At 43.1% G+C, this 119,572-nt stretch overlaps 1 protein-coding gene across 1 annotated transcript; it reads left to right on the forward strand.

The window, feature by feature from the left end:
- Window positions 1-13,818: 13,818 nt before the first annotated feature.
- Window positions 13,819-81,073, forward strand: FUT10 (fucosyltransferase 10). Its single transcript, XM_063453280.1, has 5 exons — window positions 13,819-13,934; window positions 20,752-20,908; window positions 22,503-22,785; window positions 75,208-76,043; window positions 80,832-81,073. Exons 2-5 carry the CDS (start codon window positions 20,831-20,833, stop codon window positions 81,063-81,065), a joined length of 1,431 nt encoding a protein of 476 aa, XP_063309350.1. The 5' UTR covers window positions 13,819-13,934; window positions 20,752-20,830; the 3' UTR covers window positions 81,066-81,073.
- Window positions 81,074-119,572: the final 38,499 nt, after the last annotated feature.

A 119,572-nucleotide genomic window follows, 5' to 3' on the forward strand; every position in this document is an offset into this window, starting at 1 on the left:
GCTCTGCTTCACTCTTACTTGATATTTTCTTATCCTAATGTTTCTAATACCCCACCTCCTATAGACTGTAAGCTCATTTGAGCAGGGTCCTTCAACCTATTGTTCCTGTAAGTTTTCTTGTAATTGTCCTATTTATTGTTACATCCCCCCTCTCAAAATATTGTAAAGCGCTACGGAATCTGTTGGCGCTATATAAATGGCAATAATAATAATAACAACCAGTTACCAACCAAATATTACCATACTTTCTCCTCTCGTTTTAGCCTGAATAATTCTATCAAGGTGTTGAAGTTTCGAAGGACGGTTCTACAGTCCACCCCTAAAGAATGGACGTTTGACTATTGCCCGCTGTTCCTGTTCGGGTCAAGTTTATCGTTTGGTTATTGATCTGGTCTTCGGATCGCTACAGAAAGAGGAAGAAGCATGGAGTGCTACACCTTATATACTAAGGGGGTGGATACCATTGGTAGCACTGTGAATATGCTAATGTTATATTGTTTTTTTCTCTCTTTTGCATATATCTCTCTTCGCTGCTGAGGGAGAATTAAAGAAAGAGAAGCATAATACTCGCCTCCGTGTCTTTAATAAAATCATGACTTTACGTCATGTTAATAGTAAAATCTAGGAATTTTTTATTTAATCTCCACTGCACAGTGCACATCAATTTATCATCACCCAACCACTTAATTAATTTTTTTGTAACATCATTTAGAGCTAGTGAGCATAGACATTTTTTTTTTTTTCAGACAGTCCGCAAAGGGATTCCCACTGCTGATGTCCCAAGTCACAGTACAAAGAATAGTAATTATGTGCAAGTGAGGGTTATAGACAATGCAATATATATTCTGACAAATACGTACAAATGAAATAGCGAGCCCCGTCCATGACCTTGTAATCAAACGTTCCCTTCTCATTTTTATACGTTTGTTACATTAAATGAAACACAATGTGGCTGCTCAGTCAGATAAAAAAAAAAAACAGTGAAATGTTCTCCAAAAAAAAATCAATATATAGAATTTAAAAAAATATGAGAAAATAAGTTTTATTAAATGTAATGCACTTAAAAAGAAATGTAAAAAAAAAAATGAGAAGTGGAAACTTTATGACAGCTGTCGCTTAAGGAGGCATTGGTTTGTGGAATTTTTTTTGGGGGGGGTTGGAACTTGCTGCCAATATGATTTAGATTGTAACTCCTTTAATTGAAAATCAGTGTGTAAAAGCAAAATTTGCAATACATAGTGCCTGATTTATATCTTCAAGATTCTTCAAAATTAACCCGATATCTGTATAACATCCCTTAAAAGGCTAAATAAGCCCTCAGTGAGAGTCAGTAATAGGAGATAGAAGATTGAGTGATGACACGTTCTGTTTATTGATCAGCAGAAACGTGATGACGATAAAAAGCTCCCTAACACACTGTTTTACTGTATATTTTCTGTATAAACAAAACTCTCAGTACACCCCAAATGAAGAAAAAAAAACAAAAAACATGTAATGCTAAATGGAATACAACATTTCAAAGTATTTAATGTGTTAACATAAAAATAGTTGCACATTTGCTAAGAATGCACTAGTAACTCATTTTGTTAAATTACAGTAATTCGGAGTTCAAGCATAATCGGAATATTTTAATGCTCTTTTTCAAATTAGCACTTAGAACTACCTCATTGCAATTGTCTTAACCTACTTCAAGAGGGCCCACCTATTAATGTCAGAGTACATCAAGATACATTTCTCTGTTGCCCTGTAAGTATTGTTTACTTCTATTTATTATGGGACAGCTATTAAGCTATTTTTTTGTGTAATCTATTTTTCCAATTTTCCCTCTCTAACAATTATTTCTTACATGTAAACCCTATGGGAGTTTGAGGTACTGAGCTAAGAAGCTTTGGAGACTGAGCTTATGTCACGAATTTACCTGAGCCTGACGTCCGTGCCCCTCCCCTCCTCAGGCTGAGCAGGCAGAACGCAACGCACAACCACTTTACTCAGGTACTCAGTCCATGCCACGAACGCATAAATAGGATTATGCTCACCTCTGGTACCACGAACAGCTCCCTCTGCTAGTTCGCAGGCCAAACTACAGCCCCTATAAATACATTTGTATTATCCCTTAAAAGGGACTGCATCATCTGGACAACCCCATGCTGTTTGGGGTCGCAGAGATGACGTGAACCAATGAGAACTCATATGAACCTGTTTAATGCCTGTTCTGGCCCTTACTCATTGCCCTATTGTGGTTTCTGTCCTGATACAGGTTAGTGCTAATAGTAAGTGTGATGAGACCAATATCGCCACATTGCATTGGAGAAGCCTGGTTGCCCTCCTGTTGCCTCTGGACTATGGCCCCATGTTAAAAAGCTTGATTTTCCCCTGCAAAGACACGAAAGCCCTGTTTAAGCAGTGATACCCCAGATAGCTATGCCATGGAGCCCATTCGTATAATGAAAGATTATGGGAAAGACTTTGGCTCCATGGAAATTGAACTGTATGTGTGTGATATGAGCACCTTTCAGTAATACCGTGCACTCAGATCTGAGCTATCTGGGGTAGACATGTGCAATTCGTTTCGGTCCGAATATGTATTTGGACGAATTTCAGACAATTCAGGTACTTCCGAATGTCCGAATTGCCGAAATTCCGAAGTGCCGAAGTTGCCGAATTTCCAAAGTGCTGAAGTGCCTTAGTGTCAAAGTGCCGAAGTTCAGAAGCACAGTATTGCCTAAGTACAATATACTTACCCAGTGAAAGAAGAAGAATGTTAGATTGTAAATAATTTTAAATAAAAAGTATACAAACATAGCCAGGATTCAGCTGTAAGCATTTGCAACACTTACAACAATCAAGTAACACACATTCATATAACATGTAAGTTACTTGGCCAGTCAGTGTAATGACAGGAATGAATAAGTAGATAACTCCCTAATTTACACAGTATTAGGGAGTTATCTACTAAAAGGCTGAAAGACCTAAATTGGTCTTTCGGCCAAATTTACTAATACTAAGTAAAGATTACTTAGTATTAGTAAATTATGCCCCTACTCGCTATACCGCGAGTAGGGGCATGTCTATTAAACAGTGAGCTCACTGTAAAAAATAAATAAATAATAAGTTCCCCCCTCCCGAGCCCCTGGCCCCCACCCCAGAGCGGTGGGTGGGGGCCCTAATGTAAAATAATGGGGACGGGACCTATTGTCCTCCTCCCGGGCCCCAACCCCTGAGCGGTGGGTGGGGGCCCTAAATAATAATAAGGGGGGGGGGACCTAATGCCCCCCCCGGCCCCCACCCCTGAGCAGCGGGTGGGGGGCCTAAATACTAAGGGGGAACCTAATGTCCTCCCCCCTGGCCCCCACCCCTGAGCGGCGGGTAGGGGCCCTACAGTAAAATAAGGAGGGGGGGACCTAAGGTCCCCCCCCGAGCGGCGGGTGGGGGCCCTAAATACTAAGGGGGGGGACCTAATGTCCTCCCCCCTGGCCCCCACCCCTGAGCGGCGGGTGGGGGCCCTAAATACTAATAAGGGGGGGACCTAGTGTCCTCCCCCTGGCCCCCACCCCTGAGCAGCGTGTGGGGGCCCTACAGTAAAATAAGGGGGGGGAACCTAAGGTCCTCCCCACTGGCCCCCACCCCGAGCGGTGGGTGGGGGCCCTAAATACTAAGGGGGGGACCTAATGTCCTCCGCCCTGGCCCCCACCCCTGAGCGGCGGGTGGGGGCCCTAAATACTAATACGGGGGGGACCTAATGTCCTCCCCCCTGGTCCCCACCCCTGAGCGGCGGGTGGGGGCCCTAAATGGAAATAAGAGGGGGGCTCACTGTAAAAAAAAAAATTACCCCCCCCCCCAGGTGACTAGGGGTCCCCAAACCCCTAGTCACCCCCTTCCGCCCCAATAGAAATTATCCCCCTACCTACCCCCCTCACCCTAAAAACTGAGGGGGGACCTTTAACTAAGTACCTGTAATAAAAAAAAATAAAACTTACCATTCGATGTTTTCTTTCTTCTAAAATCTTCTTTTTTCAGCCCCAAAAAAGGGCAAATAAAAAAAACATAATAACCGACGCAATTATGAAAAAAAAAAAAAAAAAAACACGAGCGCAAAAAAAAAAAATCCTTCTTCACCCATGGAGGGCTCCGCGCAGACTGAGCTCTGCAGGGCGGGGCAAGGCTTATAAAGCCTTGCCCCGCCCTGCAATTAGGCTCAGAGCACTCTGATTGGTGGGTTTAAGCCATCCAATCAGAGTGCTCTGACAGGTAAATGAAGAGACTGACAGGTAAGTCTCTACATTTACCTGTCACAGCACTCTGATTGGTTGGTTTGAAATCCACCAATCAGAGTGCTGTGTCATTTTACACAGCGTGGGAAAGTTCTTTGGAATTTTCCCACGCTGTGTAATTTGACTCATAACTCTCTGATTGGTGGATTAAGTAACCAATTAGAGAGTTATGAGTCAAATTACACAGCGTGGGGAAATTCCAAAGAACTTTCCCACGCTGTGTAAAATGACACAGAGCACTCTGATTGGTGGATTTCAAACCAACCAGAGTGCTGTGACAGGTAAATGTAGAGACTTACCTGTCCAATCAGAGTGCTCTGAGCCTAATTGCAGGGTGGGGCAAGGCTTTATAAGCCTTCCCCCGCCCTGTAGAGCTCAGTCTGCGCGGAGCCCTCCATGGGTGAACATGGATTTTTTTTTTTTGTGCTCGTTTTTTTTTAATTGCGTCGGTTATTATGGTTTTTTTATTTGCCCTTTTTGGGGGCTGAAAAAAGAAGATTTTAGAAGAAAGAAAACATCGAATGGTAAGTTTTATTTTTTTTTTATTACAGGTACTTAGTTAAAGGTCCCCCCTCATTAGTTTTTAGGGTGAGGGGGGTAGGTAGGGGGATAATTTATATTGGGGCGGAAGGGGGTGACACATTTATTTTAGGGCCCCCACCCGCCGCTCAGGGGTGGGGGCCAGGGGGGGAGGAATTAGGTCCCCCCTTATTAGTATTTAGAGCCCCCACCCACCGCTCAGGGGTGGGGGCCAGGGGGGAGGACATTAGGTCCCCCCCCTTATTTTACTCTAGGGCCCCCACCCACCGCTCAGGGGTGGGGGCCAGGGGGGAGGACATTAGGTCACTAAAAATCTTAATACATTTTCTAAAAAAAAAAAAAAAAAATCAGAAGTGGTATTACAGACAAGTTTAATAAAATAATAAGTGCAAGTGGGAGAAAACAAACAAGAGGCAGACCAGGTTGTCAGGAGCAGGCCTGGGACGATAATGCCCAAAGTTAGTAATCCTGAGTAGAATGAAGTCATCTATTTTTGTAGGAAGGATAAGGAAAACCAGAAGAAACAAAAAAAAATATGATAATGAGGAATAATGAGTGCATTCTACCTGCAGATATTCAATATCATCATCCCTTCTGTGAAGACCTTGCACGCACATTGTTCCCGAATTAGGTCATCCACTTAAAATGCACTCTCTTCCTCCTCTCCATAATGCGCTGTAAATGGCTTTCCAAGAAGATCATTGATCCTGTGAATTGCCAAACATCCTCACTCAAAATATTTGACGTGGAGCATACCTCAGTAATTACATTCTCTACGTTCAAATTGTCTCTCACTATCCTGCTGTATGGACCTCTCCAGTTGGGCTGGAGAGTCTCATACAGCACAGCCATCTGTGAAGGAAGATCTTAAGTCACGGAGGTCTTCTTGCTCCATGTAACGAGGAGCCACTGCTGTCAGGGTGATGAATAGGGTGGAAGAATACAATCAGAGCCTATATAGGAAAACAAAGAAAGAACATTCTTATCATCTATTAAGTGTTTGCAACGCCAACTACAACATTATTGAATTTTATGAGATATGTAGTCCTGCTATTAATTTATTATGCCCAAGTATATTTAAACTACTATAACTAATGACTAGAGTGAAACTACTCATTCCTAAGCTATTACTGTTACAGATGTATTGCAATAACTGTTTGTGCCCCCCTAAGCCCTCTATGCACCTTTATGTCCCTCCCAGCCCCTCTGTGCCCCTGTGCATGTCACTTTGTGCCCCTCCTCAACCATCTGTGCGTCTTTTTGTCTCCCCAGCCGCTGTATGACTTTGTGCATTTTTGCCCCTCTGTGTTTCTTTATGTGCCTCCCTCAGTCTGTGCACCTTTATGTGCCCCACAGCACCTGTGTGTCTTTGAAACCCCCAGTTTGTTTGCTACCCTAGATCCTCTGTGTGTTTCTTTGTGCCTCCCTCAACCCTCTGTGCCTTTGTCTCGCCAGAGAGGAAGACATACTCTAAATGGAAGCGAATTAGGAATTGTTATATACAACAAACTAGGTAACAATGTGCAATGTCATCAGCAGTGGCTAAGGCCTGTAAAGTATTGTCACGCAGTGAGATTCTGTCAGAGAGCCTGGGGAACTTCAGACCCAGTCGCCGAGGCTTGACTAGGATCACTGAGGGCCTTTTCCACTCTAGACACACTTTCCATCAGCAGAATTAACTGTAATACACATATTTTAAGCCCAACAGCCTCATTTACATACAATAGGGTGCATAGAGCACTATAGTAATGGCTGATGGGAGATTGAGAAGGGACAAAGCAGTTAGTTTAAACTGGTCTGGCAGTGTCCCTGGGACAACGCCCTGCTGGGGAACCAGGATCCCCCAGTGTCCCTGGTAATAAATATTTATAAAAAAAAAAAATTCTCTTCTATTTTTACTATCAGGGGAGACATGGGGACACTGGGGGGCGCTATAAGACACAGACTGGGGAGGGGGCGCTATAAGACACAGACTGGGGGGGGCACAGACATGGGGACATTGGGGGGTCCTGAAATACATGGGGATGCTAGGGGAGATATATGTCCCTATGTCCGTGTGCCCCAGCATCCCCATGTAATTCAGGACCCCCCAATGTCCCCATGTCTGTGTCTTATAGCACCCCCATGCATGGGCGTAGGAACCCAAAAAAATCTGGGGGGGATAGCATTTTTACTCGCCGGGTATATTCTTATTCCGTAAACTAGGAGTTGTTTATCCCATTGTACAGTGCTACGGAATTTGCAGTCGCTATATAAATGATTAAATAATAACATTAAAGGGTCACTACAAGGAAGGGGTTTTACTTACCCGGATACAGCGCCGGGATCCTCCTGATTAGAACCACCCCTACCCTTCCCATGAATATTAGAACCACCCCTACCCCTTCCATGCACAAAAGAACCCCACCTACCCCTTCCACGCATATTAACCCCCTACCCCTTCCATGCATATTAGTACCCCCTAACCACTTCCATGCATATTAGTACCCCCTAACCCCTTCCATGAACCCACCCTACCTCTTCCATTCATATTAGTACTCCCCTAACCGCTTCCAATAATTTTTCTACCTCCCCCCTCCTCCCATCCATATTAGTAGCCCCCCTAAACCCTTCCAATTATTTTTCTACCTACCCCTCTCCCCCTATCCTTATTAGTAGCCCCCTAACCCTTTCCAATTATTTTTCTGCCATGTTAACTAACGCCAGTGCTGGAGTGCCGCCGTGTTTACATTAAAAGGCCTGCAGGGACAGGCTATAGACACCAGAACCACTACATTAAGCTGCAGTGCTTCTGGGGACTATAGTGTTTCTTTAATGTGAGGTAAATTAGAGATTAGTGCCACGAATAATATGCTAGATTGCCTACTTACAACCAGATGAGGATGATGATGGGCTCTAGCTGCAGTCTGGCTCCACTGGTCTGGTGTAGAACAGGCTCTCTGGAGGCTGTTTGTAACTGGTCCCAAAAATCAATGTTCTGTGAGAACGGGAATCAGCTCCATTTTTTGGGGGCCCTTTACACAGCTCAAGGTCTGGGTCCCAGGGTCCACCTTCACGTTCCACCAATGAGTTTGTTCACAGGGGGTGGAGTGTGTAGGGGATGTCCTGATATGTGTGTAAGGAATGCATTGTGTGAATCTGTGTTTGTATGTGTAAGGGCTGCGAGGTGTGATTCTGTGTATGTACGGGATGCAGTGTGTGCGTCTGTAAGGGGTGCATTGAGTGTGTGTACGGGGTGCATTGAGTGTGTGTAAGGAATGCATTGTGTGAATCTGTGTTTGTATGTGTAAGGGCTGCAAGGTGTGTTTCTGTGTATGTACGGGATGCAGTGTGTGCGTCTGTAAGGGGTGCATTGAGTGTGTGTAAGGAATGCATTGTGTGTTTCTGTGTGTGTGATGGATGTCAATCCCTCGTCACTCTCTTTCTCCCTCCCTGTTTCTTTCTTCCCCCCTCCCCTCCCTCCCTCCCTGTTTCTTTCTTCCCCCCTCCCCTCCCTCCCTCCCTGTTTCTTTCTTCCCCCCTCCCCTCCCTCCCTCCCTGTTTCTTTCTTCCCCCCTCCCCTCCCTCCCTCCCTGTTTCTTTCTTCCCCCCTCCCCTCCCTCCCTCCCTGTTTCTTTCTTCCCCCCTCCCCTCCCTCCCTCCCTGTTTCTTTCTTCCCCCCTCCCCTCCCTCCCTCCCTGTTTCTTTCTTCCCCCCTCCCCTCCCTCCCTCCCTGTTTCTTTCTTCCCCCCTCCCCTCCCTCCCTCCCTGTTTCTTTCTTCCCCCCTCCCCTCCCTCCCTCCCTGTTTCTTTCTTCCCCCCTCCCCTCCCTCCCTCCCTGTTTCTTTCTTCCCCCCTCCCCTCCCTCCCTCCCTGTTTCTTTCTTCCCCCCTCCCCTCCCTCCCTCCCTGTTTCTTTCTTCCCCCCTCCCCTCCCTCCCTCCCTGTTTCTTTCTTCCCCCCTCCCCTCCCTCCCTCCCTGTTTCTTTCTTCCCCCCTCCCCTCCCTCCCTCCCTGTTTCTTTCTTCCCCCCTCCCCTCCCTCCCTCCCTGTTTCTTTCTTCCCCCCTCCCCTCCCTCCCTCCCTGTTTCTTTCTTCCCCCCTCCCCTCCCTCCCTCCCTGTTTCTTTCTTCCCCCCTCCCCTCCCTCCCTCCCTGTTTCTTTCTTCCCCCCTCCCCTCCCTCCCTCCCTGTTTCTTTCTTCCCCCCTCCCCTCCCTCCCTCCCTGTTTCTTTCTTCCCCCTCCCCTCCCTCCCTCCCTGTTTCTTTCTTCCCCCCTCCCCTCCCTCCCTCCCTGTTTCTTTCTTCCCCCCTCCCCTCCCTCCCTCCCTGTTTCTTTCTTCCCCCCTCCCCTCCCTCCCTCCCTGTTTCTTTCTTCCCCCCTCCCCTCCCTCCCTCCCTGTTTCTTTCTTCCCCCCTCCCCTCCCTCCCTCCCTGTTTCTTTCTTCCCCCCTCCCCTCCCTCCCTCCCTGTTTCTTTCTTCCCCCCTCCCCTCCCTCCCTGTTTCTTTCTTCCCCCCTCCCCTCCCTCCCTCCCTGTTTCTTTCTTCCCCCCTCCCCTCCCTCCCTCCCTGTTTCTTTCTTCCCCCCTCCCCTCCCTCCCTGTTTCTTTCTTCCCCCCTCCCCTCCCTCCCTGTTTCTTTCTTCCCCCCTCCCCTCCCTCCCTGTTTCTTTCTTCCCCCCTCCCCTCCCTCCCTGTTTCTTTCTTCCCCCCTCCCCTCCCTCCCTGTTTCTTTCTTCCCCCCTCCCCTCCCTCCCTGTTTCTTTCTTCCCCCCTCCCTTACCTGTGTTGTAGCGTGGCCGAGCTCTGTACTGTCCGCTGGTACAGGGAGCTTAGGTTTCCTGTACCCGGCGGACTAACAGGAAGTGCACACTCAGTGTTCACTTCCTTTTAGTCCGGCCGGGTACAGGAGACAGATGCTCCCTGTACCGGCGGACTATACAAGGCTCAGCCACGCTACATTGAGGGAGTGACAGGAGGGAGCGCTGAGCGCTTCCCTCCTGTCAGCCCCTCTCCTCTGGCTGCGCCCGGGCGGTGCACCCTCATGGACGCACCAGCCCGGGCAAAGCTGCAGCCGCCTGAGGCTCTCTGCAGAGCGCTCGGGCGGCTGCAGCAAAAGGGGGGCATTTCCCCATTACCTGTCCCCCCCGCATGATTTGCTGGGGGGGATGCGTCCCCCCCATCCCCCCCGGTTCCTACGCCCATGCCCCCATGTCAGTGTCTCCCATGATCCCCCAGTGTCCCCATGTCTATGTACCCCTGTGTTACCGGTTACAGACTGCCCTTCCAGTTGTCTCCCCCCTATCCCTCACTTACCTGAGCTGCCGGCTGGACTCTGGGGAGAACTGCTCTCCCACAGATCAGTAAGTAGAGAGGCAGGGATATGCAATAACTTCCTATCCAGGTCTCTCTCCACATACACACATCTACCTACTGGCCAGTGCTGCAATCTATTAGTTTATACTGAGAAAAATACAGGCATTTGTATTGCCGGTATTATTGCAAGACCGGCACGGTGGCCCCAAATACCAGCTGTTCCAGTAAAACACCGGCCAGGTGGCAACTCTACAGCCAATCACCATGGGTAGGTAGCCTTTAAAAGTCTTTTTCCTCCATGTGCTTTTACAATCTGTCCACCTCCACTATTAAAAAAGACTGTTCAAACCTAGCTGCACATGTTTGAGCTGATGGTAGGGAAAGCACGTTAGAAAAAAATGCATTTTTCCTAACATCTGCTTTTGCTACCTGCCACAAACCACCATGGGTATGTGGGCTTTAAAGGTCTTCACCCCTCCCCCTCTATGTGCTTTTGCTATCCGCCCCCACCACCACTTTTAAAGCCTAGCTGGACATGGTAATGGTAGTGGGAAAGCACATGTAAAAAGCTGTAAAACTGTTTTCCCTCCATGTGCTTTTTCAACCCACCACCACCACATGCAGCTATGCATTAGAAGTATTTTTTAAAGCCTAGCTGTCAGTGGTGGCGGGTAGCAAAAGCACATGAAAAAATTAAAAAAATAAATAGTTTTTTACAGCTTAGGTGGACATGGAGGAGGGGGTAGGGAAAGCACATGGAAGAAAGAAAACATTTTTTTTACAAGAAATAAGTGCACTTACCATTTCTTCACCACGTCCACTGTGTGATCGTTCCCACCAACAGGATTAACTTCTTCCACAATCTTGCTCCACAGATGGTTCTTTCTGGACTGAGTAGTCCTCTTGGCTGTCCACCCCCCAAAATATATTTAGAATACAGGCAGAATTGTGTAACCAGTGCTGCATTCTCCTCTGGGCATAGGTTTTCCTCCCAGAAACTGCAGACTTCAAAATCCTGGGCTGATTATGCTTTGATTTGCTTTTCCCACTTGCCGGCTGCAGGTTGGGTCCATATCCATAATATCACTGGAGGAGGAGAACATTGTCTGTCTGACTGACTTGTGGGATGGCTGGCCTCTAAAACAGCCTAGCTAGCTAGCTAGCTAGCTAGCTAGCTAGCTAGCTAGCTAGCTAGCTAGCTAGCTAGCTGGCTGGCTGGCCTATAGAATGGCTGGATAGATTTTGCACTGAAGGCTTGCTGTCTCTCCCTTGATAATTTGTCTGGCAATATGTATAGGCCTTTTTAATTGGCTAAGTTCCCTGATTGGTTTTGAGTTCTTAATTGATAGTGTTGCCACTTCCCACCTGTCAATCAGTGTAGCATGAGGATTGGGCCTAAGAGAATAGAATTTGTTTGTAATTTTCTACATGTGAATGCTTATAGTGAGCGTTCAGGACTTTCCTAATAGTGCCCGTGCAAGTTTAAAGGGACACTATAAAAGCAAAGATCTTAGGCACTCACTGTGATCAATCAAGCAGATTTATTGTACACAGAAGCACCCTGTTTTTTTTGTTTTTTTTTATGATTGAGTGCAGACACCCTTTTTTCTCTTTGGAGCGGTGTCCAATAAATCTGCTTAAAGGAACACTATAGCGTTATGAATACAAATATGTATTCCTAACGCTATAGAGCCCGGTGACTACGGCCTCGTTCTGTGGCGCATATATGGTTAATTAAGCATTTATTTGCTTATCTTAAAGGGACACTCCAGGCACCCAGACCACTTCTGCTCATTGGAGTGGTCTGGGTGCCAACTCCCACTACTCTTAACCCTGCAAGTATAATTATTGCAGTTTTTTATAAACTGCAATAATTACCTTGCAGGGTTAACTCCACCTCTAGTGGCTGTCTACTAGACAGCCACTAGAGGGAACTTCCTGCTTCATAGCACATAAAACCTGTGCTAGAGCGTCGCTGGACGTCCTCACGCTGTGTGAGGACCTCCAGCGTCGCTCAAATCCCCATAGGAAAGCATTGAAATTCGTTTTCATGGCTTTCCTATGGGGAGCGCCAATCCGCATGCGCGGCATTGCCGCGCATGCGCATTAGGTCTCCTCGGCCGGTGGGCGGGATCAGTCTCGCCCACCGGCCGACGGAAGCACAGGGAGGAGCGTCACGGAGGAGGAGACAGCGGCGAGGGACATCGCCGCTGCCTCAAGTAAGTCACTGAAGGGGTTTTCACCCCTTCAGTAACTGGGGATTGGTGGGTGGGAGGGAGAGGGTACCTCCAGTGCCAGGAAAACAGATCGTTTTCCTGGCACTGGAGTTTCCCTTTAATCCAGCACTGGGCTCCCTCGGCAGTGGTGACCTATCCTCCTCCATCGACGTCAGCTCCCAAGTGGAGCCAAATGCGCATGCGCAGCCAGAGGCCATTCAGTTGAGGCCAATCGGTCTTTAGGAAGTCCCTGTTTGACTAACTTTATGTTCCATTCATTCGGTGCAATTCTATTCGCACGAATGTACAAATGGGATCTCTGAAACGATAATTGATGTCTGAATTTGGTCTGAAAACGAATGAGTCAATTGCCGAAATTCGGTTCAAAATGTTTTTTTTTTTGAAGGAAACTAAAATTTCTCCAGCGTCCAAGTTTAGTATTTACAGGGAGTATTATTGCTGTGGAGATCTGTTTGTTATACACTCAGACACACCAACAATATGGAGCTCCTGGAAGAGAGGGACAGTGGGGTTTTGGTACAAATTGGGACACTTCGGAGGGATGAATAGATTCAGCATTTGCTGAGCTGTAGTAGTTATGGTGTTTACAGTCTCCCTTTAGTCCTCCAATGTGTATTTCTTCTTACTTTTACAGTATATTGTAATATACAACTCTGCTTGAATGCTGGTGCTTAAAGGATCAAAGCAGTTTTCCTGACACTATAGTGCCCTGAGGGTGCCCCTCCCGTGGTTAAAACCCCTTCAGCAGCTTACTTTATTCCAGCGCCGGGCTCCCTCCGCGCGACCTCTCCTCCCCCGCCGACGTCAGCGGAGCCGAATGCGCATGCGCGCTCAATAGGAAAACATTTTTCAATGCTTTCCTATGGACGCTCTGCGCGATGGAGGCATAATATGCCTCCAGCGTCGCAGATGGTCGGAAGACAGCCACTAGAGGCTGGCTTAACCCCAAATGTAAACATTTGTTTCTCTGAAACTGCTATGTTTGCATCTGAAGGGTTAAAACCTGGCACCCAGACCACTTCATTGAGCTGAAGTGGTCTAGGGTGACTATAGTGTCCCTTTAATAAACCCATTGCCCAATACTGTTATTTGTGAGGGAGTGTAGACTTTTTGTAAAAACAAAAAACTTTTGCTTTTGTTTATATTTTGAGAAATTATGTATTTACGGAATCATTTTTTGGGATATTTAACAACCTTTCTAAACTTCCTATCACATTTCTGCTGGGACTCCCTTTTTCTAATAACTTTTTTTAGCAGGGTACTTAGCTTAAGAAAGATACAAATCCCGGAATTTAGAACGATGGGATCGGATTCCAAACACTAACAATCAATGAGTTCTAAATCTGCGCTCAGCCCTTCGATCCAGTTCCATCGCTCCCTGCGACCTGTTGTACGAGACGCCTTCATTCCGGGCAGTGATTCCGGAATGGGGTAAAACCCGGACTGGATTCTCTCCCAGCTGTGATTTCATCAATAAGCAGCCAGCCGGTCCAGAGGGATGGCTCCCCCGCGTGTTACCGGCGGCTGGGACACTGTTTGCCTGCATACAGAGAAAGTAAACATGAGGCTGGATTTACTGATACCCAGGACAGGGTGAGTGATGGCCGCTCCTCATTCAGTGACTGCTGCAAACACTGGGTCCATATAGCCTCTTCATGCCCAGGGCTCTGGCTGGTTACCAGCTGTAACTGAGCTGCATAACCATCAGGGGGAAGATATTGGGTTAAATGACCAGCTTGAAGTAGTGCTGGTAATAGGACCAGCTTGCAGTGGTGCTGGTAATAGGACCAGCTTGCAGTGGTGCTGGTAATAGGACCAGCTCGCAGTAGTGCTGGTAATAGGACCAGCTTCCAGTGGTGCTGGTAATAGGACCAGCTTGCAGTGGTGCTGGTAATAGGACCAGCTTGCTGTGGTGCTGGTAATAGGACCAGCTTGCAGTGGTGCTGGTAATAGGACCAGCTTGCAGTGGTGCTGGTAATAGGACCAGCTTGCAGTGGTGCTGGTAATAGGACCAGCTTGCAGTGGTGCTGGTAATAGGACCAGCTTGCAGTGGTGCTGGTAATAGGACCAGCTTGCAGTGGTGCTGGTAATAGGACCAGCTTGAAGTAGTGCTGGTAATAGGACCAGCTCGCAGTAGTGCTGGTAATAGGACCAGCTTGCAGTGGTGCTGGTAATAGGACCAGCTCGCAGTGGTGCTGGTAATAGGACCAGCTCGCAGTAGTGCTGGTAATAGGACCAGCTCGCAGTAGTGCTGGTAATAGGACCAGCTTGCAGTAGTGCTGGTAATAGGACCAGCTCGCAGTGGTGCTGGTAATAGGACCAGCTTGCAGTGGTGCTGGTAATAGGACCAGCTTGCAGTGGTGCTGGTAATAGGACCAGCTTGCAGTGGTGCTGGTAATAGGACCAGCTTGCAGTGGTGCTGGTAATAGGACCAGCTTGTAGTAGTGCTGCTAATAGGACCAGCTTGTAGTAGTGCTCGTAATAGGACCAGCTCGCAGTAGGGCTCGTAATAGGACCAGCTCACAGTAGGGCTCGTAATAGGACCAGCTTGTAGTAGTGCTGCTAATAGGACCAGCTTGTAGTAGTGCTGCTAATAGGACCAGCTTGTAGTAGTGCTGCTAATAGGACCAGCTCGCAGTAGGGCTCGTAATAGGACCAGCTCGCAGTAGGGCTCGTAATAGGACCAGCTCACAGTAGGGCTCGTAATAGGACCAGCTCGCAGTAGGGCTCGTAATAGGACCAACTCGCAGTAGGGCTCGTAATAGGACCAGCTCGCAGTAGGGCTCGTAATAGGACCAACTCGCAGTAGGGCTCGTAATAGGACCAGCTCGCAGTAGGGCTCGTAATAGGACCAGCTCGCAGTAGGGCTCGTAATAGGACCAGCTCGCAGTAGGGCTCGTAATAGGACCAGCTCGCAGTAGGGCTCGTAATAGGACCAGCTCGCAGTAGGGCTCGTAATAGGACCAGCTCGCAGTAGGGCTCGTAATAGGACCAGCTCGCAGTAGGGCTCGTAATAGGACCAGCTCGCAGTAGGGCTCGTAATAGGACCAGCTCGCAGTAGGGCTCGTAATAGGACCAGCTCGCAGTAGGGTTCGTAATAGGACCAGCTCGCAGTAGGGCTCGTAATAGGACCAGCTCGCAGTAGGGCTCGTAATAGGACCAGCTCGCAGTAGGGCTCGTAATAGGACCAGCTCGCAGTAATGCTGCTAATAGGACCAGCTCGCAGTAATGCTGCTAATAGGACCAGCTCGCAGTAATGCTGCTAATAGGACCAGCTCGCAGTAATGCTGCTAATAGGACCAGCTCGCAGTAATGCTGCTAATAGGACCAGCTTGCAATAGTGCTGGTAATAGGACTAGCTTTTAGTAGTGCTGGTAATAGGACTAGCTTTTAGTAGTTCTGGTAATAGGACTAACTTGCAGTTGTGCTGGTAGAAATGATAATTATTTATCAGCATTTGATAAAACCACATACTATTCCATAGGGGACTTGGTGACACATAGTAAGGGTTATCAAAATAATTACCAAAAGAATCCTGATGAAGGAATGTGGTTTCAAGAGAGAATTCCCCAACAAATGTGTTTACATGCCTGTCCCTAAAAAATAGAATGGAACGTGCAGTCACATTGTAGCAATATTGCAATATTCTATTGTATTGATATTTATTGTATCTTTCTACTTGCTGTATGTGGGTGTCAATCAACTAAACTGCTAATGAAATGCCTCACACACTATATGGGCCTTAAATGATCTGTGACTGTTTTCTTGTATCTCATGTTTTTATTTGCATTGTAAGCACCATAGGGGTCAATTTAGCCAGTCAGGTAGCTTAGCTAGTTGTCTTACTTGTTAAAACTTTGTGTTACATGTTTGTATCCTGATAATTCTGGTAATAATGGCATATTCCTGGACCCAGTACCAGGGCTGGCCCAAGACATTGTGCTGCCTGTGTCCAAGCATGAAATGCTGCCCCCCCTACCAAAACCACCCGACCAAAACACAACCACACCCACTGTGTTATACAGTATGTGTAGTGAATACAGTGTCTTGGGTAGGATATTTAGTGTGTGTCTGTGCATGTGCTGGGGATGCCGTGTGTGTCTGTACGTGAACTGGGGATGTGTTGTGTGTCTGTGTGTGTGCAGGAGATGCAATGTGTCTGTGCGTGTGCTGGGGATGTAATGTGTGTCTGTGTGCTGGATATGCAGTGTCTATCTGCGAATGCTGGGGATGCAATGTCTATCTGTGTGTGCTGGGGATGCAGTGTGCGTCTGTGTGTGTGCGCAGGGGAGGCAGTGTAACCAGATAATCAGACATTGATGATCCGGTGCCCGTCCACAGCACTGCCGCAATGTATTCAGTACAGTAAACCACTGAAGTTCCTAATCAGAGAGCGCCAGTACTTCAGTGGGTGCCACCCCAGATCAGCCTCCCCCTCCCAGACACCCCTATCATGTTCCAACTTTGTGCGGTCTGACAGCCCGCCCTGGCGGAGGGAAATGTTTTCCCAAACTGCTGTTAAACTATGACAGGGGCGGCAAAAATGCCTGACGCCACTGCCCCATTGGGTCCAAAGGACGGGCCGCCCCAGTACATTTACTTGAAAGTTAAGAAACCTATTTTCTTATAAGTAAAATATTGGGAGTAACTCTCATTTTTATATTCATCATCCCCAGTTTTTAATATTTCCTGGTTTAAAACAAAATCAGATATCAATGTCACACTTGGGTCACCTGAATGATTAAATTTCCCTATGTTCAGTTGCTGTGCCTGAAGCAAGATGCAGCATAATTTTGCCAGAGCTAAAGTAACATTGTGTTCTCAAGTCAATAGGGGAAAAAAACTGAAAATGTTAAAATTGCTTTGTGGTTATTGAAGGGAATTTGTAGGGTAAGGAATACAAGTCTGTATTCCTTACACTATTGTTCCCTCTAGCCCTCCCCCACCCCCACCCTTAGAGTCTCCATCCTCGGCATTGAAAGGGTTAAAAAACAACAACCTTTTAACACTTACCTGATCCAAGCACCGATCTCCCTTGGTGGTGGATCGGCACTCTGCCTCCTCTGACGTCATCCAACATGCAGGGCTGCCAATGTGCAAGTGCTGAGAGCGCATTAGGGCTCCCAACTGCCCTCACCCCCCCATAGTAAATCATTAGTTTTACTGATGCTGCAGAGTGTGAGGACGTCTAGTGTCAGGTAACCAAAAGTCACTTAACCACCAGGAAGTGCCTCTATTGGCTGTCTGATTGACATTCACTAGAGGCGGTCTTAGTTCTGCAATGTAATTAATACAGTTTCTAAAAAAACTGCTTTGTTTTGCATTGCAGGACATAGGAGGACAGGGATACTGCACCAAGACCACTTTAGGAGCTGAGTAACGCTGAGCAAGTAGCCTTGTACAACTGACTGCACACTCCTTTAGTGTACACAGATCAGCATTCATTATTGACATTATGTACCTACAGCATTCACCTATGTAGTTCAGTGTCAAGATGTTTTTCTTTATTTAACCCCTTAAGACCGGAGGGCGTACTATTATGTCCTTTTAAAAGCGGCTCTAAACGCCGCCGGACGTAATAGTACGCCCTCCGGTTTTTAGTAACTTACCCGGTCGCTGGCGGTCCCACGCCGGCGATCGCGGTTCGGGGGACTCCCAGGGAGCCCCCCGCGGCACGTCCGCCCTCCAGGAGCCCTCCCGGCCATGTGAGAGTGAGGTCCTTGCGAGGACCTCACAATCACATGGCCGGTATAGCTGGCTGCTGCATTGCCAGCAGGGGGACCAACTGTAATGACAGTTAGTCCCCCTGCTGGCTGAAAATCAAATAAAAATGTTTTAAAACAGTGTAAAAATAAATAAATGATATACTTAGATCATATATATATATTATATATATATGATCTAAGTATATATATACACATATACACACATACACATACACCGTCTAGGTGTATTTTAATATTAATATATATATAATTATATATATATATTAATATCAAATTACACGTAGACTGATACTGATTAAATATATATATAATTATTGTTATATATATATTTATAAATAATATAAAAAAAAATAATATGTAAATACGTAAAAAAATTAAATAAAAAAAATAATTAAAAATAAAATATTAAAAAATATATAGATGTGTTTTATTTCGTTCTAACTGTATTCTGATATTAATATATATATATTTATATCAAAATACACTTATAACGAAATAATATATATATCTATATACATAAATATATACGTATATATCACTATATATATACCTATATATAAATAAAAATATTTAAAAAAAAATATATATATATATACGTATATATACACATATGTATATATATACATATATTAATTCTACACATATATTTATGTAATAATTTTACATAATTAGGTATCCTAATTAATTACAATTAGCGGGACCTGCCTGACCACCCATGCCGAAAGTATAGGGAATTTAATTTGCTAGCACTATATTTAACCCTATAACTTTCCAAGACACCATAAAACCTGTACATGGGGGGTACTGTTTTACTCGGGAGACTTCGCTGAACACAAATATTAGTGTTTCAAAACAGTAAAATGTATTACAACCATGATATCGCCAGTAAAAGTGACGTTTTTTGCATTTTTCACGCACAAACAGCACTTACAGGGACGATATTATTGCTGCAATACTTTTTACTGTTTTGAAACACAAATATTTGTGTTCAGCGAAGTCTCCTGAGTACAACAGTACCCCTCATGTACAGGTTTTATGGTGTTTTCAAAAATTACAGCGTCAAATATAAGGCTTGTGTTTAATTTTTTTCACATTAAAATTCGCCAGATTGCTTACGTTGCCTTTATGACCCTATGGTAGCCCAAGAATGAAAATTACCCCTATGATGGCATACCATTTGCAATAGTAGACAACCAAAGGTATTGCAAATGGGGTATGTCCAGTCTTTTTTAGTAGCCACTTAGTCACAAACACTGGCCAAAATTGGCGTTTTTTGCATTTTTCACACACAAACAAATACAAACGCTAACTTTGGCCAGTGTTTGTGACCAAATGGCTACTAAAAAAGACTGGACATCGCTTATTTGCAATACCTTGGGTCGTCTACTATTGCAAATGGTATGCCATTATGGGTGTAAATTTATTTCCTGGGCTACTATACAGTCTCAAAGGCAACGTAACCAATCTGGCGAATTTCAATTTCAAATGTAACACGCTATATTTGACCCTGTAACTTCCCAAAACACCATAAAACCTGTACATAGGGGGTACTGTTTTACACGTGAGACTTTGCTGAATACAAATATGTGTATTTTATTGCAGTAAAAGCAAACAGTATTATGACATTGACAGTTAAAATGTCATGAAGAACGAAAAAAATCAAAAAAAAATCTTATTTTCTCCCATTTTTTTCATATTAAATTATGTTTCATAGCTAAATATTTGATATTAAATGAAAGCCCTGTTTCCCCTGAATAAAATGATATATAATAAGGGGGGGGTGCATTTAATATGAAAGAGGTGACTTACGGTTGGACAGACATAGAGCGCAAATGCCAGGTTTTGTTTACGTTTTGTTTCGTTCACAACTTGTACATTTGGCTGCGGTGTTAAGGGGTTAAACATAATATTGGCAGTCAAGCTCACCACTCATTTTGAGTGCTATTTTCTTGGAAGCAGATTGCCATATAACTTTCAGTAATTCTCAGTAAATGTGGCTTGATTCTTCTTAAAGAAATTGTCCTAATTAGTTTTAATCAGATGCCAACATGAACTTATTAACTTTTTTTTTTTTCTCCAAAATTCCACGGAACATTCATTAATTTGAGGCTTTATAAAAAGCTAATAACTTTTTTCCCTTGATTCTGACAGAATTATTCACAAGAATTCTCTTCGGAACTTCTGGGCACTTCAGAGGCAGAGTTCTAGAAGTAGCTGACTTTATACTATTTCTCTCAAATATTGTTCACAAACCTAGAAGTGGCCCTTTATTGTGGCCAGCCTAAGGCAAACCTGTGCAATAATCATGCTTTCTAATCAGCATCTTGCTATGCCACACCTGTGAGGTGGATGGATTATCTCGGCAAAGGAAAAGTGCTCACTAACACAGATTTAGACAGATTTGTGAACTATATTTGAGAAAAATAGGCCTTTTGTGTACATAGAAAGTCTTAGATTTTTGAGTTCAGCTCATGAAAAATGGGGGCAAAAGCAAAAGTGTTGCGTTTATAGTTTTGTTCAGTGTGTATAGCTTTATTTTATAGCTTCTGTGGGGATTAATCTAACTAGCTAGTATTACACCCATATGCAGAGGTTGAGACATACTACTTATAGCGTTTATAATTATTAAATATACGGACTGTAAAGTGTCAAACTTGTTTGTTTTATTTGTCATTCAATTTCAGGTTTACAGATTTACTACAAGTTAAGAAATGCTTTCGTGAACGTTTTCAGTGAACAATCAATTAACAATGAAAACACAAAATGATTCCAATCTCGGGGAAAAAGTTCTGGATTTACTGCATCCTGGTAGCATTCTTTTTTCTGCTGGTTACTCTGCAGGTAAGGTTAAGAATGTGACGGACATCGGTTTAACGAGACACTCCAAGCATTGATTTCACATCTGAATATTATACACGGTATAGAATTTGGAAGATTCACAAAGCATCGGTTTTACCAATATTCGGAACCGAATTCATCCTTGAAGATGCACATTTGCAAATGATGATTTTACTTGCTGTTTTTTTGCAACTGAATTATAATCTGAAGTTCTATTTGATTGCTGACAGCTATGCTCCCACCTTCTGAATAGTAATAGGCTTTTTCATTTATTATCATCTCCCAATGACGCTTTACCAGCATTATACCTTTAAGAATATTGTGGGAGATGTTGTAGTCAACAACATCTGAAGTGGCAACGGTTGCCTACCCCTGCCCTAGACAATGAAGGACATATTGTTGAAAGTATCCAGTGACAATATTTATTCAGTTTTGAGACTCAAGCTGGCTGAATAGTGCAGCTCAGTGCATCCTTGCATCTCATTTTGACATTTATTGGTCTCAGAAAATCTGGAAGTGTGACTCTTTAATTCATGTGTGAGAATGTCCACACCAGTGAAAAATAAATGTTAAGCTTGTGTACTAGTATACTAGTACTTTATCACATGTATTGTAAGCTCATTGAGCAGGGCCCTCCGCCTCTCTGTTCTTGTACGTCCAGTTGTCTGGTTACAATTACATGTCTGTTAGTCCACCTATTGTACAGCGCTACGGAATCTGATGGCGCTATATAAATAATACTATATTAATTAATTAAAATGTGAACTATACCTCACTAGTCAGGATCTATTCGAGATGTGCTAATCTAACTACTTTACTAGGGCATACCAACACACTCTGTCAGCTTCAGCCCTTTACCCTTCCTAAAACTCTTGACTGCTACTTTACTGTCATGGTGACCAAGCAGGTTTTAGTGTGAATCTCACTCCTTAGCATTTAGTGCTTATGATGCTTCTACATATATATAATGCAATCCCGTGGCTTTTACCATCTACACCACCTGCTCATATAAGCCTGTGATACCACAAAGGGTAATAGATATACCTATGTTGCTAGCTGTACCTCCCAGAGATACAGTTCACCATAATTCTTTGCAACTTACCTGGTCTGGCCTGTCTCACTAATGCTCGTAAACACACAGTCTCTACACTGCATTTTGGTTAGCTAGAGGAGACCAGCCTCGTTCATACCCCTGCCATATTATGAGCCAAGCTACTGTTCCCTCTTTTGTTATTTCTGTTTATGTTATTGTTATTTTGATGTTAAAATGAAGCTCCTGAAAGAAATCTGTCTATCTATATACCTCGAAAAAAAAAAAGTGCACTGTTTTATTATTGCCATGTGTTTATATGTGAATATTAACCTGGATACACCAGCTGTTGTGGCAGTGTACATCCTCCTGTTACCTATATGCACGAATAAAAATAAAGAATTGAAAAAAAAAAAAAAATGAACTATAGAATCCTCTTGTGGTTTACCTACAATGCAATATTTCGTTATTGTGTTATTTTTTTTAAAAATAATTTTTTGATGTCTTAATCTAAATAAAATGTTGTGTATTTTTTACTCTTTCTTTTTGTGTTTATTTTTATCCAAGGTGTTTCTTGAACTCGGTAGATTTGAAAAACAGAAAAAAGCCAGGGCCCTATTACAAGATATTCAAAAGCATACGAAATCTCGGCCAATAACAGAGTATACAGAGGAGCCTAATCCCCACGAGGTGTTTGATCATGGAATGAACAAATATCCCATCATGCTTTGGTGGTCCCCATTAACCGGAGAGAGTGGAAGACTGGGGCAGTGTGAAAGAGGCACTTGCTTTTTTACCATCAATAGAACATACCAGGAAAATCCAATGACTAAAGCTTTCTTATTTTATGGTAAGAATTCATTCTTCTAAATGTATTTTATTGGTATCAGTTGTTTTTTAAAAAAAAAACGGTGTTGGCGGTATTTCTTATTGTTTATATGCTGTGGTATTTTCACTGCTTTTACTTTTTGGCCATATTTGCGGTGCAATACTGTGCAATATTCTATTTTAATACCTGCCTTTGTCCCTATACATAATATTTTTATGATTATGTTTAATAAATTTGTATTTATATTCTAATTCGTGGACCTCGAGTTCTTCATAAGAAGCTTACAGAGAGCCTGTACAGGCACTCAAGGGTGATGTACATAGAGCCTATGAGGCTCCATCTTTGTGAGTTTATTTGTGCTTGTGTTTTCTGGACCTCCCTGAGCCCAGTTTTATAAATATTGCTCAGGGACGTCTTCAGGGATTTCAGCGCTTTCGAGCCATTTTTTCCTGAGCCTTTTACTATTCCAACAGCCGCTCACTGGATCTGAACGTGCATATGCCCATTTCATTCAGTTATTGCATTTAGGAGTTTTTTCCCGCAAAAGCATTGTTCAGGAGTTTGTTGACGCGAACGCACATAGTGCCCTATACGTATGGCTATTTCGTTTTTTGCCCCGAACACTCCCATAAACTTGCATTTGTTTCAACGAACATTGTTTGTGTGTTTTGCGGTTCGTGGCAGCCATGTTATTGTTTTTTTTCCCGCGTCAGATCTCAGCTATATGGAGGAGTCCTATATGGACGATTCAGGGGATCCATCCGATCCTGAATCTGACTTTGGAGTCGAGGAATCTGATCCTTCCCAGGACACTATTATAGTGAAATCTGCTAAAACTGATTTGGAGCATAGAGCAGGTAAGATTTAAGATCCCCATGGCGAACCCCTGTTCGACACCGATGAGCTGCGCCATCCACGGTCAGACCATGTAGCCAGATATATAGCGTCACAAGTGCGCAAGCCTTTGGATAATGCGACCAGAATTGAGGGCAGAATGTCCACACCCTATGGTCCCAGAGGACGCTTGCAAAACACCTGCAGTTGATCCAAAAATAAGACAATTTCTGGGAAAGACGGGTTGGAAACCCAATAAGGGTCTAGATTTCTCTTTACGGAACAGCCAGGATAAGGTCCTGGATATCTTGGGCCCTGCAACCAAGATTTTCGAAGTAGTCGAAGACGACCAAGAATTAGATTGTGCCACCATACGTGGTTGGATTCAAAGAGTAATTTGTCTAATTGGCAATGCCAATACAGCGATGGCCACAGAGCGTCTCAAATCTATACTTTTAAAAATGTAACCTAAATTGGTCAATATGGCTCTGAACGAGCCGGGCGCGCAAGCCGATGGTCTCCTATTTTGAGATAATTTTGTCAAAGAACTCTGAAGGTTCTTTCGTACACACATTCACTGCCTTAGATAACAATCAAGTATGCGCAAGGTATTTAATCCTAGGGTTTTTGGTGGGGCCGGAAGAGCCAGGAGCCGTCTGTCCGGCCGTTTTACCAGAAGTTCGTTTAGGCAGAACCAAGGCTCCTATACAGGGCAGGCCAGTTTCCTGGAACACCACAATCTACCTGCCTTCTTTCCACAACGTTATTGACCATGGGTTGCCTGTGGACCATGAGGCACCCATTCAGGACAACAACCTTATGGTAAGTCCTCTCAAGCTACATTCTTCCCTATTGGTAGTGGTGGGCAGACTAATTCATTTTTTCCATGTATGGTCCCTCGTTTCTTTAGATATGTGGATACTAAACACTGAAAGGGTATACCATAGATTTTCTATCTATGCCAGTGCAATACTCCTCATGAGGCAAACGTTTTTTTCCGACAAGATGCAGACCTTGTCACCAAGGAAATATTGCATCTAATGCGCAAACAAGCCATCATAGAAATTCCAATGTCCACTCCGGGTTATGTGAGCAACCTCTTCCTGGTTGCCAAAAAAGGCGGAGGTGTCTGCCCAGTGATAAACATGATAAGGTTATGTAACCTATCACCATTTCAAGATGGAAGGGATACATTGTTTGCAAGATCTTCTCCAACCATCAGATTGGATGGCAAAGTTGGATCTACAAGATGCCTACCTTGCAGTGCCTATAGCATTACAACACCAAGATTTCCTGCAATTCATTTGGCAAGGAAAGAAATGGAGATTCACATGTCTCCAATAGGGCTGTCTTTAGCCCCATGGTGCTTCACCAAACTCATGTACCCTGTGATCGCGCTGTTGCGCAGTCGAGGAATACGGCTAATAATATACTTGGACTACATCCTCCTTATGGCTCAGTCTATTCAACTCCTCAAAACTCATCTGTACTGGACTTTGACTCTACTACACCCTGTTCCAAATTATTATGCAAATGATATTTTTCTCATTTACCTAAATAATTGATGTAAATAACAGTCAGCATAATTCTCATGTTATCAACTATTAATTAAGAGTACAGTTCAAATTTTATTGAACAAACCTCCAAATGATAACAGTATTTTTTTTAAACTCTATAATGCTACAGACTGCAGACTTTAATTATATTCCGTAGGATCAAATGTCTGAAAGCTAAAAGGTCACGTTATCATGTCCTTGAGAAAACGGACATGCGTTGATAACTAGGTGACTGGTCAAGAAACAAAAAACTAGTATAAATCTGAAAAGCTATCGGTAGCTATAATATAAATTCTCAGAACTACCTTATACGCATGTCCGTTTTCTCAAGGACATGATAACTTGACCTCTTAGCTTTCAGACATTTGACCCTACGGAATATAATTAAAGTCTGCAGTCTGTAGCATTATAGAGTTATATATTTTGATAACTAGGACACTTGGAGGTGAGCCATTAGGCAAGAATTTTATCACTTATGGGATTCTGACTATTCTTTATGGGCATCTATGCTGTACAGTTATTTACTTTCTATTATTAATATCATTATAAGTATTACACTTTATATCATTCCAGAGTATACTCTTAGCATCTGGATATTCCATCCTGAGGCTAGAGTATTCTTTCAGTTCTACGCATAGGGGTCAAGCCCCAGGACACTTCTGGAGTGTCCACTTAGGTGTTCTTTCCACAGGTGAAGGCGGGACCAAAAATTTGGACCACCACCACTTGTGGATTTTTTCACTTTTGAGCATCTTCCAGGATATACACCATTTATAGGGGCCACTGGACATAGACCTTTTCGCTTCCCGCTTGAACACTTAGCTTCCCAGGTTCTTCAGTTGGAGACCAGACCCAACGGCAAAAGCAACGGATGCGTTCGCCCAAGATTGGTCGTCTGCAAGGAACTATGCATTTCCTCCCTTCGCATTGACTCCCCGTTGCCTACTGCAACTACGACGCCAGTCCGGGACTCTTTTTCGGAATCAACGATCAGTCTTCTGAAGGGGGCATGGACACCTGGCACAAGACAGGCTTATACGTCCACTTTGAGCAGATGGCATGGTTGGTGCATGGAACGAAACATGGATCCCGTATCGGCTCCTCTGACTTAGATCCTCCAATTCCTTACCTCACTCTTCGATGATTGTAAGGGCTATTGCACAGTGAACCTATACCGTTCTTCTATATCTGCTGGACACCAAGGTTTGGATGGAACCGAGGTAGGTCGCCACTCTATGGTGTGTAGGCTCCTCCATGGAATAAGATTTGCTCGCCCCCTTTCCGCGTTATTCGGTTTTATGTGACGTTTCTATCATCCTCAACTTCTTCGAATCCTGGCCGACTAATGCCTCGCTATCTCTGAAACAACTTCTCTATCTCTATTTAATATCCTGCAAAAGGGTTTCTGACGTCAGAGCTCTTGATATTACTGCTCGCTCATATACTCCGGAAGGTGTCCTCTTCGATATATCTCGAAGAACTAAAACTTCCTTGAAGAAAGTTTTGTATCCATTCTTTCCTGACAGACCGCTTTTATGCCCGGTTGCATGCCTGCAAACATATGAACTTCACACTTTACACTACGGAACTCATCAAAACACAAACTCTTTGTTTCCTTCCAGAAACCGCATCTGCTGGTGTCTACTCCTATCCTGGATCGCTGGGTCAAATGAATTATGTCTCTGGCTGGTATTGATACTTCACTATTTTCCCCTCACTCGTTTTGAGTTTCTAAGGCCTCCTCAATTGATTGCCGCTTAGAGGAAATTTTTAAAGCAGCCGACTGGTCTTCTCAGTCACTCTTCCGTGACTTTTATTTTAGACCTATTGTTGCGGTCACCGGCCCGCCGAGCCTCACGGTCGTGCCCGACTGGCACGACCGCTCCGACTACACGAGCTTACCTGCTCGTCGGCGAGCCGGGAACCGCGCGTGTAGTTCTTCCGGGCATCACGCCCGAATCCAATATGGCGCCGACCACGTGGTCGCGTCTATGGATAGCCCCGCCCCCGAGAATTATACTAACGTGTGCGTGACGTCACGACGTCAATGCACACGCACGTTCTGGGGTCAGAGGTCGCCCTCTGACCAATCATAGCTTAGAGAGGGGTATTTAAACCCCTAATTCACCCTAGTACTTTGCCATGTCGTGGTTTCAGTTTCCTGGTTTCCTGAAAGTGCTAGTTTCGTGTTTCTGATTTCCTGGTATCCTGATCCTTGGCGTTTCCCTGGTTATTCTGATCTCTGGTTTCCCTGACTTGGCTTGTTTTATCGGTATTGAGTATTTTCTGGCTTCCTTGACCTCGGCTTTCCCTTTGACCATTCTCTGTCTCTAGCGTATTAGTCCGGCCATTCTAAGGTCCGGTTTACGCTCTGTCCTGTTATTTTTCCTTTTCTGACTTATGTATATGTTTACATAGTTTCTGCGTGCTGGACCACATTATTAGTCGTGACATTACGACATGGCCATGGATCCTGCAGAACTATGCAAACATATGATCGCCTGTGAAAATAGGGTGGAGGATATGGACCACAGGTTAGACCAATTTGCCCAGGCATTTCAGACCTTGCTCCAGAGGACTGCCTATTTAGAGGTTCCTCCTGTACCACCTGTGGTTCCGCCACCTGTAGTGGTTCCCGTACCACATAAACCTCCGTCCATAACCTTGTCACCGCCCCCTCGTTATGGAGGTGATTCTAAGGAATTCAGAGGTTTTTTAAACCAAATAGAATACCACTTTGAGGCCTCCCCAGGTTCATTCCCAACAGATAGATCTAAAATAGGCTATCTGATGAACCAATTAACTGGAAAAGCCTTGACTTGGGCTAACCCCTTATGGGAAAGTGGTGACGCAGTAGCCCGTGATTACAGTACCTTTCTTACGGCCTTTAAAGCTACATTTGAACCTAAAGGCAGGGAGAAGAACGCTGCCAAAGCCCTTATGCGAATCAAGCAAGGCAGTCGTTCTGTAGCCGATTATGCAATAGAGTTCAGGACATTAGCGTCTGAGGTTGATTGGACCAATAGCGGTCTGGTGGCTGCTTTCTCTGAAGGTTTAGCTGAGAATATACAAGATGAGACTGCAGCTAGAGACCTTCCGGTTAATCTTAACGAGTTTATTGCCTACATGATAGACATTGATAACCGGCTCAGAGAGAGAGAGAAAAACAAACAACGTAACAGACGTTCTGATTTGTCCATAGCTCCTCGTTTCTCTAACCCAGTCGTGAGTAGCCAAACGCCTCTTCCAGAACCTGAACCCATGCAATTGGGTAGTGCTAAACTCACTGAGGCAGAGAGACAACACAGACGTAACGAGGGGTTATGTATGTATTGTGGCAAGAAGGGACATCTAAGATCATCATGCCCGGTTCGGCCGGAAAACTTGCACACCTAAGGCACGTACGGGGACCGACCTTAGGTGTGATGTATATGTCCCCTAAATTGACCAAGAACCGTTTCCTTATCAAAGTATCCTTATCTTTCGAGAACACTGCTGTTCAATGTGAGGCTATGATTGACTCTGGGGCAGCGGAGAATTTCCTAGACAAAGAATTCTCTGCAAAACATCTCCTGCCCTTAAGACATAAAGAGAAACCTATAGCAGTCGAGGCCATTGATGGAAGGCCTCTTACCCAGCCTTTCATCACACACAAAACTCTGCCAATCACTGTTTCAGTGGGTATTCTCCACTCTGAAGAAATGACCTTTCAAATTATATCTTCACCTACAGTGCCGATAATACTCGGTTTTCCTTGGCTCCTGAAACACAATCCACGTTTGGATTGGATTGAAGGAGAGATTGTGAGTTGGGGTGAGAGATGCAAAGGTGTTTGCTTTAAGCAGATCCCACAACCTATTGGCACCATTAATGTTCCTGTTACACCTCCCTTGACCACACAAATTCCACAGCAGTATATGGATTTGAAAGAGGTATTTAACAAGGTCCAGTCAGAAGGGTTACCTCCTCATAGACCTTATGACTGTACTATAAACTTATTACCAGGGACTATGCCTCCCAAGGGAGGAGTCTATGCCTTGTCCCCCCAGGAAAATCTTTGTTTGGAGGACTATATTAAGGATGCTCTCAGAAAGGGTCATATCCGTAGGTCCTCCTCACCAGCCGGGGCTGGATTCTTCTTTGTCTCTAAAAAAGAAGGAGACCTACGCCCTTGTATTGATTATAGGGGTTTGAATAGGATTACCATAAAGAATGCCTACCCTATTCCCCTTATATCAGAGCTATTCGACAGATTAAAGGGAGCTCGAGTCTTTACCAAGCTCGATCTCCGAAGTGCCTACAATCTAGTCAGAATTAAGGACGGTCACGAATGGAAGACCGCATTTAACACCAGAATGGGACATTACGAATACCTGGTTATGCCGTTTGGATTATGTAACGCTCCAGCGGTATTCCAGGATTTTATCAACGATGTCCTAAGAGAGTACCTTCACATGTTCGTTCTAGTGTATTTGGACGACATTCTCATCTATTCCCCAGACCTAGAGACACATCACGAACATGTGAGAATTGTGCTGAAAACCCTGTTACAGAACGGCCTTTACTGTAAACTGGAGAAATGCCAGTTTGACCAAACGGAGATACAATTCCTTGGATACGTTATATCTCCGTCTGGTTTCCAGATGGATCCTCGTAAACTGGAGGCAGTCTTACAGTGGCCATTACCCAAGGGCCTTAAAGCTACTCAACGCTTTATAGGTTTTGCGAATTACTACCGCAAATTCATAAGGGGATTTTCCTCCGTGATTTCCCCTATAACCAATTTAACAAAAAAAAGGAGCAAATTGTATATCTTGGCCCAAAGAAGCAAGAGAGGCATTTGAACGATTAAAATCTTTATTTTCCTCAGCACCTGTCCTGACCCATCCTGATCCATCCAAACCATTTATCCTAGAGGTGGATGCATCAGAGACAGGAGTTGGAGCCATTCTGTCTCAAAGAGAGAGTCCTGATACGCCTTTACATCCCTGTGGATTTTACTCTCGCAAACTCACACCTGCAGAGAGGAATTACGACATAGGGAATAGGGAACTTTTGGCCATTGTACTTGCCCTTAAGGAATGGAGGCATCTCTTGGAAGGTTCCAAAGAGCCACTTCTGATCTTTACTGATCATAAGAATTTGGCTTATATTGGGGACGCTAAGAGACTGTCCTCTCGTCAGGCTAGGTGGTCATTGTTCCTCTCCCGATTCAATTTCGTAATTACCTACAGACCTGGTACTAAAAACACCAAGGCAGATGCACTTTCTCGGGAGTTTGAGACAGATGAAGTTCCGGAACAGGTGATATATCCTATTGTACCTCCTGAATGCCTCATTGCCACTACAGTTTCCGAAGTGTCTTCTCCACTCTTCTGTGCCATAATAGCAGATCAAACTCAGGCACCTGTGGGAAAACCTCCGGACAAATTGTATGTGTCACCTCAGTTTCAAAAGAAGGTACTAGATTTGTTCCATGACAGCCTCACAGCGGGCCATCCTGGAGTCCATAAAACTCTCTCTGCCATCTCCAGGAGATTTTGGTGGCCTGCTCTTAGAAACGATGTCAAAGATTATGTTGGGGCATGTCAAATATGTGCTGTTTCTAAAGTTCCTCCCAGGTCACCTCCTGGACTATTACAACCACTGCCCATACCTAGTGCTCCATGGACCCACTTGGCCATGGATTTCATTGTGGATCTACCCAGTTCAAACGGGTTTAATACAGTCCTTATGGTCATTGATAGATTCACGAAGATGGCACATTTCGTCCCACTTAAAAAATTACCATCCGCTCAAGATCTAGTTCAAATATTCTTGAGAGAGATCTTTCGGTTGCACGGTGTACCCAAAAGCATAGTATCTGACAGAGGTACCCAGTTTGTTTCTAGGTTTTGGCGTTCCTTTTGCAAACAATTGGGCGTCGAACTCTCCTTTTCGTCAGCATATCACCCTCAAACAAATGGAGCAGCAGAGAGGGCGAATCAATCTTTAGAAGCCTATTTACGTTGCTTTATAAATGCCAATCAATCTAACTGGTACGAGCTCTTACCCATGGCTGAGTTCGCCAGAAACAACGCCACTCATGAATCTTCTAATCACAGTCCATTCTTTGTTAATCAGGGTTATCACCCCACAGTTTTTCCTTCTGCATTCTCAGACACAGAAATCCCCGCTTTGAACACCCGTTTAGATTCGATTCATGAGACTTGGGATTCCGTCCATTCAGCTCTGCAAAAAGCCTCATTACGAGCGAAGGTCCAAGCTGACAAGAAACGGGGCGCTAATCCTGTCTATCTTCCAGGTGACAGGGTGTGGCTCTCCACAAGACATATCAAGCTTAAGGTCCCGTCCATGAAATTTGCCCCTCGGTACATTGGTCCCTTTCGAGTTACCCAACGTATTAATCCAGTGACCTATACTTTGGCACTACCGGCTCATATGAGAATAGCTAATACTTTCCATGTGTCTCTGCTCAAGCCCCTTACTTGCAATCGCTACACAAGGGTATCCACTCCTCCTCCGCCCTTGGTAGTAGGTGATCAAGAGGAATACGAAGTCCGTTCTATCATGGACTCCAAATTATCCAGAGGTGTCTTGTCCTATCTCGTTGACTGGAAGGGTTATGGTCCCGAGGAACGTTGTTGGGTTCCTGCTGACCGGGTCCATGCGCCCCGTCTTATCCGGTCATTTCACGACCGCTTTCCTCTTAAGCCGGGTCCTTCCCGCTCGGTGCGCGGTCTTCGAGTGGGGGGTACTGTTGCGGTCACCGGCCCGCCGAGCCTCACGGTCGTGCCCGACCGGCACGACCGCTCCGACTACACGAGCTTACCTGCTCGTCGGCGAGCCGGGAACCGCGCGTGTAGTTCTTCCGGGCATCACGCCCGAATCCAATATGGCGCCGACCACGTGGTCGCGTCTATGGATAGCCCCGCCCCCGAGAATTATACTAACGTGTGCGTGACGTCACGACGTCAACGCACACGCACGTTCTGGGGTCAGAGGTCGCCCTCTGACCAATCATAGCTTAGAGAGGGGTATTTAAACCCCTAATTCACCCTAGTACTTTGCCATGTCGTGGTTTCAGTTTCCTGGTTTCCTGAAAGTGCTAGTTTCGTGTTTCTGATTTCCTGGTATCCTGATCCTTGGCGTTTCCCTGGTTATTCTGATCTCTGGTTTCCCTGACTTGGCTTGTTTTATCGGTATTGAGTATTTTCTGGCTTCCTTGACCTCGGCTTTCCCTTTGACCATTCTCTGTCTCTAGCGTATTAGTCCGGCCATTCTAAGGTCCGGTTTACGCTCTGTCCTGTTATTTTTCCTTTTCTGACTTATGTATATGTTTACATAGTTTCTGCGTGCTGGACCACATTACTAGTCGTGACACCTATTCAACAATTTGCTGGGACTCACAGATTTTACTATTAACATGACGTAAAGTTATGATTTTATTAACAACACGGAGGCAAATATTATTCCTCCCTCCCACCCGAGGATTGAGTGGATTTGGGTAAGTTGACTTTATTTTTATTTTTTACATTTTATTTACACTTAATGTTATTTTAGGTATACATATAGCATATTGGAAGAAAGCGAAAACCCTTAAAGGACAATAGAACAAATACATAGTGTGGCGAAAGTGACGTCGCCACTGTTTTTTGGAGGGTACTAGTTGCCAGCCTTTTACCCTGTGACTATGGCCCCTTTAGTTTATTTTGGTTAAGAGACCCTAATTGTGGCTATTGGGACTTTAAACAATGGTTCTTCGAACTTCCGAACAGTCGAAGTAGCCGCCATTCAACATTCGAACAAGTGGTGGCGGCCATCTTGTTAGCATGGACCAAAATCACGAATAGACTTCAGGGGGACTTAGCCGCGAATGCCCTGGAGCTATTTTCGGCATGAAAACCTTGAGGTTTCTGGTCGGTCCAACAGCGGCACTTAGCTGCGATTCTATGGAACTGTTTTGGGCATGAAATCCCGTGCGCCTGGGCAAAACTATGACTTCCATAGACTTTCTAAACCCCTGATCTGGGTGATTTTTTTATATGTTGGTCACCCAGATCAGGGCTATCAGGGGATGTAAGATGGGGATATGTTGTGTTTTTGGGTACTTATTGGACTTTGTAAAAATGTGTGTTTTTCTGCCTGGGGATAATTAAGTTAATGCATTATCTGTCTTAATTATATCACAGGCAGAGTGGAGGAATTGTATGTGTGTTATAGGAGTGTCGTACAGTTAATACTGTTCTTATTGGTTTATTCCATTTGTGTCCCTGTGCCCAACAAGGTCCACCTAGGCGTCACCCTTGCTTGGAAACCTGCATAAAAGGCCAGCTGTGGCTTCCATTAAACAGACTTACTTCACCCTCAATCTAGAGTCTTGTCTCTTATTGGGGGGGAAACTGCTATATTACTACAAGGGATTGCTATAATCATTCTACTCCCTTGAATTCTCTGAGCTCTTGTAAGAGCTATTCCTGCTTGACTCTCTGGAGGAAGAGACATTCACCCAATGGAACCTGAAGCCTTGTCATAGGTCCAGGGAGGGTAGGAGACCATGAAACCCCAACCAAGCTGCGGCGGTTGTGGGGTCTTCAGTGCTTATGGTCGGCGGAGGTACCCAACCGGGGTACAGGAAGCTCCGTTACACATGGCATAAATTCTAGGTTTTGTTTTGGCTCAGAACTTGGACAATTGCTTCTGTCCTTAAGGGGTTACAATGACTAATGGTCCATAATTGTGTTATGCACATTAAAACAGATTGATGTTGATAGCCCATTTATTTTTCATATTATTAAATCAATTTGGAACAAAATAGCAATGTTACAATAAAAAAAGGGATTTGCAAAAAATCTGGATTGGCAGACAAGCGATAATGAAATGATAAGAAGATGAAAGCAATACTGTTTCATCCAACATTGTCAGTGACATGATTCATTTTATGAGTTGCATTATGCAGATGAATTTAGTAGGATTCATATTCTAAAGCTAAAGGACTTTCTGCAAATCCCAGAAGGTCCTAAAGGTAATGCACCCAGAGATATGTTAAAATATATCTAAAAGACACCACTACTCCTCACATTTTAAATATCCGTCCATTTTTTTAAATATCTAAAGGCTTGTTTAAAGGGATACTCCAAAGCCTCCTCACCCTCACCCTCCCCTTCCCCCCCTTCCCCCCTACCCCTCAAAAATACTTGGGGGTAAATGTAAAAAGTGTTTGCAAAAGCTGCTGATCTCTTGTCAGCAGACTGTGTAAGCCCTCCCCTTCTAACTCCGCCCAGATTTTATCTGGCTGTCCAATCACAGACTTGTGCAACTCAATGAGAAGTCTTTGCAAGGCAGCTGCTTTGGTTTATAGCATGTCTCTTGAGTTTGGTTCCATTGATATAAACAAACCAGCAAATAACTGGAACTGTTGTCTGATTGACAGGGCTGAATATTACAAATGTGCCAATTTCTTTTCAAAGCAGCACTTTTTATAAAATGAAAAATAGAGGACACGCTCTTCATACATAAATCACTTCAGCGAGATGAAGTGCATTAGAGGTATGGAGTGTTACTTTTACGTGTCCATAAAATATTCCTAATATTCTAGTTGTTAAAAGTTAATGTTGTTTAAAGTTATTTCTCTATCATAGTGCTGCCAAAACAAGACAAACACAATGTGTATTTGAATGACCACTAGAGAACTTTGAGAAAGATATCCTGCCATTATCTTGTAAGGACCTCCATCCTTTATTTACAATCCATTTTATAGAGTTACAGTTGCAAGAAAAAGTATGTGAACCCTTTGGAATGATATGGATTTCTGCACAAATTGGTCATAAAATGTGATCTGATCATCATCTAAGTCACAACAATAGACAATCACAGTCTGCTTAAACTAATAACACACAAAGAATGAAATGTTGCCATGTTTTTATTGTCATATAAAAATATACAGTATGGAGAAATAAACTGGTGCAAACTATAATCACCTGGGTGCTAATTCCCTCCAATACCAACATAAATAACAATCTGACTAAGTAAGAGAATGCACACCAGAATACACATTAAATATTCAACCAGGTTTAATAAACCAATAAACCAATATCAAAGTTAAGGTACAAATATATATATACAGTGATACAAAATAGGCAAAAATACACAATGGATTTACCACACTTCTCACAAGCCTATCTGGGCAGAAACTGGAATCACAAATAACCCCCCAACGTTTCGGCACCTCCTGGTTGCCTTTATCAAGGGCGTTTATCAAAACTCACCAACAATCCCTTTAAATACCATTCCCACATCTGATGGCCATCAGTCTGATAAAAAACCAAAACCGGAAGTGACATCGTCACTCCCCCTTCGGTTTCATACATATAATTATAACCTCCTTTCACACAAATACATTAATCTCTAGCATATTATATGCATACCTTCACATAATGCTATAATGCATAGTCAATTAAGTTCAAATTAGTTCAAAAAAAGGTTCGGGAAAACGCCAGCGGTCTCGCGCATGCGCAATGCAGATAACACTGCCAGGCTTACTAATGGAAGCCGCCCTTATTGTGCTTAAGTCTGCGCAGGCGCAATGATATATACTCACTAAACACGTGCGCAAACAAAGCGCGAAAAGCGCCGGCAGCAAGCGCTGACTTACATTGCCAGCAGCTCCTGCAGCTCCATGTCTAAATCTCGCGAGACCCGCGGCCGCAGAGCGTTGCCACGGGTTTCCATGGCAACGCTCCGCGCGGCACTAAGGGCCGCGCGATTTACACTGGGGAGCTGGAGAAGCTGCTGGCAATGTAAGTCAGCGCTTGCTGCCGGCCCCCCCAGGACTTAACAAGCCACCGGACCACCAGGGAATACTATATCACCCCTCCCTGGTAAGAAGCAGGGAGGGGGGACTAAAAGAAACAAAAAAAACAATTTAAATATAAAATAAAAAAATTATTAACATACCCCCCCCATTTTACACAAATTACATCACTACACAAACACACTACACACACTGCATTACATACACACACACACACTACACAAACACACACTGCATTACATACATACACACTACACAAACACACACACACACACTGCATTAAATACACACACACACACTGCATTACATACACACACACACACACTGCATTACATACACACACTGCATTACATACATACACACTGCATTACATACATACACACTGCATTACATACACACACACACTACACACACTGCATTACATACACGCTACACAAACACACTACACACACTGCATTACATACACACTACACAAACACACTACACACACTGCATTACATACATACACACTACACAAACACTACACACTGCATTAGATACATACACAATACACAAACACTGCATTACATACACACTACACAAACACACACACTGCATTAGATACATACACAATACACAAACACTGCATTACATACACACTACACAAACACACACACTGCGTTACATACATACACACTACACAAACACACACACTGCATTACATACATACACACTACACAAACACACTACACACACTGCATTACATACACACACAAACACACTACACACACTGCATTACATACATACACACACTACACACACTGCATTACATACACACTACACAAACACACTACACACACTGCATTACATACATACACACTACACAAACACTACACACTGCATTAGATACATACACAATACACAAACACTGCATTACATACACACTACACAAACACACACACTGCATTAGATACATACACAATACACAAACACTGCATTACATACACACTACACAAACACACACACTGCATTACATACATACACACTACACAAACACACACACTGCATTACATACATACACACTACACAAACACACACACACTGCATTACATACATCCACACTACACAAACACACACACACACTGCATTGCATACATACACACTACACAAACACACACACACTGCATTACATACATACACACACACACACTACATTACATACATACACACTACACAAACACACACACACACACTGCATTACATACACACAAACTACACAAACACACACTGCATTACATACATACACACACTACACACACACACACTACATTACATACATACACACTACACAAACACACACACACACTGCATTACATACACACACACTACACAAACACACACTGCATTACATACATACACACTGCATTACATACATACACAAACACACACTACATTACATACAAACACACACTACACACACTGCATTACATACACACTACACAAACACACTACACACACTGCATTACATACATACACACTACACAAACACTACACACTGCATTAGATACATACACAATACACAAACACTGCATTACATACACACTACACAAACACACACACTGCATTACATACATACACACTACACAAACACACACTGCATTACATACATACACACTACACAAACACACACTGCATTACATACATCCACACTACACAAACACACACACACTGCATTGCATACATCCACACTACACAAACACACACACACTGCATTACATACATCCACACTACACAAACACACACACACTGCATTGCATACATCCACACTACACAAACACACACACACTGCATTGCATACATACACACTACACAAACACACACTACACACACTGCATTACATGCATACACACACAACACACACACACACTACATTACATACATACACACTGCATTACATACACACACACTACACAAACACACACTACACACACTGCATTACATACATACACACACTACACAAACACACAACACACACTGCATTATATACATACACAAACACACGCTACACACACTGCATTACATACATACACACTACACACACTGCATTACATACATACACACTACACAAACACACACACACACACACTGCGTTACATACACACACACACACACACACACTGCATTACATACACACACACACTGCATTACATACACACACACACTGCATTACATACATACACACTGCATTACATACATACACACACACACTACACACACTGCATTACATACACACTACACAAACACACTACACACACTGCATTACATACACACTACACAAACACACTACACACACTGCATTACATACATACACACTACACAAACACTACACACTGCATTAGATACATACACAATACACAAACACTGCATTACATACACACTACACAAACACACACACTGCATTAGATACATACACAATACACAAACACTGCATTACATACACACTACACAAACACACACACTGCATTACATGCATACACACTACACAAGCACACACACTGCATTACATACATACACACTACACAAACACACTACACACACTGCATTACATACACACACAAACACACTACACACACTGCATTACATACATACACACACTACACACACTGCATTACATACACACTACACAAACACACTACACACACTGCATTACATACATACACACTACACAAACACTACACACTGCATTAGATACATACACAATACACAAACACTGCATTACATACACACTACACAAACACACACACTGCATTAGATACATACACAATACACAAACACTGCATTACATACACACTACACAAACACACACACTGCATTACATACATACACACTACACAAACACACATACTGCATTACATACATACACACTACACAAACACACACACACTGCATTACATACATCCACACTACACAAACACACACACACTGCATTGCATACATACACACTACACAAACACACGCACACTGCATTACATACATACACACACACACACTACATTACATACATACACACTACACAAACACACACACACACTGCATTACATACACACAAACTACACAAACACACACTACACACACTGCATTACATACATACACTCACTACACACACACACACTACATTACATACATACACACTACACAAACACACACACACTGCATTACATACCCTCACACTACACAAACACACACTGCATTACATACATACACACTGCATTACATACATACACAAACACACACTACATTACATACAAACACACACTACACACACTGCATTACATACACACTACACAAACACACTACACACACTGCATTACACACATACACACTACACAAACACTACACACTGCATTAGATACATACACAATACACAAACACTGCATTACATACACACTACACAAACACACACACTGCATTACATACATACACAATACACAAACACTGCATTACATACATACACACTACACAAACACACACACTGCATTACATACATACACACTACACAAACACACACTGCATTACATACATACACACTACACAAACACACACTGCATTACATACATCCACACTACACAAACACACACACACTGCATTGCATACATCCACACTACACAAACACACACACACTGCATTGCATACATCCACACTACACAAACACACACACACTGCATTGCATACATCCACACTACACAAACACACACACACTGCATTGCATACATACACACTACACAAACACACACTACACACACTGCATTACATACATACACACACAACACACACACACACACTACATTACATACATACACACTACACAAACACACACACTTCATTACATACACACACACTACACAAACACACACTACACACACTGCATTACATACATACACACACTACACAAACACACAACACACACTGCATTATATACATACACAAACACACGCTACACACACTGCATTACATACATACACACTACACACACTGCATTACATACATACACACTACACAAACACACACACACTGCATTACATACATACACACTACACAAACACACTACACACACTGCATTACATACACACACAAACACACTACACACACTGCATTACATACATACACACACTACACACACTGCATTACATACACACTACACAAACACACTACACACACTGCATTACATACATACACACTACACAAACACTACACACTGCATTAGATACATACACAATACACAAACACTGCATTACATACACACTACACAAACACACACACTGCATTAGATACATACACAATACACAAACACTGCATTACATACACACTACACAAACACACACACTGCATTACATACATACACACTACACAAACACACACACTGCATTACATACATACACACTACACAAACACACACACACTGCATTACATACATCCACACTACACAAACACACACACACTGCATTGCATACATACACACTACACAAACACACGCACACTGCATTACATACATACACACACACACACACTACATTACATACATACACACTACACAAACACACACACACACTGCATTACATACACACAAACTACACAAACACACACTACACACACTGCATTACATACATACACTCACTACACACACACACACTACATTACATACATACACACTACACAAACACACACACACTGCATTACATACACACACACTACACAAACACACACTGCATTACATACATACACACTGCATTACATACATACACAAACACACACTACATTACATACAAACACACACTACACACACTGCATTACATACACACTACACAAACACACTACACACACTGCATTACATACATACACACTACACAAACACTACACACTGCATTAGATACATACACAATACACAAACACTGCATTACATACACACTACACAAACACACACACTGCATTACATACATACACAATACACAAACACTGCATTACATACATACACACTACACAAACACACACACTGCATTACATACATACACACTACACAAACACACACTGCATTACATACATACACACTACACAAACACACACTGCATTACATACATCCACACTACACAAACACACACACACTGCATTGCATACATCCACACTACACAAACACACACACACTGCATTGCATACATCCACACTACACAAACACACACACACTGCATTGCATACATCCACACTACACAAACACACACACACACTGCATTGCATACATACACACTACACAAACACACACTACACACACTGCATTACATACATACACACACAACACACACACACACTACATTACATACATACACACTACACAAACACACACACTGCATTACATACACACACACTACACAAACACACACTACACACACTGCATTACATACATACACACACTACACAAACACACAACACACACTGCATTATATACATACACAAACACACGCTACACACACTGCATTACATACATACACACTACACACACTGCATTACATACATACACACTACACAAACACACACACACTGCATTACATACATACACACTACACAAACACACACACACTGCATTACATACATACACACTACATTACATACACTACACAAACACACACTGCATTACATACACACACTGCATTATATACACACACTACACAAACACACACACACTGCATTCACTTTACCCACACTACACACACACTGCATTCACTATACACACTACACAAACACACACTCTGCAAAGTGTTTATTAACTTTCTCCAAATGCAAACCAGATACTAATCATTCACAGAATTTCATTAATGAAATCGCATAATCCACTGTATCATTGAACTATCAAATTGCACTATAGCATAACGTAAATATATCAAAATACATCAAGTATACATATCTCCTTTTACAAGTATATCTATGGTATAATAATTCACTTATACAATCGATCATCAGCAACATTATTATTAATAGTTCTTCTAACAATACTCTACCACTAAATCAATGTAATCACACAGATATACAAAATGTACAGAAAAATAATGTATATAACGTCGTCTAATATCCTCATAATTCACGTATATCCAACACCATAACAATTATACAATGAGATCATGTCCACTTGTCCTTAAATTATCCAAAAAGTTTTTTCCAGGGAATAGAACGTCGGATCCAGCGATTATCTATCAGGTCCACAGACTTCTCACAATCCATCTTCGAAGATTTCAAAATATTCTACCAGATCCAAACTCCCAATGACATAACATCCACCAAGTTATGCATGGAGATCTAAATAAACAAATGAAAATAAAAACAATCAATAATGATAAAAAACTACACACAAGTCAGGTAGAGGTCCATAACCATATCCAAAGGATCACAAAAATGGGGAGAGATCCCGCTCTTCATTAAGACCCTTAGGGTATAGAGTTTGTAATTCGTATATCCAGTGTAGTTCACGCTGTTTCAATAACATTTCTCTGGATCCACCCCTCACCAGGGGTTTCACTGTTTCTAAAATTGTGTAACGCAACTGTGACACAGTATGTCGTTTTTCAGAAAAATGCCGAGCCACTGGATATTGAACTTTACCAGTCTTAATACTACTCTTGTGTTCTCTTAATCTCGCTGTAAATTTTCTAGTAGTCTCGCCCACATATGCTAGGCCACAAGGACACTTGAGCATGTACACTACGAACTCTGGATTATGTCCTTGCGATTTCATTAATGAAATTCTGTGAATGATTAGTATCCGGTTTGCATTTGGAGATAGTTAATAAACACTTAATGCACTTATTATTATTTTCTACACTGTATTGGTGTTGTATCTTTACATTTGGTGTTGGTGTATTTTGACCAATAATAATAATATTTGGGTGTATAATTAGCCCTATCTATATATCACCACTATTCCTTTTTGTCTTGGTTTCATATATTGTATAGAGCAGTGGTAGTCAACCTTTTTCTACCTACCGCCCACTAATGCATCTTTTTGGTTGAAAAAATTTCCTTACCGCCCACCATTTTTCGCGCAAATGCAGAATATTCTTAAGAAAGGAGGGTGTTTTTTTAAAAAAAAAATAAATGTACGTACATTTATCTTTTTATTTCTACTTAAAGGACCACTCTAGGCACCCAGACCACTTCAGCTTAATGAAGTGGTCTGGGTGCCAGGTCCTTCTAGGGTTAACCCAATTTTTCATAAACATAGCAGTTTCAGAGAAACTGCTATGTTTGTGAATGGGTTAAGCCTTCCCCTATTTCCTCTAGTGGCTCTCATTGACAGCCGCTAGAGGCGCTTGCGTGATTCTCACTGTGAAAATCACAGTGAGAGCACGCAAGCGTCCATAGGAAAGCATTATGAATGCTTTCCTATGTGACCGGCTGAATGCGCGCGCAGCTCTTGCCGCGCGTGCGCATTCAGCCGACGGGGAGGAGAAGAGGAGGATCGGAGGAGGAGAGCTCTCCGCCCACCGCTGGAAAAAGGTACGTTTTAAACACTTTCCCCTTTCCAGAGCCCGGCGGGAGGGGGTCCCTGAGGGTGGGGGCACCCTCAGGGCACTCTAGTGCCAGGAAAACGAGTATGTTTTCCTGGCACTAGAGTGGTCCTTTAATGCAGGTTTATAAGGTTTTTAACTTTATAACGTTTAATGAGAAAACAATAAAGTAAATTGAAATTACCTTTACTAGTGATTAATGAGATCCTTGAGGTTGATGCTGCGAGACTAAATATTTGATATCTGGTTCGATTTTCGTAAGGAACGAAGGTCTCTTTCAGTGATATTCAGACGACTTCTCTGTTTGCGCATAATATGATTTCTCATTTGTGCGTCAGCTCATCTCCTCTCCCTCCTCAATTCCCCTCCCCACCTTTTTTTTCCCCTTTTTTCTATTTTTTAACCTTCCTTATAGCAATGCCCAGTAGGAAGGCTGAGCTAGGTAGCCCACTTACTATAGTCCACTATAACAGACAGGCACAAATACAAGACACACATACACACATACGACACACACACACAAGACACAGACAGGCACACATACATACAAACAGACACACACAGACATGCACACACATACCACACACACACAACACACACATACAACACACACACACACACAACACACACACACACACATACAACACACACACACAGCACACATACAGACACACAAGACACACAAAGACACAGACAGGCACACATACACACACACACCCAATACACATACATACAAACAGACAGGCACACACACAAACAAACAGACACACATGCACACACACATATAAGACATACATAGACACACACACACATGCAGACACACAAGACACACATACAATGACACAAACATACAAAGACAAGACACACATACATACAGACAGACACATACACACACAAGACCTACATACAAAGACACATACAGACACACACACAAGACATACAAAGACACACACACTGCACACACTGCATTACATACATACACACACAACACACACACACACTACATTACATACATACACACTACACAAACACACACACACTGCATTACATACACACACACTACACAAACACACACTACACACACTGCATTACATACATACACACACTACACAAACACACAACACACACTGCATTATATACATACACAAACACACGCTACACACACTGCATTACATACATACACACTACACACACTGCATTACATACATACACACTACACAAACACACACACACACACTGCGTTACATACACACACACACACACACACACACACTGCATTACATACACACACACACTGCATTACATACACACACACACTGCATTACATACATACACACTGCATTACATACATACACACTGCATTACATACATACACACACACACACTACACACACTGCATTACATACACACTACACAAACACACTACACACACTGCATTACATACACACTACACAAACACACTACACACACTGCATTACATACATACACACTACACAAACACTACACACTGCATTAGATACATACACAAACACTGCATTACATACACACTACACAAACACACACACTGCATTAGATACATACACAATACACAAACACTGCATTACATACACACTACACAAACACACACACTGCATTACATACATACACACTACACAAGCACACACACTGCATTACATACATACACACTACACAAACACACTACACACACTGCATTACATACACACACAAACACACTACACACACTGCATTACATACATACACACACTACACACACTGCATTACATACACACTACACAAACACACTACACACACTGCATTACATACATACACACTACACAAACACTACACACTGCATTAGATACATACACAATACACAAACACTGCATTACATACACACTACACAAACACACACACTGCATTAGATACATACACAATACACAAACACTGCATTACATACACACTACACAAACACACACACTGCATTACATACATACACACTACACAAACACACACACTGCATTACATACATACACACTACACAAACACACACACACTGCATTCCATACATCCACACTACACAAACACACACACACTGCATTGCATACATACACACTACACAAACACACGCACACTGCATTACATACATACACACACACACACACTACATTACATACATACACACTACACAAACACACACACACACTGCATTACATACACACAAACTACACAAACACACACTACACACACTGCATTACATACATACACTCACTACACACACACACACTACATTACATACATACACACTACACAAACACACACACACTGCATTACATACACACACACTACACAAACACACACTGCATTACATACATACACACTGCATTACATACATACACAAACACACACTACATTACATACAAACACACACTACACACACTGCATTACATACACACTACACAAACACACTACACACACTGCATTACATACATACACACTACACAAACACTACACACTGCATTAGATACATACACAATACACAAACACTGCATTACATACACACTACACAAACACACACACTGCATTACATACATACACAATACACAAACACTGCATTACATACATACACACTACACAAACACACACACTGCATTACATACATACACACTACACAAACACACACTGCATTACATACATACACACTACACAAACACACACTGCATTACATACATCCACACTGCACAAACACACACACACACTGCATTGCATACATCCACACTACACAAACACACACACACTGCATTGCATACATCCACACTACACAAACACACACACACTGCATTGCATACATCCACACTACACAAACACACACACACACTGCATTGCATACATACACACTACACAAACACACACTACACACACTGCATTACATACATACACACACAACACACACACACACACTACATTACATACATACACACTACACAAACACACACACTGCATTACATACACACACACTACACAAACACACACTACACACACTGCATTACATACATACACACACTACACAAACACACAACACACACTGCATTATATACATACACAAACACACGCTACACACACTGCATTACATACATACACACTACACACACTGCATTACATACATACACACTACACAAACACACACACACTGCATTACATACATACACACTAGAAAGAGAAAGAGACCTAAGTCCCTATTAGGAGAGTAGTAAAATGAGGAGGTCCCTACCTTTAATGAATCTAAGATAATGAGTTAAAAAGGACAGGAGGGGGCCAAACAGGGATAATTGGAACCAGTCTAGACCATTAATATATGGTGAGTAAAAAGGTAGATGATATTTGGAGGGGGAGGGGGTGGGAGCCAGAGAAATAAGGGAGACAGTTCTCCTTGGAATAACCAGTACCCCAATGGCTTGCCTTGAATCCCAAATCCCCACACCTAAAGGGGGCACGCTGCCTGCCCTGTATATCTCATCACTGTAGAGAAAACCATGAGTGTCTACCTAAAAACTCGATATCCTATCCAACTATACAGCTGAAGATCAGGATCTCGTGACCTGGAACCATACGAAAGGGAAGGAGGTTAACTAGGGGTGGAGGGAGAAGGAGACCAGAGGAAACACAAGAAGATTCCCTTCCTTGGAGGGATTAAGGGATCCCCAATGATCCACCCAGAGTCCAAAGTATCCCAGTTATGCACACTTCAAGAGCACACTAAACCTTGCCCTGTATACCTCAGCACTCTGGACGAACCCAAGAGTGCCTACCTTCAACCCTGATGCCTTCCCTGTCCTAGTAGCAACGAACACACACTTAAAGAATTCACTCCATAGTGCTACCTAAATCAATAGTGCTACCTAAGGTGAAGAAAAGAAAATTAATAAATTAAAATTCTAACTCGACGCGCGTTTCGGCGTTCTAGCACGCCGTCGTCAGGAGTAATGAGCTTCAGTGTAACAAAGTTTCCTTTTATGTGTTGTGTAGCAATCTTTCAACGAATCGTTAGCCGGTGTGGTCCGTCGCATGTGACGGGAGTTGAGCTCCGTGATTCGTCAGGAGCTCCCCCTTATTCCGATTGGACGGGGGGCGTGGCGACCAGTCACCAGAACTCAGCATCCACGTGGGAACCGAAAGAGGTCTGCCGCAATTGGGGGGAGTGGTTTCGTGATGTAATTGTCACTGTCCATGTTAACCCATGCGGCAGATCAAGAAGGTTGCCAATACAACAATCCCATAGTGTTCTCTCCCCTACTGATCAGAGGGACAGGAGACAGTTCAAAACAACTCGAAACAATCCTATTCTCATTTGATAATGAGGGAATAGGAAAAATGCCACTGTGGGCCGGATTTAAAGGGACGAGAGTCTTGATGTTATTGTGGTACATCGAAATTCAATATAGTGGTTTTTGAATCCTAATGGGTGCATAGTACAGTCACCCTGATTATATAAACGGATATTGTCACTTATGAACTCAGCTGGTGGGCCTTATTATCTCTTATCGAGGGGACCCCGATGTAGTTAGGGCTTAAGGTATACCTGTAATACAATATGGTGGTTAAAATTCCGAAAAGATAATGGGTGAACAAAACAGTCACCCTAATTGTATAGATAGGGAATATTACCATCCATGAATACAATGGTGGACCCTTATCCCATAACCCAGAACTCTGGTTATCGATTGACCACTCAAAACAGTCCTATTCTCATTTGATGGTGAGGGGATAGGAGAATAACACTATGGACCGGTTTTTAGGAGGATAAAAGTCTCCATGTGAGTTTGAGGTGCTTCGAGATTCAATATAGTGGTTTTTAAATCCTTATAGGTGCATAATACAGCCTAATTATATAACTGGATATTGCCACTTATGAATTAGTAAACCACCTCATCTCACGACAAAGGGACTCAGATGTAGTTATGGTTTAAGGTGCACCTGTAATGCAATGTGATGGTTTAAGTTCCATAAGATCGTGGGTGAGCAAAACGGTCACCTTAATTATATAAAGAGGGGGTATGCCATCCATGAATACAGTGGTGAACCTTTATCCCATAACCCAAATCCCTGGTTACAGAAGAACATACTATAAATAAAATATATAACTTATATACAAAGAATGGGAAGGATCTCCCTTAAATTATGTAACATCTTAAAAATGGAGAAGTCATAAGAATGCAGTGAATGAGAATCCCTCATTGAGCCCTATGGGTGAGAGGGTTTTAAGTTTGTGAATCCAGTAGGATTCGCGTTGTCTCAGTTTAGTATCCCAGTCACCTCTTCTCTGAGTCCGTGGGATATGTTCAATACCCATAAATTTCAATTTTTTTGAGGAATTGAGGTGATGTATTTTTAGATGACGGGATATCGGAGTTTCTATAGGTCTCCTAACCGAATTAACATGTTCCCTAATACGTTTCCTAAAGGGTCTAAACGTTTTCCCTACGTATTTTATGCCACAGGAACAAGTTAATAAGTAGATGACCCCTTCCGTACTGCAGTTGAAAAATGATCGAACTTTAGATGTGTCTACATTGTTACTGTCAGTGAATGTCTTAGAGTTTTTGTCTATAAAGTCACATGCACTGCAGTGGCCACATTTAAAGGTGCCCTTAGGTAGATAGTTTGATAGATCATTTTTCTTCTTGGGTGCCAGGTGGCTCTGTACCAGGGTATCGCGAAAGTTACGACCCCTCCTTGCCGTCACGGAGGGTGAAGGGGTGATGACATGTTTGAGGTGTGGATCGGACTTCAGAATCGGCCAGTACCGTTTAAGGGTTGCCATCATGTAGTCCCAACCAGCATCGTATGTGGCGATACATCTGATCAGTTTTTGATCTTCATTTTGTGTGTGCTTATCAGTAAGAAGCGTGTCCCTATCGGTCTTGATGGCTCTAGTGTATGCCCTACGTAAGACCCTACGTAAGTGGCAATATCCAGTTATATAATTAGGCTGTATTATGCACCTATAAGGATTTAAAAACCACTATATTGAATCTCGAAGCACCTCAAACTCACATGGAGACTTTTATCCTCCTAAAAACCGGTCCATAGTGTTATTCTCCTATCCCCTCACCATCAAATGAGAATAGGACTGTTTTGAGTGGTCAATCGATAACCAGAGTTCTGGGTTATGGGATAAGGGTCCACCATTGTATTCATGGATGGTAATATTCCCTATCTATACAATTAGGGTGACTGTTTTGTTCACCCATTATCTTTTCGGAATTTTAACCACCATATTGTATTACAGGTATACCTTAAGCCCTAACTACATCGGGGTCCCCTCGATAAGAGATAATAAGGCCCACCAGCTGAGTTCATAAGTGACAATATCCGTTTATATAATCAGGGTGACTGTACTATGCACCCATTAGGATTCAAAAACCACTATATTGAATTTCGATGTACCACAATAACATCAAGACTCTCGTCCCTTTAAATCCGGCCCACAGTGGCATTTTTCCTATTCCCTCATTATCAAATGAGAATAGGATTGTTTCGAGTTGTTTTGAACTGTCTCCTGTCCCTCTGATCAGTAGGGGAGAGAACACTATGGGATTGTTGTATTGGCAACCTTCTTGATCTGCCGCATGGGTTAATATGGACAGTGACAATTACGTCACGAAACCACTCCCCCCAATTGCGGCAGACCTCTTTCGGTTCCCACGTGGATGCTGAGTTCTGGTGACTGGTCGCCACGCCCCCCGTCCAATCGGAATAAGGGGGAGCTCCTGACGAATCACGGAGCTCAACTCCCGTCACATGCGACGGACCACACCGGCTAACGATTCGTTGAAAGATTGCTACACAACACATAAAAGGAAACTTTGTTACACTGAAGCTCATTACTCCTGACGACGGCGTGCTAGAACGCCGAAACGCGCGTCGAGTTAGAATTTTAATTTATTAATTTTCTTTTCTTCACCTTAGGTAGCACTATTGATTTAGGTAGCACTATGGAGTGAATTCTTTAAGTGTGTGTTCGTTGCTACTAGGACAGGGAAGGCATCAGGGTTGAAGGTAGGCACTCTTGGGTTCGTCCAGAGTGCTGAGGTATACAGGGCAAGGTTTAGTGTGCTCTTGAAGTGTGCATAACTGGGATACTTTGGACTCTGGGTGGATCATTGGGGATCCCTTAATCCCTCCAAGGAAGGGAATCTTCTTGTGTTTCCTCTGGTCTCCTTCTCCCTCCACCCCTAGTTAACCTCCTTCCCTTTCGTATGGTTCCAGGTCACGAGATCCTGATCTTCAGCTGTATAGTTGGATAGGATATCGAGTTTTTAGGTAGACACTCATGGTTTTCTCTACAGTGATGAGATATACAGGGCAGGCAGCGTGCCCCCTTTAGGTGTGGGGATTTGGGATTCAAGGCAAGCCATTGGGGTACTGGTTATTCCAAGGAGAACTGTCTCCCTTATTTCTCTGGCTCCCACCCCCTCCCCCTCCAAATATCATCTACCTTTTTACTCACCATATATTAATGGTCTAGACTGGTTCCAATTATCCCTGTTTGGCCCCCTCCTGTCCTTTTTAACTCATTATCTTAGATTCATTAAAGGTAGGGACCTCCTCATTTTACTACTCTCCTAATAGGGACTTAGGTCTCTTTCTCTTTCTACGTTCATTAATTGTGGGTTATTCCCCGTTTTGGAGAGTTTTCAGGGCATATCCACACCAACCCACTGGCTACCTTTATGATAGCCTCTGGTTAGGTGTTTTTCCAATTATTTCATTACTTAGGTGTTATTCACCATTTTCAGCCCTCCATACATCGTTTATTGGAGTTAAGTCACTAAGTGTAATTGGTCCCATATATTATGGCTGGGTTCCTTACTAACAAAATAGATCCTAAACAATGGTGCTCAGATGCTGAAACTATTTTTTCCACCAATACTCCACCCCAAAGCCTTCCTCCAGTTGATATACAGAGTGGCTTTAATAAACTAACAAAGGTGTTCAAACAGCAAATTAAAACCAGTTGGGAGGTCTCAACATTAGAAACATATATTGCTAAGAAAATTATACCGAGAGGTTTAAGAGTCTTGGTGCCACCCTCTAGAAACATTGAACTAGAGGGATTTAATCAAGAATGGGAAGATGCAGCATCTAAATGCTCAATGACTTTCATGTCCATTATATGCAAATATGAGAACTTACGTCTGTCAAATATTCAAAAAGATCTTGATAATGAAATAGAGAATATTCAAAAATTCAAAGAGGAACCTCAGTTCCAAGCTTTGGAAGTCAAGCTAAAGTCCAATCTTGACAAGTTCTCTTATCAAATTAAAATTAAAAAGCATCACAAATTTGTGCGAGACACCTCAGATTTCGAAACTGGCAGAGTCTACCGTCAGACAAAAAGGAGAACTAGAGTAGACTCTGACCACTTTAGTACGTCAGAATACGAATCAACTGACAACGAGGGGGAGAGTGGAAATAGCAACCCAATACCTCTAGTACCACCTAAAAGCATCCTAAGGAAAGGGGTTGATTTTTTAGGACTAAGACAGGCAGACGAAGTCCAACGTCCAAAAACAAGACAATCACAGAGAGGCAGGGGTCAGAAACAATATCGACGCTAACAACAGATGACTTAAGAGTCATCAATCTGTCCTCGTTTGAACCCAGTGTGATACAAATTAAAACTTTGTCCAAAGGCCTATCTTTTGTCCCTACACCATCCTTTAATAAGTTTGTATGGACTAAAGACTTGCACTTATTTGCTCGTAAGCTAGCCCTACACAAATACCATACACATAAAAAAGAAGTGCAAGCTTTAAATCTGGGACTCACGGTCACAGACATGGACTGCTTAGACACCCTGATAGAACTCCTTGATTGTAATGGCCCCAGTGACCACATTCCGAAAACAAATCTTGCCCCCAAGAGTCGTTTCACTCCTCATTTCAAAGACTATAAAAATATCGAGGTATTTTTAGAAATGGTGTGCAGAGATATTGATAAAGCAGACTTGGGCCAATTGAATGTAACATCTTGTAGCAATTTAACAAGAACGGAACAATTAGCATTAAAACAACTGAATGAAAATGATGAAATAATAATCAAATCATCAGACAAGGGGGGGAATATAGTGATTATGAATCGCCCAGACTATATTCAAATGGTACAGCGGCTACTGAATGATAGTGAAACCTATCAGACTCTTGGCCACGATCCAACCCCACAGTATTTCTCAGAAATAAAGACACTATTGGATCAAGCACTCACTGACAAACTCATTTCTAAAAATGAATTGGATTTTATGCTGATCAAGAAACCTGTTTTTGCCACGTTCTATGGGTTACCCAAAGTTCATAAATCTTTAATCAATCCATCAGCCAGACCTATCGTCTCAGGCTGTGGTAACCTCACACAGAACCTAAGTATATACCTGGACAAAATTCTGTCTCCAATTGTGTCAAAACTACCTTCACACATAAGAGACACTAAACAAATGTTAAGCTTTCTGGAAGACCTACTGATACCAGAACACGCAATCTTATGTAGTTTGGACGTTGAATCGCTGTATAGCTCAATACCACACTCAAAGGGCATTGAGAACATCAGGACCATCTTAACAAAAGAGCTCCAATCACCTGACACATACATTGATTTTGTCTCTAATATACTTAGGATAGTACTAACTAAAAACATTTTCTTATTCAATGGGACTATATACCAACAAATACGAGGGACGGCTATGGGTACATCTTGTGCCCCCTCGTATGCCAATCTTTACCTGGGCACGTGGGAACAGGAAATCCAAAATGTACCACACCTTAAAAAATATTCAGAATTAATAATATGCTGGAAAAGGTACATCGATGATGTACTAATCGTCTGGAGAGGTTCCAGTAGCGAGTTTGATGATTTCGTTAAAATTCTTAACATCAATGATCTGAATTTAAAATTTACAAGCGAGGTCGGTGGGAAACAGATCAACTTCCTAGACATCACAATCTCAATTGAAAAAAGAGGTCCAGTACAGACGACCCTTTTTAAAAAACAGACCGCCACAAATAGCCTCCTGAATTGGACCAGTTACCATCCACAATCTCTTAAGGCTGGCATACCAATAGGCCAGTACTTAAGATTGAGACGTAACTGTTCGTCCATAGAGGATTTTAAGACCAAAGCCTGGGACCTAAGGAAGGCCTTTAAAGACAAAGGATATCCCAATAGGGTCTTACGTAGGGCATACACTAGAGCCATCAAGACCGATAGGGACACGCTTCTTACTGATAAGCACACACAAAATGAAGATCAAAAACTGATCAGATGTATCGCCACATACGATGCTGGTTGGGACTACATGATGGCAACCCTTAAACGGTACTGGCCGATTCTGAAGTCCGATCCACACCTCAAACATGTCATCACCCCTTCACCCTCCGTGACGGCAAGGAGGGGTCGTAACTTTCGCGATACCCTGGTACAGAGCCACCTGGCACCCAAGAAGAAAAATGATCTATCAAACTATCTACCTAAGGGCACCTTTAAATGTGGCCACTGCAGTGCATGTGACTTTATAGACAAAAACTCTAAGACATTCACTGACAGTAACAATGTAGACACATCTAAAGTTCGATCATTTTTCAACTGCAGTACGGAAGGGGTCATCTACTTATTAACTTGTTCCTGTGGCATAAAATACGTAGGGAAAACGTTTAGACCCTTTAGGAAACGTATTAGGGAACATGTTAATTCGGTTAGGAGACCTATAGAAACTCCGATATCCCGTCATCTAAAAATACATCACCTCAATTCCTCAAAAAAATTGAAATTTATGGGTATTGAACATATCCCACGGACTCAGAGAAGAGGTGACTGGGATACTAAACTGAGACAACGCGAATCCTACTGGATTCACAAACTTAAAACCCTCTCACCCATAGGGCTCAATGAGGGATTCTCATTCACTGCATTCTTATGACTTCTCCATTTTTAAGATGTTACATAATTTAAGGGAGATCCTTCCCATTCTTTGTATATAAGTTATATATTTTATTTATAGTATGTTCTTCTGTAACCAGGGATTTGGGTTATGGGATAAAGGTTCACCACTGTATTCATGGATGGCATACCCCCTCTTTATATAATTAAGGTGACCGTTTTGCTCACCCACGATCTTATGGAACTTAAACCATCACATTGCATTACAGGTGCACCTTAAACCATAACTACATCTGAGTCCCTTTGTCGTGAGATGAGGTGGTTTACTAATTCATAAGTGGCAATATCCAGTTATATAATTAGGCTGTATTATGCACCTATAAGGATTTAAAAACCACTATATTGAATCTCGAAGCACCTCAAACTCACATGGAGACTTTTATCCTCCTAAAAACCGGTCCATAGTGTTATTCTCCTATCCCCTCACCATCAAATGAGAATAGGACTGTTTTGAGTGGTCAATCGATAACCAGAGTTCTGGGTTATGGGATAAGGGTCCACCATTGTATTCATGGATGGTAATATTCCCTATCTATACAATTAGGGTGACTGTTTTGTTCACCCATTATCTTTTCGGAATTTTAACCACCATATTGTATTACAGGTATACCTTAAGCCCTAACTACATCGGGGTCCCCTCGATAAGAGATAATAAGGCCCACCAGCTGAGTTCATAAGTGACAATATCCGTTTATATAATCAGGGTGACTGTACTATGCACCCATTAGGATTCAAAAACCACTATATTGAATTTCGATGTACCACAATAACATCAAGACTCTCGTCCCTTTAAATCCGGCCCACAGTGGCATTTTTCCTATTCCCTCATTATCAAATGAGAATAGGATTGTTTCGAGTTGTTTTGAACTGTCTCCTGTCCCTCTGATCAGTAGGGGAGAGAACACTATGGGATTGTTGTATTGGCAACCTTCTTGATCTGCCGCATGGGTTAATATGGACAGTGACAATTACGTCACGAAACCACTCCCCCCAATTGCGGCAGACCTCTTTCGGTTCCCACGTGGATGCTGAGTTCTGGTGACTGGTCGCCACGCCCCCCGTCCAATCGGAATAAGGGGGAGCTCCTGACGAATCACGGAGCTCAACTCCCGTCACATGCGACGGACCACACCGGCTAACGATTCGTTGAAAGATTGCTACACAACACATAAAAGGAAACTTTGTTACACTGAAGCTCATTACTCCTGACGACGGCGTGCTAGAACGCCGAAACGCGCGTCGAGTTAGAATTTTAATTTATTAATTTTCTTTTCTTCACCTTAGGTAGCACTATTGATTTAGGTAGCACTATGGAGTGAATTCTTTAAGTGTGTGTTCGTTGCTACTAGGACAGGGAAGGCATCAGGGTTGAAGGTAGGCACTCTTGGGTTCGTCCAGAGTGCTGAGGTATACAGGGCAAGGTTTAGTGTGCTCTTGAAGTGTGCATAACTGGGATACTTTGGACTCTGGGTGGATCATTGGGGATCCCTTAATCCCTCCAAGGAAGGGAATCTTCTTGTGTTTCCTCTGGTCTCCTTCTCCCTCCACCCCTAGTTAACCTCCTTCCCTTTCGTATGGTTCCAGGTCACGAGATCCTGATCTTCAGCTGTATAGTTGGATAGGATATCGAGTTTTTAGGTAGACACTCATGGTTTTCTCTACAGTGATGAGATATACAGGGCAGGCAGCGTGCCCCCTTTAGGTGTGGGGATTTGGGATTCAAGGCAAGCCATTGGGGTACTGGTTATTCCAAGGAGAACTGTCTCCCTTATTTCTCTGGCTCCCACCCCCTCCCCCTCCAAATATCATCTACCTTTTTACTCACCATATATTAATGGTCTAGACTGGTTCCAATTATCCCTGTTTGGCCCCCTCCTGTCCTTTTTAACTCATTATCTTAGATTCATTAAAGGTAGGGACCTCCTCATTTTACTACTCTCCTAATAGGGACTTAGGTCTCTTTCTCTTTCTACGTTCATTAATTGTGGGTTATTCCCCGTTTTGGAGAGTTTTCAGGGCATATCCACACCAACCCACTGGCTACCTTTATGATAGCCTCTGGTTAGGTGTTTTTCCAATTAATACATACACACTACACAAACACACACACACTGCATTACATACATACACACTACATTACATACACTACACAAACACACACTGCATTACATACACACACTGCATTATATACACACACTACACAAACACACACACACTGCATTCACTTTACCCACACTACACACACACTGCATTCACTATACACACTACACAAACACACACTCTGCAAAGTGTTTATTAACTTTCTCCAAATGCAAACCAGATACTAATCATTCACAGAATTTCATTAATGAAATCGCATAATCCACTGTATCATTGAACTATCAAATTGCACTATAGCATAACGTAAATATATCAAAATACATCAAGTATACATATCTCCTTTTACAAGTATATCTATGGTATAATAATTCACTTATACAATCGATCATCAGCAACATTATTATTAATAGTTCTTCTAACAATACTCTACCACTAAATCAATGTAATCACACAGATATACAAAATGTACAGAAAAATAATGTATATAACGTCGTCTAATATCCTCATAATTCACGTATATCCAACACCATAACAATTATACAATGAGATCATGTCCACTTGTCCTTAAATTATCCAAAAAGTTTTTTCCAGGGAATAGAACGTCGGATCCAGCGATTATCTATCAGGTCCACAGACTTCTCACAATCCATCTTCGAAGATTTCAAAATATTCTACCAGATCCAAACTCCCAATGACATAACATCCACCAAGTTATGCATGGAGATCTAAATAAACAAATGAAAATAAAAACAATCAATAATGATAAAAAACTACACACAAGTCAGGTAGAGGTCCATAACCATATCCAAAGGATCACAAAAATGGGGAGAGATCCCGCTCTTCATTAAGACCCTTAGGGTATAGAGTTTGTAATTCGTATATCCAGTGTAGTTCACGCTGTTTCAATAACATTTCTCTGGATCCACCCCTCACCAGGGGTTTCACTGTTTCTAAAATTGTGTAACGCAACTGTGACACAGTATGTCGTTTTTCAGAAAAATGCCGAGCCACTGGATATTGAACTTTACCAGTCTTAATACTACTCTTGTGTTCTCTTAATCTCGCTGTAAATTTTCTAGTAGTCTCGCCCACATATGCTAGGCCACAAGGACACTTGAGCATGTACACTACGAACTCTGGATTATGTCCTTGCGATTTCATTAATGAAATTCTGTGAATGATTAGTATCCGGTTTGCATTTGGAGATAGTTAATAAACACTTAATGCACTTATTATTATTTTCTACACTGTATTGGTGTTGTATCTTTACATTTGGTGTTGGTGTATTTTGACCAATAATAATAATATTTGGGTGTATAATTAGCCCTATCTATATATCACCACTATTCCTTTTTGTCTTGGTTTCATATATTGTATAGAGCAGTGGTAGTCAACCTTTTTCTACCTACCGCCCACTAATGCATCTTTTTGGTTGAAAAAATTTCCTTACCGCCCACCATTTTTCGCGCAAATGCAGAATATTCTTAAGAAAGGAGGGTGTTTTTTAAAAAAAAAATAAATGTACGTACATTTATCTTTTTATTTCTACTTAAAGGACCACTCTAGGCACCCAGACCACTTCAGCTTAATGAAGTGGTCTGGGTGCCAGGTCCTTCTAGGGTTAACCCAATTTTTCATAAACATAGCAGTTTCAGAGAAACTGCTATGTTTGTGAATGGGTTAAGCCTTCCCCTATTTCCTCTAGTGGCTCTCATTGACAGCCGCTAGAGGCGCTTGCGTGATTCTCACTGTGAAAATCACAGTGAGAGCACGCAAGCGTCCATAGGAAAGCATTATGAATGCTTTCCTATGTGACCGGCTGAATGCGCGCGCAGCTCTTGCCGCGCGTGCGCATTCAGCCGACGGGGAGGAGAAGAGGAGGATCGGAGGAGGAGAGCTCTCCGCCCACCGCTGGAAAAAGGTACGTTTTAAACACTTTCCCCTTTCCAGAGCCCGGCGGGAGGGGGTCCCTGAGGGTGGGGGCACCCTCAGGGCACTCTAGTGCCAGGAAAACGAGTATGTTTTCCTGGCACTAGAGTGGTCCTTTAATGCAGGTTTATAAGGTTTTTAACTTTATAACGTTTAATGAGAAAACAATAAAGTAAATTGAAATTACCTTTACTAGTGATTAATGAGATCCTTGAGGTTGATGCTGCGAGACTAAATATTTGATATCTGGTTCGATTTTCGTAAGGAACGAAGGTCTCTTTCAGTGATATTCAGACGACTTCTCTGTTTGCGCATAATATGATTTCTCATTTGTGCGTCAGCTCATCTCCTCTCCCTCCTCAATTCCCCTCCCCACCTTTTTTTTCCCCTTTTTTCTATTTTTTAACCTTCCTTATAGCAATGCCCAGTAGGAAGGCTGAGCTAGGTAGCCCACTTACTATAGTCCACTATAACAGACAGGCACAAATACAAGACACACATACACACATACGACACACACACACAAGACACAGACAGGCACACATACATACAAACAGACACACACAGACATGCACACACATACCACACACACACAACACACACATACAACACACACACACACACAACACACACACACACACATACAACACACACACACAGCACACATACAGACACACAAGACACACAAAGACACAGACAGGCACACATACACACACACACCCAATACACATACATACAAACAGACAGGCACACACACAAACAAACAGACACACATGCACACACACATATAAGACATACATAGACACACACACACATGCAGACACACAAGACACACATACAATGACACAAACATACAAAGACAAGACACACATACATACAGACAGACACATACACACACAAGACCTACATACAAAGACACATACAGACACACACACAAGACATACAAAGACACACACACTGCACACACTGCATTACATACATACACACACAACACACACACACACTACATTACATACATACACACTACACAAACACACACACACTGCATTACATACACACACACTACACAAACACACACTACACACACTGCATTACATACATACACACACTACACAAACACACAACACACACTGCATTATATACATACACAAACACACGCTACACACACTGCATTACATACATACACACTACACACACTGCATTACATACATACACACTACACAAACACACACACACACACTGCGTTACATACACACACACACACACACACACACACTGCATTACATACACACACACACTGCATTACATACACACACACACTGCATTACATACATACACACTGCATTACATACATACACACTGCATTACATACATACACACACACACACTACACACACTGCATTACATACACACTACACAAACACACTACACACACTGCATTACATACACACTACACAAACACACTACACACACTGCATTACATACATACACACTACACAAACACTACACACTGCATTAGATACATACACAATACACAACCACTGCATTACATACACACTACACAAACACACACACTGCATTAGATACATACACAATACACAAACACTGCATTACATACACACTACACAAACACACACACTGCATTACATACATACACACTACACAAGCACACACACTGCATTACATACATACACACTACACAAACACACTACACACACTGCATTACATACACACACAAACACACTACACACACTGCATTACATACATACACACACTACACACACTGCATTACATACACACTACACAAACACACTACACACACTGCATTACATACATACACACTACACAAACACTACACACTGCATTAGATACATACACAATACACAAACACTGCATTACATACACACTACACAAACACACACACTGCATTAGATACATACACAATACACAAACACTGCATTACATACACACTACACAAACACACACACTGCATTACATACATACACACTACACAAACACACACACTGCATTACATACATACACACTACACAAACACACACACACTGCATTACATGCATCCACACTACACAAACACACACACACTGCATTGCATACATACACACTACACAAACACACGCACACTGCATTACATACATACACACACACACACACTACATTACATACATACACACTACACAAACACACACACACACTGCATTACATACACACAAACTACACAAACACACACTACACACACTGCATTACATACATACACTCACTACACACACACACACTACATTACATACATACACACTACACAAACACACACACACTGCATTACATACACACACACTACACAAACACACACTGCATTACATACATACACACTGCATTACATACATACACAAACACACACTACATTACATACAAACACACACTACACACACTGCATTACATACACACTACACAAACACACTACACACACTGCATTACATACATACACACTACACAAACACTACACACTGCATTAGATACATACACAATACACAAACACTGCATTACATACACACTACACAAACACACACACTGCATTACATACATACACAATACACAAACACTGCATTACATACATACACACTACACAAACACACACACTGCATTACATACATACACACTACACAAACACACACTGCATTACATACATACACACTACACAAACACACACTGCATTACATACATCCACACTACACAAACACACACACACTGCATTGCATACATCCACACTACACAAACACACACACACTGCATTGCATACATCCACACTACACAAACACACACACACTGCATTGCATACATCCACACTACACAAACACACACACACTGCATTGCATACATACACACTACACAAACACACACTACACACACTGCATTACATACATACACACACAACACACACACACACACACTACATTACATACATACACACTACACAAACACACACACTGCATTACATACACACACACTACACAAACACACACTACACACACTGCATTACATACATACACACACTACACAAACACACAACACACACTGCATTATATACATACACAAACACACGCTACACACACTGCATTACATACATACACACTACACACACTGCATTACATACATACACACTACACAAACACACACACACTGCATTACATACATACACACTACACAAACACACACACACTGCATTACATACATACACACTACATTACATACACTACACAAACACACACTGCATTACATACACACACTGCATTATATACACACACTACACAAACACACACACACTGCATTCACTTTACCCACACTACACACACACTGCATTCACTATACACACTACACAAACACACACTCTGCAAAGTGTTTATTAACTTTCTCCAAATGCAAACCAGATACTAATCATTCACAGAATTTCATTAATGAAATCGCATAATCCACTGTATCATTGAACTATCAAATTGCACTATAGCATAACGTAAATATATCAAAATACATCAAGTATACATATCTCCTTTTACAAGTATATCTATGGTATAATAATTCACTTATACAATCGATCATCAGCAACATTATTATTAATAGTTCTTCTAACAATACTCTACCACTAAATCAATGTAATCACACAGATATACAAAATGTACAGAAAAATAATGTATATAACGTCGTCTAATATCCTCATAATTCACGTATATCCAACACCATAACAATTATACAATGAGATCATGTCCACTTGTCCTTAAATTATCCAAAAAGTTTTTTCCAGGGAATAGAACGTCGGATCCAGCGATTATCTATCAGGTCCACAGACTTCTCACAATCCATCTTCGAAGATTTCAAAATATTCTACCAGATCCAAACTCCCAATGACATAACATCCACCAAGTTATGCATGGAGATCTAAATAAACAAATGAAAATAAAAACAATCAATAATGATAAAAAACTACACACAAGTCAGGTAGAGGTCCATAACCATATCCAAAGGATCACAAAAATGGGGAGAGATCCCGCTCTTCATTAAGACCCTTAGGGTATAGAGTTTGTAATTCGTATATCCAGTGTAGTTCACGCTGTTTCAATAACATTTCTCTGGATCCACCCCTCACCAGGGGTTTCACTGTTTCTAAAATTGTGTAACGCAACTGTGACACAGTATGTCGTTTTTCAGAAAAATGCCGAGCCACTGGATATTGAACTTTACCAGTCTTAATACTACTCTTGTGTTCTCTTAATCTCGCTGTAAATTTTCTAGTAGTCTCGCCCACATATGCTAGGCCACAAGGACACTTGAGCATGTACACTACGAACTCTGGATTATGTCCTTGCGATTTCATTAATGAAATTCTGTGAATGATTAGTATCCGGTTTGCATTTGGAGATAGTTAATAAACACTTAATGCACTTATTATTATTTTCTACACTGTATTGGTGTTGTATCTTTACATTTGGTGTTGGTGTATTTTGACCAATAATAATAATATTTGGGTGTATAATTAGCCCTATCTATATATCACCACTATTCCTTTTTGTCTTGGTTTCATATATTGTATAGAGCAGTGGTAGTCAACCTTTTTCTACCTACCGCCCACTAATGCATCTTTTTGGTTGAAAAAATTTCCTTACCGCCCACCATTTTTCGCGCAAATGCAGAATATTCTTAAGAAAGGAGGGTGTTTTTTAAAAAAAAAATAAATGTACGTACATTTATCTTTTTATTTCTACTTAAAGGACCACTCTAGGCACCCAGACCACTTCAGCTTAATGAAGTGGTCTGGGTGCCAGGTCCTTCTAGGGTTAACCCAATTTTTCATAAACATAGCAGTTTCAGAGAAACTGCTATGTTTGTGAATGGGTTAAGCCTTCCCCTATTTCCTCTAGTGGCTCTCATTGACAGCCGCTAGAGGCGCTTGCGTGATTCTCACTGTGAAAATCACAGTGAGAGCACGCAAGCGTCCATAGGAAAGCATTATGAATGCTTTCCTATGTGACCGGCTGAATGCGCGCGCAGCTCTTGCCGCGCGTGCGCATTCAGCCGACGGGGAGGAGAAGAGGAGGATCGGAGGAGGAGAGCTCTCCGCCCACCGCTGGAAAAAGGTACGTTTTAAACACTTTCCCCTTTCCAGAGCCCGGCGGGAGGGGGTCCCTGAGGGTGGGGGCACCCTCAGGGCACTCTAGTGCCAGGAAAACGAGTATGTTTTCCTGGCACTAGAGTGGTCCTTTAATGCAGGTTTATAAGGTTTTTAACTTTATAACGTTTAATGAGAAAACAATAAAGTAAATTGAAATTACCTTTACTAGTGATTAATGAGATCCTTGAGGTTGATGCTGCGAGACTAAATATTTGATATCTGGTTCGATTTTCGTAAGGAACGAAGGTCTCTTTCAGTGATATTCAGACGACTTCTCTGTTTGCGCATAATATGATTTCTCATTTGTGCGTCAGCTCATCTCCTCTCCCTCCTCAATTCCCCTCCCCACCTTTTTTTTCCCCTTTTTTCTATTTTTTAACCTTCCTTATAGCAATGCCCAGTAGGAAGGCTGAGCTAGGTAGCCCACTTACTATAGTCCACTATAACAGACAGGCACAAATACAAGACACACATACACACATACGACACACACACACAAGACACAGACAGGCACACATACATACAAACAGACACACACAGACATGCACACACATACCACACACACACAACACACACATACAACACACACACACACACAACACACACACACACACATACAACACACACACACAGCACACATACAGACACACAAGACACACAAAGACACAGACAGGCACACATACACACACACACCCAATACACATACATACAAACAGACAGGCACACACACAAACAAACAGACACACATGCACACACACATATAAGACATACATAGACACACACACACATGCAGACACACAAGACACACATACAATGACACAAACATACAAAGACAAGACACACATACATACAGACAGACACATACACACACAAGACCTACATACAAAGACACATACAGACACACACACAAGACATACAAAGACACACACACTGCACACACTGCATTACATACATACACACACAACACACACACACACTACATTACATACATACACACTACACAAACACACACACACTGCATTACATACACACACACTACACAAACACACACTACACACACTGCATTACATACATACACACACTACACAAACACACAACACACACTGCATTATATACATACACAAACACACGCTACACACACTGCATTACATACATACACACTACACACACTGCATTACATACATACACACTACACAAACACACACACACACACTGCGTTACATACACACACACACACACACACACACACTGCATTACATACACACACACACTGCATTACATACACACACACACTGCATTACATACATACACACTGCATTACATACATACACACTGCATTACATACATACACACACACACACTACACACACTGCATTACATACACACTACACAAACACACTACACACACTGCATTACATACACACTACACAAACACACTACACACACTGCATTACATACATACACACTACACAAACACTACACACTGCATTAGATACATACACAATACACAAACACTGCATTACATACACACTACACAAACACACACACTGCATTAGATACATACACAATACACAAACACTGCATTACATACACACTACACAAACACACACACTGCATTACATACATACACACTACACAAGCACACACACTGCATTACATACATACACACTACACAAACACACTACACACACTGCATTACATACACACACAAACACACTACACACACTGCATTACATACATACACACACTACACACACTGCATTACATACACACTACACAAACACACTACACACACTGCATTACATACATACACACTACACAAACACTACACACTGCATTAGATACATACACAATACACAAACACTGCATTACATACACACTACACAAACACACACACTGCATTAGATACATACACAATACACAAACACTGCATTACATACACACTACACAAACACACACACTGCATTACATACATACACACTACACAAACACACACACTGCATTACATACATACACACTACACAAACACACACACACTGCATTACATGCATCCACACTACACAAACACACACACACTGCATTGCATACATACACACTACACAAACACACGCACACTGCATTACATACATACACACACACACACACTACATTACATACATACACACTACACAAACACACACACACACTGCATTACATACACACAAACTACACAAACACACACTACACACACTGCATTACATACATACACTCACTACACACACACACACTACATTACATACATACACACTACACAAACACACACACACTGCATTACATACACACACACTACACAAACACACACTGCATTACATACATACACACTGCATTACATACATACACAAACACACACTACATTACATACAAACACACACTACACACACTGCATTACATACACACTACACAAACACACTACACACACTGCATTACATACATACACACTACACAAACACTACACACTGCATTAGATACATACACAATACACAAACACTGCATTACATACACACTACACAAACACACACACTGCATTACATACATACACAATACACAAACACTGCATTACATACATACACACTACACAAACACACACACTGCATTACATACATACACACTACACAAACACACACTGCATTACATACATACACACTACACAAACACACACTGCATTACATACATCCACACTACACAAACACACACACACTGCATTGCATACATCCACACTACACAAACACACACACACTGCATTGCATACATCCACACTACACAAACACACACACACTGCATTGCATACATCCACACTACACAAACACACACACACTGCATTGCATACATACACACTACACAAACACACACTACACACACTGCATTACATACATACACACACAACACACACACACACACACTACATTACATACATACACACTACACAAACACACACACTGCATTACATACACACACACTACACAAACACACACTACACACACTGCATTACATACATACACACACTACACAAACACACAACACACACTGCATTATATACATACACAAACACACGCTACACACACTGCATTACATACATACACACTACACACACTGCATTACATACATACACACTACACAAACACACACACACTGCATTACATACATACACACTACACAAACACACACACACTGCATTACATACATACACACTACATTACATACACTACACAAACACACACTGCATTACATACACACACTGCATTATATACACACACTACACAAACACACACACACTGCATTCACTTTACCCACACTACACACACACTGCATTCACTATACACACTACACAAACACACACTCTGCAAAGTGTTTATTAACTTTCTCCAAATGCAAACCAGATACTAATCATTCACAGAATTTCATTAATGAAATCGCATAATCCACTGTATCATTGAACTATCAAATTGCACTATAGCATAACGTAAATATATCAAAATACATCAAGTATACATATCTCCTTTTACAAGTATATCTATGGTATAATAATTCACTTATACAATCGATCATCAGCAACATTATTATTAATAGTTCTTCTAACAATACTCTACCACTAAATCAATGTAATCACACAGATATACAAAATGTACAGAAAAATAATGTATATAACGTCGTCTAATATCCTCATAATTCACGTATATCCAACACCATAACAATTATACAATGAGATCATGTCCACTTGTCCTTAAATTATCCAAAAAGTTTTTTCCAGGGAATAGAACGTCGGATCCAGCGATTATCTATCAGGTCCACAGACTTCTCACAATCCATCTTCGAAGATTTCAAAATATTCTACCAGATCCAAACTCCCAATGACATAACATCCACCAAGTTATGCATGGAGATCTAAATAAACAAATGAAAATAAAAACAATCAATAATGATAAAAAACTACACACAAGTCAGGTAGAGGTCCATAACCATATCCAAAGGATCACAAAAATGGGGAGAGATCCCGCTCTTCATTAAGACCCTTAGGGTATAGAGTTTGTAATTCGTATATCCAGTGTAGTTCACGCTGTTTCAATAACATTTCTCTGGATCCACCCCTCACCAGGGGTTTCACTGTTTCTAAAATTGTGTAACGCAACTGTGACACAGTATGTCGTTTTTCAGAAAAATGCCGAGCCACTGGATATTGAACTTTACCAGTCTTAATACTACTCTTGTGTTCTCTTAATCTCGCTGTAAATTTTCTAGTAGTCTCGCCCACATATGCTAGGCCACAAGGACACTTGAGCATGTACACTACGAACTCTGGATTATGTCCTTGCGATTTCATTAATGAAATTCTGTGAATGATTAGTATCCGGTTTGCATTTGGAGATAGTTAATAAACACTTAATGCACTTATTATTATTTTCTACACTGTATTGGTGTTGTATCTTTACATTTGGTGTTGGTGTATTTTGACCAATAATAATAATATTTGGGTGTATAATTAGCCCTATCTATATATCACCACTATTCCTTTTTGTCTTGGTTTCATATATTGTATAGAGCAGTGGTAGTCAACCTTTTTCTACCTACCGCCCACTAATGCATCTTTTTGGTTGAAAAAATTTCCTTACCGCCCACCATTTTTCGCGCAAATGCAGAATATTCTTAAGAAAGGAGGGTGTTTTTTAAAAAAAAAATAAATGTACGTACATTTATCTTTTTATTTCTACTTAAAGGACCACTCTAGGCACCCAGACCACTTCAGCTTAATGAAGTGGTCTGGGTGCCAGGTCCTTCTAGGGTTAACCCAATTTTTCATAAACATAGCAGTTTCAGAGAAACTGCTATGTTTGTGAATGGGTTAAGCCTTCCCCTATTTCCTCTAGTGGCTCTCATTGACAGCCGCTAGAGGCGCTTGCGTGATTCTCACTGTGAAAATCAAAGTGAGAGCACGCAAGCGTCCATAGGAAAGCATTATGAATGCTTTCCTATGTGACCGGCTGAATGCGCGCGCAGCTCTTGCCGCGCGTGCGCATTCAGCCGACGGGGAGGAGAAGAGGAGGATCGGAGGAGGAGAGCTCTCCGCCCACCGCTGGAAAAAGGTACGTTTTAAACACTTTCCCCTTTCCAGAGCCCGGCGGGAGGGGGTCCCTGAGGGTGGGGGCACCCTCAGGGCACTCTAGTGCCAGGAAAACGAGTATGTTTTCCTGGCACTAGAGTGGTCCTTTAATGCAGGTTTATAAGGTTTTTAACTTTATAACGTTTAATGAGAAAACAATAAAGTAAATTGAAATTACCGTTACTAGTGATTAATGAGATCCTTGAGGTTGATGCTGCGAGACTAAATATTTGATATCTGGTTCGATTTTCGTAAGGAACGAAGGTCTCTTTCAGTGATATTCAGACGACTTCTCTGTTTGCGCATAATATGATTTCTCATTTGTGCGTCAGCTCATCTCCTCTCCCTCCTCAATTCCCCTCCCCACCTTTTTTTCCCCTTTTTTCTATTTTTTAACCTTCCTTATAGCAATGCCCAGTAGGAAGGCTGAGCTAGGTAGCCCACTTACTATAGTCCACTATAACAGACAGGCACAAATACAAGACACACATACACACATACGACACACACACACAAGACACAGACAGGCACACATACATACAAACAGACACACACAGACATGCACACACATACCACACACACACAACACACACATACAACACACACACACACACAACACACACACACACATACAACACACACACACAGCACACATACAGACACACAAGACACACAAAGACACAGACAGGCACACATACACACACACACCCAATACACATACATACAAACAGACAGGCACACACACAAACAAACAGACACACATGCACACACACATATAAGACATACATAGACACACACACACATGCAGACACACAAGACACACATACAATGACACAAACATACAAAGACAAGACACACATACATACAGACAGACACATACACACACAAGACCTACATACAAAGACACATACAGACACACACACAAGACATACAAAGACACACACACACACACAAGACATACCTACAAAGACACACACACACAAACAAACACACACATTATATTTAAGTCACCCTCCTGTTTCCTACCTTTAAGGTGCAGGAGGGTGACTTTTCCTGGGGTCCAGTGGTGGCTCAGGTGGATGGGAGTCAGAGTTCCCACTCTGACTCTGTCTGCTTCCTCCCGCGCGGCTCTCAGTTTTAACTGGGAGGAGTGACCGGGGAATCACTTCCTCCCAGCTCTGTGATGTCATCACAGGGGGCCCGGTCACACTGTTAAAGCGCCCAGTGCTGACCGGGCCCCCTTACAATCCGCATCCATCGGGTGGCCCTGACAGCATGGGCCACCCGATGGACACTTTGGAAGGCGGCCCCGGCGGTTTACCGCGCGGCCCGGAGCCGCAAATGGTCACAGCGGTACCCAGTCGCACGGGTACCGCCGGCTCGCACCCGCCCGCCCGATCAACCTGGAAATCCCTACCGCCCACCTGGAATCCTGAAACGCCCACTAGTGGGCGGTAGGGACCAGGTTGACGAACCATGGTATAGAGGGATGTGTTTGTACTTTCCCCTTTTAACACTATGAAAACTTGCCCTCTTCTTGGCATTTACATTAGTACTAATCGCCATCAAGTAAGCTGTCGCTTTTCGCGCTTTGTATGCGCACGCGTCTGGTGAGTATATATCATTGCGCCTGCGCGGACTTAAGCACAATAAGGGCGGCTTCCATTAGTAAGCTTGGCAGTGTTATCTGCATTGCGCATGCGCGAGACCGCTGGCGTTTTCCCGAACCTTTTTTTTAACTAATTTGAACTTAATTGACTATGCATTATAGCATTATGTGAAGGTAAGCATATAATATGCTCGAGATTAATGTATTTGTGTGAAAGGAGGTTATAATTATATGTATGAAACCGAAGGGGGAGGTGACGGTCACTTCCGGTTTTGGTTTTTTATCAGACTGATGGCCATCAGATGTGGGAATGGTATTTAAAGGGATTGTTGGTGAGTTTTGATAAACGCCCTTGATAAAGGCAACCAGGAGGTGCCGAAACGTTGGGGGGTTATTTGTGATTCCAGTTTCTGCCCAGATAGGCTTGTGAGAAGTGTGGTAAATTCATTGTGTATTTTTTGCCTATTTTGGATCACTGTATATATATATTTGTACCTTAACTTTGATATTGGTTTATTGGTTTATTACGCCATGTTTTTATTGAACACACCATGTAAACATTCACAGTGCAGGTGGAAAAGTATGTGAACCTCTAGACTAATGACATCTCCAAGAGCTAATTGGAGTGAGATGTCAGCCAACTGGAGTCCAATCAATGAGATGAGATTGGAGGTGTTGGTTACAGCTGCCCTGCCCTATAAAAAACACACACCAGTTCTGGCTTTGCTTTTCACAAGAAGCATTGCCTGATGTGAATGATGCCTCGCACAAAAGAGCTCTCAGAAGACCTACGATTAAGAATTGTTGACTTGCATAAAGCTGGAAAGGGTTATAAAAGTATCTCCAAAAGCCTTGCTGTTCATCAGTCCACGGTAAGACAAATTGTCTATAAATGGAGAAAGTTCAGCACTGCTGCTCCTCTCCCTAGAAGTGTCCGTCCTGTAAAGATGACTGCAAGAGCACAGCGCAGACTGCTCAATGAGGTGAAGAAGAATCCTAGAGTGTCAGCTAAAGACTTACAAAAGTCACTGGCAAATGCCAACATCCCTGTTAGCGTATCTACAATATGTAAAACACTAAACAAGAATGGATTTCATGGGAGGATACCACAGAGGAAGCCACTGCTGTCCAAACAAAACATTGTTGCACGTTTACAGTTTGCACAAGAGCACCTGGATGTTCCACAGCAGTACTGGAAAAATATTCTGTGGACAGATGAAACCAAAGTTGAGTTGTTTGGAAGAAACACACAACACTATGTGTGGCGAAAAAGAGGCACAGCACACCAACATCAAAACCTCATCCCAACTGTGAAGTATGGTGGTGGGGGCATCATGGTTTGGGGCTGCTTTGCTGCGTCAGGGCCTGGACGGATTGCTATCATCGAAGGAAAAATGAATTCCAAAGTTTATCAAGACATTTTGCAGGAGAACATAAGGCCATCTGTCTACCAGCTGAAGCTCAACAGAAGATGGGTGTTGCAACAGGACAATGGCCCAAAGCATAGAAGTAAATCAACAACAGAATGGCTTAAACAGAATAAAATACGCCTTCTGAAGTGGCCCAGTCAGAGTCCTGACCTCAACTCGATTGAGATGCTGTGGCATGACCTCAAGAAAGCGATTCACACCAGACATCCCAAGAATATTGCTGAACTGAAACAGTTCTGTAAAGAGGAATGGTCAAGAATTACTCCTGACTGTTGTGCACATCTGATCTGCAACTAAAACGTTTGGTTGAAGTTATTGCTGCCAAAGGAGGTTCAACCAGTTATTAAATCCAAGGGTTCACATACTTTTTCCACCTGCACTGTGAATGTTTACATGGTGTGTTCAATAAAAACAAGGCAACATTTTTTTTTTTTTTTTTTTAATATTCTTTATTTTTTCGTGCAGGAAAGGTACATAGCAACAAGCAATGCCACAACAGCGATTGCAAGCGAGATGGTCAACATGTTAGATACAATTGTTTGGCATAATAGAACATTGCACATTTTATATATTAATGTAGATTTGTCAAGAGTGGAACCAACATGTCAGCTAAGAGATAAGGGAGGCAGGTTATACATTTAGCATAAACAAGCTGGCATTATTGAAGTAATATGGGGGTCGCATGCTTAGTTGAAGCACATCCTGTCTGTGCGCTGCTTGAAATCATAAGCTGAACAATTCGCTGAATCAGCACAAATTCTAAGACAAAATAATAATACTGAGTGAAAAATAATACTGAACATATAGGTAACAGGCTTGTTCAACATGTCTAGGGATATAATAGGCTTGCTATGCTTGTGGAAATGTGTGATTGTAAGAATACGTCTCGTGTGCAAATCACATGGAAGGCTCTATAGTAAAAACTAAAAGTAAGAGAAAACAGTACAGTCTAAGTAAATACGCTTTTATAGTACTACGATCTTAATGAACCTGAATGCTATTTTCATTTGCTGGGCTATACAATCAAAACATGCTAGTCTAGATGATAGACACATTAAGCTGGTGTAAGACTTGCTATCTTGTGTTGCAGTTTACTAATAGACAACCTGTTGCAAAAAGAAAGGTCAGCTGGGTCTATAGCTTGGTCACAGCAGCTTAACAGAAAAGCAGAGGCTTAGTGAGTATTCTAGATACACGTAAAAAAAAATAAAAAAAGAGTTATTAGGGGTAAATAGGAGTCCAAACTTGAAGGGTACGTCCAAAGTTCAGCTTCCATACAGGATAGCGTCCGGGCAGACGCACAGGTCACATGGTGTGAGTGTGGGCAACGGCTGGATGCCATATGATGAGGTAGTCCCTATGTGCCTAGCCGATACCCATTCTGGAGGCCGTGGTTACTGATTTGGGGCAAGAGGCTAGCGAGGTGCTGGACCGCTGTGGCTCCTCCGGTCCCGGCAGTGATAAGAGGTTGTTGCTGGCTGGATGCTTGTCTGGTGGCTGAGCGCCTCTTCCCTTCGGATCTCTTTCAGCGGTGCTGGCTGTGCGGCGGGCGGGTGGTGAAGAGGCCGGGTATATACCTGTTGAGGTAGGACCCAGGCCTGTGGTGGTGCGTCGCCACGTGCCATGCGCAGGCCTCCGCCTCTGCTTGCGTGGGGGATGCGTCTGGGCTTTGCCCCTTGGGGCCCTCACCCCGAGTTGGCTCTTGTGGGGGGTCGTGGGTTGTGCCGTCGGGTTAATGCCTGGGAGCATCCCCGTGCCCCTCCGGCTGTTGCTTACTTGGGACCTTGGCGTGTTCTTGCCCGTCCGCGGCTGCTGCTGTGTAGCTGTGTGTCTAGCTTCCACCTTTGCCCAGAAGTTTGCCAGCAGCCTGTTCAAGCGGGTTTCTAGGTCGCCAGTTAGCTGTGTGGGTTCACAGGTTGCGGGTGATTGGACCGGGTTAACCCCCACCGGTCCTGGGGGGGGAGGGAAGGCCCGATACTTCAGGTGCCGCACGCTTTGATGAGCTGGGAGAGCGGCCGCCTCTCCCCTGCACTGCGTCGTGTAGGCCCCAAGCCTCTGATCTACCGATCCAGCGGTCTTTACGGGTGTGTGGGATATCATTCTGCTCCCCAGCTTTGGTGTCGTCGAGTAAGGTAAGTTGGGGTTCAGGGTCTGGGATTTTCCCCCCGTTTTCCGCTGTAAATCAGGACCGGGCTCGGGAGCTCACAGATTTTGCGTCTAGTCGGCTCCCCGGTCAGGCTCCGCCCCCCGGCAACATTTTATTCTTTGTGTGTTATTAGTTTAAGCAGACTGTGATTGTCTATTGTTGTGACTTAGATGATGATCAGATCACATTTTCTGACCAATTTGTGCAGAAATCCATATCATTCCAAAGGATTCACATACTTTTTCTTGCAACTGTATATCTGTCACAGTTAGTTGACCTATATTAAGAACAAAATGCTTTTGGCTATCCAGTGTTTAAAACCAGCAAGAGGTTTTTCTTTGAAATTTCCAGCTAACATTTTACAAGATTTTTTTTTTATCTGGAAGAGCAAAGATTCATGTATATGATCTGCTTAGATCCAGTCCTTTTGAAAAATGGATGGACATCACACCCTGAAGCTATTTGTTGAAGCTGAATATAGATGTTTCTGCAAGAAAAACAATTGGGAAAACATGATTCTTTCAAGGCACACTGTAGGCACCCAGACCACATCAGCTAATTGAAGAGGTCTGGGTGCTGTGTCCCTATTGCACTTAGTGCTGCAATGTTAAACAGACCGCCACTAGAGGGCAGACAGCCACTAGAGGGCTTCTGGAATCGAAACGGACCTTTGGTCCATTATCTGACACTGGACATCCTCACGCTTTGCATGAGGACCTCCAGCGTCAGATTTTTCCCATAGGAAAGCATTGATTAATGCTTTACTGTGGCGAAATCCTAATGCAAGCATGGCTATTGCTGCACATGCGCATTAGGTCTCCCCCGCCAGCTGACGTCGGTGTGTGAGGAGTGTTGGCGGAGCCTGACCCAGCGTCGAGGGACATTGGCGCTGGATTCAGGTAAGTGATTGAAGGGGTTTTAACCCCTTCAGCCCCGCGGTACGGGGGCGCAAGGGAGGTCTGCTCCTTAGAAACCTATAGTACCAGGAAAACGGCTTTGTTTTCCTGGCACTATAGGATCCCTTTAATATGGACTGATTTCCTCTCTATATGGTTTGACTTTTAATTGTGTACCTAGCAACGCCATGGAAAAATAGACAAACTGGTGAATTTATTGTATTGGAATGGTAACTGAAATACTGTTGTGTCTGGGACATTGTACATTAACAAAAAGTATAATTCCGATGTTTTTGTAGGCACAGATTTTAACATTGACAACTTACCATTACCACGAAAGTCTTACCACGAGTGGGCTTTGTTTCATGAGGAGTCTCCAAAAAACAACTATAAACTGTTCCATCCGCCGGCCATCACCTTGTTTAACCATACTGCTACCTTTAGTCAGCATTCCCACCTACCTTTAACAAGTCAGTACTTGGAGAACCTTCAGTCCTTGAAGTCTCATCAATTCATGGTTCCAATACAAAATAAAAATATGTTAAGGAGAAGACTTGCTCCACTTGTGTACGTTCAGTCTGACTGTGACCCCCCTTCAGATCGAGACAGTTATGTTGGAGAACTCATGAAGTTTATTGCTGTTGACTCCTATGGTGACTGTTTGCACAACCGAGACCTTCCAGACCAAGTAAACAATCCATCTTCTATGGACGATGCCCAGTTTTATCGCATCCTTGCGCAATATAAATTCATCCTTGCTTTTGAAAATGCTGTTTGTGATGATTATATTACAGAGAAGTTATGGAGGCCTCTGAAGCTGGGAGTTGTCCCAGTGTATTATGGCGCACCCAATGTCATGGACTGGTTGCCCAGTAACAAAAGTGCGATTGTCGCAAACAGATTTTTTAGTCCTAGAGAACTTGCGGAACATATCAAACAGATGGATACTAATGACACTCTGTACATGGAGTATCTTGAATGGAAATTGCAGGACCGCATAAGTAACACAAAGTTAGTTTCTGCCATCAGAGACCGAAAGTGGGGCGTACAAGATATCACGCAAGAAAACTATATTGATGCTTTTGAGTGCATGGTATGCAATAAAGTTTGGGACAATATGCATCTGAAGGACAAGGTAATCAAATGAATATTCAATTACATTAATAGTATAAACAAAAAATGAAAACAGGAGCACTCTCTTGGATTTCCAAAATATATTTTAAAAAAATACCACCTCTACCTCAAACTTCAGCACTCCAGATGTGGACTACATCCCTCGTAATGCTCTTTCACCCATAATGCTGGCAAAGCATCATGGGAGGTGTAGTCCAAAACATCTGGAGTGCCAAAGGTTGCCTATGCCTGGCCTAGAGCCTTACCAAGGTTCACTAACCATCGCATGAAGGTTACACTGTTGGGTCTGGCCATGGAGATCAAGAACCCACTGATCTCAATTGCTGCCTTCAGTGGCAAACAGGTAAAGTGTGCTTTTAATACCAAACAAAGGACATTTATGTTATGATCTTTTTTATTATATAATCACAGTAACATTGGTATAGGGCAGGCATCGGCAACCTTTTTGCACTCCAGATGTTTTGGACTACACCTCCCATGATCCTTTGCCAGCATTATGAGAGTTAGAGCATTCTGGGGGATGTAGTCCACAACATCTGGAGTGACGAAATGTGCCTATCCCTGGTATAGGGCATATTAAAATGTAAAGTAAACTGCAAAAGAAAAGCAGAATTAATTGGAATAGTGTGTAAAGAGTTACTGAAATATGCATTGTTCATTTCCTTAAGAAGTGCTATGTGACATTTCAAGATAGTCATTGTCCCATGGGACATTTTGCTTGCAAATGCTTAACAACTTGGCAGAAACAAGAGAAATAGTGCTTATTCAATGCTTCTTTATTATTGCTTATGGCTGTGCTATAGCTGTCTTATTAATTAACTCTGCCTTTTAGTCTTGGAATGCATGGAACAATCTTTTCCCTGGGAATAAGTCTTTGTGATCCTATACTAAATGGCATGTATGAACATACAATGTTCTCATGCATTATGTGTTTAGTATAGGGGGTTCCAGTATTGGGAACAATACATGTACTGTCCCACTGCCACCTGAGTTAACTCATTAAGTGCCAGAGGGGTGAAGTATACATTGCAAGACACTACAGTGCTCATCCCTCTACCCTTAAACGAGGTTTAAAGGGACTCTATAGTCACCAGAACAGCAGCTTAATGTAGTTGTCCTGGTGAGTATAATCATTGCCTTCAGGCATTTTCATGCAAACACTGCCTTTTCAGAAAAAAGACGGTGTGTAAATTACCCACTAGGGGCACCTCCAAGTGGCCACTCATCAGATGGCCACTGGAGGTGCTTCCTGGCTCAGGGCTGCACAGTAGGCAGCACTACCGTTCAGCGTCTCCACGCTCTGCCTGGAGACGCTGAATTTTCCTCATAGAGATGCATTAATTCAATGCATCTCTACGAGGAGGTGCTGATGGCCCGCCCCATCCAGCCTCCTTGACTATTTCAGCCAATCCAGTGCTTTTCCTATGGGAAAGCTTTGGATTGGCTAAAAATTCAGCAATTCTGATGTCACCTAGGAGGCGGATTGGGGGCGGGGTCAGCGTCCGCAGACCTGCACAGCACTGGAAATAAGGTTAGTTTTCACCTTTTCTTAGGAGGTTAAGGTGGGGGGGGGGGGGGGGGGAGGGGAAGGAGGGGGGGAGGAGGGCAAGCCACCTATATGGTGGATTAAACACTATAGGGTCAGGAATACATGTTTGTGTTCCTGACCCTATAGTATTCCTTTAAGTGAATATAGAATTTTTGATAGAGTCCTAACCTCAACATCTGAGGAAAGGGATATAGGGTGATTATTTCTGATGACTTAAAGGTAGGCAGACAATGTAATAGAGCAGCAGGAAATGCTAGCAGAATGCTTGGTTGTATAGGGAGAGGTATTAGCAGTAGAAAGAGGGAAGTGCTCATGCCATTGTACAGAACACTGGTGAGACCTCACTTGGAGTATTGTACGCAGTACTGGAGACCGTATCTCCAGAAGGATATTGATACCTTAGAGAGAGTTCAGAGAAGGGCTACTAAACTGGTTCATGGATTGCAGGATAAAACGAGAAAGACGAGACAGGGGGGATATGATAGAAACATTCAAATACATAAAGGGAATCAACACAGTAAAGGAGGAGACTATATTTAAAAGAAGAACAACTTCCACAACAAGAGGACATAGTCTTAAATTAGAGGGACAACGGTTTAAAAATAATATCAGGAAGTATTACTTTACTGAGAGGGTAGTGGATGCATGGGATAGCCTTCCAGCTGAAGTGGTAGAGGTTAACACAGTGAGGGAGTTTAAGCATGTGTGGAATAGGCATGAGGCTATCCAAGATATAAGAAACTAATGCAAGTATTTAGAAAATTGGGCAGGCTAGATGGGCTGAATTGATCTTATCTGCCGTCCGTTTCTATGTTTCTATATGCCATGATGCTTCATCAAGATCACGTTGCACATAGGAAAATTCGGGAGAGACCTAATGCGCATGTGTGGCATTCGCCACGCTTGCATTAAAGTTTCACCGTTCGGAAAGGATGTATAATGCTTTCCTATGGGGTTTTGGGTGACACTGGACGTCCCCATGTCCTCTGGATTCATGCTCAGAGAACTCAAGTAAGAAATGCATGCAAGATATTTCTTGAGCCAAATTTAGTGTTTAATGGCACAATTTTGATACCCTCTGTCCTTTAATTACTATAAATAAAAAAAAATATGAAAGCAATTCAATGAATGTACGGATGCAATAAAGCAGAAGAGTTATCAACGTGTTATGTCTGACGGTACAATCCGTTACTCCGTCAAGCATTCCCTTCTTCCCATAAAATAAAATCAGCAAGTAATCCACAGAGTAATAAATTGCTGGTCTCGCCAAATAATCCACACATGAGCCAAAGCTTAATGCTGGAACAAGACTGATTTACTGGCACACAGAACTCACAATTTATGCAACACAAAACTCCTCCTCTGGGCCAGGCTAGATAATTGAGTTTTAGCAATATACATAGCTCAATTATCTGCTGGCCAGAACATTTACAGTTTAACATACTTTTTACCTAACATTCATAACTCTAAAACCATACATCACATTCACATAACAATTACATATTCACAATCAATCCATTCAGGGGAACAACATATTAAAAAATGGCATGAATCAGACAAGGGGTTCAAAATTTAGTAAAAGTATATTTTGGTCCCTGGCTGGCAGCATGGCAATCTGGTTTAAGCAGGTTTTACAGAGGCCTCTATCCTGGAGACAAAGGGGAAAGTAATCCAATTATCCAGGGCTAGAGGCAGACTCCATTAACCACATGGTTACAGAAAGACATAAAATTCTTTAAAAATACATAAAGTCATCTTTTACACATAACACACAGACATTTCACATATCCCCAGATAGCTGGGATCTGAACGCACAAAACTACTGAATAGCGCTCAGATCCTACTCACACAGTTCAATTGCCATGGAGCTAAAGTCTTTTCCATAGTCTTTCATTATATGAATAGGCTCCATGGCATAGCTATCTGGGGGTATCACCGCTCACACAGGGCAAGTACCGAATGGCCCCACTGTGTTTAAAGCGCCAGAATGAGTGACATGCACTCTGTTATGGCCAAATACTGTTTTTAAAGGGCCCAATCTCCCAGGGCCATAGTCCAAAGGCAGGAGGCAGGCAGCCAGGCTTCTCCAATGCAATGTGGCGAGATTGCTCTCGTCACAATGTCCTAAACATAAGTCACATAATGTACTAAAGGTAGGACAATCACCATTGCAACCAGCTGGCATATTAGATTGCGGACTCCTCCACTTTTAAATTTTTGCACCATTTTATAGAACAGACACTATGATAAATCTCCCCTTTTATTGCAACCTTTAACGGTTTATGCTATGGTGTTTTGTTTTTTTAGCAACTGTAACTGCAAGCCTGGTATATGAAGGTGTATGTTTTCACTGGTATTTAAATGGAGTTAAATACGTTTTAAATTTGGAAGCGTATGCAATAGGATTTTTAACATATATGACTTTAAGTAAATATGATCTGTAAATCATTTTCATCTATAAACCTTGGCCTTGATTTAATATTGTTGGATACACTTTTCAAATGATTTTCTTACCATATTAAAACATCAAAACCTATACCATATATCAAAAAATATATCAATACATTAAAATCAATATATTAAAAACCTTAAATATTTTTATATTCTTAAATCATTTTCAAAGTTTATTTAAAAACATTAAAAGAACAAAGAACACTATAGTCACCAGAACAACTACAGCATAATGTCCTTGCAGCCTTTTTGCTTAAAACACTGCCTTTTCATAGAAAATGCAATGTTACATTAAAGCCTAGGGACACCTCCAGTGGTCACTTCTCAGATGGCTACTAGTGGTGCTTCCTGGGGTAGTGCTGGCAGCGTTCTGCATGGAGACACTAAACTTTTCTCATAGAGATGCATTGATTTCCCCGCCTCCTTGAAGATTTCCACCAATCAAATGCTTTTCCTATGGGAAAGCATTGGATTGAGTGAAACAATCAGTTCTGATTTCAGCCAAGGAGGCGGATGGGGGCAGGTCCAGTGACGGTGGACCCTCGGGGCGCTGGAAATCAGATACGTATTCTTACCTGTTAAGGGGCAAGCCACTTAAATTGTGGTTTTAACACTGTTGGGTCAGTAATACATGTTTGTGTTCCTGACCCTATGTGTTCCTTTAAATAATTTTGAAAACATGAAACAATATTAAATCAAGGCCCATATTTGCATTAATTTAATAACTTAAATATTACTGTTTAATATCAATATAGTGAGTAATCTGACATGTCACTGCTTTATTGGCAGGGTTTACCAGCAAAGCAATGGAAAGCAGAATCTTCCCACTTGAATTGTCCAGGACCAGAACTTTTCCCCTTTATGCCAAGGCATACTTCTAGGTCATCCATGAGAGAGCTGTGGAAACCCAGTTTTGAGCAGTCGAAAAAGGAGGCAAAAGCTCTAAGAATACTGGTTGAGAGGAACAAAAACTTTACAAACCAAGAGTTTTGGAATCTTGTGTTCAAGAGCTCATCAGAGTGAAATATGTGTTGGGCAAAAATTAACGTTTTGCTGTTTTTTTTTGTAAATTTTTTCATACTCATTTTTATTGTTGTCCAATTTTCCCAGTTTTGTGACATATTTATTTTGTTTTCATCACACAATATTTGTACTTTATTTGTGTTTGCAACTGCTGATTGCTATTTTATCGCTTATTTCCTCTATAATAAGGCTTTTTTTGTTTCAGACTCTATCTAATTCACCCCACTCAGAAAGTATGTTACCTGTGTATTCTTCTTTCAAAAATGCATTAACAGTTTAAACAAGGAGTGAACCCAGGACAGTGCCCTGTTGTATATTCTACTTACGGTACCAATTGTGTCCAATTTGAAACATTTCCAATTACTCTCTGCACTTTATCTTAAACAAAATGTAATACTCAAACCCACATTTTCATCTAAAAGCCATTGATTTTGGCTTACAACTGGGTAAAACCTTATCAAGTGCTTTACAAAGTTCACGCTCAGTGCCATACCTACACCTTCTTTTCAAATACTTTTATTTAGGTTTTTATTTTTTTTTAAATGAAAATTATAACAATTATAAAAATAACAATAAACAGGGTGTGAATATATTTTCACACCATCTAAGAAGTTTTTTTTCTCTAGCTATGAAAATAAATTCACTGGAGTTACTACTTTTGGAGCTTGCCTTAAGTCTGATATGATTGTGTTCTTTTTACAGAATGTCAACTGTATGAAAATTCCTTATAATTGATGTATTCTGGGAAATATGAAATTAAAGCTATGATGAAGCATGCAGTGGCCATTTTTACATGGACTTTGCAACAAAGCACAGAAACCAGAAAGTTTATTGATGTCTTCCCATAACTTAAAGAGGAAGTCTAACTTGCCCAGATTTCTTTCATTATGTGTATTTACTTATTCCTATATTTAAAGAGTTGCTTCAAATATCATTACCACCGTGAGTTTGAAGTAGTCATGGTGTGCGGAGTCTGTATGTTCAGCTTTTTAGTGTAAAACACTGTACATACAGAGACATTTTAGATTGCTGATGAATTTTAGAAGTCTAACTAGTCTAGTCTAACAAGAATTCTGTGCTAGCCATCCCAACTAGCCAATATCAATTCTGTGCCTATGACATGCACATATCATTTGACGATCTAAGCCTCTGAGGGACCAAAGGGTTCAGCATCCGGCTTCTGCATCTCTGCAGAAGACTAATGCACACAACCTGGCTTAGACCAGGCTTGGCATCTGGTAGGTGCCCAGGTAGGAGGGTAGACTGTTGCAAACCAAGTTGCTCCATTACTGTGGAAGGGTACTACTCCTGGCATCATAACCACTACAGCCCACTTTAATTAATTCTCCCTCACATATTTCACCTGTCACTTCCACTATTGCAACATTCCCACATCACAGGACATGTCCTCCTATCACAGCTCCTTACCCCACACTACTGCATCTATCCCCATTATCAAAGTCCCTATCCCCCACCTTACTATCTGTCCCCCCATTACAAACATTACACCCTAGCACAGCCACTCTACAGTTCCTATCCACCACTACTGTCCCTATCCCTTATCACAGCTCCTTTTTCCACATTACTGCCCCTATCACACCCCCTCTACAGTTTCTACCCCCTTTACAGGCCATATAACCCCCATCACAGCCTCTACCCCATCACAACCCTTTTCCTCCCTACTGCCCCATTTCCACATCCCTGTCTGAATTTGTGCATAATGTTAGTGTTCAATGTTTGTTGAGCATGTTCACATTTTCACATACATTGCCACACATACACATGCAGATGCACATTGCCATGCACAGAAGTGCACAAATGCACTGCGACACAAAGATACACACACTGATACACATGTCACAACACACAAAAATAGATATACTCACCTTTTCTTTGAATCCAGCTGCCCTCGGGCCCCAGTGAGCCTCCCTACAGCTCTTCGTAACTTTTGGTAGTGTCAGCACAATCGGGACAGGCATCATGGTGCTTGTCAGAGCAATGGACATCTGTGGGCCCCCTCACCCGCTGGGGTCATGGTTGCAATCACACTGGCTGCAGTGCCTGAAGTTCCATATCTGGCTTATTCATTATCTTAGAGTTCTGTCCAAGACACAAGCATAAGTACAATGGAGATTTGAAAAAGCTGTATTATCATATATGTTTAAGCAGGAAAATAGTATTTTACTTTGCAGAGACTTTTATTGGCATAAATTAGATAAAATAAACATGAAAGTCGTTTTTAGATCAGAACCTGATTTTGACAATATAAAGTAAAAGAAAGCAGAGCTTGCTAAATAAGATAGGTTGCTTCCCATTATAGATTAATTAGGCAATTCGTATAAGGAAAACAAACTAAGTTCATAGCAATTTGTTCAAATATAACAGAGAAACAGAAAATGGGCAAGTCAGTGATTCCTGCAGAAAGCAATTCCAATATAGGAAGAACAAAGATAGAGGCTGGTAAACCAGATGGCTGTAGCTGAGTACAAGAAAAATAGTTAATTTAGCTCTTAAGCAGCTGAGTTGGAAATATTTGAAGTCCAATGGAGAAATGCAGGAAACAAGATGAGTATAGGAAAATCAGTTCTGAGTTGATCAGAAGATTCTGAGACCTGAAAAATGAGTTAGTAGAAACGTGCAAGACACAGGATTTTGTCAGCTCATCAGCTCGTTCTTCTTTAACCAATTGTTAAATAAAGGGGAATATTAAAGGTGTCTTTTGTATTGCATTCAGGGCCAGATTAACATAGGGACTACTGGGGCAGCAGCTCCAAATCCATGCTTTTAAATAGGCCCAGAACAGCCACACTATAATTGTTATTTTTTATTTATTAGATAATAGGCTGATGGTCCTACAGTGGATCATTACTTGTATTAAACTATCTTTTTTATGCATAATTAGCTTCCTAGGAAACTGTACCTTGCTTTCTGGCTAGGATTTATGGGTCCTGTGTGGATCAGCGGGTCTGCTATGTCATACATGTTAGTCCATTAGTAATGGAAATGTAAATTCAACTTCTCTCATGAGACCCATCATTTTTTTCTGTTCCAGGCTTATCAAGCCCTGAATGCAGCACTGACTGCATCTGCAAAGTTGTCAATTAACCTTAACACACAAACAATTCATTGTAAATCTATTTTGCCATCTATTCTTTACAATGCCTCGTATTGCCTTTCAATGTCTTTTAACGTCCTGCATTTTACATCATACTGTTGTTTTCCTACTTTCTTTGGGACTATGATTTTGTATATACACGTGCAGTATCTCTATCTGTGCAATAGCGTGTGTATCTGTGAGTTTGTGTAACAATTTAAATGTATCTCGGAGTGTTTGAGTGTGTATATGTATATCATTGTGTGTATATATGTAACTACTGTGTTACTGTGTAACTACAATCTATAAGTATGTGTAAGAGTTTGTGTGTATCTGTGAGTGTGCACTGAACAAAATTATAAACGCAACACTTGTTTTTGTCCCCCTTTTTTCATGAGCTGAACTCAAAGATCTAAGACTTTTTCTGTCGTACACAAAAGGCCTATTTCTCTCAAATCTGTCTAAATCTGTGTTAGTGAGCACTTATCCTTTGCCGAGATAATCCATCCACCTCACAGGTGTGGCATATCAAGATACTGATTAGACGGCATGATTCTTGCACATGTGTGCCTTAGGCTGGCCATAATAAAAAGCCACTCTAAAATGTGCAGTTTTACTGTAATGGAGGGATATGGGGGGGTACGAAAACCAGTCAGTATCTGGTGTGACCACCATTTGCCTCACGCAGTGCAACACATCCCCTTCGCATAGAGTTGATCAGGTTGTTGATTGTGGCCTGTGGAATGTTGGTCGACTCCTCTTCAATGGCTGTGCGAAGTTGCTGGATATTGGCAGGACCTGGAACGCTGGACGCTGTCTTATATGCCGATCCAGAGCATCCTAAACATGCTCAATGGGTGATATGTCCGGTGAGTATGCTGGCCATGCAAGAACTAGGATGGTTTTAGCTTCCAGCAATTGTGTACAGATCCTTGCAACATGGGGCCTTGCATTATCATGCTGGTGTTGGTGGCCATGGATGAAAGGCACAACAATCGGCCTCAGGATCTCATCACGGTATCTTTCTGGATTTTAAAATATCATCAATAAAATGCACTTGTGTTCACTGTCCATAACATACGCCTGCCCATACCATAACCCCACCGCCACCATGGGCCACTCGATCCACAACGTTGACATCAGCAAACCGCTCACCCCCACAACGCCATACACACTGTCTGCCATCTGGCCTGTACAATGAAAACCGGGATTCATCCGCGAAGAGAACACCTCTCCAAAGTGCCAGACGCCATCGAATGTGAGCATTTGCACACTTAAGTCGGATATGAAGACGAACTGCAGTCAGGTCAAGACCCCGATGAGGACGACGAGCATGCAGATGAGCTTCCCTGAGACAGTTTTTGACAGTTTGTGCAGAAATTCTTTGGTTATGAAAACAGATTGTTGCAGCAGCTTTCTGGGTGGCTGGTCTCAGACGATCTTGGAGATGAAGATGCTGGATGTGGAGGTCCTGGGCTGGTGTGGTAACACGTGGTCTGCGGTGTGCGGATGTACTGCCAAATTCTCTAAAACGCCTTTGGAGACGGCTTATGGTAGAGAAATGAACATTCAATTCACAAGCAACAGCTCTTGTGGACATTCCTGCAGTCAGCATGCTCCTTCAAAACTTGCAACATCTGTGGCATTGTGCTGTGTGATAAAACTGCACATTTTAGAGTGGCCTTTTTATTGTGGCCAGCTTAAGGCACACCTTTGCAATAATCATGCTGTCTAATCAGCTTTTTGATATGCCACACCTGTGAGGTAGATGGATTATCTCAGCAAAGGAGAAGTGCTCACTAACACAGATTTGTGAACAATATTTGAGAAAATAAGCCTTTTGTATACATAGAAAAAGTCTTAGATCTTTGAGTTCAGCTCATGAAAAATGGGGGCAAAAACAAAAGTTTTGCGTTTATAATTTTGTTCAGTGTATGTAACTACTGTGTGTGTATCTATGAGTATGTGTAACAGTGTAACAGTATCTGTGAGTGTTTGAGTGTGTATATGAGTAATATTGTGTGTATATATGTAACATATGCAAGACTCAGGTAACTCTTTGATGTTTCGATCGTTCGGGTCAGGCTTTGGGTGGAGATTGGGCGGGCATAAGGTAAAATGTAGGAGGGGCTAACTAATATTTTTGGGGCTAAAGCCCCTGGTATTTTGCCATCCAGAAAAACCTCTGAATCATGTATTCAGACTCCAGTGAATGCTTGCTGAAGGTGCTGAGGAAGTCAGTACAATGTTATCTGATGGGATTGCATGGAATTAGCCATGTTTTATTCATAGTTCTTTAACCACAATTGTGGACGGTTCGTCCTGAATATCTAACCAAACACTTATTGAATGCTGAGAAATTAGTATCCCTGTCTTCTGAAGGAGGTCTTGCAGGCAGCTCAACAACAACAATAGGAGGTCCTGCAGGCAGCTCAACAACAACAACAGGAGGTCCTGCAGGCAGCTCAACAACAGCTATAAGGATAGTGTTTTTCTTCTACTTGTCTACTTGAGGCAGCTCAACAAATAGAAGATAAACACTACTCCTTACACCTTATATCAGTGACCATTTAGAACCTTTTTACTTCTACTGGAATGCCTTGGTTTGATTTCATCTCTCGAAGGTCAGATAGTCTGGCTTACAATGGGAACTCCATATGTTCTAGACATATGCTACTGTTCTCATCATGAGGTTCCCTGAAGTCACGGTGATGCTCCACGTTGAATCAATGTTCATAATAATATTAACTCCATTTCACACAAAGAGGGGTCCCTCAAGCTCCCCTTTCCATCAAACCATATCCCATTTTCTCTCTCCTTTTTACCCCCTTTCCCATAACTTTTTCCCTTGGTAGCATACGTCCTACTTACATTGCTCCTGCTTAGCTCTAGGGCTGTTGAGAATATGTAATGTTTTCAAGTAATTAACTCCTTTTGATGGCAGACCGATTCTTTTTCTGTTGTGTGTTCTACTTGAGTGGGCCTAGTTGCTACATCATTCTGTAAAGCTGATCATATCTTCTAAACAACCACTCATCATCATTTAAACATTGTGCTTGGATCTAGTTAGATCTTGTGATGGACCGACTGCACCCAGACCGGATACCTCCATCAATCGCTGCTTCCTAGTACTGACGAGCACCATAAGCACTGTGCTGCAAACCCCACGAACCACCGCTTGGTTGGGGTATTGCCGTCTTCTCCCCACCCTGGACCTGCGACAAGTCTCCAGGTTCCAGTGGGTGAACCTCTCTCGCTCCAGAGAGTCAAGCAGGAACAGCTCTTACAAGAGCTTAGTGATTATACTCAGGGGAGCATAGTGATTATAGCAATCCCCAGAGTGTAGTTCTCCAATCCCCCAAACATGAGCCGAAACTTCATGAAGGTGCAAAATGATCTGAGAGTTTAATGGTACAGGTTGGATTTCAGGCCAGAGGAACACCAACTGGACCTGATGGGGCACAGGACACAAATTGTACAGACCAATAGAAACAATGTAACAATGCCTGACACTTCCACATACAGCACACAATCCCTCCCCTCTGCCTGTGATACAATTAAGGTAGATAATATATTAATGCAATTATCCCCAAACATAAAAAACACATACAGTTGCAAGAAAAATACAACATATACCCACATCCTCCGATAGCCCCGATATGGGTGAACAACATATCCAGAAATCACCCAGATCAGAGCAGGGGTTCAGGAAATTCCTGGAAGTCTTATTTTTGACCCACCGTGCACATAGTCCCATGCCCAAAACAGTTCCAGAGAATTAGTGCTAATGTCAGTCTCTCTGTCTGGAGTACAAAAGTACATAATTCACATGAACAGGGCCCATAGTCCTGAGGCAATAGGCAGCAGGCCCCTCCAAGAACCCTTGACGAGGTTCAGTTTGTCACAGGGCCATAATCACAGGGTAGGAGGCTGGCAAACAGGCCCCTCCAAAAGCCAGTGACGAGGTTACTTTCGTCACAGAAAAAATAATCTTTGTGACAGACCGCCTGGCACCCCGACTGGGTTGATGTATTATCACGTATCTTGGAATACTTTTATTTAAATATAACAATAAAGCATAAATATAACTATCTAAGTATATTCTGGCATTATGTGTTTATACATTTACACAATAAAATTGCCAAAGCTAGTAAGATGATATCATGAATAAAATGGGGTATTGATTTACATGATCACAATACAAATATATACAGGGTCAGTATAAACCGCTATGTGCTAACCTGTTCATTAGCAGGAATATACAACACACAAGAGGTCACCCATTGAGACTGGAAGAAAGGTGTGTTTACTTACAGCCAAGGAAAGGGTTCTCTCTACCCAAAGAAGTTGTCTAATAAGATTCTTTATATATTTTTAAAAATACCCATTTTTGTTTGTTTGTTTGTTTGTTTTTTTGCTAAATATTCTAGAATAAAATGAATATGTATGTGAACAGGTTGTTGATCCAAGAAGAAATATGATTGCCATTATGGAGTCAGTAAGGATTTCTATCTAACCATCTACACACAGAGACAAATACATACAACAATACATACACAGACCTACAAGTATATACAAGTTGCCAATGAATATACCGAACCATATTCCTTATATATATATATAAATATATATATATATATATATATATATATATATATATATATATATATATATATTTATATATAACTCACTACAGAACCTTATGGAGATAAAAGAAATATAAGTATATTCTGGCAAATAATGCCATTTAGACAATATAATTGGCTAGCGTATAAATATTAAATGTAAATAAAACATAAGCAATTGTCCAAACAGTAACAATTTGATCCTTTCTCAAATCAGACTAACTTACATTATTTCCCATGTGTAAATATACATTCGTACCACTAGATGTCAGCATGGTTTAGAATAAAACATAGCCTTTTTCCCCCCCATTATGGAAGAGAATGCAAACCCCTATTTGATTAGAAACCTAAAATGTAAAATAAACATCCTACGTGCACTGTACGTACATAATGCTTCTGTGTAATTCATTGTCTACTTGCAGACAAGTGGGATACTGTGTTTATGATTCCAAACTGTGTGCATTGACATAGTAATATGACAATTAAATTCTATCTAATCATAATGCCAGTTCAAATATTCAACAAACGCTTTTCCGGATTTTTTATTTTTTTTTACAATGCATATTCATACTTTATCCTACAACGTGCAAGGAAAGTACAATTCAGAAAAGGGCATTGTGCTTGTTCGGAATATTAAACACACTTTGCTAAACTGTAATTAGAAATTGTTCAGTTTTTAGCAAACACTATAGACCATTTTTGACAGAGCAGAATTAGCAGTCTGGTATTCTAATTATTCTTGTCTGGTTGATGTTCTAGAATTCCGGCAAACTACACAGCACATGTACTAAATGCTCAATTAATGCTCAATGTAAGATTTTTTATTTTTTTTGGACAGGCAGACATTTATTCATACACTGTGCAAAAATATTTACATAAAAAGTGTCTCACTTCAGTAGGATGATGAGATCTGAGATGTATAAATATAGTGCAATAATAGGTAGCTGCTGTCAAACAACAATACTCATAATGCTCAGAAAATGTATGGCTATTCAAAGGCTAATTGAAGGGGCACTATAGAGTCAGGAACACAAACGTGTATTTCCGACACAATCGTGCTAAAAGCACTGTTTAGGTGATCAGCCCCCCTTATTGCTGGTGAGAAAGGTGATTTACTCACTTTTTTCCATCGAGTGCAAGGCTCCATCCCACTGATGATCCACCTCCATCCCACTGATGATCTCAGCCAATCACAATGCTTTCCCATAGGAAATAACTGCATTGGCTGAAATCGTAAATTCTAATGATCTCGACCAAGGAGGCAAGTGGGGGGGGGGGGAGGGGGAGGCAAATGCCACCCTGGCCAATCAGTATCTCCTCGTAGAGATGCAGTGCATCAATGCATTTCTATGAAGAATGTTCAGCGTCTCCTTGCAAGGACTGACTATGCTCACCAGAACAACTACATTAAGCTGTAGTTGTTCTAGTGACTATAGTGTCCCTTTAAGAATCATTGAGTGGTTGTAAAAACATTGTAGAGCTGTTTTCTTATGGTTGCCAGATCTGCAGTTGATTTATGTCTATAAACAAATGTTTTAAGGTTGTAATATAGCAAATACAAGCACTAAGCATACATCCCAAGTGTCTCGATTCCAGAAGGACTGTCCCAGTTGTGTGGTCCTGTATCCCTTCTCCAGCTTATTTTTCAATTTTATTTCTAGATAGTGTTGTCGCGAACCCGAAATTTTCGGTTCGCGAACGGCGAACGCGAACTTCCGCAAATGTTCGCGAACCGCGCAAAGCGCCATTGACTTCAATGGGCAGGCGAATTTTAAAACCAACAGGGACTCTTTCTGGCCACAAAAGTGATGGAAAAGTTGTTTCAAGGGGACTAACACCTGGACTGTGGCATGCCGGAGGGGGATCCATGGCAAAACTCCCATGGAAAATTACACAGTTGATGCAGAGTCTGCTTTTAATCCATAAAGGGCAGAAATCACCTAACATTGACACCTGTCCTCAAAGCCCAGCCCTGATACACACTGACACAGAGCAGAATAGAGACTGTTCCCCCTACAGAGGGTCACTTGGCAGATATGGATTGACACCTGTCCTCAAAACCCCTGATACACACTGACACAGAGCAGAATAGGGACTGTTCCCCCTACATAGGGTCACTTGGCAGATATGGATTGACACCTATCCTAATGATCCCTGATACACACTGACACAGAGCAGAATAGAGACTGTTCCTCCTACGTAGGGTCACTTGGCAGATATGGATTGACACCTGTCCTCAAAACCCCTGATACACACTGACACAGAGCAGAATAGAGACCGGGGGTCTAGTAGCGTGGACACCCAGCACAGGTTGTTCTCCTTCAGCCTTTTTATACGAGGGTCCCTCAACAGGCACGACAGCATGAAAGAACCCATTTGCACAAGGTTGGATGCCGAGCTACTCATTTCCCGTTCCTCCTCCTCACACAGAGCAGAATAGGGACTGTTCCCCCTACATAGGGTCACTTGGCAGATATGGATTGACACCTGTCCTCAAAACCCCTGATACACACTGACACAGAGCAGAATAGAGACTGTTCCCTGTCCACAGAGACCATGATACACACTGACACAGAGCAGAATAGAGACTGTTCACCGTCCACAGAGACCATGATACACACTGACACAGAGCAGAATAGGGACTGTTCCCCCTACATAGGGTCACTTGGCAGATATGGATTGACACCTGTCCTCAAAACCCCTGATACACACTGACACAGAGCAGAATAGAGACTGTTCCCTGTCCACAGAGACCATGATACACACTGACACAGAGCAGAATAGAGACTGTTCACCGTCCACAGAGACCATGATACACACTGACACAGAGCAGAATAGGGACTGTTCCCCCTACATAGGGTCACTTGGCAGATATGGATTGACACCTGTCCTCAAGACCCCTGATACACACTGACACAGAGCAGAATAGGGACTGTTCCTCCTACATAGGGTCACTTGGCAGATATGGATTGACACCTGTCCTCAAAACCCCTGATACACACTGACACAGAGCAGAATAGGGACTGTTCCTCCTACATAGGGTCACTTGGCAGATATGGATTGACACCTGTCCTCAAAACCCCTGATACACACTGACACAGAGCAGAATAGAGACTGTTCCCTGTCCACAGAGACCATGATACACACTGACACAGAGCAGAATAGAGACTGTTCACCGTCCACAGAGACCATGATACACACTGACACAGAGCAGAATAGGGACTGTTCCCCCTACATAGGGTCACTTGGCAGATATGGATTGACACCTGTCCTCAAAACCCCTGATACACACTGACACAGAGCAGAATAGAGACTGTTCCCTGTCCACAGAGACCATGATACACACTGACACAGAGCAGAATAGAGACTGTTCACCGTCCACAGAGACCATGATACACACTGACACAGAGCAGAATAGAGACTGTTCCCTGTCCACAGACACCATGATACACACTGACACAGAGTGTCCGCGTGAAATAGGGCCGTGAGTAATGACGTCACGGGTAGCCTGCCCATAGTATCGCATAGGGTGGAAAGCTGATAGGACATCTGAAACGTATTGGGATGGAGATGCTTAATTGTTCTCCAAAATGCTTGACACCACCCCATAGTGAATCTCTGCAAACTTTAATACCATCAGAGGAGGAAGAATGTGGCAGCCCACTGGGATTATTCGAAAAATTTCAAATTGATGATTTTCCAGACCCTGGGGTTGACATTAGTCCAGATTTACATCTTGTGACCCATGAGGATGTTCCAGGCACTACTTGTGAAATAAAGACAGATAATAAAGTGAATGATCCTTCTCCTTGGGACTTGCACCCTGTCGTTGAAGGTGGAGTAGGCAATGGCAAGAGCATGCTGTGGGTAGTCAGTGCAAACACTCTCTTCCCGGTGAATAATGAGGAGACTAACTATGATGACGTTATTTGGGTTGAAAGTAATGATGCCAGAGATCTTTTGAAACCATATGGAAGGAACGAATTGGTTAAAAGAAAGGCAAGAGACCACCTGCATATAGACAAGAATACGCATAAGAGAAAGAAGAGAACAGGTGAAAGAGAAGCTGCAGACTGCCTATCTGCAAATAGTTGAGTTATGTCCTGAAGATGTCCGTGCTACCACAGTGCAGACTCTGTTTGATACACTACTGAGGAGAGTCAGAGAAACCCCAGATCTTCACGTATTGGATGAGTCGGTGCGTGGAGTTGCAGAGAACGTAGAACAAGAAATATTTAAACTTTTCCTGTGTACTGACAGCAGATATACATAGGGTCACTTGGCAGATATGGATTGACACCTGTCCTCAAAACCCCTGATACACACTGACACAGAGCAGAATAGAGACTGTTCCCTGTCCACAGAGACCATGATACACACTGACACAGAGCAAGAAATCTTCACCCTGTCACACCCATGTGCAAGAAATCTTCACCCTGTCACACACACACACACAGGCAGACAGCCATACACACGCACACACACAACTGCGACTGACTAGGTTTGTCACCTCCTCAAAAGGACGCATGAGCCTACAGGCATTGCGCATGAGCGTCCAGTAACGTGGCAAAAAAATTCCCAGCTCCCCAGAGGCTGTCCTAGCACCCCGGTCATACAAATATTCATTAACAGCTTTTTCTTGTTGGAGCAGGCGGTCGAACATTAGGAGTGTTGAATTCCAACGTGTAGGGCTGTCGCAAATCAAGCGCCTCACTGGCATGTTGTTTAACCGCTGGATATCGGCAAAGTGAGCCATGGCCGTGTAGGAACGCCTGAAATGGCCACACACCTTCCTGGCCTGCTTCAGGACGTCCTGTAAGCCTGTGTACTTATGCACAAAGCGTTGTACGATCAGATTACACACATGTGCCATGCACGGCACATGTGTCAACTTGCCCAACTTCAATGCCGCTATAAAAAAATTTCCGTTGTCACACACCACTTTGCCGATATCCAGTTGCTGCGGAGTCAGCCACTTTTCCACCTGTGCGTTCAGGGCGGACAGGAGTGCTTGTCCGGTGTGACTCTCTGCTTTCAAGCAAGTCAAACCCAAGATGGCGTGACACTGCCGTATCCGCAGGGCCGGATTAACATAGGGGCTGGGGGGCGTGGCTTGCCGGTGAATGGAGTAGGTCGCACACTTACGGAGCTCCGCGACCTCGACCCACAAAGCCCCTAATAAATGCCTTCGAGCATACTTAAAATGGGGAAAACAAGACGCCAAGGCACCCCAGGACCGTCGGGCAACAGCCCGCCAAGGAAGCTCGCCGGAACGATGGACGACTTTCTCTCCACCCCGGACGGCTCCCGCGCCACGAGGCCCGCAGACAAAATGGCGGCCGCATCACCCGGAGCTGAAAGCGGAGCCGATCCGGAGCTGGGCTCAGCTAGGGGAGATGCACTGTCGAATATCACCGCCGAACTAGCGGCAATCTCGGCTAATATGCTCTCCAAGAAAGATAAAACCACCATGGTGGCGGAGCTGAGGGCTGCAATCCGAGAAGAGATTATGGAGGTACGCAGGGACCTCACAGCCCTTGAAGAACGGGTCACAGAGCTAGAGACTGAGAACTTGCAGGCCATTCAGCACTCCCAATCAGCCGACTATGCCACGGCCAGGCAGGGCTCTGTGCTACTCGAACTTCGCAAGCAGGTGGAGGATTTAGACAACAGGGGGCGACGAAATAACATTAGAGTCAGAGGCCTGCCTGAAGCCGACCATGAGGACCTGGGTGACATTCTCACGCAGCTATTTTCCCACATCTTGGGTGAGGCAGCCTCCGATAACTACCAGATAGAGCGCGCCCACAGGGCCCTCCGTCCCCCTAGGAGAGATGGCCTCCCACGTGATGTGATATGCTGCCTTCTATCTTTTCAACTTAAGGAGGCCATCATGAGAGCGGCTCGCCCACAATCCATCATCTTTCGTGAAGCCGAAATATCGCTATATCAGGACCTGTCCTCCCTCACACTGGATGCACGGAGGGCTCTGCGGCCGCTCACTCACATCCTCCAGGAGAAGCGCATACCCTACAAATGGGGCTTCCCCTTCAGCCTCCAGGCCAAAAAAGGTAACACGTGGAGCTCCCTGAGGTGGCCCAACGACATCCCAAGCTTCCTGAGAGCCTTAGACCTACCTCCGGTCGCCATCCGCAACTGGATCCTGGATCAACCTCCACAGCGTCCGAACCAGCCCGAGGTACCCGAACCACTACGCAACCAAGCCAGAAGAGGCGCACAACCCACACGTTGGGGAGGCCCCAACAGTTCCGAAGAATAGCCGAATGATCTCCAACCCTGACCCAGGTGCCCACCAATCCTCCTGGACTGTCATCGCTGACGGATGGGCTCCACGGGCATCGACGAGAGCAGCTAAGTACCCACTTTTGTAACCACACGGGGACAGTCACCACACTATCTGGGAGGGCACCAGGTTTCTTTTCTGGGGACACCCTGGGTAAATGGGGCGGTAGGTGCACTCCACGAAGCACCGGTTGATTTTTAATTTCTATTTTTGATTTTGATTTTGGGAGGGGTACGGGAGTGACAGGGATGGCTTGGGACAGTTACTTATTTGCGGCCCATAGGCCCAAGAGGCCGTAGCGTGACACTCACATTGCCGGCGCATGGGGACTCCACCGCCAGTACAAGGCCAGCACGCCTTACTGCGCCGCAGTGCCAATACGAACTCGCCCGAGGCCCATACATTGCCAAGGGGACATCACGAACACAACAGGGCTACCTATAACCTTAAGTGCCTTTGGGTGGGGTTGGGAATTGGGGAACTTGAGGGAGGTATTGGCTTGAAATGTCATGTTATGTACCATTATGCACTGCCACGCGCCATCTTTTTGGGGGCATACCGCCCCACATATCGATCCTGAATTGTTATTGCAACTGGGTTGTGGTTGATCCTATGTTCCGCGGGACACTCCGCCGGTTGGGGCTAGTCTCTTGCCGGCGGGGGCCCTGCGGCCCGGCTGCCGCGAGGCCGCGGCCGCGGATCCGCCCCCCCCTGGCTTGATGTTTAAGGCCGGGCCTAAATACGCGCCACATGGAGGCCTCGTGTGAGAGGTGTATGTGGCTGGGGGTGCGGACCCGGGGCCGCCTGCCGGAGGTGGTACTGGGCTCTCAAATGTTGTACATGTGGCATACTGACTGGGCGACCCTCTGGACCGTGCTCCTACGCCCAGTTTACTGCTGGCCGCGGTGTCGGCCCGGGGCCGCCTACTCACTAGTTGAACCACAATACGGGGGAGGTGCAGGGCCCTTCTGACTGCATTAACTGACCTCACCACAGGTGACCCTTCACTCCCCTGCCTACTGGCGCTGCCATTACCTAGCCCACCACCCGAGCGCCACACCAGGCCACCCCACGCTGAGCCCCCCGCCAGGCGCACACTCCATGACGATTGCCTCGGTAATAGGCGATACGTGATGGCTCAGGTAGTGGGGCATGCCCCTAGCGTACCTTTGAGGTGGTCCCTGTGGCGCCTGTTCCACTCCCACAAAGCACAAAGCCATTCTCCGGTTCGCTTTGAGGGTAACTCTCCCGAGGCCATTGCTGCGCACCTATGTTGTCTTTGCTCAAGCCCTTATGTATTTGTATTCGTATACCCAAACGGGGTTCAATGGCATACCCGCCCTCATGTAAACACCGAGCGGCTACTAGTGATATGTTCACACTGTGCACCTGTTGGACCCGGCGGTGATGCCCACTCGGGCACCCTCGCCCATGCAGAGCTGGCGCCACCCGGGCGACCTCCCCCTCCCTGTAGGCTTACACCTCCGCTCCTGGGGCCATTGACCCCCACCCCCTACCTTGGCCCAGACACTTCTGGGGACACTCCCGCCCCCTACAAGAGACCTGGACTGGACGGGGACCCCCCTGACACCCTTCACCGTGTGACGTTAGCGAACAGCTTGACAGGGACGAAGCTACCCAGAGAGTCATCTAACTGACACCCCAGGGGACTCCTCCCCGACCATCCTGACTACCCCCAACACACTAACCCATTCTCACGAACTTAGGTAGACGTATCGGACTCCTCATGACGTGGGTCGAGGGAAAGCGGACACCGGACTTCCGAAGTACTGTACTCGCCAGACTTCCTGGACCCCCTGCAACTGACCCACCTGTATATTAGGTCATTCCCGCACGACCTAGGGCCACAGTTGTCTAATTCACTTGAGCCCCCAACGGGCTTTCACCCTCAGACAGACACAATATCCATACCACCCCCCCTTTTTTTCCCTTTCCCCTCCTCCCCCCCCGCTCTCTCCCTCTCCCTCCCCTACCATCCCCTTCCCTCCCTCCCCCCTGCTCCCGACCCCCAGGGGCGCGCGGACCCGGCCCCTACCACTCCCCGTGCCGCTAAGCAGCCATGGCGACCTGTTTCCACCCCGCGCCCTTACTCCTAAGAACACACAATGTACGCGGTCTAAATTCTCCCGAAAAAAGGCGACACCTGCTTAGGACCCTGTGGTCCCAAAAGACCTTGATTGCATTTATTCAGGAAACTCATTTTAAAGGGAAAGACGCTCCACCGATAAGGGACAAGAGATTCCCCCTGGGTTTTTACGCCAACAATCCTGAGGCTAAACGGACGGGGGTTGCCATCATCTTCGCACACACTATCCCATTTACTAGCTCTGCCTCACAGGCGGACCCCATGGGCAGGTATCTATTCGTGAAAGGCACTATCGCAGGCCACAAGTACACTTTTGCCACAATATATTGCCCCAATAAGGGACAACACCGATTCCTCGCGAGAACCCTCACACTGTTGGAGAGGTTTCGAGAGGGAACCCTAGTCATGGCCGGAGATCTCAACATCCCACTGGAGCCCCGGATAGACTCCTCCGCGGGCACCAGCGCTATCCCCCCACACTGTATACGGAAGGCCAAACAGGCCCTGATCAGGTCAGGTCTAGTCGACTGCTGGAGGGTGGCGCATCCCGAAGCCAAGAACTACACATGCTACTCCGCGGTACACAACAGATACAGTAGGATAGACTATATTTTCCTGGCCCAAGAGTACCTCCCCTTCCTGATCTCCTCTACTATAGGGATACAACATGACTCCGACCACGCCCCAGTCCATGTCACACTCAAATCGCCGCTCTTCAAACCCCGAGAACGCCACTGGAGACTTAATGAAAGTATACTGACAGACACCGATATTACCACACAAATAACACAGGCATTGACCCAATATTTTGTCGACAACGACACACCAGACATCGCCCCCCTTACGGTGTGGGAGGCCCATAAATGTGTGATACGGGGACAATTGATCAAACTATGCACCCAGCGGAAAAGGGAACACACCGCCAAACTCAGGGCACTGACACATGCTATAGCCGAGCTAGAAACGCGACACAAACGAGACCAAACAGACGATTCCTATCGCCTCCTCACGGACCAACGCAGACAGCTCAGAGACTTACTGTCTCTGAACCTGCTACATACCATCCGCAGGTCCAATAGACATTTTTATGAGTTTTCCAACAAATGTGGCAGAACACTTGCACGCACCCTACAACAGAGACAGAGGCAGCACCATATCCACCAAATAGTGGGGCAGGACGGGACAATGCAAAGGTCCCCGACGGACATCCTCCATATGTTCCGGTTATTCTACTCAGAGCTATATAACATCGACTCTCCCACGCGACGCTCGGAGACCCCTCAACACCTACATAGAATAGACTCCTTTCTATCGAAATACGTAGGCCGCAAGCTCCCAGAGGACATGGCTGAAGTCTTGGAACAACCTATTACTGAGGAAGAACTCGCAGCCGCACTCAAGCAGTCTAAATCAAATAAAGCCCCTGGCCCCGACGGGTTGCCGGTCTCCTACCTGCGCAAGTTCAAAGCTACACTTTTCCCTCACCTGCTGCGAGGCTTTAACTCCCTATTAGAGGGAGGTAGATTCCCAGCAGACTCCCTACACGCCACAGTAACGGTTATACCGAAAGAGGGGAAGGACCCCTCTAATTGCGGTAGTTACAGACCGATCTCGCTCCTCAATGCGGATCTCAAACTATTCGCCAAGACACTCGCCTTGAGACTCTCCCGTGTCCTCCCCTCACTGGTTCACCCAAATCAGGTAGGATTCATCCCTGGGAGGGAGGCACGGGATAACACCATACGAGCACTACACTTGATCCATTCTGCCCGTTCGATGAACAAGGACTTGGTCCTGGTCTCGACAGACGCAGAAAAGGCCTTCGACCGGGTAGATTGGCAGTATCTCGAGGCCACCCTCCGCCATATGCAATTCGGGCCAAACATTCGCTCATGGATACTTGCTCTATACACCACACCGACAGCTCGCATCCGGATTAACGGCGCGCTATCCGCACCCTTTTCCATCCGCAACGAGACTAGGCAAGGCTGCCCCCTGTCCCCCCTCCTGTTTGCCCTCACGCTGGAACCGTTCCTAGAGGCGGTCAGACAGGACGGGGGTATTACGGGGTACAGACTCCACCACACGGAACATAAGGTAGCCGCATACGCGGATGACATGTTATTCTTCCTGGACAACCCCGCGATCTCATTCCCCAACCTCCTCCGAGCCTTTAAGGTCTTCGGCGACATCTCTAACCTTAAGCTGAACATGAGCAAATCTGAAGCCCTACCGATCTCTCTCACAACAGACAGACTTACACATCTCCGATCGCAGTTTCGCTTCTCGTGGTGCGAATCTAAAATAAAATATCTCGGGGTATGGCTCCCCAGTGACTTATCTCTCCTCTACCAACTAAACTTCCTCACCATCCTCTCGATCTTACAATCGGACCTACAGCGATGGCGAGGCCTATACGTTTCCTGGTTCGGCCGAATTAACGCTGTAAAAATGAACGTGCTCCCTCGCCTCCTGTTTTTGTTTCAAACGATCCCCATTATAATACCAAGACTCTTCTTCCAAACGCTATCCACGACAATACGACGATTCGTGTGGAACGGGAGAGCGAGCAGAGTAAGCAAAGCGCTGTTAGAACGCCCAAAAACTCAAGGAGGCGCAGGTCTCCCTTCCTTCCAGGGATACTATCACGCAGCACATTTGCTCAGGGTTGTAGATTGGCATGCACGCCCCACGTCCAAGCTATGGGTCCCCATGGAACACGCACAGACAGGCGGCACCCTTCCCTCCCGCTTATGGCTTAGCTCCCTTACGCTAGGTACCCTGCGAACGGGCAACCCTATGATTGATGCCACGCTACGAGTCTGGTGTTCGTTGCGATACTCACACCAACTTACCACCACAGACAGCCCCCTCACACCCATTACACACAACCCAAGGATCGGGGGGGGACTGACACCCGCAGACCTACATTCATATGCCGACACCGACTGGCTCAGCTTTCGCCAACTACTACACGGGAACCGACTCAAACCTTTGGCAGATATCCTTGGAGATAACGCGCCCACGGGCCTAGACCACTTCCGTTACCTTCAAATTCGGACATACTATGCCTCATTCCCGAACAAACGGGGCCTCCATAGACCCCCCACGCAGTTCGAAACATTATGCATATCCCGAACCCACCCGGTCAGAGGAGTCTCCATACTGTATGCTACTCTCCTTACCGGAGAACACCTCACCCACCCCAGATACATAGCCAGATGGGAGAAAGAGACAGGGACCACGCTCACAGACCAGGAATGGGGTAAGATCTTTATATTGACACATAAAAACTCCATCAGCTCCAAATTCCAGGAAACGAGCTTTAAGATCCTTACACACTGGTATAGAACCCCAGATATTCTACACCGTATGGATGCAGAGATCCCAGGAGATTGTTGGAGATGCGGAGCCTCTGACGGTTCTTTTCTCCACATCTGGTGGAGCTGCCCCGGTATCGCTGCCTTCTGGACAACGATCAGAGATTCCATCCGACAAATAACAGACATCACACTGCCACTACAGCCCCTCACCATGCTACTACATCACACAGACATGTCTATCTCAGCATACAAAAAATCCCTTGTAAAGCATCTACTGACAGCAGCCATCACGCTAGTCCCGACTAAATGGAAACAAAAAGATGCGCCCACACTCCAGCAGTGGATGGACAGGGTAGGGGAGATATACCACATGGAATCACTTACAGCAGCACTGCACGACAGGCTAGAGAAATGTACTCACACATGGACGCCCTGGCTGTGGCACCTCGCGATGGACGGGGCAGGGACCCGGGAGCCCCCACCTTGCATTGTCAACACCCCACTACCACATCACCCCCACACGTAGTATTGGGCAACGCCCGCACTAAGTCTACCATAAGTTGTAAAATTTGCCACCAATTTACTACACCCATTACGGCTCTTGCTTTGATCTCGGCTAGTTATTAGTTGTTGCATTAAATAAGAAACCACTAACTTGTTCTTCTCCCGGTTCGTTAGACCCTGGTTATTTCTGACTTAACGTTGGATTTATATATTCCTACTGACGCTAACAGCTTGGCTTGAACCAACATCTACACACTTACTGTTCCCCCCATTGGATAACTGTGAATATTTGCCTATTGACATTCGCGAAATACACTATTATTGTTGTATAATGTATAACTGTGAATTTTTGCCTACGGTCATTCGAGAAATACACTACTGTTGTTGAATAATGTACAACTGTGAATAATTGCCTATTGACATTCGCGAAACACACTATTGTTGTTGTATACAGTATAACATAAAAGGAAAATAAAGATTGTCAAAAAAAAAAAAAAAAAACATAGGGGCTGATGGAGCTGCAGCTCCAGGCCCAGGCCCATGGAATAGGCCAATTTAAAAAAAAAAAAAAAAAAAAATTTTTTTTTTTACACACTACTCTTAGGTTTGCCACCTGACTGGTATTTTACTGGCACAGCTGGTATTTGAGGCTGTTTGGCCGTGCCGGTATTGCAGTAATACCAGCAATACAAATGCAGGTATTTTTCTCAGAATAAATGGAGATTACTCTGCAATACCAGCACCGGCCAGTAGGGGTCACTGTGTGTGGAGAGAGGCAGGTATAGGAAGTTACAGCATATCCCTGCCTCTCTCTACTACTCACTGATCCATGAGGGAGCAGCAACACAGCACAGAGTCCAGACAACAGCTCTACAGTAAGTGAGGGATGGGGGGAAAGATAGTAGGGACACATGGGGACACTGAGACACTAGTGGACACATGGGGACACTGAGACACTAGGGGACACAGACACTAGGGGACACTGAGACACTAGGACATATGGGGGCACAGACACTGGGAGACCTGGGAACACAGGCACTTGGGGACACTGGAAAACATGGGGACACTGAGACACTAGGGGACACTGGGACACATGGGGATGCTGAGGCACATGGGGACGCTGTGAGACATAGGGACACTGGGAGACACTGAGACATTGGGACAAGGAGACACTATGTCCCCATTTCTCCCAGTGTCCCCATGTCCCTCAGCCAGTGTCCCTAGTGTCTCAGTGTCCCCAAGTCTCCCAGTGTCTGTGTCCCATGTCTCTCAGTGTGCCTAGTGTCCCCATGTGTCCCTATATTTCCCAGTGTCCCCATGTATATGTCCACAACTGTCCCCATGTCTCCCAGTGTCCCCAAGTGTCTGTCTCCCAGCCAGTGTCCCCTAGTCTCCCAGTGTCCCCTAGTCTCCCAGTGTCTGTGTTCCCATGTCTCTGTGTCCCTAGTGTCTTAGTGTCCCCAAATGTTTCAGTGTCCCCATGTCTCTCAGTGTCCCCAAGTGTCTGTCTCCCAGCCAGTGTCCCCTAGTCTCCCAGTGTCTGTGTTCCCATGTCTCTGTGTCCCTAGTGTCTTAGTGTCCCCAAATGTTTCAGTGTCCCCATGTCTCAGTGTCTGTGTCCCTAGTGTCTCAGTGTCCCCATTTCTCCCAGTCTCCCTAAATGTCTCAGTGTCCCCATGTCTCCCAGTGTCCCCATGTCTGTGTGTTCCCGGGTCTCTCAGTGTCCCCATGTCTCTCAGTGTCCCCGGGTCTCACTGTGTCCCCAGTATCCTAGTGACATGGGGACACACTGAGACATTGGGACACTGGGAGAAATGGGGACACTGAGACACTGGGAGACTAGGGTACTGGGCGACATGGGGACACTGACACTGTGATACATAGGGACACTGAGACACTGGGTGACTTGCGAGACTGAGTCACTGGGAGACAGCAAGACATTGGGAGCAATTCATCTATACAGCAGAATCAAACTGTGAGTAGTTTGTTGGTGATTTTACAGAATTTTCTCTGATGTCACTCCTTGTGATTATACAAATGATTAAGGCTGGTATTTTTTCCCAAGAAAGGTGGCAACCCTAACTACTCTTCACATACTCTTACTTAAAGGAGCACTACAGGGTCAGGAACACAATCATGTATTTCTGACCCTATTATGTTAAAACCACCACCCTGGCCCCTTCTTGCCTCCCTAAGTATAGTAAAATATAACTTGTATTCAAGTCTGCAGCTGCTGGCTCTGCCTCTGAACTGACTGTCTGCTGACATCATCAGAAGAGGTGGTCTGAGCAAATTACAATACTTGCCCATGGGATTGGCTGAGACTGTTAACTAGGCAGATCAGGGGCAGAGCCAGCACAAGTCCAACATAGCCCTGGCCAATCAGCATCTCCTCATAAAGATAAATTGAATCAATGCATCTCAATGAGGAAAGTTCAGTGTCTGCATGCAGAGGGTGGAGACACTGAATGGCAGTGCTGCACACTAGGCAGTACTGCCCCAGGAAGCACCTCTAGCAGCCATCTAAGGAGTGGCCAGTGGAGATATTTTCTCTGAAAAGACAGTGTTTACTGCAAAAGGCTTGAATGGAGTGATTCTACTTACCAGAACAAATGCAATAAGCTGTAGTTGTTCTGGTGACTATAGTGTCCCTTTAAGTTTGGAAGCTTAAGAGGGATGTATGGGAACAAAACCTGTGTGGACTGGCTGACAATAAAATTAGTTTAGGTAATGCTGTTGGTCTCTCTAACACTGTGGTATGTCCCCTCCTTTCTTCTACACTCACTACATACACCTTTTCTCTGTCTCAGACTGTATACCAGGAACTTCTGCCTGCTAGTAAGAAGATAAGGAGACAAGTGGACCAGCGAGTGCTAGGGGACAGTCCTTAGAAAGCATGGAGTGAGCGCATCATTAGACGCATTTATGTCAAGCTCAGAATGCTGCCTGCATGGTATGCCCTTAGTTGGCCAGCCTGCAGGATTGGCGGGCAGCCTGACATACATTCATGCCAGACTGTCCTTCAAATTCTTTGGACAGACATGCCCCCTTTTTGGGCATGTTCTCACCTTTTGGCAGGTCTGGTGACGTGATTCGCACCAGTGGCCCACCCTTTTACCCCGCCCATTGACTTCCTGCTTCACTGGACACTGCTGTTAGGGGGTATGGATTTACTTGAAAGATGAAAGCATAAATTAGAGAGATTAGCATAGAGTATGTGTTTTCTTATAGCTGCATCCTATGAGTTTCCCTCCAACACCATCTCCATCAGATACATGACGCTTGGGAGGTATGACCGTTTTAGTGTTTTTGGTCGATAAGATTCTTTAAATAGGTCCATCATAATTGTCAGCACCAGGCCCACTGGGCTCTTAATCCGGCCCTGCGTATCCGGGATGTGGAATAGTACCTGGGGAGCTGGGGGGGGTGCCGTTGATGTGGAGCAAGAAGCAGCGGCACAAGAGGACTCAGCCGAGGAGGTTATGGAAGAGGATGGAGTAGGAGGAGTAGAGGAGGTGGCAGCAGGACTGCCTGCAATTCGTGGCGGTGTCACCAACTCCTCTGCAATGCCACGCATTCCTTGCTTGTCAGCCATCAGCAGGTTTACCCAATGCGCAGTGTAGGTGATATACCTGCCCTGACCATGCTTTGCAGACCAGGTATCAGTGGTCAGATGGACCCTTGCCCCAACACTGTGTGCCAGACATGCCATGACTTCCTTTTGCACAATCGAGTACAAGTTGGGGATTGCCTTTTGTGAAAAGAAATTCCGGCCGGGTACCTTCCACTGCGGTGTCCCAATAGCTACAAATTTTTTGAACGCCTCAGACTCAACCAGATTGTATGGTAAAAGCTGGCGGGCTAATAGTTCGGACAAGCCAGCTGTCAGACGCTGGGCAAGGGGGTGACTTGGTGACATTGGCTTCTTACGCTCAAACATGTCCTTGACAGAAACACATGACTGTGGGCAGATGAGCGGGAACTGCTCAAGGCGGGAGACGGAGTGGCGGATGGTTGAGAGGGGGCAAGAAGGACAGCAGTGGTTGACGTGGCTGAAGATGCTGGACGAGGAGGAGGATGGCGGCTTAGAGTAGGCGTGCTGCTTGTACTCATGTGTTGATCCCATAGGCGTTTGTGATGTGAGATCATGTGCCTACGCAAAGCGGTTGTACCTAGGTGGGTGTTGGACCTCCCACGACTCAGTTTCCTTTGGCACAGGTTGCAAATGGCATCGCTGTTGTCCGAGGCAGACACACAAAAAAAATGCCACACTGCTGAGCTCTGCAATGACGGCATTCTGGTGGTGGACACAGCATGCGTTGATTGGCGTGCTGTCGGGCTGACCCCGGGTGCCGATGCATGCTGTCTGACTGTGCCACTAGCTCCTTGCGACGACCCCCCCCTGCTTCCAACTCGTCTCCTCCTCCTCCTCTCTGTCTCCCCATCTGAACTTTCACCCTGTTCTTCTTCTTGCCGAGCGGGCACCCACGTGACATCCATGGACGCATCGTCATCATCAACCGCTTTGCTTGTATCTGACAACTCAGAAAAGGAAGCAGCAGCGGGTACAACATCATCATCATCACACCGTACCTCCATGTGTTTAATGCTGCCTGCCTGAGACATATCCCTGTTATCTACATCCTCTAGCAATAATGCTTGCGCATCACTCATTTCTTCAAACGGGTGTGTGAATAACTCCTCTGACATACCAAGTAAAGCGGCTGTGGTGCTAGTTTTGGTGGTGGCGGCAGGCGGGTGAGTGCTATCTTGAGAGGTGCCTGAAGCTAAGCTGGAGGAGGATGGTGCGTCAAGGTTCCGAGCGGAGGCTGTACAAGATTGGGTGTCCTGTGTTAGCCAGTCAACTAAGTCCTCAGAACTTTTCAAGTTCAGGGTACGTGGCTTCTGAAAACTGGGCATTATTCTAGGGCAAAAGGGAATCACAGCACCACGACCACGACGGCCCCTGCGGGGTGGCCTGCCTCTGCCTGTCATTTTTTGGGGGATTAGTGGTACTATGCGTGCAAGCTACTGTGAGACCAGATATGATTGGCAATGTGAACTGTAACAGTTCTGCAGAGCACACACTGTAGGCCTGAGACACCCGCTTGAAGACAAGTAACTGCTATTCAATCTATAACAGTGAAAAATAAATTTTGGTTTTAAAAGCACGCTATAGAGACACCAGATATGATTGGCAATGTGCACTGGAACAGTTCTGCAGAGCACACACTGTAGGCCTGAGACACCCGCTTGAAGACAAGTAACTGCTATTCAATCTATAACAGTGAAAAACAAATTTTGGTTTTAAAAGCACGCTATAGAGACACCAAATATGATTGGCAACTGTCAAAGCACGCTGGAACAGGTCTACAGAGCACACGCTGAAGTAGGCCTGACACCCAGACGCTTGCTTGCAGAGAACTAACTGATCTTCTATTACAGTGAAAAAAAATGATTTCTTTAAAATCTAAAGCTTAAGCTATTGTTAAAACAGATATGAGTGGTGGCACTGGGCTAGTGGGCACAGTATCAAATGTGAACCTCACACAGAAGCTGGCAGGCAGGCAACTGCTCTTCTATTACAGTGGAAACAAAATTTTGGTTGTAAAAGCACGCTATAGAGAGACAACATATGAGTGGCAACTGTCAAAGCACGCTGGCACAGGTCTGCAGAGCACACGCTGAAGTAGGCCTGAAACACAGACGCTTGCAGACAACTAACTGCTCTTCTATTACAGTGAAAAAAAAATATTTATTTTAAATCTAAAGCTTAACCAATTGTTAAAACAGATATGAGTGGTGGCACTGGGCTAGTGGGCACAGTATCCAATGTGAACCTCACACAGAAGCTGGCAGGCAGGCAACTGCTCTTCTATTACAGTGGAAACAAAATTTTGGTTGTAAAAGCACGCTATAGAGAGACAAGATATGAGTGGAAACTGTCAAAGCACGCTGGCACAGGTCTGCAGAGCACACGCTGAAGTAGGCCTGAAACACAGACGCTTGCAGACAACTAACTGCTCTTCTATTACAGTGAAAAAAAAATATTTATTTTAAATCTAAAGCTTAACCAATTGTTAAAACAGATATGAGTGGTGGCAACTGCTCTTCTATTACAGTGGAAACAAAATTTTGGTTGTAAAAGCACGCTATAGAGACACAAGATATGAGTGGCAACTGTCAAAGCACGCTGGCAGGGTTGTGCAGGGCACACGCTGAAGGAAGGCCTGACAGAGCCGCTTGAAGGACACTGACTGTCTGCTATTAGCTTACACTGGAAACCTTTTTTCTTTGTAAAAGCACGCTAAAGAGACACCAGATATGATTGGCAACTGTCAAAGCACGCTGGCACAGGTCTGCAGAGCACACGCTGAAGTAGGCCTGACACCCAGACGCTTGCAGACAACTAACTGATCTTCTATTACAGTGAAAAAAAATGATTTCTTTAAAATCTAAAGCTTAAGCTATTGTTAAAACAGATATGAGTGGTGGCACTGACTGTGCAAATGGGCAAGGCATCCAACCTCACACAGAAGCTGGCAGGCAGGCAACTGCTCTTCTATTACAGTGAAAAAAAATTATTTATTTTAAATCGAAAGCTTAACCAATTGTTAAAACAGATATGAGTGGTGGCACTGACTGTGCAAATGGGCAAGGCATCCAACCTCACACAGAAGCTGGCAGGCAGGCAACTGCTCTTCTATTACAGTGAAAAAAATGATTTATTTAAAATCTAAAGCTTAACCAATTGTTAAAACAGATATGAGTGGTGGCACTGACTGTGCAAATGGGCAAGGCATCCAACCTCACACAGAAGCTGGCAGGCAGGCAACTGCTCTTCTATTACAGTGAAAAAAATGATTTATTTAAAATCTAAAGCTTAAGCTATTGTTAAAACAGATATGAGTGGTGGCACTGACTGTGCAAATGGGCAAGGCATCCAACCTCACACAGAAGCTGGCAGGCAGGCAACTGCTCTTCTATTACAGTGAAAAAAATTATTTATTTAAAATCTAAAGCTTAACCAATTGTTAAAACAGATATGAGTGGTGGCACTGACTGTGCAAATGGGCAAGGCATCCAACCTCACACAGAAGCTGGCAGGCAGGCAACTGCTCTTCTATTACAGTGAAATTTTTTTATTTATTTTAAATCTAAAGCTTAACCAATTGTTAAAACAGATATGAGTGGTGGCACTGACTGTGCAAATGGGCAAGGCATCCAACCTCACACAGAAGCTGGCAGGCAGGCAACTGCTCTTCTATTACAGTGAAAAAAATGATTTATTTAAAATCTAAAGCTTAAGCTATTGTTAAAACAGATATGAGTGGTGGCACTGACTGTGCAAATGGGCAAGGCATCCAACCTCACACAGAAACTGGGAGGCAGGCAACTGCTCTTCTATTACAGTGAAAAAAATGATTTATTTAAAATCTAAAGCTTAAGCTATTGTTAAAACAGATATGAGTGGTGGCACTGACTGTGCAAATGGGCAAGGCATCCAACCTCACACAGAAGCTGGCAGGCAGGCAACTGCTCTTCTATTACAGTGAAAAAAAATTATTTATTTTAAATCGAAAGCTTAACCAATTGTTAAAACAGATATGAGTGGTGGCACTGACTGTGCAAATGGGCAAGGCATCCAAGCTCACACAGAAGCTGGCAGGCAGGCAACTGCTCTTCTATTACAGTGAAAAAAATGATTTATTTAAAATCTAAAGCTTAACCAATTGTTAAAACAGATATGAGTGGTGGCACTGACTGTGCAAATGGGCAAGGCATCCAACCTCACACAGAAGCTGGCAGGCAGGCAACTGCTCTTCTATTACAGTGAAAAAAATGATTTATTTAAAATCTAAAGCTTAACCAATTGTTAAAACAGATATGAGTGGTGGCACTGACTGTGCAACTGGGCAAGGCATCCAACCTCACACAGAAGCTGGCAGGCAGGCAACTGCTCTTCTATTACAGTGAAAAAAAATTATTTATTTTAAATCTAAAGCTTAACCAATTGTTAAAACAGATATGAGTGGTGGCACTGACTGTGCAAATGGGCAAGGCATCCAACCTCACACAGAAGCTGGCAGGCAGGCAACTGCTCTTCTATTACAGTGGAAAAAAATATTTATTTTAAATGTAAAGCTTAACCTATTGTTAAAACAGATATGAGTGGTGGCACTGGGCAAATAGGCACAGTATCCAATGTGAACCTCACACAGAAGCTGGCAGGCAGGCACCTGCAATTACATTACACAGGAAAAAAAAAAGCAGCCTGATGTTATAGCCCTAAAAAGGGCTTTTTGGGGTGCTGTCCTTACAGCAGAGATCAGATGAGTCCTTCAGGATTGTAGTGGACACTGAATACCCTAGCCTAGCTATCAATTTCCCTATCTAATCAGCAGCAGCTAAACTTTCCCTCCTCTCACTAAGCATGCATCTTCCGAATGAATCGAAAATGGATGCTGGGAGGGAGGTTGGAGGTTGTGGAAGGGAGGGAGTGCTGCTGATTGGCTGGAATGTGTCTGCTGACCGAGAGGCACAGGGTCAAAGTTTGCCCAATGATGACGAATAGGGGGCGGATCAAACTGCGCATGTGTCCGCCCGCCGCGGCGAACGCGAACACGCTAATTTCGCCAGGAACTGTTCGCCGGCAGACAGTTCGGTACATCACTATTTCTAGATATGACCAGTCAGCATAGGGTGCTGTCAGGCAATGACCCTTGCACTCCGACATTGCTCTCTGCATGGGATGGCCTGAGTGGGGCCAGTCAGGTTGGTATGTATCCACTAAAGGCTGACACCCCCCTACCCCTCTTGACTATTATTATTATGTTATTTATATAGCACCATCAAATTCCACAGCGCTTTACAATGGGTGGACGAACAGACATGTAGTTGTAACCAGACAAGTTGGACACACAGGAACAGAGGGGTTGAGGGCCCTGCTCAATGAGCTTACATGCTAGAGCGAGTGGGGTAAAATGACACAAAAAGGTAAGGATAGTATTAGACTAATGACAGTTGCAGAAGAGGAATCAGTCGAGAGCTATTAAAAGTTTAATTGATACGCTTTTATGAAGAAGTGGGTTTTTAATGATTTTTTGAAGGAGTGGAGAGGGTGAGCATCTAACGGAGGAGGGAAGCGAGTTCCACAGGAACTCGAGAAATCTTGAAGGCGAGCATCAGAGGTGGGAGTACGCACAGAAGATAGACAGAAGATAGACGTAAGATAGACTATGATTAAACATTGTCTAGTGCCATTTATTTACACATTGATTAGATTTATTTCCTAGTTTAATGAAGATATACCAATGGTACTCTTTTAGGCACTGCTCATTTTATGAATAAGTGCTAACTCTTCTTGGGCATATTCACAAAAGTGTGACTTGTTAGAGATCTAAAGTAAATTAAAAGTGAATTTTAACTTTCAGACATAAATGATGGTGTCCAATTTGGCTGCTTTGGCCTAAAATTAGAAATTTTATTTGAATTCACTTTGAATTCCAATAAATTCACACTTAATTGAATAACCCTGTATTATAGCTTTCTTAGCAACACATTTACCTAATAGAACCATGACAGCGCCATCTTCTGAAAACGGACAAAGGCCATATGAAATTAGAGAAAATGCAGTAGCCATAGTTGTACAGTAGTGGTAATTTAATTTATTTTTCATTTCTTTATTTAAGTACTCATGTCTAGCAGTTAAAAAAACGATTTTGTATCTGTAAAAGGTATTCATTCAATTTTAACTTTTACACATGATCACATTTGGTTACATCTAAAGGATATCATTCCATATTCTAATTTATTTATTGCCACATAATGAGTACAATCAGTATAGCATAATAGAAACAAAGCATTAGAAACAAAGCATAAGAAACAGTCTAGAGTTTTTCACATTTCTTAATAACTTTTTTTATAACAAACTAAAATCCTCTATTGGCAATATTTATTGTGTAATCTTCTTTTGCACTATTTAAAATTACGCTATGCCCTTTTTGATATAGAAACTACTTTCTCACTCCTGATGATCCCAAGCCACTGGTGAAATGGGTGTCGGGTGCATCACTCTGCTTTTCAATTTCTAACCCCCCTTTTCTAACTGAAATTAAAAAGAAATTTCAAATAAATAGGGATACTCTAGTCCAGGGATAGGCAACCTTCGGCCCTCCAGATGTTGTGGACTACATACCCCATAATGCTCTTACACCTATAATGCTGGTAAAGCATCATGGGAGGTGTAGTCCAAAACATCTGGAGTGCCGAAGGTTGCCTATGACTGCGTCTAGTCAACTTGAGACACCAGGGCATTCCTGTTAGTAATGCACTACCAAAATACGGGTTCATTGGGAAGACCCCTATTGTTGACATAGGGGTATAACATCTCTCTTATTTCTCAGCTAGTATTTAAAACCATTTCCAATTGACCCACTGTAAGCAGGAGGTAGAATAGAGAAGTGACCTCTACTGGTAAATAACAGGTATTACATCTGGGAGAATAGTATAAGAATGTATTATTATTATTTTTTTTTATTCTTATTAGGACTGACATTAAAAATAGAGTTTGACAAATAAATCAAGTGACTTTTGGATAATCTGATTATTTTTGAAGTTATAACTTTAGGCCTGTTGAAGCCTTTTTATAGCTAAGAAATAAAAGTTATGTTTTATTTTTTAACACAGTCATCTCTGTCTCTATCAAGCATAAGGGTCAAAATCCATTGGCCTTGTGGTGCACCTCTGTATTGCTTAATTTTTATCAAGTAGCCCTCTTTTTTCTCCATGCTATGTGCTCTCAACCTGGGCAACCCTAATTTGTACAAGTTTAGATAATTTTATAGATTTCTCATGCATTTAATTATTTAATGTGTTGTTTTCAATTTGACTTGTTTGTAAACGAGTGTCCCTACTTAGGGGGAACTGTCCTTATTTGGGCCCAAATCCCTCAGTCCCTCTTTTCTATCCTAATGTGCCTATTTTCTAGGAGCTCCATATTGCTGTCATGTCTGAGTGTATAACAGCGCTCCACGGCAATAATACTCACACAGTGATGTTTTTTTTTTGTAACTACAATACATGTGTTTAGAAATCAGCCTGTGTAAATAAGGTATTTTGTTCTTGTTCTAAGTGACAATTTAGTTGCATACATTGTTATTAGTAAGTCAACAGCCCACACCTGTCCACCCCCTCCCCATGCATGACATATGAATTACATTAATCCAGTGACGGATGTATGAATGGACTAATGTAGAAAAGGTGCAATATTTTTTGTATAGGCCCCTCTGTAGTGCAAGCATGGCCATCTGTCATACAACTCCCACAATGATTTGTCAGCGGGGGCTCTACCATGTGCCCATCCTTGCAGAGCTGTATTTGTGAGCAGTGTTTGTGTTTGAATGCAAGCATGTTTTGTGTGTTCAAATGTTTGTTTTTATCTGTGTGCAGTGTTGGCACTTGAATGCAGTTGTATGTTTGTATGTACTGTTGCTACTTAAATACAATGGTGTACTTGTGTGCAGTGTAGGTGTTTGAATGTATTTGTATGTAAATTTGGAGTTTGATTGCTCGGATGCATGCACATACACTGAACCGCACATACACACTGAAACACAATGACACACACAGATACGTGCGCACACTGACACCCATAGAAAACACATCTACACACTAGGATGCACACATATACACACCTTTACACACACAGAAGAAAGCTAACACATAACTCACAATTTGCACGTTGTAGCCACTCTCTGTTTCCATACCTTTTTGGTGCAGGAGTGTGGCATTTGGAGCCAAGTGGCATCTGGCTTAGTTTGATGGGAATCTGGTCCAGCTCTCCCTCCTCTGTGGTCCTGGCTGTTCCTCTTCTCTAGTTCTACCCTCTCTCCCATGTGACTACTCACTTCCTCCGAGCATCACAACTTCCAATAGAGCCATGTACATGTACACACAGCAAACATAAATGTACTTACTGTACAAATGCAACAAATGCAACCAAACACAATACACTGCACGTTGTACACCATAAGGTTTAATCAAAATATAAACTCAGCTCACAATCCAAAGGTCGACGTTTCAATTCTCACATTAGAACTTTCATCAGGATGATGTTTTTTGCTCTGTCTGTCTGTTTTGGGGGGCAGATGTGAGTGAATTGGTGGTTCCTTTATGGAACAAAGACTCCTTGAAGAAAATGAATCTTAAGCTCATCTAACTAAAGCTTTTAGTTATTTCTCAAGTTAATTTTTTTGGTACACTTGTCTTATGTACTAGTTGATGTCTTCTCTTCTCCAATCTATTTTTTGTTTAAAGAACATGGCAAAGCAGTTGTCCTTACATGCTCCCACTCTTGTGAGTTCAAAATCATTGCTGGTATTATTTACACTAAAGAAGAAAATACACTTGATGACTGTAACGGATCGACGGGCACCTCGACAGGGTACCTCCGTTGAAGGATGCTCCTAGCGCTTCCTGAGGACTCCAAGCACTCTAGCTGACACCACAACCTCCGAACCGGAAAAGCATACGAATGCTCTCAAACATATGAATGCTGTAAACCGCTGAACAGGAAAAGCATACAATCAGCTTACACTCCTGGCAATCAGCATACAATCCAATTCCCCCAATAACGAGACAACACTTCGTTTTGAGGTCAAGCAGAACTGACTGTACTGGCACATACAGCCTCTTTTATTCCCAATCCACAAGCATAGTACAACCCACAGGGTTTTGAAATACAACCAATCAATCCGTACAATACACACAGACACTCCCACACAAAATCCTCCCCTCTGCCTGTGATATGATTACTGAACACAATTGTTAATATAATTATCACAGGCAGAGAAATACAGTTTTTACCAAATATTAATAACTTCCAAAATATATATGCCACAAACATAAACTAATTTTCACAGATTTTCACAGTGAGAAGACACCAGCGTCCATAGGAAAGCATTGAGTCCCCAGTGCCGAGGGAGCCCGGCGCTGGAGAAAGGTGAGTGTTTAATCCCCTCCTCCCCCTTCAGCCTGGCGGGAGTGGGACCCTGAGGGTGGGGGCACCCTCAAGGCACTAAGGTGCCAGGAAAACAAGTTTTTTTTCCTGGCACTATAGTGGTCCTTTAAGGGGAACTCCACCCCTGAAACCCTCTGGCTTATCAGCGGCCAATTCATAGCTCATACCTCAGATGTACAGAGGCAAAAGTGAACCTTTTTGATGGACATTTTCACCAAACTACCTTGACAGCCTCAATAAAGCAAACTTCATTGACACTCTCCAAGAGCTGAGCCAAGCAAGTAGTGAATTTAATCAAACAAACTTTGAAGAAAACAGAATAGATGCTAAGTTAGCTTAACCTTAATAATTACTAACCATTAAACTAAGAAAACAGAAAGCAGCCTCCACAGTCCTATATCTACTTGATAAGTTGGGGAGTAAAATGATCCTCAAGAGATGACCAGTATGCGTGTAAAGATTTATAAGAGCTTATACAATTTGAAAGATTGTCCCTAAACTCACCAGCTCTCACAAGAGGATATTGATAGGCAGGGCTGCCATCAGAAATTTTGGGGCCCCTGGCAAAGCTTAAGGTCTGGGCCCCCGGGACCCGCCCCTGAGTCCACTGACAGGGCTCTTCCTGAGTCCGCCCACAAGGATGCAGTACTGAATGTGGTGTGTGTATAGTGGATGTAGAATTAGAATGTGTGTAATGTATGCAGGGTGTGTGTAAAGTGGACGCAGAGTGCGTGTGTAAAGTGGATGCAGTGTGTGTATAGTGGATGCAGAGTGAGTGGAAAATGGATGCAGTGTGTATAGTAGATGCAGACTTTACATTTGTGTAATGGATGTATTGTTTGTGTGTATTAGTGTGTGCAGCGGATGCAATGTGTATGTAGTGTGCAGTGTATTTATGTAGTGTGTGTATAGTGAATACAGAGTGTGTTCGTGTAGTGGATGTAATGTGTGTTTGAGTAGTGGATGTAGTGTTTGTGTGTATTATATACAGTGTGTGTAGTGTATGCAGTGTCTGTGTAAAGAGAATGCAGAGTGTGTGTTTGTGTAGCGGATGTAGTGTGTGTGTGTGTGTGTATTTGATGCAATGTCTGTGTATAGTTAATGCAGAGTGTTTGAATGTGTAGTAGATGTAGTATGTGTACAGTGAATGCAGAGTGTGTGTGTGTAGTGGATGTTGTGTATGTATAGTGAATGCAGAGTGTGTGTTAGTGTAGTGAATGCAGAGTGTGTGTTGGTGCAGAGAATGCAGAGTGTGTGGTAGAGGATGCAGAATGTGTGTTAGTGTAGTGAATGCAGAGTTAGTGTTAGTGTGGTGAATGCAGAGTGTATGTTAGTGTAATGAAAGCAGAGTGTGTGTTAGTGCAATGAAAGCAGAGTGTGTGTCAGTGTAGTGAAAGTGATGAGTGTGTCAGTGTAGTGAAAGCAGAGTGTGTGACAGTGTAGTGAAAGTAGGGTGTGTGTCAGTGTAGTGAAAGTAGAGTGTGTGTCAGTGTCATGAAAGTAGAGTGTGTGTCAGTGTAGTGAATGCAGAGTGTGTGTTAGTGTAATGAATGCAGAGTGTGTGTTAGTGTAGTGTAAGCAGTTAGTGTAAATGTTTTGCAAACTAGGGGGGAAAATAGCCTTTTTTTTACATTAATTTTAATACATTGTATTCCCCCCTCCCTACTTCTTACCTGGTCCAGGTTCCATTACCTGGTAGTCCGGTAGTCCAATGCTCTGACAGCCGCGGGTTTCGCGTGAGTTAGAGAGAGGAGTTGTAAAGTAAGGACAGAGTGTGCTGGGCTCCCTCTGTGGTAACAGGTAGCTGGGCACCCGCTGCTGCACATATATATATATATATATATATATATGTATCTATGATCCCTATTTATATTTGTGCACATGGGGAATATGGGACCCAAGACTGCCAGAGCAGCCTGGGCCCCCCAGGGCCGCTGGTCCATGACAACCATCATGCTTGTCACCCCTTGATGGGTTCTCGGGTAGGGTGCAGATTCCACATTACTCAACCTTACAGAGAAACTTTAAAGGACCACTCTAGTGCCAGTAAAGCATACTCATTTTCCTGGCACTAGAGTGCCCTGAGGGTGCCCCCACCCTCAGGGACCCCCACCCGCCCAGCTCTGGAAAGGGGAAAAGGGTTAAAACTTACCTTTTTCCAGCACTGGGCGGGGAGCTCTCCTCCTCCTCTCCGCCTCCGTTCCTCCCCGTCGGCTGAATGCGCACGCGCGGCAAGAGCTGCGCGCGCATTCAGCCGGTCGCATAGGAAAGCATTCATAATGCTTTCCTATGGACGCTTGCGTGCTCTCACTGTGATTTTCACAGTGAGAATCACGCAAGCGCCTCTAGCTGCTGTCAGTGAGACAGCCACTAGAGGAAAAAGGGGAAGGCTTAACTAATTGATAAACATAGCAGTTTCTCTGAAACTGCTATGTTTATAAAAAAATTAGTTAACCCTAGCTGGACCTGGCACCCATACCACTTCATTAAGCTGAAGTGGTCTGGGTGCCTAGAGTGGTCCTTTAAGAGCACCTATATCTCTGTCTAAAGTGGCAAAATCCATTGCTTCTATGCCATTGGGCAAATCCACAGGACCAGATGGGTTCTCAGCCCTCTACTATAAAAAATAAACAATAAAATAAACAAAATTCCCACTGTTCCCCATATATGCACAAACTGTTCAACTCCTGTATTTCTAAAGGCTCATTGCCAAGTGAGATGCTTTCAGGACACATTGTAACACTTCCCAGCCCGGGAAAACCCCTAAAATGTGTAAACTTGTGTCCAATTTCACTTCTCAATATAAATGTTAACGTTTAAACAAAAAGTTTGTCTACCAGTCAATCCTTGTGTATGCCATGTCTATTACATTATGACCAAGAAGTCTTTGTGAGGGCTTATCAATCCTCTAATGCCACTAGACAAGTGCCTAATATGTTAGATTGGGTTGATCAGCGGTGGGTGGAGTGTCTTCTCCTGTCCTTGGATGTGGAGAAAGCATTATACCGGTTACACTGGGGATATATGGAGGGCGTTCTAGAGAGCTATAAGGTCCCTGCAATTAATACATTGGTGTTTATGGCCTTACATGCACTCCATTCTGCTTGTGCCATGTCCAATGGGTGGTTCTCCAGACCACATCACTCCATGCGGATGTGGAGAAGCTTATCTCCAAAACAAACACTACAAAATTGGATAGAATATTTGGACAAAGCTATGTGGCTGACCAAAGATATTGTGAGGGTTCATCAATTATTTCAGGGGTGCCAGTTCATGAACTTTCCACAATTAAGTCAGATTTATGGATAGTCTAGAGATGTTTTTAGAGTCTCACACTTCTTGTCTACGCCAGGAGTGAAAGAGAGTCTAGGTTAAACAAACCAACTGAAACACTCTAGACGTGTGAACCATACTGAATTGTCAAAAAAAGTCTTATTCCGATGACTCTTGACCCGTACCCCTTAGATACATAACCATTAGATATACCCTGGGGTGTCAAAGCTGTGCTGGAGGGATTGTATTGTTATGTTTTTTTTTTTTTTTATTCTTTAGTACTTTTAGACTTTTTGGTTAATTAATAATGCTTCAACTTGTACCTACACCGTGTGCATCTTTATTTGGTACACTAAACTCACTTGAAATTATGTATATACCCAAATTGGTACATATCTGATTGCCAGCGAGCTATCAAGCCCACACCATGGCTTGTTGATGGATTATGTACACCATACCATTGCGCAAGCTTTTTTTTTTTATAACAATTTAATAGGTTTAAAAATATAAACAACTGTTGTTTAAAAACATAAAAAACTATGGATCTCCAGAAGTATAGACAATTTATTTTATTTACATTTTTATTTTATTTTTTCATTATTCCCATAACATTATCAAAGAACACACATTCATGTTAAATATAGTGAACACATCGTCGGTTATATTTTGAGAATAATTTACCATTATTTAATTTTGACCATCGTATAACCAGTGACAGTTTATGAATCCAGCAGTCCATCTTTCTAAACCATTTTTTTTGGGCCATAGCTCAAATTTTGCTTTGAATTGAATACATGCTAATTTCTCTACTACTCAACCCCTATCTTGCTTCCGTATGGGTTTGTAATTTGGCTGTCAAAAAAACACTAAAAACATAATTTCATACAACATTATCAAATTTGGACAAACACATTTATTTTCCGGAAAAACCATTTCTTTTTTTTTTCTTTTTTTTTTTTTTTTTTTAGAGATTAGGCCACTATATCACTGAGTACAGTTTTAGCATAGATAGATAGAAAGGATTAGAAGGATTTAAAAAAAAAAGATTCAGAAACCCACAAACTGTTATGCTGCTAAAATATATATATATTTTTTCCCATTGATTTGTCAGTGTGGTACTCTTACAGTGAGGTATTGAACATTTCCTAATTATTATTTCTGACTATTCTTATTACATTACAATGAAAATTGAAGATATATGGGTTTTTTTCATGTCTAGGGCTCTTTTCAGGCATGACCTTAAATCTATCTTCATCTTGTGTTCTAATAAATTTAGTTTCAGGTCAAAGTTTTCTATGAAACAATTCTTCTGTAATTCTGTTTTCTGCAATGGATTACAGCCTTTTTCATTACAGTTATTATCATGAAATGAGGCATTGGCAGCTTGGCTTAAAGATTCCCGTCTGAGTAAATAGATTAGACTCCCTGGTGCCAGCTCTTGTGATGAATTTCTGTCGTATATATTTTATTTTTATAAGAGTGTTTTCCCTCTGGGCTTTCGAGACACAGACATTGCATTGGAATCACGAGCTGTCTGTGTGTTCTGTATGGACACCCTGAAACCAGATTTCTTAAAACCAAAATGGTTGTTTCTTTACATAAGAAGTGCAGAAATAAAATTAAATATGTCACTTATGCAATATCATGTTTAATTATTCATATATTTAACCAATTTATGTTTGTGATGTGTGAAAAAATAGAATAAAATTAACAAATGTAATAAAAATCAAATAAAAAAAACAGTTTGGGCACCATAACAATTTCATTGAAATTAAGTTGTTTTGGTGCCAGGTGATCCCTGGCTCTTTCTTAACTAAAGGGGTTCTTGAATGGTTTAACCCCATAGCTTACTCTCCAGCACTGGATTTCCAATTCTCCAAAACACGTACTGTTTATATGAATGGGGAGCTACTGATTGGCTAGAGCACCAACTCAAGAATTTAGCAGAACTGACTTTTGGCGTCTTCACGCTCTGTTCGAAGCTGCTGAATGCTCCCCAGAGCAATGCATTGAACTAATGTATCTCTATCAGTAGATGCTGATTTGTGCATTATGGCTGCCCCCCAAAACTTCCCTTTAGGGAAGCATTGGATTGGCTGAGATAACTGTCACTGATGATGATCTCAGCTGTGGCAAAACTGGTGTGGCATGGGAATTTAGGTGAGTCAAATGTATTTATTTATTTTTCAGGTTTTAAAGAATTTATACACGTGAGTGATATCCACAAATACAACCTCCCCACTCTCCTCCCCCACC

This window comes from Pelobates fuscus, chromosome 5, assembly GCF_036172605.1.
Source record: "Pelobates fuscus isolate aPelFus1 chromosome 5, aPelFus1.pri, whole genome shotgun sequence".
NCBI lineage: Eukaryota > Metazoa > Chordata > Amphibia > Anura > Pelobatidae > Pelobates > Pelobates fuscus.

What these genes read in the sequence shown, in the direction of transcription:
- FUT10 (XM_063453280.1), top strand. Translation starts at nt 20,831, where the DNA reads ATGATTCCAATCTCGGGGAAAAAGTTCTGGATTTACTGCATCCTGGTA. An exon ending in TAAAGCTTTCTTATTTTATG is followed by an intron (nt 22,786 to 75,207) that starts GTAAGAATTCAT and finishes ATGTTTTTGTAG; the next exon opens with GCACAGATTTTAACATTGAC. An exon ending in ATATGCATCTGAAGGACAAG is followed by an intron (nt 76,044 to 80,831) that starts GTAATCAAATGA and finishes CTTTATTGGCAG; the next exon opens with GGTTTACCAGCAAAGCAATG.